Here is a 125,069-nt window from a genome sequence, read left to right as displayed (position 1 = left end):
TACCATTTGTGATGCAGCCCATCCCTCATCTCACCCTGTCCCTCCATTTCCATCCCAAAGTTGGGACTTATCCTTGTATCCTGAAATTATTCCACATGGACACAGACCGTAAGAGAGGCACGAGTAGTTTTCTCCACGCCATGAAGATTATTTTAGCTGTAGTTTATATATCTGTGTCCTAAATGGCACCCTACTCCTTATAAACCCTTGTAAAAATGAATGCACTACGTAGGGAATAGGGTGCCAATTGAGACACATGAAATAGCTCAAGTAGTGACATGCCTCCAGATATCAGCCAAAGGGAAGCATTTGAAAAAGGGACACATGAGAGAGTTCTCAAGATCGCATTATGAGTTAAGGTTCCGTGTGTGGTTTGCAGACGTTTCCATTTGTTTTGTTTCCGTTTGAATCACAAGAGTTTATGACAACAAACCAACCTCATGTTTATGCCAACAGGACTGCAGGAGACAGACACACATGAGTGGCCACAGATATGTTGTATACATACTTAGAAACTTAGAAAATTAGTGGCTAATATGTGTACCTTAAAATAAAGTGTTACCCAGATTTTGTATTAGACAACCTATGGAATTACACCTAGTTGTAACTGCCAGGATGCTCCCAAATTGCACGCTATTCCCTATATTTCCTAGGTAGGAAATAGGGTACCATTTGGGACATAGCTAGTGATGTGACCTCTCTTCCCCTCAGTTCAGATTGAATTCATTATGAGATATCAGCATTGTTTTGGCTTCAGAGGCAAGCCTCATCGTGCCTCATAAGGAACAGAGAACACATGCTCCAACCAGTGTCTGAGACCCCAGAGGACAGGCAGGGGGAATGAGCTGCTCTCACAATGAGCCCATGGGCCGCTCAGCCAAATGGGGTACAACATCTTGCATACGCTCTCCTGAGGCCAAGCAGATTAGAGAATATAGATCTGACCCAATTCTAATGGAAGTGTCTCTTCCTCCAAGATATGAGGAAAAGTGCTTCTCTTTAAAGAGATGTTTACCCTATAATGTTTGGCTCTCTATTCTCTCTTAGTTTTTTTCAACCAGATTTGGCATCAGTGTGGAAATGTGAAGGTAAAATGCTTTCTATTTAGTTAAATGCAGCATTTGGCATGAAACCTGACTAACCTTTTTCATATGTAACCTACTACAGTTGTCAGAATTAGATTTTGACTTTGTTCCTCATATTTTGGATGGAGACGGTTGTCAAAGGGTGTTTTTTCCCATCTATGAGCCACTAGTCAACTAATCATGTCATGCTTGATGGAAAATTCCATACTAGGATCTTTCATTAAGACACGGAGTAAAGATTATGATTAGCTTGATTACATTTCCTGAATATTTAAAAGGCATATCAAATTGCTGATTAAATATTTACAGGCAGTTTAATTCTAGAGGTGTGAGGTATCATTTCATATTTCCCAAACTCCTTACTGTATCTCTGTCTCTATTACTAACTCATGATGATCAGATGTGTACAGTTACGCAGTATTTCTTATGTTCTGTTATTACATTATCAAATATTTATTTAATTTCATGTGTTTTACAAGAAATAATATACAGCTGTCTAAAAACAATATATCAAAATTATAGTTGATAGGTTTGGCCCTGAGTTTTTCCTGACCACTTGACCTGATGAGGAAAAAAGTCCTTCATGCTCTGAATAATTATACATCCTTAGAGCAGAAGTGGACCACAAACTGTCTGATTTAGGCAAAACACAAACCAGATTAATCTAAATGTGCAAATTTGGGCATTTTGTACTTGAGAAACTTGACATTTGTAAACTTTGAATGTGTGGCTTAGGTTGTATTCACTAGGAACCAAATGGCAGCAATTGAGCCAAAACTGTGAGGCACCTACTTGAATTTATCCAATAAGAAAGGCTTGTTTTCCATGCAAAATGTTTTGTAACAATGTGCACTAATGAATACGATCCTCAGCTTGGGATGATCAGAACCAAGCATTTGACATTTAAGCAGGGCAACTTTATGTTGATTATAAGATAAAGATCATCCTCTAGATGCAACATTTCCAGACAACTATCTATATAAATAGAGAATACATGTCATGGAATATCTCATGTTTAGTCTGCATGTTGGATGTTGTTTGCCTGTGACTCACCAAATGGGGTGTGTTGATGCAAGATTGCATGATTAGGAGAAGCTGGTTCTAGAAAGAGTCAGTCTGTCTCATCTTTAACCTGAAGACAATAAGATGCAGGCACAGATACAAAATCTGACAGAAAAAAATATTTATTTTGGAGTCCTGGTTAAGTTTTTTGTTTTCGTTTTTCCAGATAAATCCTACTGTCCCAGCCAGGGTTATAGAGTAACTGATTACTATTACCTTTCAGGTAAGACCCAAATGTAACAATGTTATTAACAGCAACAGGGGCAGGCAAACGTCAGGTCAAGGCAGGCAGGGGTCGATAATCCAGAGTAGTGGGACAAAGGTACGGGATGGCAGGCAGGGTCAGGGCAGACAGAAAAGGTCAAAACCCGGAAAAACAGGCACAATCAATAGACAGGAACCAAGGGGAAAACTGCTGGTAGACTTGACAAAACAAAACAGACTGGTAACAGACAAACCGAGAACACGGTTTGTGGAAAATGGGGAAAATGGGCGACACCTGGAGGGGGGTGGTGACAAGCACAAGGACAGGGGAAACAGATCAGGGCGTGACAGATTACATGTAACAAAAACATTGTAATCAGATTACAGATACTAAAAAAACCTAAATGATTACTCCTTGGATTACTTTAAAATTCAGAAAGAATGTTTTCGAGTAAAAACCCATTATGACACCTTTCTGATTTCTCAATGACATTGAATTCAGCATTGAAAAAAGGCACAAGTTTAAATTTGTTCCACCTGAGTGAGTCTGACCAGAAGTCAGAGACCACTATGATGACACACCAAATGTGTTTGATGATCCTTTTTGTCTTCTAATGCCTCAAGGAGAAAGTCATCCAAAAGTAACATAAAGTAATCAGATTACGTTACTAAATTTGGGTAATCCAAAAATGACATAACTGATTATAATTTTGGACAGGCAACTAGCAACTGTAACAGATTACATTTAGAAAGTAACCTACCCAAACCTGGTCCTAGCAACAAAAGATAAGCCACTCATAGTTTTCCGAAGTCTAATTTTAGAGTCATTTTTGGGGGGTTGAGCTCCCCTTTCTGGTTGGAAAGCAGAGTACATTCATAAAAGGCCACAACAGCCTGCAGAGATGCAATATGCCACTAGATGTCTCTCTTTACTGACAGTAAAAAAACAGATGCAAATTTTAAAAAATGCATCATCAAACAAACCTCCAATGAACTGGAATTCTATGACAAAAGTAATGAATTTGAACTTCATGTGCACATGAAGGAAAACAGTAAAATTGAGGAAAACAGTGATGCCTTTTTTTCTTACATTTTTTGACAATATGCTGATTCATGAATTAAATCTAGCAGTATCACACCAACACTGGTCAAATTATTTCAGACCCAGTGTTTAGAGGACATTCACGCCTGCTTTGCTTGCCCTTTTTGACAGGGTTAAATAACCAACACTGAACAACCAACCTGCGAGAGGCCATTAAAACAAAGGAAATGTTTACTCAATATGAGTAAATATGAGTAGCACCCAGAACCTAATCTTGGGTGAGCACTAACTCCTGGCCAGTTAAGCCTGTCAACGAGAGACTGCTCTTTGTGAAATGCAGGACCAAAACTGCTCGGTTCTGTATGTGCAATATCAGACCATTGCATTCCAAGAGCTGTGTGGGCTCTCCCCTCTCCTCTCCCTCTCCATCACCCCCAGCACCAGCCTGACCCAAGGCTACTCTATATTTAGAAGTTCTGCATCACTGCTTGTCATATCGACTCAGGGAATAACATACACACGAAAGGCTCTACTACTCCCCCACCTGGACTTTCATTAATATTTTAGGGCTTTGTAAGGAGAGACTTTCCAGGAATAATATAACATTTAGGCAGACAATAGCTTTGTGTCAGTATGGCTGCGTTCACACAGGCAGCCCAATCTGAACTTGTTCACTAATTGGTATTTTTATCAGTAAGATCAACTCTGAAAAAGAGTTGATGTGAAAAGATCTGATATGATTGGTCAAAATACCAATTAGTGGAAAAAGTATCAACATTGGGCTGCCTGTGTAAATACAACCATTAGGTAATGTGGTGTGAGGCAGAAGAATATTACATGCTACTGACATCCTTGTGTCTGTTCTTCATCATCCATGTCCTTTCTACCAGTAGGTGTGCCACTCTCTCTTTTCTGGCCAAGCAATTGATTCTTCACATACATATTCTATAGCCACCCCTCTCCAGAGTAGTATCATTTCAGTCTGGATGAAATCTGAAAATAAGGATGCCTGGATGGTAACAAGCTTGGTGGAGGCTATTAGTATGACAGCGGATCGTCTGTCTCTGAGATGCCATCTTGGTTTCTTGCTCATGATGGGGCTGTGGCCTGTTATGTAATATGATGCAGTTGGTCTAGGCTGAAGGAGTGATGCAGGACAAAATAGTCATAATCAGACAATATTAGAGACTATATTTCATTACATAGTAAATTCACTTCGAGGTTAAAACTCAACTATGTCTATGGACAAATTTATAAAAAATAAAATAAAAAATAGTAAAATGCCAGCTACTTCATTGCTCCCTGTTTAACTGTTCCTAGTCCCTACCTCATCGTTGTCCCTGCCTTATCGTTGTCGCGCTAGTAATTTCTACCGGCCCAATTGGTCAGAATAGTTGGAGGAATATACGTGATGCAGCATTCTATTGGATGACACCGCTGTCAATTAATTACAGGATGATTGCTTCACAGGCTCTCCGCTGGGTTTTGACTAGATGGGATACAGTTTATATCTTACTTTAACAGATGTTGTTTAAGCAGCAAGTTAAGATAATTAACTTATCAGGTTATGATAATTAGGTTAAGGTTATGAAAAGGTTTAGGGTTAGCTAACCCCCCCCCAAAAAAAAACAACTTTAGACGTTAATTTGACACAAACTGTATCCCATCTAGCCTAACCTCACTGTTGCCATCGGTGACTGTCAGAAGCGAGTCAGCGAAGCAGGGAAAGGAAGGGGGCGTTAACCACTGCATTAATTTACAGTCGATCTCTCAAATACCGACACCTATTTAATTTCAAAACCTACATACCAACAAAAAATAAGAATTTTCGTATATATTCTTGTGAAGGGTAGAAGAGGGAGCCATGGCGAAGCGGCAGGACACCAAGAAATTCTTTGAGAATCTTTCCGGTGCTGGAAAATCCATCGGCGTTCTGACAAGCGGAGGAGATGCTCAAGGTATCAGTTACTGTTAGGCTACAAGTGGATTAGAGTGATACTGAAATAAACGCTGGAATTGTGTAATCATTACGATACTAAAAGGGAAACAGAGTGTCGAGTTAATATCAGTATTGCAAGTGCTGTCATTGTGTTTAGCCTAAAGGAACTTAGTAATTTTGTTCTCATCTGTTTGACTTAATTATTCAAAAGATAATGTAGGCTAGTTGAGTATTGACCAAAAAAAGCTGTTCAACATTAAATAAAAATTCATAATAACATTATTTGTGGAGTATGTAGGCAATTGGTAGGCTATTTTTGGTTAGAATTGTCACACCATTGGAAAAGGGAGATGATGCATTATTGTAATCAACAAAAACACGGAGCAAAAAAGTGTATCATACTGAAGGGTGGGTGCTATCCGGTAAGGGATATTTATGTTTAAGGTTAGGGTTAGGGTAAGAGTGTGGACGTCCCAAGAATCCCGGATAGCACTATCCGACACCGAAGCCTGCATTGCGGAATTCCATTCGTTGATAACCTATGGCGCAGATATGTCATCACGTCTGCAGGCGCACGCCCTGGATTTTAAACTCAACATGCCAATTGCAGAGAGCTAAGCATATGTGCATAGTAGCAGTTGCGATTTTTGCATGTAAATCTTGGTGGGGCAAACTCAACAAAAACAAAAAAATTGGGATCCATGCCAGCAAAGCCACTACACAACACAATACATTAATTGCATTATAACCGTGACAAACAGTGCCCACAAACTGTTAGGGCCTACATAAAGCTGTCCCAAGAGCAGAGCTTTCTTTTCAGCATCATGGAGTGAATCCTTACCACTGCTACACCTGGCTATCAGAGGAGCCTTGTCTGGCAGCTAAACAGTTAATTCAGCCTCATTTACTGCCTTAAAAAAACAGCTGATATAGCTGACTTGCTTAAACAAATGTGGTTTCTACTAACAATTGAGATGTACAAACTATAGCATAAGGGGACGACAAGCGCATAAGAGGCTATTTGTCATTTTGATTAAGACATTAATGAGCGAGCTTGGACGGACGTAGTCAATATAACTATTTGTTCAGCACTTTTGAAATGTGCATTAATAGAATTAAGTTCATGGGCCATTCTTACAGTATTTTCCCTGTACACCAAGACAGAACCGTGGGATAAATGAAGGGGGCATATAAGCAGACAATGAAACCTCTTAAAATATTCAATGATTACATTTCTCTCAAACAGGCTATAGGCTACATGTGCACCACCAAGTAAGAACAGTAGGCTAGGTTATGAGGGGGAAAGGGACCAAATTTATAGGGTGCGCCACATGGGCTACTAATAGCTAATTACACAACATACACCTAGTATTGCTTTCGTAGCTACAGTATACATATCTCCCTGGCATATTACATAATTTATGCAGCAGCATACAATATATTTTTGGACTCACCTTGTTGTGCTGTGCTCAGTTGAACAGGAAGGTGGCACGGCGGTCCTTCTTGTGGGCAAATTTAGTTATCAAAGTCTGGCATTTTCTGGATTTATGGTGCTTTCAAGACAACTGAGAACTCAGAAAAAAACAAGGCCGATTCATGACGTCAGTGATCTTCAGGTCGGAGCTCTAGAAAGAAGCCCAAGTTCCCGACATCCGAGTTGGATAATCGTTCAAAATGTATTTTCCAAGTCCGAGCTAGTTTTTGTCAGCGTTCCCATTTCTCTTGAACTCACTGAAGTCTGTTGCATGTGAATTTGTATCCTTTTAAGCTTGGAAAAGAGACCCTTAAACCCAGACTTGGACAACACGCCCACTCCACTAGTGATTGCTTAGCAATGCTTGCAGTTAGCCACTGATTCATTCAAAGCCTCTCATTGTTGAATTTCCATCTTGTCGTGTAATGTTTATGTTCAATGGAAGATAAATTATAGATAAAACGTATCTTCATATGAAAAGGATTTGCCAGTAGATTGTCGACTTGATTCATGAGGATGACTGCTTGTCTGGCTTGCTACCTAAGATTTTGAAAGTTTGATGTTGACATGATCAGTCCAACCTAAGCTACACTAGATATAATGTGATTTGATGTAATTTTGTCTGTGGTCAATGACCTTGAGCCTTTGATGGGCACTTCTAATGTAACTGTATGTCAGCACCAAAGGGCCTAGAATTTTCGAGTTCTCTCCGTAGATTTTGCGGTGACGTAGTATCCCCGTGAGTGACAGAACACTTAGCCAATCACGGCACAACAAGAGAACATTACCAACCCCATACGCTCTGTATTTTCCACTAGCTGCCCCACCACCACAGAAAGCACTGAGCTAGGCTGAAACACCTTAATTTTGGAGCTGCCTTACTCAAGAAAGCAAAAAACAGACCATGTTTGTGTGCGGCTTTATTAACTCAATGATTTTTGATTTTTTACATTGTTGGCAAACTGATATTAGCACGTGTTAATGCCACAATAGCATGCAAAACAGGCACTTTTTTCAGCTCTGCCCCACTTGTCCTGAATGATGGGTTGCCACTGCATACTAGCCTATCAATATTGTAATGTATTTAATTTTATATCAGCCTATTTCAATGTGACTATCATTATAAAGTTCCCTGTGCATTAAAACATCTGAGGATTAACATTTGTGCCAGCATGGCAGGAAGTGGCGGGGGGCTGTGTCCCAAAATTACCAATACAGCGTACTACATTTGACCAGGACCCATAGGGCTCTGATAGAAATTGGTGTACTTTACAGGGAATATGGTGCCATTTGGGACACAGACACAGTGCACCTTATCATGGGACACAAGGAGAGGTGGCTGCCAATTAAAACACATCTTGACTATTGTAGCGCGCATGGCATTACTAATGGGCAGACAAGCACGTGAAGAGGAGGATGGGGATGAGAATAGAGGAGACCTACGTGAGGCGCTGCAAGTAGTGGAGTTGTCCTCTGGGTTTCTCAACTCCGAAATGTAACCTACCTCTCACAGAGTTGAGAAATTTGTCTACCTCTATGAGTCACTATAATGTGGAAACACAACTGACATCTCAGTAAAGGACTGTGGTAGTAATAAGTGTGACTCAGCCCTTCATTGTTCAATGCCTGGCCCTGGCTGTCATTCACTAATCATATTGTACTCTCTTTACATGGACTATCTTATTGGCAGACTACAGCAGGCTGAGATTTCCACTGAATTTATGATACTGTAGTACATTTGCAACAATAGTCTACTGTATCTGTCATTAAGGGGCAGCAGGGTAGCCTAGTGGTTAGAGCGTTGGACTAGTAACCTGGAAGGTTGCACTGACAAGGTACAAATCTGCCGCTCTGCCCCTGAACAGGCAGTTAACCCACTGTTCCTAGGCCGTCATTGAAAATAAGAATTTGTTCTTAACTGACTTGCCTGGTTAAATAAAGGTTAATAAAAAATAAATTAAAGTGTGACATAGTGGGGAGTAGAGTAGTAGGCTACTCCCTTTCTCATCAAAAAAAGAAACTTGGGTGGGCCAAATAAACTACCAGTTGAGGAACCCTGCTGTCAGTTGCATGCGTGGGTAAAATCACTGGGGAAGCCAAGCACCCCCCCCCGCCAGCAACCTCCTGGCGCACCTAGGGCTGTGGCGGTCACGAAAATAACTGGCGTCTCACGGTAATTGGCCGTTAATTAACATAAACACATTTACCATCTTCTGGCTTTCACAAGTCACTTATGCTGACCTTCTGAATATCTACATTTTAAAATGTCTAATAAATACATGTAATATAGCCTACACCTCCACAATAAATACATTATTTAATTTAGACAGGTCTAAAGAAGCATGACATGAAGAAAATGTTGTCTATTTGAGAAGAACAGAATAGCATACTCTGAGTTGTTCTTATGTTAGGTCCTGATCTGGCTAAGCCAAATGGCTGTGGGCTACAGAAGTGAATTTAGCAGACAAGATTTGCTTAGAATTCCATGGCATTATTGTATAGTATGAAGAATACAACTGAACAAAGCTGAATAAAATAGAAACTATCAGGAATCAAGGTAAGACCCAAGTGCAGACTGTGTGAAGTAACAATGTTTATTGTAACAACAGGGGCAGGCAAGACAGGCAGGGGGCGATAATCCAGAGTAGGAGCAAAGGTACAATACGGCAGGCAGCCTCAGGGACAGGCAGAGTGATCAGGGGGGTGAGTACTTGGTCAGGACAGACAAGGGTCAAAAACCAGGAGGACGAGAAAAAGAGAGACTAGGGAAAAACAGGAGCTGAGACAAAACGTTGGTAGGCTTGAACAAACAAGACGAATTGGCAACAGACAAACAGAGAACACAGGTATAAATACACAGGGGATAAGTGGGAAGATGGACGACACCTGGAGGGGGGTGGAGACAATCACAAAGACAGGTGAAACAAATCAGGTTGTGACAGAAATAATATTTTCTCCAAACGATTTGAGGGAGTGCGCACATGCAGCTATTCTGTGTTGAGCGGTTAACAAAGAAATAGGTATTATTATATGCTTAATTTAGAGTTATGTAACTTTAGTTGTTCTACAAATGTACGTTCATCTCTAGGAGACAGAATGCGTATCCTTCCTGAGCGGTATGACGGATGTTTTGATTTTTTAAGTTTTAAGGCTGCATGATGCGACTCTAATGATGATTTGAAAAAAGTTGCTTGAAAGGCATGATCTCTGCTTTGTTTTTTGCCGAGGCTGTACACACTTCATCAATCACTCATTCACAATTTGACAAGCACTTGAACATGTCTAAAATTTTATGGCGGCATCCCCTTTGTATGGTCGTAATGCACCCTAAAAGAATCCATGCCCTTTGTGGCCAGTGAGTGCTGCACACTCAATCACATGATCGGGTCTTTCTCAAAGGCTACAAGTGACGACAGACACATCAGGGACACAACTGCGCACGTCCTTATCCAATTCCGAGGTGAACTTTGAAGATATTGGAAGAACTGTCCACATTTACTTTTGTCAGCCAACAAGATGAGTAGGTTGAAGTCGGAAGTTTAAATACTGTAACGGTTTTCTTGACTTGAAGGAGAGGCGGACCAAAATGCAGCGTGGTTTCTATTCATGGTTCTTTAATAAAGACTCTACACATGAACAGACTAACAAAACAAGAAACGTGAAAACCTAAAACAGCCCTATCTGGTGCAAACACAGAGACAGGAACAATCACCCACAAACACACAGTGAAACCCAGGCTCCCTAAGTATGATTCTCAATCAGAGACTAATGACACCTGCTTCTGATTGAGAACCATACTAGGCCGAAACATAGAAATACCCAAATCATAGAAAAACAAACAGACTGCCCACCCCAACTCACACCCTGACCATACTAAATAATGACAAAACAAAGGAAATAAAGGTCAGAACGTGACACATACACCTTAGAAAAATGCATTTAAACTCAGTTTTTCACAATTCCTGACATTTAATCCTAGTAAAAATTCCCTGTCTTAGGTCAGTTAGGATCACCACTTTATTTTAAGAATGTGAAATGTCAGAATAATAGTAGAGGGAATGATTGATTTCAGCTTTTATTTCTTTCATCACATTCTCAGTGGGTCAAAAGTTTACATACAATTAGTATTTGGTAGCATTGCCTTTTAAATTGTTTAACTTGGGTCAAACATTTCAGGTAGCCTTCCACAAGCTTCCCACAATAAGTTGGGTGAATTTTGGCCCATTCCTCCTGACAGAGCTGGTGCAACTGAGTCAGGTTTGTAGGCCTCCTTGCTCGCACACGCTTTTTCAGTTCTGTCCACAAATCTTCTATAAGATTGAGGTCGGGGCTTTGTGATGACCACTCCAATACCTTGACTTTGTTGTCCTTAAGCCATTTTGCCATAACTTAGGAAGTATGCTTGGGGTCATTGTCCATTTGGAAGACCCATTTGCGACCAAGCTTTAACTTCCTGACTGATGTCTTGAGATGTTGCTTCGATATATCCACATCATTTTGCTCACTCATGATGCCATCTATTTTGTGAAGTGCACCAGTCCCTCCTGCAGCAAAGCACCCCCACAATATGATGCTGCCACCCCCGTTCTTCACGGTTGGGATGGTGTTCTTCGGCTTGCAAGCTTCCCCCTTTTTCCTCCAAACAGAACAATGGTCATTATGGTCAAACAGTTCTATTTTTGTTTCATCAGACCAGAGGACTTTTCTCCAAAAAGTACGATCTTTGTCCCCATGTGCAGTCGCAAACCATAGTCTGGCTTTTTCATGGTAGTTTTGGAGCAGTGGCTTCTTCCTTGCTGAGCGGCCTTTCAGGTTATGTCGATATAGGACTCATTTTTACTTTTGTACCTGTTTCCTCCAGCATCTTCACAAGGCCCTTTGCTGTTGTTCTGGGATAGATTTGCACTTTCGCACCAAAGTATGTTCATCTTTAGGAGACAGAACATGTATCCTTCCTGAGCGGTATGATGGATGCATAGTCCCATGGTGTTTATACTTGCGTACTATTGTTTGTACAGATGAACGTGGTACCTTTAGGCGTTTGGAAATTGCTCCCAAGGATGAACCAGACATGTGGAGGTCTACAATTCGTTTTTTTTAATGTCTTCGCTGATTTCTTTTGATTTTCCCATGATGTCAAGCAAAGAGGCACTGAGTTTGAAGGTAGGCTTTGAAATACATCCACAGATACACCTCCAATTGACTCAAATGATGTCTGAAGCTTCTATCAGAAGCTTCTAAAGCCATGACATAATTTTCTGGAATTTTCCAAGCTGTTTAAAGGCACAGTTATCTTAGTGTATGTAAACTTCTGACCCACTGGATTGTGATACAGTGAATGAAATAACTGTCTGTAAACAATTGTTGGAAAAAATACTTGTATCATGCACAAAGTAGATACTAACTGACTTGCCAAAACTACATTTTGTTAACAAGAAATTTGTTGAGTGGTTGAAAAATTTGTTTTCTTGACTCCAACCTAAGTGTATGTAAACTTCCGACTTCAACTGTAGATGGTTGTCACGTAGAGAGACAGAGGAACACTGTTTTCATTGCTCGGATGCTTTCTCCTGTGACAAAATTATGAAACACAGAGAGATGAAAGATACATTATTTTATGTGTTTTTATTTTTTTCTTGGTACGTTTTTGGGGGAAGCCTGGTTTCCCTTGGTATTCATGAATACACACCACTGCCTGCTGTAGAGAAATCAAACATACCTAATCCATAATCTCTACGAACACTACTTGGCCGTCGTAAAGATACATTTGTCCCTCGCTATCAAATAAACACCTGAATCAAACTTTTGTCACAATCACACTACATTCCTGCTGTGTCTACAGTGGGCTACCATTAGACCAAGCACTTTGTATGAGACTACCTACCATGAAATCTACCATTGTCTACACAGCAGGAATATAGTGCAAAAGTCCCGTCAGAATCCAGCTGTAGACCTGAAGACTAGAACATTCACATGATGTAAGTAAAATCCACTAAGACTTCTGGCAGTCTTATCTGCCAGAAAAGATCAGTTGGTTCTGTACATAGGGTGATACCTAAAATTACTTACAGAACCATTGGCCATGCTTCAGGAGATCTTCCAGTGGGATTCAGTGTTTATCATTGTTAACCTATATTGGCTAATATATGCACCATTTTCTGTGTACACACAGGTCTCCTTCATCTTATATTGTTACTGGTCTCCTAGCAACAGTGACTGGCACCAGCCAACCCACAGTACCAGAATTTGTGCTCGTTAGCAACAGACCCTTAATATCTGTGCCAGACCAACCATGCACTCTGGTCTCTCTACAGTCTGTTTACTGTGAAGGCATGCTGATTCTGAAATGAAACCCTGTATCCTATATAGTGTACCCTATGTGGGCCCTGGTCAAAGTAAGTGCACTATATAAGGAATAGGGGTAAAAGCTAGCGCACTATAGGGAATAGGGTCCCATTTCAGACACACGTGAGTTCATTTTTGTGGGCCTAAGAAGCTCTTGGAGGCTGACACTAACAATAATGACATCCAAGGCAGCGCCTGCTCCCGCCCACCCTCAGAGTGCTCTGGGAAGCCAGTGAATAGCAGCCTTGTTGTGTGGTGTGGGAGAAGTGGAAGGACATCAGCATAGAGCAGTCTTGGCACCACAGGGCTGCCCTACTGTTCTTGGCTGCGTGTACAGACTAATGAGAATGTCGCTGTAAGCAGTAAGTGCTACACTCTTAGAAAAAAGGGTTCTAAAAGGGTTCTTTGGCTGTCCCCATAGGAGAACCCTTTTTGGTTCCAGGTAAAACCCCTTTGGGTTCCATGTAGAGCCCTCTGTGGAAGGGGAAGCAAAAAGGAACCAAAAAGGGTTCTTACCTGGAACCAAAAATGGTTCCTTAAAGGGTTCTCCTATGGGGACAGCCAGATAACCCTTTTACTGTAGGTACTAGATTAGAGTGTATTGTCTTGTCCGTAATAAGGTGACCAAAGATACTGCATTCAAAATTATTCCCACACTTGTATAACAATATTAACATAGTTTTTGTGCAACTAAGATGCAAGTCTTTGTAATCATTATGACCAATTTCCACACTGTCAATGGAAAATGTACTAGATACTGAATCAAGGTCAATGCCTATGCAAGTATCTTTCTCTGCTGGACGGAGCACACCATGTTAACTTGGTTTACATGATTCATCCCATCTCCCTGATTTGTATTTTCAGCCTGTAGCCTACCAAATATAACATGCATTGTCATATAATGAATGTATTTTTCATTCTCTCTGACTCTCTCTGCCTCTGTGTTGTTGTTGTTGTGCAGGTATGAATGCTGCTGTACGGGCTGTGGTCCGCATGGGTATTTATGTGGGAGCTAAAGTCTACTTCGTCCATGAGGTGAGATCATGATAGACACTCCCGCGGGCTTGTACTGTTCTACCACTTACACTGAGACAAATCAACACCGACAAGCTCTGTGCTCATAGGGCAAAAGCCTTTTCTTTGAGCAGTAGTGGTTTGGATAAACAAAATGTTACAGAATGAAATAGAACACTAAGTTAAATTGTTGATTAAAAGGATCTCTTTGCAGAATGTGTAATGTTTAAATAAAACAGAGGAGGAGCGATTCTTCGGCATAAATGTTCAACGAGATGACTTTTATTTTATTTAAGGGTCATGGAAATGAGAAGTATTTGAATAGGAAAGTCATGGTGTTGGTAGTGGGAGCAGTTTCCCATACACAAGCAGCTAATTAATTTGCTGAGGAAATCATACTCTGGAGGTTATCTAATAATGTTCCTGTCCACTGGGGTCAAATCTAATTGTATTTGTCACATGCTTCATAAACAGGTGTAGACTAGAGTGAAATGCTTGCTTACAGGCCCTTCCCAACAATGGGGTCAAATAAAATAATTTCAGGGCTTAAGAATTAACTTAGGTGTGATTCTGTCTCTACAGATTCTGTCTCTACTTTCACTTAATGCTTTTATAAGGATGACGTAACGCCTGGTCATAAGAGGTCATGATGGAATACTGTATGAGAATATCAAATCAAACTGTATTTGTCACATGCTTTGTAAACAACAGGTGTGGACTAACAGTGAAATGCTTACTTACGGGTCCTTCCCTACAATGCAGAGAAATAATAGAAAAATAATAACACAAGGAATAAATACACGAGTAATGATAACTTTGTTACTGTATATACACGAGGTACCGGCATACATAGACAACTAGAGGTAAGATCAATTTGTCCCAAACATGAAAATTAGATGAACCATCCCTTTAACACTAGCACAAATGATGCCCACTTATTAAAGGTACACTGATGTATCTCACAGCATGCTGTTGTTTATTCAGACTCATGGCGATGGCACTACAGGGACGTCTGAAGCTTCCTGTAATCCAATTATTTGGACATTGACACCAGAGCTCTTATCCTCCTGCCTCCATTGAGTCAGACAGAGTAGATAACGACATGTTACAGTTAGCCTCTTGCAGAGCGTATGTATATCAACCTATTCCGTATAGTGCACTACTTTTGGTGTGCATAGGGCTCTGGTAAAAAGCTGTGCACTATATAGGGACTAGTGTGCCATTTGAGACACAGACAGTGAGTGTGCTGTGAGCCTGCTCAATGGAATACCTTTTATCGGTCATCAAACACTGGAGTCTCTAACAATAGACGACACTTAAGCAAAGACTCCAGCCACCCAAGTCAAAGGGTTCTCTCTACTAGCACACAGCAAGCACTACCGATGCAAGTATGGAACCAACAGGACCCCGAATAGCTTCGACCCCCCCAAGCCATAAGACTGCTAAATAAATAGTTAAAATAGTTAACTAATTAGCTACCTGCATTGACCCTTTTTGCACTAACTATTTGTCTCATCACATGCTGTTACTGTTTATCATCTATCCTGTAGCCTAGTGACTTCATCCCTACCTATATGTACATATCTACCTCAATTACCCCTGCACATCGACTTGGTACTGAGAGACAGCATCCATGATAATCTGTTGTTTACTTTCGCTACAGGTAGCAGTTAGCATGATTTAGCATTGTCCTCTCAAAATGAATGTAAGTCAATATCCCTGATGTTACCAAAGATGCGTTGCAGAGTCAACGACTGTTACCATGTAATAACATTGTAATTCATGAATATGTTCATGTTACTATGAGGAAATATAGGCCTATGCTGTGAGATAATGTTAATATGTATTTTCTCTATGCAGGGTTACCAGGGTATGGTAGATGGTGGGGATAATATTGAAGAGGCATCATGGGAAAGTGTCTCCAGCATGCTGCAAGTGGTAAGTAGTGCAATGAATGCCTTTAGGCAAAATACTATGGATTTGTTTAACATTATCATCACAGTCACAGGCTATATATATAGTATACATAGTGGTTAATTAATATTTTGGCCAGAGGCTACAGTATACTATACAGTATATGATGGTTAATGGTTTGAATACATCAGTGGTCCCGGAATTTACAAATTGCACGTGACAGATGAGCGCAGCTGCATTTCTGGCCAATGCTAAACCGAGTGGAAGGTGGATTCTGCATGAACCTGATAGTTAATGACAACAAAACACAACACTAAAACAATATGTGAGATGTTGAATTAATGACACCTATCAATGCAGCAGTGCTCAATTGTGTCAGATAATGTCATCCATTGGTTTGCTCTAGAGCTGTTTTGTTCCATTCATCCTACCTTCATCCATCCATCCATCCATCCATACATCCATCCACATTTATCCGTCTATCCTTCTAACATTAATTAATTCAGTCATCCATCCATCCCTCCATCTATCCTTCACCCATCCATCCAATCTTCATTCATCTATCCACCAATCTCAACCCATCCATCCATCAATTCAGTTGTCATCCATCCATAAATTCAGTTGTCATCCATCAATTCAGTTGTCATCCATCCATCAATTCAGTTGTCATCCATCCATCAATCCATCTTTCCAACTGTCATTCATCCATTCATCTGAATTCTTGACTGTTGTGTTTTCCTGTCAGGGTGGCACAGTCATTGGCAGTGCCCGCTGCAAGGAGTTCCGCAGCCACGAGGGGCGTCTGAAGGCTGCTCACCACCTGGTGCAGCGTGACATCACCAACCTGTGTGTGATCGGAGGGGACGGCAGTCTCACTGGGGCCAACCTCTTCAGAGAGGAGTGGAGCGGACTACTGGAGGAACTGGTCCAGCAGGGTATCTCAATGTTATAGTCAATGGAGTGGACCAAATGTTCACAGTAATCTACTCCATCATTCATTTCTACACAAATGTTTTTGCTTATATGCCTGACATGTTGTAGTAAAACATGTATTACTATGTATTACCAGAGCCTGTATACAGTCATTCCATCTATGAGTGGACACTACTCAGTAGTGAAGCCAGTGGGTTCATGTTGCGTTGCATTGTGAATAAAGGTCTGATTGATGAGAAGGCTGCCCAGAACAATTCAGAGCTACACATTGTGGGAATGGTGGGCTCCATCGACAACGACTTCTGTGGCACTGACATGACAATCGGGACAGACTCTGCCCTGCACAGAATCATAGAGGTGGTGGACGCAATCATGACTACAGCCCAGAGGTACTGACATAGATGATTGTTGTTGAATGGTACATTTCTTAACTTTTAGATGAGCCAACATTTACACAGACAGAGGTACAGACAGATACAGTGGCATATTTAGCTCAGTGGTGTTGTTTGTACACATACAACATTTACAGACTTATCTCCTTTCTCTCAGCCACCAGAGGACGTTTGTGCTGGAGGTCATGGGAAGACATTGTGGGTATGGAATGGCATTTCATTTATGCTTTCATTTCCTGCTTTATTCTTGTACTTGCTACAATTTAGCAATGGACTCTCAGCAGTCCTGCTTTGAAAATGTTTGTACATAATACATACAAATGTGTGTGTACGTGTGTGCGTGTGTGTGTAGGTACCTGGCCCTAGTAAGTGCTCTGGCCTGCGGGGCTGACTGGGTGCTGATCCCTGAGATGCCCCCTGAGGACGGGTGGGAGGAACAGATGTGTCAGAAACTGTCTGAGGTAACACACACACACACACACACACACACACACACACACACACACACACACACAAAGGTAACATCCGACATCTGCAGATCTAACAAATACATTTCAATCTATACCTCACGTTGAATAGGATTTACTGCTTAGTGATAACACGTTGTAGTGTATTGTATTTCCTTCAGCCATAGCAAAAGCAGCAGTGTTCATTGTGTTTCTTAATGTCCAGAGCCGATCCAGGGGTTCAAGGCTGAATATAATCATAGTTGCTGAAGGAGCCATTGACAGACAAGGAAAGGCTATTACTGTTGATAATGTCAAGGATGTGAGTACCTGAATATGCAACGTAGGGGGAACCAAAAGCAGGTCCGACAGATGTGTGAATAGCTCCATGCTTTACAGATGAAAGGACTCTGTTAAGTGAGAGATGGACAGAGGTAGTAGGCAGATCTGTTCTTTCTCTCTCTCTGATAGGCATGCAGCTGTTTCAGCATTAACCGGGTCCAGCTTTTGAAAAGCCAAATGCAAAAATGTTCTGTCATGTACTGTATATCTGTGCTTTGTTTGTATTCTTATAGAATCGTGCAGATAAGAAACGGCTCAATATCATTATTGTAGCAGAGGGGGCGATAGATTCTCACAACAAGCCTATCACTACAGACCATATTAAGGAAGTAAGTACTCAGCTGTCCTGTACTGGTGGAGTACTCCTCTGCAGACCTGGGTTCAAATCCTATTTCAAATCTTTTTGCGACTTTCTATTGGTTTAATTGCGCCAGACAAGCTCAATCAAGCCCACATTAAGTATTTGAAATGATTTCATATTGTATTTGAACCCAGGTCTGGTACAGTACTTCTGTGTGCCGTGGTTACTTCTGGCTGCACATCGTCATCTCTCCATCTCTCTGTCCCATTAGCAACATACTGTCCATGTTTTAACTCTTCTTCATCTAAGTATTTTATTGGATCTTTCTTAGTGATGTGAACTTCTGTGAATTATTCTTCGTCCTGTTTGTGCCTTTGCAACCTTGTTCTTCATCAGCATACCTAACCTGGTAAGCAAAGAAATCCATAGAGAACTTATAAGATCTCTGTTCTGGTAAGAGTCTTATACAGTACAGTTAACCTGGCAGAACAAAAGAACAAGGTCTGAGTCCAAAATGGCACCCTATTCTCTATAATATACTGTACTAGTTTTGACCAGCTCTGGTTTAAAGTAGTGCACTATATAGGAAATAGGGTGCCATTTGGAACACACAGGTGTAAGTGTTGGAGACTCACTTACAGTGTACATGACAGGAACTGTTTTGCATGGGTGTACAGTGCTTGTGCTTTCCCCTACTGTCTTTCTTCCTAAGGTATAGCATGCCATTGTCATTCTCTTTCTACCATACAATACAAATAGACAATTGTTGCATTCCAAATGGCACCCTATTCTCTATATCATAGTCCTGGGGACCCAAAAGGGTGCACATTTTGGTTTTTGCCTTAGCACTACACAGCTGATTCAGCTCATCATCAAATCTTTGATTAGTGGAATCAGATGTGCACTCCTCTGGGTCCCCAGGACCAGGATTAAGAAACACTGATCTATATAATGCATTACTTTTGTAGTAGTGAATAGGGTGCCATTTGGGACGTAAGTGTTATTTGATTACTCTGCTAATTTGAGGAAAAGTACATTGCTCAATACCTGGCCTTCCTCTCCTACTATAGCTGGTTGTTAGCTGTCTGGGCTTTGACACCCGAGTCACCATCCTGGGTCACGTCCAGAGAGGAGGAACCCCCTCTGCCTTTGACCGGATCCTGGTGAGTGTTACCCACATACTCACATACAATGAAAAGGCACTTATAGACTGGGTTGCTTCCTAAATGGCACCCTATTCCCTATATAATGCACTACTTTTCAGTTAGAGGCACAGCCATTTGTGCTGCCGTCTGTCTGATAGCTGAATAATATCCCTGGTTTGTTTGTTTTGGTTAGTAACCATGAGGAAGTTTCAGTATGGTAATCATCATTTAAAGAGCATGTCATTTCATACTGTTATGCAATTTCTAACTTGAACTTGAAGTTATTTTCCCAGTGTCCCAAATCACCATTAATTCTAAATTGACCCCAGTATAAATATTATTTGACCTTTGCCCTCCACCCTGTCTGTCCAGGCCAGTCGTATGGGAGTGGAGGCGGTCCTGGCCCTGTTGGAGGCGTCAGCCAGCACACCGGCCTGCGTAGTGTCTCTGTGTGGGAACCAGGCTGTCCGTCTGCCCCTCATGGAGTGTGTTCAGATGGTACACTTACACTGTGTGTTCACATGCTATACAGGCCCTGCTAGGACCCTGGATTAGTATTCTGTATAGGGTACAGATGGGGATGGCCACCAGCCAAGATAGTGGGTGTGAGATTGCTTTACTCAACAGTAATGAACACGTATGAAGTAATAGCCTACCCCTTTGTGATGTTTTCAGGTTCTACACCATTCACAGAATGCATCAAGTACTTATACCTACTGTATACATTATATATCTATTATGAATAAAGACGATTGATAGGCTGTTGATTCCAGACACATTAACCACTCGTATTTATGTTCTCAATAGACACAAGACGTCCAGAAAGCCATGGACGAGAAGAATTTTGAGGAAGCTGTGAGACTGCGTGGCAGGTACATTATCTGACTCTTGTACCAATTCTACATTCTTTGATAAAATAAGGGGATATCTCTGTATTTCTAAGATGCATATCTTTATTTGGCCAGCAGTCTGTTCTAGCAGGACCATTACCGCGTTGCAGGATTCAGATTCATTTTCCTCTTGCCTTTAAACGTTTATGCAACTTAGTAATGGAGGTTTCTGGACAAAAGGTAGATGGATGAATAACAGTATGTTTCATTCATATTTTGCAGGAGTTTCGAAAACAACCTGAACACCTACAAACTCCTGTCTTACCGGAAAGCAGACTCTGAACTCCCAAATGTAAGTATCCTCAGATAACCCAAGGCAAACATTTCCAGTGGGGCAAAAAAGTATTTAGTCAGCCACCAACTTATTGTGCAAGTTCTCCCACTTAAAAAGATGAGAGAGGCCTGTAATTTTCATCATAGGTACACTTCAACTATGACAGACAAAATTAGGGAAAAAATCCAGAAAATCACATTGTAGGATTTTTAATGAATTTATTTGCAAATTATGGTAGACCAAAGAGCTGTCAAAGGACACCAGAAACAAAATTGTAGACCTGCACCAGGCTGGGAAGACTGAATCTGCAATAGGTAAGCAGCTTGGTTTGAAGAAATCAACTGTGGGAGCAATTATTAGGAAATGGAAGACATACAAGACCACCCTCGATCTGGGGCTCCACACAAGATCTCACCCCGTGAGGTCAAAATGATCACAAGAACGGTGAGCAAAAATCCCAGAACCACACGTGGGGACCTAGTGAATGACCTGCAGAGAGCTGGGACCAAAGTAACAAAGCCTACCATCAGTAACACACCACGCTGCCAGGGACTCAAATCCTGCAGTGCCAGACGTGTCCCCCTGCTTAAGCCAGTACATGTCCAGGCCCGTCTGAAGTTTGCTAGAGAGCATTTGGATGATCCAGAAGAAGATTGGGAGAATGTCATATGGTCAAATGAAACCAAAATGGAACTTTTTTGGTAAAAACTCAACTCGTCGTGTTTGGAGAACAAATAATTCTGAGTTGCATCCAAAGAACACCATACCTACTGTGAAGCATGGGGGTGGAAACATCATGCTTTGGGGCTGTTTTTCTGCAAAGGGACCAGGACGACTGATCCGTGTAAAGGAAAGAATGAATGGGGCCATGTATCGTGAGATTTTGAGTGAAAACCTCCTTCCATCAGCAAGGGCATTGAAGATGAAACATGGCTGGGTCTTTCAGCATGACAATGATCCCAAGCACACCGCCTGGGCAACGAAGGAGTGGCTTCGTAAGAAGGATTTCAAGGTCCTGGAGTGGCCTAGCCAGTCTCCAGATCTCAACCCCATAGAAAATATTTGGAGGGAGTTGAAAGTCCGTGTTGCCCAGCAACAGCCCCAAAACATCACTGCTCTAGAGGAGATCTGCATGGAGGAATGGGCCAAAATACCAGCAACAGTGTGTGAAAACCTTGTGAAGACTTACAGAAAACGTTTGACCTCTGTCATTGCCGACAAAGGGTATATAACAAAGTATTGAGATAAACTTTTGTTATTGACCAAATACTTATTTTCCACCATAATTTGCAAATAAATTCATTAAAAATCCTACAACGTGATTTTCTGGATTATTTTTCTCATTTTGTCTGTCATAGTTGAAGTGTACCTATGATGAAAATTACAGGCCTCTCTCATCTTTTTAAGTGGAAGAACTTGCACAATTGGTGGCTGACTAAATACTTTTTTGCCCCACTGTATATTGTACATTGACAAAGTTACTGTGACATTCACATGTGTTTTCCCTAACGTTTGTGTCTTTCCAGCGTTTCTCAGATTTGTGCGTTAGGATCAGGTACTTCCTGTTGAGGTGCATTGTGGCTCATACTGAGGTCTTTTTGTGACACTAACAGAGTGTGTTTGTTAAATTGTTTTCTGTCTTGAGGGGATAGGAAGAGGATGTGCTCCCATATAATGTACGTACTGTACTGTAACCTACTATAATATACCAGCTTTAGATCAGTGCTAAGTTCTCCTATATGTATACCGTTTGTGCTAACATGCCAACTCTCCGTGTTTGGCTTGACAATGAGAGCAATGGAGTTGGCAAGAGCACAAACAGATCTGGGACCAGGCTTTGTTTGAAATACTAATTTGCTGCATCAATGGCCCTGTAGAATAGAACAACAAATAGCTTTTAGGTTACATTTTCTCTAACAACATATTTATTTGAATATAATAATACCTCCATATAGCCATGATTGAACTAGACAGCTTCTGACGCAGTACATGTTGGATTAGACCATTTTGAACATAAATAGTGCCACAAAACGACAGATGTCTGTTGCTGTAGCCTCATTGCTTATTTCTTCATGACTCTGCTTAGTAGAAGCACAGTAGATCTGTGTTCTAAGAAGTGCCCTGTTCCTGCACTTTCAGTATGCTTGCTGTTGTCATAGTAGCCTACTAACTAGTTCTGCTGCATAGAAGTATCAATCAGACACATGCTTGTGATCTGCTCAAAGTAAGAGATTACTTTGAGATTACCACGCCTATGAGGGCACTCATATACGTGGGGTCTATCTGTCCATGAGCACGCTGTGATCATGTGATTGAGCTCAGAGCCAGTGGTCTATGTGAAGTACAACAACAGCCTATACAGATGCAGCATTTTGGGGCCGTAGCATGAGGCCTTGCTAGGCTTGTCTCTGCATGCTGCTCCATTCTCCACGGAGACAACAGCTTTGCCAGGCTTGTAGAGCATCTCTACCCAGTATCAACCACTATGAGCAGGTGTATGTATACAGAGGGGTTTGGTGATATGGGTATCAATGAGCATTTTGAATTTACTGAATAGAAATTGAAATGACCCCAACTCTGCTGGTTTAAAATGTGTATGTATTTTTGTGTGTGCGTGTATTTCTAAATGTGTGTGTGACGACTGTGCTGTTGATCCTCAGAGCTCCTTCAACGTGGCGGTGCTGAACGTGGGTGCCCCAGCTGCGGGCATGAACGCAGCTGTCCGCTCGGCCGTCAGGGTGGGCATCACCGAGGGGCACAAGATGTTCGCCGTTAACGACGGCTTCGAGGGATTCTACAAGGGACAGGTACTGGAGTTAAGACACATGATTATAGTCATTGTATTCTTGCCCAATGAGAATGATGGTCTCACTGCCACATGATCAACAGGTTGTTTTCTCACTGTTAAACACATTTGATCATATTTGTCCCCTAGTATTGTTTACACCATTAACCTTGAAATGCAGTCTACACCATATTTTGAAAGCCATTAGAATAACAAGAACATATTTAAAATGATTAATATAAACATGACAGCGAAGCCAGGTAAGCTAAAGGTTATAGTGACCTTGTTGACTGGCTTTGCAGAGTAGAAAAGGAGCTGCCCTCTGTAAGTCACCTTTACTCTTGTGTCCCCTGCCACAGACACTGATGGTGTTTTTCAGATAAGACTTGTGTGGGAGGATAAACAGGAGTGCTTACAATTGTATTGTCAATTTTGTTGTGTATTTTGTATTTAAACGCATACATGACACTGCAACAAAATGATCCCCATGGGGACAATAAAGTCAGTAAGTAAGTCAGTAACTAAGCCAATTACTCTCACCTCTACTCTACTTTATCCAAGCCAGGCCTCTCAATCTACCCCTGTCCTTTATCCAGGCCTCTCACTCACCCCCTGTCCTTTATCCAGCCCTCTCACTCACCCCCTGTCCTTTATCCAGGCCTCTCACTCACCCCCTGTCCTTTATCCAGGCCTCTCACTCACCCCCTGTTCTTTATCCAGGCCAGGCCTCTCACTCACCCACTGCCCTTTATCCAGGCCTCTCACTCACCCCCTGTCCTTTATCCAGGCCTCTCACTCACCCCCTGTTCTTTATCCAGGCCTCTCACTCACCCCCTGTTCTTTATCCAGGCCTCTCACTCACCCCCTGTCCTTTATCCAGGCCTCTCACTCACCCCCTGTTCTTTATCCAGGCCAGGCCTCTCACTCACCCACTGCCCTTTATCCAGGCCTCTCACTCACCCCCTGTCCTTTATCCAGGCCTCTCACTCACCCCCTATCCTTTATCCAGGCCTCTCACTCACCCCCTGTCCTTTATCCAGGCCTCTCACTCACCCCCTGTTCTTTATCCAGGCCAGGCCTCTCACTCACCCCCTGTTCTTTATCCAGGCCAGGCCTCTCACTCACCCACTGTCCTTTATCCAGGCCTCTCAATCACCCCTGCCCTTTATCCAGGCCTCTCACTCACCCCCTGTCCTTTATCCAGGCCTCTCACTCACCCCCTGTTCTTTATCCAGGCCAGGCCTCTCACTCACCCCCTGTTCTTTATCCAGGCCAGGCCTCTCACTCACCCACTGTCCTTTATCCAGGCCTCTCAATCACCCCTGCCCTTTATCCAGGCCTCTCACTCACCCCCTGTCCTTTATCCAGGCCTCTCACTCACCCCCTGTTCTTTATCCAGGCCAGGCCTCTCACTCACCCCCTGTCCTTTATCCAGGCCTCTCACTCACCCCTGTCCTTTATCCAGGCCTCTCACTCACCCCTGTCCTTTATCCAGGCCTCTCACTCACCTCCTGTCCTTTATCCAGCCCTCTCACTCACCCCCTGTCCTTTATCCAGGCCAGGCCTCTCACTCCCCCCCTGTCCTTTATCCAGGCCTCTCACTCACCCCCTGTCCTTTATCCAGGCCTCTCACTCACCCCCTGTCCTTTATCCAGCCCTCTCACTCACCCCCTGTCCTTTATCCAGGCCAGGCCTCTCACTCACCCCCTGTCCTTTATCCAGGCCTCTCACTCACCCCCTGTCCTTTATCCAGCCCTCTCACTCACCCCCTGTCATTTATCCAGGCCAGGCCTCTCACTCACCTCCTGTCCTTTATCCAGGCCAGGCCTCTCACTCACCCCCTGCCCTTTCTGCAGGCCTCTCACTCACTCACTGTCCTTTATACAGGCCTCTCACTCACCCCCTGTCATTTATACAGGCCTCTCACTCACCCCCTGTCCTTTATACAGGCCTCTCACTCACTCCCTGTCCGTTATACAGGCCTCTCACTCCCTGTCATTTATACAGGCCTCTCACTCACCCAATGTCCTTTATACAGGCCAGGCCTCTCACTCGCCCTCTCTCCTTTATGCAGGCCTCTCTCTCACCACCACTCTCACCCCCGTCCTTTATGCAGAAGAGGCCTCTCACTCACCCCCTCTCCTTTATGCAGAAGAGGCCTCTCACTCACCCCCTCTCCTTTATGCAGAAGAGGCCTCTCACTCACCCCCTCTCCTTTATGCAGAAGAGGCCTCTCACTCACCCCCTCTCCTTTATGCAGAAGAGGCCTCTCACTCACCCCCTCTCCTTTATGCAGAAGAGGCCTCTCACTCACCCCCTCTCCTTTATGCAGAAGAGGCCTCTCACTCACCCCCTCTCCTTTATGCAGAAGAGGCCTCTCACTCACCCCCTCTCCTTTATGCAGAAGAGGCCTCTCACTCACCCCCTCTCCTTTATGCAGAAGAGGCCTCTCACTCACCCCCTCTATTCAGAAGAGGCCTCTCACTCACCTCCTCTCCTTTATGCAGAAGAGGCCTCTCACTCACCCCTCTCCTTTATGCAGAAGAGGCCTCTCACTCACCCCCTCTCCTTTATGCAGAAGAGGCCTCTCACTCACCCCCTCTCCTTTATGCAGAAGAGGCCTCTCACTCACCCCCTCTCCTTTATGCAGAAGAGGCCTCTCACTCACCCCTCTCCTTTATGCAGAAGAGGCCTCTCACTCACCCCCTCTCCTTTATGCAGAAGAGGCCTCTCACTCACCCCCTCTCCTTTATGCAGAAGAGGCCTCTCACTCACCCCCTCTCCTTTATGCAGAAGAGGCCTCTCACTCACCCCCTCTCCTTTATGCAGAAGAGGCCTCTCACTCACCCCCTCTCCTTTATGCAGAAGAGGCCTCTCACTCACCCCCTCTCCTTTATGCAGAAGAGGCCTCTCACTCACCCCCTCTCCTTTATGCAGAAGAGGCCTCTCACTCACCCCCTCTCCTTTATGCAGAAGAGGCCTCTCACTCACCCCCTCTCCTTTATGCAGAAGAGGCCTCTCACTCACCCCCTCTCCTTTATGCAGAAGAGGCCTCTCTCTCACCACCACTCTCACCCCCTCTCCTTTATGCAGGCCTCTCTCTCACCCCATGTCCTTTATGCAGAAGAGGTCTCTCTCTCTCACCACCACTCTCACCCCCTCTCCTTTATGCAGGCCTCTCTCTCACCCCATGTCCTTTATGCAGAAGAGGCCTCTCACTCACACCCTCTCCTTTATGCAGAAGAGGTCACTCTCTCACCACCACTCTCACCCCCTCTCCTTTATGCAGGCCTCTCTCTCACCCCCTCTCCTTTATGCAGAAGAGGCCTCTCACTCACCCCCTCTCCTTTATGCAGAAGAGGTCTCTCTCTCACCACCACTCTCACCCCCTCTCCTTTATGCAGGCCTCTCTCTCACCCCATGTCCTTTATGCAGAAGAGGCCTTTCACTCACCCCCTCTCCTTTATGCAGAAGAGGCCTCTCACTCACCCCCTCTCCTTTATGCAGAAGAGGCCTCTCACTCACCCCCTCTCCTTTATGCAGAAGAGGTCTCTCTCTCACCCCCTCTCCTTTATGCAGGCTTCTCTCTCACCCCTCTCCTTTATGCAGGCCTCTCTCTCACCCCATGTCCTTTATGCAGGCCAGGCCTCTCACTCACCCCCTCTCCTTTATGCAGAAGAGGCCTCTCACTCATCCCCTCTCCTTTATGCAGAAGAGGCCTCTCACTCACCCCCTCTCCTTGATGCAGGCCTCTCACTCACCCCCTCTCCTTGATGCAGGCTTCTCACTCACCCCTCTCATTTATGCAGGCCTCTCACTCACCCCCTCTCCTTTATGCAGGCCTCGCTCTCACCACCACTCTCACCCCCTCTCCTTTATGCAGGCCTCTCTCTCACCCCCTCTCCTTTATGCAGGCCTCTCTCTCACCCCCTCTCCTTTATGCAGGCCTCTCTCTCACCCCCTCTCCTTTATGCAGGCCTCTCTCTCACCCCCTCTCCTTTATGCAGGCCTCTCTCTCACCCCCTCTCCTTTATGCAGGCCTCTCTCTCACCCCCTCTCCTTTATGCAGGCCTCTCCCTCACCACCACTCCTTTATGCAGGCCTCGCTCTCACCCCCTCTCCTTTATGCAGGCCTCTCTCTCACCCCCTCTCCTTTATGCAGGCCTCTCTCTCACCCCCTCTCCTTTATGCAGGCCTCTCCCTCACCACCACTCCTTTATGCAGGCCTCTCTCTCACCCCCTCTCCTTTATGCAGAAGAGGCCTCTCACTCATCCCCTCTCCTTTATGCAGGCTTCTCTCTCACCCCATGTCCTTTATGCAGGCCAGGCCTCTCTCTCACCCCCTCTCCTTTATGCAGAAGAGGCCTCTCACTCACCCCCTCTCCTTTATGCAGAAGAGGCCTCTCACTCATCCCCTCTCCTTTACACAGGCCTCTCTCTCACCCCTTCTCCTTTACACAGGCCTCTCTCTCACCCCTTCTCCTTTATGCAGGCCTCTCTCTCACCCCTTCTCCTTTATGCAGGCCTCTCCCTCACCCCTTCTCCTTTATGCAGGCCTCTCTCTCACCCTTCTCCTTTACACAGGCCTCTCTCTCACCCTTCTCCTACGCAGGCCTCTCTCTCACCCTTCTCCTTTACGCAGGCCTCTCTCACCCCTTCTCCTTTACACAGGCCTCTCTCTCACCCTTCTCCTTTACGCAGGCCTCTCTCACCCCTTCTCCTTTACACAGGCCTCTCTCTCACCCCTTCTCCTTTACACAGGCCTCTCTCTCACCCCTTCTCCTTTACGCAGGCCTCTCCCTCACCCCTTCTCCTTTACGCAGGCCTCTCTCTCACCCCTTCTCCTTTATGCAGGCCTCTCTCTCACCCCTTCTCCTTTAAGCAGGCCTCTCTCTCACTTCCACTCTCACCCCCATTTCCTAGGCCTCTAACCCCTACGTTCTCACGTTCTCACCCTCACACCCACTCTCTCTGTCACCCACTCTCTCTGTCACCAGACCTCAAACAACACTGCCTTGGTCAGTCTTTGTTTCAAGGGCCCTGGGCACTCAGCTGGAGGAAAGCATGAAGGCAGGGATAAGTGATTGAAAATAATGGTCAAATGCTACTTTAACTTGCCCAACACTGAGGGATGAGTGAGACCTTGGTAGAGTACTGTTGGTAGATTAGAGCCTGCGTGCTTCAATGAGCAATAATACAGTACAATCAAGCTATCATACAAAGCAGGATAGATATTATGTCTATATCACTGACTGCAAATCTGATTTGCGTGATTGTTTTTTTTAGAATGTCATTCCTTCCTTCAGCATGTTTTGTGTCCCATTGAAATGAACGTAATGAATGAGGATGTTAGCAATTAGGAGAGCTTTATGGAGACTACTCAGAACACATTTGAAACCTCGATCTCAAACGCAGTTTTGTTGTGTTTGTGTCCACACAGATAAAGGAGATTAAATGGGGAGATGTAGGTGGTTGGACTGGACAAGGGGGGTCCATACTGGGAACAAAGAGGTAGGCCAATGAACAGAGCCCATAGAGTGCCATTTGGGACACAACAAGTGTTTCAAAACGTGCAGCATGGAAAGTCAACACTGACATATCGGGTACTGTAGATTAACACAGATTTTCATTCCTTATTTCAGAACCCTTCCAGCGAAGCATCTTGATAAGATCGCTGAACAAATCAGGATACATAACATCAATGCTTTGCTTGTTATCGGTGGATTTGAGGTATGTACAGCTCATCACAGCATCAAATGCATTGGACATTGAAATAGCAGTTTAATATTATTACAGTATTATACCACTACTATGCATTACAAAATTGTATATTGTACTTTTTATAAATGTGAAAAGTTTTTGGCATAGTCTAGTAATCCTCAAATACTTTAAGTACTTGATGGTTAAATGCATTGTCCGGCACACTGAAAAGATCTTACATTAGAATCCTATATTTTGAGTAAAATTAGTAATAGTAATACACTCTAATAGTAATACTATTAATAATCTTTGAGAAATATACTGGAATATACTCCTGTCTCATATCTTTTTCTACGTTTGTCAAACTGTTGTATTCATTCATTTCACAATCTAAAGTGACAAAATATTCTCCATTATTCCCTCCTATGATTATAAAGAACATATTTCTCCACAATTCCTAACACCCTTCAGGCTCTCCCCTCTGTGTCCCCCATATCTGTGTCAGTTACACTGTGTGGTGCTTCCTATGTCACACTGTCCGTTTTGATAGGCCCGGCTCCCTCACACTGGCTCCGCCCACCTTGTCCTGTCTTTATGGCTGTGTCCTAAATGGCACCCTATACCCTATACACTGCACTACTTTTGACCAGCCCTGGTCAAAAGTAGTGTACTATATAGGGAATAGGGTGCCATTTTGGGATGGTACCCAATTAACTCTCCGCTCTAAAGCCCTGGCTCTGCCCTGTACTGTAGGCCTTCCTGGGAGTCATGGAACTGTCCGCTGCCCGGGAGAAATATAATGAGTTCTGTGTCCCCATGGTTATGGTCCCTGCCACGGTCTCCAACAATATACCGGGCTCTGACCTCAGCATTGGCGCAGACACAGCTTTGAATGCTATTACTGATGTAAGTCTGGCTGGGGGTCAGAGGTCGCAAGTTTACGTGTTTTAAGAACACCCTCCAGCCAATCAGAATTGGGGGCTTCACTGATCGCAGCTCGGGCGTGACATTTACCAGCATCACAACTGGCTGAATGTAACTGAGCATTACCTAAAGGCACCAAACTGATTTGTGTTGACCGAGGTATGCATGTGCTACTTTATCATCTGAAAGGAAATAGTTAGGTAGAGTTTAAAAAGCCACAGTAAACACTAAATGAAAGAGTTAGATATAGTATGACAACTTATCCTCTGATCAGTTGCAATAGACTCTATTGTACAAACAGTGATTTCATTAAAATTCAACCCATGTAAAGAGGTGGAGTAGTATATGATTGGTAGTGGTAGGAGTAGGATTAGGGATACTAGGGGTAGGGGTGTAATTTGGGTTAGGTATACTAGGGGTAGGGGTGTAATCTGGGTTAGGTATACTAGGGGTAGGGGTGTAATCTGGGTTAGGTATACTAGGGGTAGGGTTGTAATCTGGGTTAGGTATACTAGGGGTAGGGTTGTAATTTGGGTTAGGTATATTAGGGGTAGGGGTATAATTTGGGTTAGGTATATTAGGGGTAGGGGTGTAATTTGGGTTAGGTATATTAGGGGTAGGGGTGTAATTTGGGTTAGGTATATTAGGGGTAGGGGTGTAATTTGGGTTAGGTATATTAGGGGTAGGGGTGTAATCTGGGTTAGGTATACTAGGGGTAGGGGTGTAATTTGGGTTAGGTATATTAGGGGTAGGGGTGTAATTTGGGCTAGGTATATTAGGGGTAGGGGTGTAATCTGGGTTAGGTATACTAGGGGTAGGGGTGTAATTTGGGTTAGGTATATTAGGGGTAGGGGTGTAATTTGGGCTAGGTATATTAGGGGTAGGGGTGTAATCTGGGTTAGGTATACTAGGGGTAGGGGTGAAATTTGGGTTAGGTATATTAGGGGTAGGGGTGTAATTTGGGTTAGGTATATTAGGGGTAGGGGTGTAATCTGGGTTAGGTATACTAGGGGTAGGGGTGTAATTTGGGTTAGGTATATTAGGGGTAGGGGTGTAATTTGGGCTAGGTATATTAGGGGTAGGGGTGTAATCTGGGTTAGGTATACTAGGGGTAGGGGTGTAATTTGGGTTAGGTATATTAGGGGTAGGGGTGTAATTTGGGCTAGGTATATTAGGGGTAGGGGTGTAATCTGGGTTAGGTATACTAGGGGTAGGGGTGAAATTTGGGTTAGGTATATTAGGGGTAGGGGTGTAATCTGGGTTAGGTATATTAGGGGTAGGGGTGCAATTTGGGTTAGGTATATTAGGGGTAGGGGTGTAATTTGGGCTAGGTATATTAGGGGTAGGGGTGTAATCTGGGTTAGGTATATTAGGGGTAGGGGTGTAATTTGGGCTAGGTATATTAGGGGTAGGGGTGTAATCTGGGTTAGGTATATTAGGGGTAGGGGTGTAATTTGGGTTAGGTATATTAGGAGTAGGGGTGTAATCTGGGTTAGGTATACTAGGGGTAGGGGTGTAATCTGGGTTAGGTATACTAGGGGTAGGGGTGTAATTTGGGTTATGTATACTAGGGGTAGGGGTGTAATTTGGGTTAGGTATATTAGGGGTAGGGGTAGGGGTGGTATTAGGAGTAGGTACAGTGCCTTCAGAAAGTATTCATACCTCTTGACTTATTCCACTTTTGTTGTGTTGCAGCCTAAGTTCAACATTGGTTACATTTTGCGGGTGGGGGGGGGGGGGGGGGTCTCTCACCAATCTACACACAATACCCCATAATGACAAAGTGAAAACCTGTTTTTTAGACACTTTTGCAGTTTTATTGGAAATGAAATACAGAAATATCTCAGTTACATAAGTAGTCACACCCCTGAGTCAATAATTTGTAGAAGCATCTTTGGCAGCCATGACAGCTGTGAGTCTTTCTGGGTGAGTCTCTAAGAGACTTTCCACACCTTGATTTTGCAACATTTGCCTATTATTCTTTTCAAAATTCTTCAAGCTCTGTCAAATTGGTTGTAGATCACTGCTAAACATGTAGATTTAAGTCAAAACTACCTCAGCCACTCAGGAACATTCACTGTCGTCTTGGTAAGCAACTCCAATGTAGAGTTGGCCTTGTGTTTTAGGTTATTGTCCCGCTGAAACAATCTCCTGGTGTCTGGTGGAAAGCTGACAAGGTTTTTCTCTAAGATTTTGCCTGTACTTAGCTCCATTGCATGTAGTTTTTTTATCCTGAAAAACTCCCCAGTCCTTAACGATTACAAGCATACCCATAACATGATGCAGCCACCACTATGCTTGAAAGTATTGAAAGTGGTACTCAGTAATGTGACGTGGTGAGGTTGGACCCAGGTGCAGAGAAGAGACCAGACCAGGAATCAGTGGTTCAGGATAAACATAATACTTCACTGAGAAACAGTAGCCGCAGGACCACAGTACACTGGAAAAAAATAAAATAAACAATAAGTCTCAAAAACTCACTCAGGAAACGACCACACACAGTAAACAATTCAAGCTTCTGCAAAGGACCACAGAAAAAAAAGAATAAGACATACCGGAGTCCAATAAAAGTCTCTAGGGCGGTCTCTGCCACCCTCTGTCAGGAGGAACCATGACAAGTAATGTGTTATATTGATTTGCCCCAAACATAACATTTTGTATTCAGGACAAAAAGTGAATTGCTTGGCCAGGTTTTTTGCAGTATTTCTTTAGTGCCTTGTTGCAAATATGATGCTTCCTTTTATTACTCTGTCAATTACGTTAGCATTGTGGAGTAATTCCAAATGTTGTTAATCAATCCTCAGTTTTCTCTTATCACAACCATTAAACTATATAACTGTGTTAGACACCATTGGCCTCGTAGTGAAATCTCTGAGCTGTTTCCTTCCTATCTGAGTTAGGAAGGACGCCTGTATCTTTGTAGTGACTGAGTGTATTGATACATCATCCAAAGTGTCATTAATAACTTCACCATGCTCAAAGGGATATTCAATGTCATATTTTTTTTTACCCATCTACCAATAGATGCTCTTCTTTGCGAGGCATTGGAAAACCTTGCTGGTCTTTGTGGCCAAATCTGTTGAAAATCACTGCTTGACATGGGACCTTAGGTACATAGACGAGGTAGTCATTCAAAAATCATGTTAAACACTGTTATTGCACACAAAGTGAGACCATGCAATTATTATGTGACTTGTTAAGCATTTTACTTATTTAGGTTTACCATAACAAAGGGTTTGAATTCTTATTGACTCAAGACATTTCAGATTTTCATTTTTGTATTAATTTGTAAACATTTCTAAAACATAATTCCACTTTGACATGATGGGGTATTGGGTGTAGGCCAGTGACAAACACATCTACATTTAATCCATTTTAAATTCAGGCTGGAACACAACAACATGTGAATACTTTCTGAAGGCACTGTATATTAGGGGTTGGAGTAGTATTAGGGGTTGGCAATTAAGGGTCGCGGTAGGATTAGTTTTAGGGGTAGGTAATTAGGGGTAGGGGAGACTTAGTTTTAGGGTTAGGTATGTTGGGGGTTGGAGTAGTATTAGGGGAGGTATATTTGGGGTATGAGTAGTATTAGGGGTAGTGTTAGGGGGAGGTATATTAAGGGTAGATATTAGTGACAGGGGTAGAATTAGGGGAGTAGTACTATATGGGGGTAAGGTTGTATTAGGGATAGGTATATTAGGGGTAGTATTAGGGGTAGGGGTAGTATTATGGGTAGGTGTATTAGGGGTAGGTATATTAGGGGTAAGGTTGTATTAGGGATAGGTATATTAGGGGTAGGGGTAGTATTAGGGATAGGTATATTAGGGGTAGGGGTAGTATTAGGGATAGGTATATTAGGGGTAGGGGTAGTATTAGGGGTAGGTATATTAGGGGTAAGGTTGTATTAGGGATAGGTATATTAGGGGTAGGGGTAGTATTAGGGGTAGGTATATTAGGGGTAAGGTTGTATTAGGGATAGGTATATTAGGGGTAGGGGTAGTATTAGGGATAGGTATATTAGGGATAGGTATATTAGGGGTAGTGTAGTATTAGGGATAGGTATATTGGAGGTAGGGGTAGTATTAGGGGTAGGTATATTAGGGGTAGGGGTAGTATTAGGGATAGGTATATTAGGGGTAGGGGTAGTATTAGGGATAGGTATATTGGAGGTAGGGGTTGTATTAGGGATAGGTATATTAGGGGTAGGGGTTGTATTAGGGATAGGTATATTAGGGGTAGGGGTAGTATTAGGGATAGGTATATTAGGGGTAGGGGTAGTATTAGGGATAGGTATATTAGGGGTAGGGGTTGTATTAGGGATAGGTATATTAGGGGTAGGGGTTGTATTAGGGATAGGTATATTAGGGGTAGGGGTTGTATTAGGGATAGGTATATTAGGGGTAGGGGTAGTATTAGGGATAGGTATATTAGGGGTAGGGGTAGTATTAGGGATAGGTATATTAGGGGTAGGGGTAGTAATAGGGGTAGGTATATTAGGGGTAGGGCTTGTATTAGGGATAGGTATATTAGGGGTAGGGGTAGTATTAGGGATAGGTATATTAGGGGTAGTATTAGGGGTAGGTATATTAGGGGTAGGGGTAGTATTAGGGGTAGGTATATTAGGGGTAGGGTAGTATTGGGGGTAGGTATATTAGGGGTAGGGTAGTATTAGGGATAGGTATATTGGAGGTAGGGGTAGTATTAGGGATAGGTATATTAGGGGTAGTATTACGTGTAGGTGTATTAGGGGTAGGTAATTTATGGGTTGGGAGGGTATTAGGGGTAGGTGTGTTAGGGGTAGTATTAGGGGTAGGGGTAGGTTGTTAGGGGTAGGATTCGTTTTAGGGGTATATTATGGATAGGTATATTAGGGGTAGGGTAGTATTAGGGATAGGTATATTGGAGGTAGGGGTAGTATTAGGGGTAGGTATATTATGGATAGGTATATTAGGGGTAGGGTAGTATTAGGGATAGGTATATTGGAGGTAGGGGTAGTATTAGGGGTAGGTATAATAGGGGTAGGGGTAGTATTAGGAATATGTATATTAGGGGTAGGGGTAGGGGTAGTATTAGGGATAGGTATATTAGGGGTAGGGGTAGTATTAGGGATAGGTATATTAGGGATAGGTATATTAGGGGTAGTGTAGTATTAGGGATAGGTATATTGGAGGTAGGGGTAGTATTAGGGGTAGGTATATTATGGATAGGTATATTAGGGGTAGGGTAGTATTAGGGATAGGTATATTGGAGGTAGGGGTAGTATTAGGGGTAGGTATATTAGGGGTAGGGGTAGGGGTAGTATTAGGGATAGGTATATTAGGGGTAGGGGTAGTATTAGGGATAGGTATATTAGGGGTAGGGGTAGTATTAGGGGTAGGTATATTAGGGGTAGGGGTAGTATTAGGGGTAGGTATATTAGGGGTAGGGGTAGTATTAGGAATATGTATATTAGGGGTAGGGGTAGTATTAGGGATAGGTATATTAGGGGTAGGGGTAGTATTAGGGATAGGTATATTAGGGGTTGTATTACGTGTAGGCGTATTAGGGGTAGGTAATTTATGGGTAGGGAGGGTATTAGGGGTAGGTGTGTTAGGGGTAGTATTAGGGGTAGGGGTAGGTTGTTAGGGGTAGGATTCGTTTTAGGGGTAGGTATATTATGGATAGGTATATTAGGGGGAGGGGTATTATTAGGGGTAGGAGTAGTAATAGGGGTAGGAGCAGTATTAGGGGTAGGTATATTAGGGGGAGGTAGATTAGGGGTATGGGTAGTATTAGGGGGAGGTATATTAGGGGTAGGTGTCGTATTAGGGGAGTACAACTATATTATGGGTAGGGAGGTATTAGGGGTAGGTATATTGGAGGTAGGGGTAGTGTTAGTGGTAGGTATATCAGAGGTAGGGGTAGTATTAGTGGTAGGTATATCAAATCAAATGTATTTATATAGCCCTTCTTACATCAGCTGATATATCAAAGTGCTGTACAGAAACCCAGCCTAAAACCCCAAACAGCAAGCAATGCAGGTGTAGAAGCATGTGGCAAGGTTAGGTATATTAAGTTAGGTATAATAGGGGTAGGGCATTTTTCCTATTTTGTTGCCATACAACCTGGAATTAAAATAGATTTTTCAGGGGGTTGTATAATTTGATTTACACAACAAGCCTACCACTTTGAAGATGAAAAACATATTTTTTCTTCTGAAACAAACACTCTTCTGTAAAGCCCAGCTCTGTGTAGTGTACGGCTTAGTGGTCCTATGGACAGATACTCCAATCTCCACTGTGGAGCTTTGCAGCTCCTTCAGGGTTATCTTTGGTCTCTTTGTTGCCTCTCTGATTAATGTCCTCCTTGCCTGGTCTGTGAGTTTTGGTGGGCAGCCCTCTCTTGGCAGGTTTGTTGTGGTGCCATATTCTTTCCATTTTTTAATAATGGATTTAATGGTGTTCCGTGGGATGTTCAAAGTTTCTGATATTTTTTATAACCCAACACTGATCTGTACTTCTCCACAACATTGTCCCTGACCTGTTTGGAGAGCTCCTTGGTCTTCATAGTGCCGCTTGCTTGGTAGTCCCCCTTGCCTAGTGGTGTTGCAGACTCTGGGGCCTTTCAGAACAGGTGTGTATATATATACTGAGATCATGTGACAGATCATGTGACACTTTGATTGCACACAGGTAGACTTCTGAAGGACATTGGTTGCACCAAATCTTATTTAGGGGCTTCATAGCAAAGGGGTGAATACATCTGCACCACTTTTCTGTTTTTATTGTTTAGCATTTTTTGAAACAAGTTATTTTTTTCATTTCACTTCACCAATTTGGACTATTTTGTGTATGTCCATTACATGAAATCCAAATAAAATATTTTTAAATGACAGGTTGTAATGCAAGAAAATAGGAAAAACGGCAAGGGGGTGAATCATTTTGCAAGACACTGTATATTAAGGGTAGGGGTAGTATTAGGGGTAGGGGTAATATTAGGAGTGTTGTACTATATTAGGGCTAGTTCTTTCAGTCTGAGGCCTCTGGTGTCTGTTGTTCTTGCTGGTAAATGTCATAGTGGAGCTCTCAGTTAGGTCCCAGGTAAGTGGTAGATAGGGGCATGCACTAGTGACGTGGCATGTTTTGCACCCTGCCACTTCCATTGTTCTCCCTGCACCCTGTTTACTAAACATGATGAGATGTCTGGTCCCTGGTCTGGTTTAACACAACCCGTAGCTCTACAACACTCCTATCCTGCTATCCAAATGGCTACAAGCCAGGTGAATGAGGTGGATGAGGTGGAGGTTTGGAAGAGAAGGTTATGAATGAAGTAGAAGTAGTAGGCGTACTAACATTTAGATGTTTTCTCTAACCAATCATTTTACTTTACCCATCTAGTTGATTTTATTTCTATTATCAACAAAAGCTAGATTCTCACGAAGCATCTGAAACAAATATACACTATACTCTATTGGAGAAAGAAGTTAATTCACTTTAATAACTTTAATAAAGGGAGATTAAATGATTCATAGAATAGTAATCTAATTGTTGTCTTCAACCAGGACAGACCACCATTTTATTTTGAACACGATTGTCTGCATGGGTAGAGGACCTGATGGATAACGACCAGCATTTTGCCACTTGCGTACAAAAGTTCCCTCACGTCGTGAGGTCAAGTGCAGTATCGCCAGGCTGCATTGTGACTGACCGAGTCTACTGTAGTTTCCACGACAACACTTATGTCTGTCTGCCAGCTAAGGTGACCAACCAACCCCGCCCCTCTTCGGTCTCGTCTTTGCCAATGGGATACCAAGCCAACTCCTCTCTTGCACGGAAAGAGCGGAAAGAGATACTACATGGTGTAGGGTGTACATCAGGCCTTAATAGGGTAACATTTAGTATGATCTGCCTCCCAAATGAGAGCCTATTCCCTTTATACTGCACTACTTTTGACCAGAGCCCTATGGGCTATATATTGCACTACATAGGGATTAGGGTGCCATTTGGGACAAGACCCATACTAGGGTACCGTGTAGTAGGGTCTCTCTGAGTATGAGATGCTCCACCTAGTGGTGTAACGCGTTTGTGCCGCACCACTTCACCAGGCGTTTGAGTGTCTGCTGCAGCTCTATGAGGCCCGGACCAGCCATGAGGACTTTTGCATCCCGATGTGTGTGCTGCCTGCCACCATTAGTAACAATGTGCCTGGTACTGATCTGAGTATCGGGGCAGACACTTCCCTCAATGCCATCGTGGAGGTAAGGTAGAACTCACATAGCCTGGTCCCAGATCTGTTTATGCTTTTGCCAACTCCATTGGTGTCATTGTCAAGCCAAGCATGACAAGGAGTGGCAATGAGTTGGCATGATAGCACAAACAGACTGGCACTCAGGCTAGAACACAGCTTTTAACAGGGTTGAAATGATACTGTACCATTTGAAGTTATCAGTGATCACTAGATTTGTATTATTATGCGGTCTGCTTTCCTAGAGATCTACAAGTCATAATTATTTGCTCAAAAACTAGTTCACTTATTGGACCGATGTGCGACCCTAGTTGACATTGTGAAACTATTGTGGGAATATAGACTGACAACAGACAGATATTTCCCATGATTTCTCTTCCACATTCACACGCACACAATGGTAACAACCCCATTTGTGTACACTTAGAACATACATGCTTTACTAGTTAGAATTAGACATCCTGTTCCTTTACTAACTGGTTCCTGGTTTGATGTTATGGAAGAATTCTTTGAGACTAGAGCTGCATCCTGGTAAATCTTGAAATGCTGTTTGTATTTTATGATCGTATTATATTGTGACATGGAGCATGTTTTGGGTAATTGTGTGAGCATGTTTGATACCAATACAGAGCATTTTGTATGTACAGTAGCTATTACCTAACAAAACGACATTGTCTGCATGTTATTGATAATCGTAACATTGGTTTGTGTCACAAATGCCACCCTATTCCCTTATAGTGAACAACTTTTGACCAGAGCCTTATTCGCCCTGGTCAAAAGTAATGCACTAAAAAGGGAATAGGGTGCCATTATGGACACAACCTGTGTGCCTATTTGATCTGACTATGAGCATCTGTGTGTGTGTCAGACATGTGACCGCATCAAGCAGTCTGCCAGTGGGACCAAGCGGCGTGTGTTCATCATTGAGACCATGGGGGGGTACTGTGGGTACCTGGCCAGTGTCGGGGGGCTGGCTGCGGGGGCTGACGCTGTCTACATCTATGAGGAACCTTTCGACATCAGAGACCTCCAGGTGAGGGACATTGTTTTACATAAGGTAGAAAAATTCTAGTAACTTTCCAGAAATTCCTAGGTTTTACAGAAATTCTGGTTGGAAGATTCCTGGCATCAGGAGGGAATATGCAGGATAAGACTGCTAAATAGCTACCCGGACTATCTGCATTGACCCTTTTTTCACTAGCTCTTTTGACTCATCACATACGCTGCTGTTACTGATTATTATCGATCTGTTGCCTAGTGACTTCATTTTTTAAATTTTTATTTATTTATTTTATTTCACCTTTATTTAACCAGGTAGGCTAGTTGAGAACAAGTTTTCATTTGCAACTGCGACCTGGCCAAGATAAAGCATAGCAGTGTGAAATGACTTAAATGTAAACAGACAACACAGCGTTACACATGGAGTAAACAATTAACAAGTCAATAACACAGTAAAAAAAAGGGGAGTCTATATACATTGTGTGCAAAAGGCATGAGGAGGTAGGCGAATAATTACAATTTTGCAGATTAACACTGGAGTGATAAATGATCAGATGGTCATGTACAGGTAGAGATATTGGTGTGCAAAAGAGCAGAAAAGTAAATAAATAAAAACAGTATGGGGATGAGGTAGGTGAAAATGGGTGGGATATTTACCAATAGACTATGTACAGCTGCAGCGATCGGTTAGCTGCTCAGATAGCAGATGTTTGAAGTTGGTGAGGGAGATAAAAGTCTCCAACTTCAGGGATTTTTGCAATTCGTTCCAGTCACAGGCAGCAGAGTATTGGAACGAAAGGCGCCCAAATGAGGTGTCGGCTTTAGGGATGATCAGTGAGATACACCTGCTGGAGCGCGTGCTACGGATGGGTGTTGCCATCGTGACCAGTGAACTGAGATAAGGCGGAGCTTTACCTAGCATGGACTTGTAGATGACCTGGAGCCAGTGGGTCTGGCGACGAATATGTAGCGAGGGCCAGCCGACTAGAGCATACAAGTCGCAGTGGTGGGTGGTATAAGGTGCTTTAGTGACAAAACGGATGGCACTGTGATAAACTGCATCCAGTTTGCTGAGTAGAGTGTTGGAAGCTATTTTAAGTCGAGGATCGGTAGGATAGTCAGTTTTACTAGGGTAAGTTTGGCGGCGTGAGTGAAGGAGGCTTTGTTGCGGAATAGAAAGCCGATTCTTGATTTGATTTTCGATTGGAGATGTTTGATATGAGTCTGAAAGGAGAGTTTACAGTCTAGCCAGACACCTAGGTACTTATAGATGTCCACATATTCAAGGTCGGAACCATCCAGGGTGGTGATGCTAGTCGGGCGTGGCAGCGATCGGTTGAAAAGCATGCATTTGGTTTTACTAACGTTTAAGAGCAGTTGGAGGCCACGGAAGGAGTGTTGTATGCTCGTTTGGAGGTTAAATAGCACAGTGTCCAAGGACAGGCCGGAAGTATATAGAATGGTGTCATCTGCGTAGAGGTGGATCAGGGAATCGCCCGCAGCAAGAGCAACATCATTGATATATACAGAGAAAAGAGTCGGCCCGAGAATTGAACCCTGTGGCACCCCCATAGAGACTGCCAGAGGACCGGACAGTATGCCCTCCGATTTGACACACTGAACTCTGTCTGCAAAGTAATTGGTGAACCAGGTAAGGCAGTCATCCGAAAAACCGAGGCTACTGAGTCTGCCGATAAGAATATGGTGATTGACAGAGTCAAAAGCTTTGGCAAGGTCGATGAAGACGGCTGCACAGTACTGTCTTTTATCGATGGCGGTTATGATATCATTTAGTACCTTGAGCGTGGCTGAGGTGCACCCGTGACCGGCTCGGAAACCAGATTGCACAGCGGAGAAGGTACGGTGGGATTCGAGATGGTCAGTGACCTGTTTGTTGACTTGGCTTTCGAAGACCTTAGATAGGCAGGGCAGGATGGATATAGGTCTGTAACAGTTTGGGTCCAGGGTGTCTCCCCCTTTGAAGAGGGGATGACTGCGGCAGCTTTCCAATCCTTGGGGATCTCAGACGATATGAAAGAGAGGTTGAACAGGCTGGTAATAGGGGTTGCGACAATGGCGGCAGATAGTTTCAGAAATAGAGGGTCCAGATTGTCAAGCCCAGCTGATTTGTACGGGTCCAGGTTTTGCAGCTCTTTCAGAACATCTGCTATCTGGATTTGGGTAAAGGAGAACCTGGAGAGGCTTGGGCGAGGAGCTGCGGGGGGGGCGGGGCTGTTGGCCGAGGTTGGAGTAGCCAGGCGGAAGGCATGGCCAGCCGTTGAGAAATGCTTGTTGAAATTTTCGATAATCATGGATTTATCATCCCTACCTATATGTACATACAGTATCTACCTCAATTACCTTGGACCCCTGCACAGACTTGATACTGGTACCCCGCGTATATAGCCAAGTTAATCGTTACTCATTGTGTATTTATTCCTTGTGTTATTATTTATCTTTTTGTTCTCTCTGCGTTGTAGGGAAGGACCCGTAAGTAAGCATTTCACTGTCCACACCTGTTGTTTACGAAGCATGTGACACATACAATTTGATTTGGAATCCTCCAACCAGGAATTATAGAAAACCTGGCAATTGTGGAATCTCAGTTTTATACAGTATACACTGTTATAAACCTAAATATTTCCATCAAAGTTAATTCCTCATTGGAATCCATAGTAACTGATGTACTCTCTCCTCCCTCGGTGCAACAGGGCCTCTATTTTAGGAGTGCTCAAGTGACCCAGATTACAGTACATTACAGTACCTAGCTATGGTGGTTATTAATAGGTAGAACGCATCATCATTCCAGGAGTGTTAAGCTCTGATCAAGACAGATCTCATTGTTATGGTTTGAGGAGGCCTACTCAACAGCACTAGAGTGTTGTTGTCGTGCTAGTTGTTATTGTCTGAGAGACATTCTGCTGTTGTCAGGTACACAAATGTTGTAGAGCCCTTCAGATCATGGAAGTCTCCTTCTAAGACCTGTAACAAATGACAGATAAAATCATTTGTATTATTTAATGCAATGAATATGATACATTATTATTTAATGTAATAAATGTTATATATACGCTCCATTGTGGAACAAGGTGATGTCGATATTTACCCATGTGTTGCAAAGTGCACACACTCATTATAAACAAAAGATAAGGTTGAGTGTAATTCATTGGTCTAGCATATGTTCCATCGGCATGCTGTATACTGTAGCCTACTTTAATTGGAGTGAATGGCGACAACTCATCCAAGTAGGGGACAGAACAGCAGTAAGAAGTGTGCCACCTCCTGGTCACCAGAGCACTCTGCAGAACTCTGTCCCTGAGACACAGCAGAGAGATGAGCTTCGTTCTGCAGCTCGGAAAGCTCACGTAGGTTACAGATGGGAGGTGGAAAACTCTAGAATACTTCACTTATCACAGATAATGTGAGGCTTTTCTCTCTGCTTCAGTCCAACGTCGAGCATTTGACAGAGAAGATGAAGACGGGCATCCAGAGGGGCTTGGTGCTGAGGTAAGGAAGAGCTCATGTCTGGCATGATCACCTCTTTACAAATGTACAGTATGTTAACAATAAAGGCACACATGTACGTAGCCAGCTATGTATGATAGTCTTACTAGATTTATGCCACACTGTGTAGGCTACTAATACAAATTATTTGTATCTTAAAATACTCTACCTTTTGTGATGATCTATCGAGGCTCTATAGAGACCACTCAATATTTCTCAGTATTACTCAACACAATAGGAAGAATCACCCTGTAACGCAGCAGCAGGACAAATGGAACCTTGACATTGTGTCTGTGTGATGTTTCAGGAATGAGAACTCCAATGAGAACTTCACCACAGATTTCATCTACCAGCTGTACTCTGAGGAGGGGAAAGGAGTGTTCGACTGCAGGAAGAATGTCCTTGGACATATGCAGCAGGTGTGGTTACAGACACACACACACTGTAGCCCAATTGCAACTGATACCACTCAGATGTGAATTGAATGACAGCATACTGTATATTGATCATGTTACTGTGTAATCCACATATTACCATAGTTTATGACATGAACCTGACCTGAGTAAAACAGATTATTTATTCTATTTCCAAAGGGAGGTGCTCCTTCCCCATTCGACAGGAACTTTGGAACGAAGATTGCAGCCAAAGCAATTCAATGGATTTCAAGAAAGCTCAAGGAGTCATATAAAGAAGGTAGAGTACATGTTCTGAATTTAATACAAAAAAAAAATACTACCAAAAAACCCCCCGAAAATGCTTTTTTTAGTTTGCATATTGGTTAATATACGTCCTAAATGGCACCGTATCAACTATATAGTGCACTACTTTTGACCATGGTCCATAGGGGGAATAGGGTGTAATTTGGACTCTTAATAAGTGTGCCTGACTGTATTTGTTCTCCTTGTGCAGGGAAGGTGTTTGCTAACACAGAGGACACTGCCTGTTTGCTGGGGATGCGTCGCAGAGCCATGGTCTTCCAACCAGTGGTGCAGCTCAAAGACCAAACAGACTTTGTGTAAGGCAACTTTTCCATGTTGTGTAGACCAAGGTAGCACAAGGTTAACATTCTTCCTTCAGTTTAACTGGCAATGTCCACCCGTATAAAACAAAGTGCCAAATTGAGTGCATTAACTAAAGCTTCAAACTGTTTATTTTATGTCATCATGGTCTCGTGTGTGTGTGTGTGTGTGTGTGTGTATGTTTTGTCCTATTCTACCCTATCAGCCACAGGATCCCTAAGGAACAGTGGTGGTTGAAGCTCCGCCCCCTGATGAAGATCCTGGCTAAATACAAGACCAGCTACGACGTGTCTGACTCTGGCCAGCTGGAGCATGTGACCCGGGTCAGGCCCAAGAAGGTGGACTGAACTGACCAGCACAGTCTGGATAGGCTAAGTCTTTAGATTGGATCAGCTCAGAGCAGACCAGCCCTTTCACTCAGTCCCATACTCATAGCTACTTAGGGCTCAATTGCCCACCCTTCTTCTGAAGTATGCACTTGTACACTTTCTCATATGGATTTTACACTGGTAGAAACTGCTTACACCAATCCTATGCTTTTAAATTCATGATGGGCAGTGTGCAAGTGCACACTTTTGGAAAAGGGTGGAGAACCAGGATGTAGACCTAGTCTACTCCCATAGGTGCTTCTTCCCTCTCCGTCTTCTTCTAAAGGGAGAGCTGTTTATCCCGCCACCTACTGTAGGTCTACTCCATTGTTACGTTGTGTTGTCACTCCGTACTTGCACTTTGTATCAATCCTGGGTTGGCATCTAAGAGTAGGTCATGTTAGTTCCGCTGCTGTATTTTGTGGCTTAGTTGAGGATCTGTTTGTGAAACCCATTTGAATGTTAACTCACTGTGTGATCAGAGTGTTTTCTCCAAGTATTAAAGAATGTTTATTGTGATGACAATTGTGAAACCTCAATGTGAAGTTCACGTCACCTCTCCTCACCACACTATTCAACATTTGAGGTCAGAGGATGGGCATGGAAATCTCACAGGATAAAGCTGCATGTAGCATTGTGTCTGGTACGGAAGGTATGAGTTCAGGATTAGATAATAACACATTGATTACAACATCATGATAATTTAATGGTCATATTTTGTATACACATGTACTCTATAGAAATACAATATTTCAGTAAACAGGAGCCATCGCTGTACATACTTGTACACATTCTGAAGCCAGAGGTAGGGTTCTATGACAAAGAAAATCTGATGTTTTGAATGAAATGTACGTTGTCATATTTTATACATTACGAATATGGTATTCAGGTGAGATTAGACGTGGTATTATCTGTTTACTGTTGTGCGCATTCAGTTTGCCTACAAAATAGCTTTACACACATACCTCAATGGAATATTAAACTTTAACACAGAGCCGTAACAACATCAAAAACCAAAGCAACTGTCTGGTTAATTCAATAATAAATGTATATTATAACACTGTAGCAACAGTCCAGTTTTTTAGGACAATCAAGTACCACTGATCTCTTACCATCAAACACAGTGCATCTGAAGTCTCTTAATTGGAGAAGATACATGTGGATCATTTTCCCTGATGTTATTTTACCACCCATGACGGATCTTTCTTGATGGTGTCATTCTCAGGACCAAGAATAGCAACTCCACATGTCCTCTGTCCAATGCCAAGGTACCTGTGTAAAACATGGATATAAAATATGAAAATGGCCATTCTCTTCATATTCACTTTCATTCAAAGTCCAAAAATAGGGCAAAGGCTCAATAAACTTCCCAAAGGACTGATTCATGGTAAATAGGAGTTGGAGCACAAAAAACAGATTCAACAACACCTGAAATAATATTAAACCAAAAACCACATTACCTGCCAGCCACATCGACCAGGCTCTTGTCTGTGACAGCGAAGAGTCTCTCTCTGTGGGCCTGTTTCAACTCATCTGTGATTCCACTCAGGAAACGGCCCATACCTGCAACATGATAATGTGACATCACATGTCAAGACAGTTTGACACTTGGTCTTTTTCATCTCTTATCATGGTCCATTTATAACATGTCATTTAGAAGACAGTCATGTTTCTTTCCAAAGTGAGACCCTGGTAAGGGACAACCTCTCTAAGTCAATGCCTCTCTGTAGAACTGTCCTCATGTTATAATAACAAGTTACTACAATAAAACTTAACAGGACATAAAATAACAGAATGTTAAATGTCAGGTGAAGAGGTTTAGAGCTGGCATTTGGGCTCTGGTAGCATCCCAAATGGCACCCCATTCCTTATATAGTGCACTACCTTTAACCAGGGCCTGCAAGACTCCGCTCAAAAGTAGCACTATATAGGGAATAGGGTGCCATTTGGGACACATCATCTGTTCACCTTTATTGGAGGGGGCGACGGGGGAGTCCACGGCTGAGAACACGGACAGCTTGGCCTCGTCGATGTCCTGCTGGGTAAACTGTCCTGATCTGACCCAGTCCACACTCTTACGGAAGGTTGACAGAGTCTGCACCGAGTTGGGGTCTCTGAAATTAACACAGGGACATGGAACAATGGGTTAAAGCTAATGAAATATGCCAAGAAGTGATCTAATACATGTATTCAAACAGTACATTAATTAAAATGTGTAACTCCCCTCAATGTACTCTGAACATTTCATGACTCTAGGATCAAGAAAATATATTCAAAATAGCTTGTGATGTTTTGTGATTGTGTGTTCAATGGTAAAATATGGCAGTTTCTTCAATTACCTGAAAAGTTCTAGTTTTGGAGATTTTCCGCAACATGTTTTTCTGCACTTTGTCATGTCTTAATCTGTATGACTACTGTTAAAACCTGTTTAATTACAGTACATTAATACACTACACACCTGTATGAATAGAAGGTGAATAGTCCTCCTCCCACCCTGGCCCCTCCACCATAGGCCCCACCCTTCTCTCTGATCTCTCTGTGCAGGTACTTAGCAGTCATCATCCGGGACAGGATATTCAGGCTGAGGGAGAGAGAGGGGAACGAGCATGGGTAAATACAGGGTTACAACATTTGTAACTTTCAGAAATATCCTACATTTTCCAGAAGTCTTGGTTTGAGGATTCTGGATTTTGTTCTTATTCCCACCTGATTCCAGGAATATCCAAACCAGATTTCTGGAACATCAGGGAATGTACGTTTTTTGCAACCCTAGTAAATATGAACATGGATCTACAGAAACAGCTAGCATTTGTGCTAATGCTAGTTAGCAACTTCCTTCAAACATAAAAATGGTATCCATGAGTTCATCTGACTCTAGGGAAGTAGATAAAGGGTTTCATTGCCAAAATCCCAAACTATCCCTTTAAGAGTCACCTCGCATAGTCCTCATGGGTGAAGGGCACGGTGCGGATACACTCGCTGACAAAGTTGATTGGGAAGGGCATTGGGAAAAATGTCTTCATCTGGCAGGGCTTGAAGTTGGGCTCCTGTGGGGTGATGATCAAACACACATAAGCTCAATGGTAGATTAAGGTCAGAAACCAATTATAAAAGCATTACTCAACAATAATGAAAGGAAGACCAAACTAATGTTCAGAGGCCGTATGGATCAAGTGTCTCAGAGTAGGAGTGCTGATCTAGGATCAGGTCCCCCCTGTCCAACATGTAATCTTATTTATGATCCTCAATCAGTATTCCTACTGAGATGCTTGACACATAGGTCTAGTTTAAAAGTGGAGGCTGTACGCACAGTGATTAGTTTTCTACTTGGGCCAGATCCAGGAGCTGCCAGTGGGTCAAGAAGTCTCTGTTAGGATTAAAAGAACACCTGTCAACTCACAGCAAGATTCAGGTTTTGTCCCAAATGGGACCCTATTCCCTACATAGTGCACTTCATATGAGCCATGGTCAAAAGTAGTGCACTATATAGAGAATAGGCTGCCATTGGGGACATATCCCAAGTATTTATTTCACTTTGTTACAGTGCAGTCTCAGTACTGTACTATGATAGTTTGACAAATTCATACCTCAGTGATATCGGACCGGACGGGTTTGCGATCCTTCTTATTGGAAGCAACGTTAGACATGAAGTTATCCAACTGTCCAGCGGCATCAGACATCTTCTGAGGAGTTGAGTTGACCGCACATCTGGCCGAACAACGAGAAGTTGTAATATACTTTACCCTCAAGTCAAAAATAGGGAAATTATAGTAAAATCTTGAAGTCGCTGTCACGTGTAAAGACTATACCCACCTCATGTTCAGTGGGTTGAGAATGTGTCTCTTTATTCTAGGAAGTGTCCGTAGAACTTGGGTGAGGTCTGGCATCTCCGCAATCCTTTTCATGAACTTGACCTGATATTCAAGATCCACAAGAAAACAGACGCATTTCATTTGAGGGTACAGAAGTGCATTATATTCTCATTCAGATGTTACAATAACCCTTTTCCTTCATCATACAGCTTTTTCTTTGCTTCCAAACCCCCGTTGCCCCCCCCCCTTCGCACCTGCTCCATCCCTCCGAAGGTTTCCTGTAATTCTCCCGTTGGGGTCAGGCTGCGAGCCGCCCTCGTCATGGCGTACATGTGACCAGAGTAAGAGATCCCATTGGCAAGTTCCTGAGCCGACATCATGACCAGCACACGCAGACGCTCCTCATCATCAAAGTGCGGGCTGTAGGTCAAGTTAAAGGTTCAAAGGTCAGAGCACAGAGAGAGAAGGGCTTAAATAATATCAATCAAATGAGTCATTAAAAAAAAAAAAAACTATGGACATGTGTTTTATTAGTGACCATGCGACCATAGATGGATTACGTGCCATGGCATCGTTCTGATGGACATGCGACCCTACCTGTTGAATATGTCACTCCACAGGTGAAACATATCAGGAAGATTCCTCTCCAGACAGGAAGATGAGAGGAGGACTCCCTGTGGATCAGACTGTGAATGAACAATGCTCTTTCTTATAGCGAATTGTGTTATACTTGTGTAAAGGTATACATTAGACTACATTATAACTGACTGACTGGCTGGGGACTGAGCGATATGGCCTAAATATCATCTCAATTTTTTTCAAACTTATGGGCGAGTCACAATATACAGTATATCGGATAAAAAAAAAAAACATTCTCTCTAAATAAGCATTGTTGTAAACTTAAAGGTCAAATACACTGCATTTCAAACAGTCAGAAATAAACTAATGAATTCAGGGCTTGTGAATTTATACCTAGGCTAAATATAAGCCTTCCACAACAAGACCCACTAATAATTTCATTATTCTATCAAAATACACTGAACGTAATAAACGCAACATGTAAATGGTTGTTCCCATGTTTCATGAGCTTAAAAACAAAATACCAGAAATGTTCCATACCTACAAAAAGATTCTCTCAAAGTTTGTGCACAAATTTGTTTACACCACTTTTAGTGAGCATTTCTCCTTTGCCAAGATAATCCATCCATTCTAAGTGTGGAATATCAAGAAGCGGATTAAACAGCATGATCATTACACAGAAACCTTGTGCTGGGGACAATATAAGGCCACTTTAAAAAGTGCAGTTCTGTCACACAACATAATGCCACAGATGTCTCAAGTTGAGGGAGCGTGAGACTGGCAAACTGACTGCAAGAATTTCCACCAGAGCTGTTGCCAGAGAATTTAATGTTAATTTCTCTAACAATAGGCTGCCCCCAATTTCGTTTTAGAGAATTTGGCAGTACGTCCAACCGGCCTCACAACCGCAGCTCACGTGTAACCACGCCAACCCAGGACCTCTAAATCTGGCTTTTTCACCTGCGGGGAAAACTCATTCAGATTGGCTGGGCCTAGCTCCCGAGTGGGTGGGCCTGGCTTCCAAGTGGGTGGGCCTGTACCCTCCAAGGCTCACCCATGGCTGCACTCCTGCCCAGTCATGGGAAATCCATAGATTAGGGCCTAATAAATGTATTTCAATTGACTGATTTCCTTATATGAACTGTAACTCAGTAAAATCATTGAAATTGTTGCATGTTGCGTTTAGATTTTTGTTCAGTATAGTTTAACCTGCTTTTTTTTTGCAATATTCACTGATCTGTCTTTCAAGTCAGTCTATGAAAATGCCCTTTTTGTTACAAATGTAACTATAACCATGCATAATGCACATTCACTAATAATGACTAAACTCTTGTAGCAGGCATCAGGCTACAGAAAATGAACACAGGTCTCATCAACAATCTCTCAAGCCCACGAGCTAGTAAATAACCAGCTAATGTTTATATTTCAAGTTTAGCCAACTTGGATCGATTTGCTAGCTAACAGGGTTGAACAGTTGAATTGCTATGAACACACCCTTCTGTCTGCTTCCAACTGTTTGAACAGCATGTTAGCCTGTCCACTTTGTTCAGATGTTGAAATCAAGCGGCCTACCTTATTTCTCAGAATTAGAACGAGTTTGCCAATTATTCATATAATTTATTTTAATACTTATTGCACATTTATAAAACAGACTAGAAAGCTAGTATAACAGTCTTAGGCTAAAATGCTGCTAGCAGTACGTGGACTCCAATGCCGCGCTCGCCAAACTGGGCATTCATTTGACAGAATCAATGTTCATTGATCTTCTCGTTGTAGTAGTGTCTGCGATGCGCAATTTGAGTAGTTGAGACATAAAAAGGGTATCGTTAAAAAAGTTTAAATAATGTGTTAATGTAAAATAATGTGTCAATGTGTTTGTGTCCATATGACCGATTATGTTGGAAAACCTCAAATGGAAAAGCAAGTTGAAACCGCATGTCAGAGAGGAGAATGTGATCTCTCAACTTTGTTGACATGAGCGGCGAGGGGAGGGGCTTGGTGTGTAAACCAAAGAAGAGGCGAAGCAATAGGTTTTGCTCTCAATAAAATCTGTCCAAAGTAAGGCCAATGCGTTTGTATGTGCATATTTTGGACCTAAACTTATAGCTTGCCTTCCCGCCTTTGGGACAACGTCTCCCATTGTTAGGGCGGAGACGTACATCTCGTCATCATGTACAGATCTCTGGTGTAAATGGGAAGTTGCACACAGCACCGAAGGAGACGCTCATAAAAATGAAAAATATCAAAACCTTGATTCTTGTGATACAGGCATTTGGAATATCACGCAAAAACATACATTTGAATGAATACAACGTACCACCCAGCCCTAGGACTGACCTGTTCATACATGTCCATGTTAGAGTAGTCAGGGTTGACTGATGTGGAGATGGACATGCCTCCGGTCTTCAGCTCCACCTGCTGGGCCTGCTGCCTGTAGTCCAGCCCTCCACAGCCCATCCTGGTAACAACACACTCCCATTAGCATGTCTCATCTCACAGCCTGGACCAACACATACTCCTTATCAAATCACACCCCATCCTAAAATAACACACATCCATTGCCTGATCACAATTCACACGGATCATTAACTGATCACAACTACTACCTACCGGTAGCTCAACCTGGACCGACGCAGCACACCTTCTCACAATCACCTCAGTAACCCAGTTGGACACACATTCTCAAGACAAAAACTCAATACTCATCACAATTGCAACTAACTCCATTACCTTCAACACATGATTATGAAACCAAACGAGCTATGCCTTCTAGACAATACACAAATGATTGGTCATATTATATGGGGTCTGGACTCACTTGGTGATGACACTGCAGAAAAGGGGCACATATAGTTTGAGGTCTTCAGGGAGGGTGTTGAGACTACACATAGCCCTGAAGTAGACCATCCCATTGGTTGGCTGCTCACAGTACTGCACTGGGACGCCTCCTAGTGGGGTGAAGAGAGTAGAACAGGACAAATGTCAGAGGGAGACAAAACCATGACTCCAAGAATTTCTGTCTTGACATGTGGACCAGTTTATTTGCCAGTCTACCAATACTTGGAAATTGTACATAAAAACACATCTACATTTTGTCAAGTTGCAGCCTTATTCTAAAATGTATTAAATTACATGTTCTCCTCACAATAATCATAATGATAAAGTGAACTGGTTTTTAGACATTTTTTCAAATTCATTAAAAATAAACAAATACCTTATTTACATAAGTATTTAGACCGTCTGCTATGAGACTCGAAATTGCGCTCAGGTGCCTCCTGTTTCCATTGATCATCCTTGAGATGTTTCTACAACTTGATTGGAGTCCACCTGTGGTCAATTTAATTGATTGGACATGATTTGGAAAGGCACACACCTATCTATATAAGGTCCCACAGTTGATAGTGTACGTCAGAGCAAAAATCAAGCTATGAGGTATAAATAATTGTCCGTTCGGAGACAGGATTGTGTCGAGGCACAGATCTGGGGAAGGGTACCAAAACATTTCTGCAGCATTGAAGGTCCCCAAGAACACAGTGGTGGCTTCCATCATTCTTAAATGGAAGAAGTTTGGAACCACCAAGACTCTTTCTAGAGCTGTCCGCCCGGCCAAACTGAGCAATTGGGGAAGAAGGGGCTTGGTCAGGGAAGTGACCAAGAACCCGATGGTCAACCTGACATAGCTCCAGAGTTCCTCTGTGGAGATGGGAGAACCTTCGATAAGGACAACCATCTCTGAAGCACTCCACCAATCAGGCCTTTATGGTAGAGTGGCCAGACGGAAGTCACTCTTCTGTAAAAGGCACATGAAAGCCTGTTTGAAGTTTGCCAAAAGGTATCTAAAGGACTCTCAGAACATGAGAAACAAGATTCTCTGGTCTGATGAAACCAAGATTGGCCTGAATTAGTTTAACCTTTTATTTAACGGCAAGTCAGTTAAGAACAAATTCTTATTTTCAATGACAGCCTAGGAACAGTTGGTTAACTGCCTTGTTCAGGGGCAGAACGACGTAGATGTGGTGTCGGGGGTACTGGAGGACATGTGGTGTCGGGGGTACTGGAGGACATGTGGTGTCGGGAGGACTGGAAATGGGAAACACTATTAGAGTGTAGCGTCTGCGTGTACTACAGGTAGTACTGTACCTGCAGTGCCCATCTCTACAGGTGTGACTGCTATCGTTGGCTCAATGTCAGACACTTTCAGGGCAGGGAGACATGAGGCATCCTGGATCTTGCTCTGAACCGATAGCAGCTCAAGACCTGAATAAAAAGTCATAAATTAGTACAAAAATACTGAAAAATGTTATCATGAATGGTTTATAGTTTTGATAATGAAGTGAATGAGTATTCTCCATTTTCCTCAAAAGACAGGTGGGTTGTTAAGCAACAAAACCAATGAGTGCCCAACTTTGGGGCAAAACAAGGATTATTGAAAAAGTAAATTATATTATCTCCAAATGTGCATTGAAAACATAAATACATTTGCACAATGAGCACTTGGTGTCTCTCAAATACATCGTTACTGATATTGGTTAGCTAGCTAGCATATTTATTAGCATAGATATGACATCAGTCAAAACACCTCAAAAGAAGACCTACACTATATATACAAAAGTATGTGAACACCCCTTCAAATTAGTGCATTCAGCCATTTCAGCCACACCCGTTGCCGACAGGTGTATAAAATTGAGCACACAGCCATGCAATCTCCATAGACAAACATTGACAGTAAAACGCCATTAATGAAGAGGTCTGTGACTTACAATGTGGCAACGTCATAGGATGCCACCTTTCAAATTTCTGCTCTGCTAGAGCTGTCCCGGTCAACTGTAAGTGCTGTTATTGTGAAATTGAAGCAACAACGGCTCAGCCGCGAAGTGGTAGGCCACATGCTCACAGAACGGGACCGCAGAGTGCTAAAGCGTGTAAAAATCATCTGTCCTCAGTTGCAACACTCACTACTGAATTCCAAACTGCCTCTGGAAGCAACGTCAGCACAATAACTGTTCGTCGGGAGCTTCATGAAATGGGTTTCCATGGCAGAGCAGCCGCACACAAGCCTAAGATCATCATGCGCAATGCCAAGCATCGGCTGGAGTGGTGTAAAGCTCGCCGCCATTGGACTCTGGGGCAGGGGAAACGCGTTCTCTGTAGTGTAGTGATGAATCATGCTTCACCATCAGACAGTCCGACAGATTAATCTGGGTTTGGTGGATGCCAGAAAAACACTACCTGCCCGAATAAAGTGGCAACTGTAAAGTTTCGTGGTGGAGGAATAATGGCCTGGGGCTGTTTTTCATGGTTCGGGCTCGGACCCTTAATTCCAGTGAAGGGAAATCTTAATGCTTCAGCATACAATGACATTCTAAACAATTCTGTGCTTCCAACTTTGTAGCAACAGTTTGGAGAAGGCACTTTCCTGTTTCAACATGACAATGCCCCTGTGCACAAAGTGAGGTTCATACAGAAATGGTTTGTTGAGATCGGTGTGGAAGAACTTGACTGGCACCTGACCACATGACTGAACCGTAGTCAACAAAGGAGATGATTGTGGACTTCAGAAAACAGCAGATGGAGCATCCCCCCATCCACGGGACAGAACGTTTTAAGTTCCTCGGCGTACACATCACAGACAAACTGAAATGGTCCACCCACACAGACAGCGTGGTGAAGAAGGCGCATTGAAGATTGAAGGGCATTCATTGAAGATGAAACGAAGGAGTAGCTTCGTAAGAAGCATTTCAAGGTCCTGGAGTGGCCTAGCCAGTCTCCAGATCTCAACCACATAGAAAATCTTTGGAGGGAGTTAAAAGTCCGTGTTGCCCAGCAACAGCCCCAAAACATCACTGCTCTAGAGGAGATCTGCATGGAGGAATGGGCCAAAATACCAGCAACAGTGTGTAAAAACCTTGTGAAGACTTACAGAAAACGTTTGACCTCTGTCATTGCCAACAAAGGGTATATAACAAAGTATTGAGATAAACTTTTGTTATTGACCAAATACTTATTTTCCACCATAATTTGCAAATAAATTCATTAAAAATCCTACAATGTGATTTTCTGGATTTTCTTTTCTCATTTTGTCTGTCATAGTTGAAGTGTACCTATGATGAAAATTACAGGCCTCTCATCTTTTTAAGTGGGAGAACTTGCACAATTGGTGGCCGACTAAATACTTTTTTGCCCCACTGTATTTTATACCATCTATTACATCTTGCCTATGCCACTCTGCCATTGCTCATCCATATATTTATATTCTTATTCCATTCCTTTACTTAGATTTGTGTGTATTAGGGAGTTGTGTGGAATAGTTAGACATTACTGCACTGTCGGAACTAGAAGCACAAGCACTTCGCTGCATTCACAGTAACATCTGCTAAGCATGTGCATGTGACCAATAAAATTTGATTTGATCCCCATCGAACACTTTCGGGATGAATTGGAACATTGACTGCAAAACCAGGCCTAATTGCACAACATCAGTGTCTGACCTCACTAATGCTCATGGCTGAATGGAAGCAAGTCTCTGCATCAATGTTCCAACATCTAGTGGAAAAGTGGAGTATTTTATAGCAGCAAAGGGGGACCAACTCCACATTAATGCCCATGATTTTGGAATGAGATGCTTGACCAGCAGGTGTCCACATACTTTTGGTCATGTAGTGTAGTACCAAGAACAAGATACAGGCAGCTTCTTGTCATTGTTGCTTGCCATCTGACTGTTCAGGTTCATAACACACAACCTTCTGCCCCATCAATGAGAACGCATCTTTTTTGTGATGTTGTCAGGCAACCCGTCTACAGCTGTTGGGGTATAACTTACCTTTCTCATAGATGTCTTTCTTGTCACTCTCAGACAGAGCCTGTACCTTCTTCTGGAGTTTCTCCTCCTCTGCTTTGACCTGTTTCTCCAGGTACGCCTCATCAGGACTCATAGACAGAGTCAGCCTGTGAGTGTTGTCCTGCATGGGCACAAACAAGATGCTAATGTGACATGACATTACACTAAAGTCAGTGACATCATTAAACTGATGTAATTTTCTTCTTTTAACAAACCCCTCGTTCTATGACCCCTGCATGATGACATCAACTTTCTTGATTAGACTGTTTTATCCCATTACAATTTACTGTTACATAGGCTATTCAGATGCTATGTCTACTGAAAGAAACTCAATGTATTTCTGGTCTGGTCTCTCACCTTGAAGTAGTGTAGGACTTTCTCCTGGAGGAAGCGAGGGTTGTCCTTCAGGGCTTGTCTGAACTGGGCCACACTGTCACTGATCTTTAGCAGCTGGACCGGGTCTCCATCATGGTTCCAACAGGAAGCTATGTACTGTTAGCAGAGAGACAACACACAGGGTAAAAGGTCATACTCATTTAATGAGCAGCACCTAGGTGTGTCCGTGTCCATTGTAGTTCCAGCAGGAAGCTACTGTATGTTCTGCAGAGACAAGTATAAAGCATGAGTCGACAACACGCACCCAAAATATACTGAACAAAAATACAACAATTTTACTTAGTTACATTTCATATAAGGAAATCAGTCAATTGAAATAAATTCATTAGATCCTAATATATGGATTTCACATGACTGGGCAGGGCTACAGCCCACCCACTGGGGAGCCCAGCCAATCAGAATGAGTTTTTCCCCGCAAAAGGGCTTTATCACAGACTGAAATACTCCTCAGTTTCATCAGCTGTCCAGGTAGCTGGTCTCAGACAATCCGCAGGTGAAGAAGCCAGATGTGGAGGTCCTGGGGTGGAGTGGTTACATGTGGTCTGTGGTTGTGAGGCCGGTTGGATATACTACCATACTGAGAAACGGACATTCAATTCTCTGGCAACAGCTTTGGTGGACACTCCTGCAGTCAGCATGCCAAATGCACACTCCCGCAAAACTTGAGACATTTGTGGCATTGTGTTTTGTGATAAAACTGCACATTTTAGAGTGGCCTTTTATTGTCCCCAGCACAAGTTGTGTAATGATCATTCTGTTTAATCAGCTTCTTGAAATGCATACCAGTCAGGTGGATGGATTATCTTGGCAAAGGGGGAATGCTCTCTAACAGGGATGTAAACTAATTTGGACACAACATTTTAGGAAAATAAGCTTTGTGTGTGTTTGGAATATTTCTATGATCTTTTATTTCAACTCATGAAACATCGGACCAACACTTTACATGTTGAGTTTATATTTTTGTTCAGTGTAGTTAGAGAGGTGCTGACTAATGGAAGAGTAAACTTACCAGAGGGTTAATATGGTCATACTGTATACAGGAAATGCAGCTCCCAGGACAATCACTATGATATGTTTATATTCGTGAGTCTGTCTTTATATACATTTCAATTCCCTTCACATTTCACCACTGTTTAGAGTGTTTGTGTATAGAAAACAATAACATTTTCTTGGTTAAAACATCACAGTGGAGACACCAGACAAACTGTGGTCTTGTACTCACTGAGGCCAGTGACAACCCGAAGCTGGTAGACTGATGTTTCATCTGGATTTCAATCTTATGAAGCAGGGCCTCTATCCTCTCCTCCTCAAATCCATTGCTGCATCGTTAGGAGAGAAGTACAGTTAGATGACATTATTGTGATGATACTGTTACGGTACAGAACACATCAGCAGTATACTTACGCAATGATCTCATCAATGGTTTGGACAATGATTTGCTTGACTTTCTCAGTGTCTTCTTCAGCCATTCCTTGCAAGCCTATGCTGAATGATGCCTCTTTGGTGCTCCCATCGTATCTGGAAAATAACAGATTCTGGTAAATAAAGAATTTTACTGTTCAGTATATATCAACATTTCAAAGAGCTATGCTAATATGTACCTCACAAGTTCTTTAACTTCGTTGAGATAAAGTGCCTGTATTCTGGGACTGTATGTCTTTTTAAAGTGCTTTATCAATGTTCAATGTTCCCACCCTACGACAGAGGAGAAGTTTGTTCCTATCTTGGGTTCTATGAGGGTCTTGTAGAAGGGAGAGTTGGGTCCAGAGATCATCAGAGAGGACAGCAGGCTCAGGGTGAAACCCTCAAATGTATCTGTGATGCTGCAGAGAGAAGGACACCTGAATGAGACCACTACTGCGTCGCTTACGGGTTTTAAATGACCAAAATGCATACGTAAATCTCGACATGCAACAATTGAGGTTAAAGTCACTTTAAAACAAATCAATGTATACTATCCCAGAAACAAGTTTAGAGAAACAACTGATAGTGTTGCAGTAGCTCAGTATTACGTACTCTCCTAGCAGGTAGCTCATACACAGCGTGTTCTGTTTGGCTGCATCAGGAGCCATAGCATCGGGACTGCAGGTCACATGGTCCTCTCTCTGTGGAAAAGTCCATTACAATTAGAAACACTTCTGTCCACACAAATGTGGAAATATCTTTGGTGTCAGACAAAAAAAAACTGACATTAAAACATCAAACAGGATCTTATCAAGATCATTCAAATAAGCATTACGGTGAAATTAATTCAAACTTCCAAACCATAGACCTTGCCAAAGTTGCACAAGTGGAGTGCATAGATTTGTAATATGTGGGAGCTGATGATTAATAAAGTCATATCTGACAGCAGGTACTGAAAGAGCTACAGTGATACTGGATGGGCAGACGCACAGGCCTGTCCCAGTGGGGTTGGTTCGGGACAGCAGTGTCAGGCTCAGTGCGCTCAAACTTGGACAGAGCCTCCTCCTGGATCTGTTTCAAGTGCTGCTCTAAGGGCAGATCCCCGTAGGTGAAGAACCTGAGGAGCAGAAAAGGGGAAACACTGTTACTGCCAAGGCCCAACAGAGTTGTGTGAGACACATTGCTACTGTGCCGAGTATATAATATTGGGGTGTGTGACAGTGTGTTGTGCCGTGCATTGCTAAGTGGTAATTTGTGACAGTGTACTGTACAGGTCATGGCGTATCACAATGAGCAGTAGCTCGTGTTGAAGCATGGTGGTGGTGGTATATTGTGCATGTCATAGTGTACTGTACCTTGCATTGCTGGGGTGGTAGTGTGTAGCGTGGAAGTGCTTCAGTTGTTCCCAGGAGAGGTCAGGGATGGCCAGGGGTTCCCCTCCAGACACCACACCGTATGTGTGGTCAGGATACAGCTTGTTCTGCAGGTGCTGGGCATATACCCTCTCGTTGTCTGACTGAAATCACATACAGAGAGGAAATGTAAGATTCCAATGTGACTTCTATTTGTCCATCTCCTGACCAAATTATTCTGTAATTCTCACAAATTAATCACAATAAATCTAAATAACAAATCTCTAAATAAATAACTTGGAACGAAGTAACTCACAAAAGCGCCCTTCATTTCATTGAAGACAACTCCTTTGAAGACCAAAGGGGAAGTAGGATCTGTAGGGTTTTCATTCTCCAGTCTCCATCCCTCCTGCCTTTAACAAAACACAAGGATATGAATGCAGACTTATGATGTCAATGATTTTGATTAAAGAGGCAGCTATTTAAACACCACACTTACCAAAAATCAAGTTCTCGTAGACAAGGGAAAAACACTGCATCCAGATACACGGAGAGGAGATTCTGGAAGTCTTTCCCGTTTTGTGTGGAGAATGGATACATCGTGAAATCACTAGCTGTGGGAGGAAAAACAACAATGTTTCAGACACCATGCGTGTACACACACACACACACACACACACACACACACACACACACACACACACACACACACCTGTGAATGCGTTCATGAAGGTGGAGAGGGATCTGTTGAGCATCTTGAAAAAGGGGTCTCTGCAGGGGTACTTCTCTGAGCCACACAACACTGTGTGTTCCAGGATGTGTGGGACCCCTGTGTTGTCCATTGGGGTCGTCCTGAGCTGAACACTGCAGAGGTGTTATGACAAGAGATGGAAACGGTGTCGTTAGAAAAAGCACTGGCTTAGAATAAGTATTTTATTACTAAACTAGAACATTTCATTTGATCTAATCTCTTCAACCAGCCGGCTCTCCATCAGGGAAGCAATTGAGTCTGGGGACGAGGTTCCATTTTAACATACAAACTTAGCCAAATAAAGTATACTTCCGCAAATGTGGGATTATTACCTAAAGAGATTGTTCTGGTCATCTCTAGCTGCGTGTAGATACTGGGCGCCTGTGTTGTCATGGGTCAGTTTGACAGCTGTAAGGAACAGGTCAGGAACAGTAACCACCTGCAGAAACACAGGAGGATAAGATCACATTAATCCCGACTTTATGCTAAACCTTGACTAGAAGTGTATGTGAATTTATCAGAATCAGGATTTTACTCTTGTTGTGGGTCAGTGTTTTCCAATCCTATTGACCCAAAGGGATTCACATTTTAGTTTTTGGCCTGGCATTTTACCTCCTTAACTGTGAAGCCATGGATCTTCTGTCCTGCCTGGTACTGCAATGCCCTCTCTGTTGCTGAGGTGCTCCTGAACCTCCATGAAGGATTCTGCCACTGGAAACTGGATTTTCCAAGAGAGAGATTATTGCTGGCTTGTATCAGATGATACCATTTGAAAGGAAACACTTTGAAGTTTGTGGAAATGTTAAATTCATGTAGGAGAATAAAACACATTAGATCTGGTAAAATATATTTTTTAAAGATTATTTTTGTACCATCATCTTTGAAATGCAAGAAAAAGGCTATCATGTATTATGCCAGCCCAAGCGTCATTTAGATTTTGGCCACTAGATGGCAGCAGTGTTTGTGCAAAGTTTTAGACTGATCCAATGAACCATTGTATTTCTGTTCAACATTTTGTATCAAGACTGCCCAAATGTGCCTAACTGGTTTATTAATACTTTTTCAAGTTCATAACTGTGCACTCTCCTCAAACAATAGCATGGCATTATTTCACTGTAATAGCTACTGTAAATTGGACAGTGCAGTTGGATTAACAAGAATTTAAGCTTCTGCCAATATCAGATATGTCTATGTCCTGGGAAATGTTCTTGTTACTTATAACCTCATGCTAATCACATTAGCCTACTTTAGCTCAACCGTCCCGCGGGGGACCCACCAATTCTGTAGAGGTTCGATAACTACATGATTCCATAGCTGTTATTTTGTAGTTTGATGTCTTCACTATTATTCTACAATGTTGAACATAGTAAAAATAAAGAAAAACCCTTGAATGAGTGGGCGTGTCTAAACTTTTGACAAGTACTGTAGTTTACAATAAATACATAAAATACACTTTTTTTCTAAATTATACCACAAATTAAAGAAATCATAGACTGCTTTGAAATTACTGACAAAACAAAAATATTCTCTACACAAGCAATATTTACCTAGATATTTCTTCAACTTTTGGACAACTGCCCACTGCAGCCATTTTCCATGGTAGCTAAATTAACATGCTCTTCACAAAACTATATTAATGAGGAACTTGCCCTCAGTGGTGTAAATTACACCATTACCAAAGGACAGGTATATTTTGTGTAAATAACAAGTTAAAGGGCATACTCACAATAAATATTGATATAGATTTTATTTAATTGACTCTTTCTCTAGTAGATAACATTATATGAGTAATTATTATGTTTTCTCAAAGAAAAACATAGTAGAAGCTCAAAAGTCTGGGTCAGGGACAAGGGCAAACCAATGAAATGTAGGTAGAAAAAAATGCAACTGAAAAGTAGATAAAATACTTGATGTGTTAAAACATACGGGGTGATTGTAATATGAATTTAACATAGATTTTTTTAAATTGACCCGAGGACATAGAAGTGCCCGTAGTTGTAGAATCACTCATATACACAGTTGAAGTCGGAAGTTTACATACACTTAGGTTGGAGTCATTAAAACTCGTTTTTCAACCACGCCACAAAATTCTTGTCAACAAACTATAGTTTTGTCAAGTCAGTTAGGACATCTACTTTGTGCATGAAACAAGTAATTTCTCCAACAATTGTTTACAGACAGATTGTTTCACTTATAATTCACTGTATCACAATTCCAGTGGGTCAGAAGTTTACATACACTAAGTTGACTGTGCCTTTAAACAGCTTGGAAAATTCCAGAAAATTGTCATGGCTTTAGAAGCTTCTGATAGGCTAGACATCATTTGAGTCAATTGGAGGTGTACCTGTGGATGTATTTCAAGGACTACCTTCAAACTCAGTGCCTCTTTGCGTGACATCATGGGGAAATCAAAAGAAATCAGCCTAGACCTCAGAAAAGGAATTTGTAAACACCTGAAGGTACCATGTTCATCTGTACAAACAATAGTACACAAGTATAAACACAATGGAACCACACAGCCGTCATACCGCTCAAGAAGGAGACGTGTTCTGTCTCCTAGAGATAAACATACTTTGGTGTGAAAAGTGCAAACCAATCCCAAAACAACAGCAAAGGACTTTGTGAAGATGCTGGAGGAAACGGGTACAAAAGTATCTATATCCACAGTAAAACGAGTCCTATATCGACATAACCTGAAAGGCCGCTCAGCAAGGAGAAGCCACTGCTCCAAAACTGCAATTAAGCCTGACTATGGTTTGCAACTGCACATGGGGACAAAGATTGTATTTTTTGGAGAAATGTCCTCTGGTCTGATGAAACAAAAATAGAACTGTTTGGCCATAATGACCATCGTTATGTTTGGAGGAAAAAGGGCGAGGCTTGCAAGCCGAACAACTGTGAAGAACGGGGGTGGCAGCATCATGTTGTGGGGGTGCTTTGCTGCAGGATGGACTGGTGCACTTCACAAAATAGATGGCTTCATGACAAAAGAAAATCATGTGGATATATTGAAGCAACTTCTCAAGACATCAGTCAGGAAGTTAAAGCTTGGTTGCAAATGGGTCTTCCAAATTGCCAATGACCTCAAGCACACTTCCAAAGTTGTAGAAAAATGGCTTAAGGACAACAAAGTTAAGGTATTGGAGTGGCCATCACAAAACCCTGACCTCAATCCTACAGAATATTTGTGGGCAGAACTGAAAAAGTGTTTGCGAGCAAGGAGGCCTACAAACCTGACTCAGTTCCACCAGCTCTGTCAGGAGGAATGGGCCAAAATTCACCCAACTTATTATGGGAAGCTTGTGGAAGGCTACCCAAAACGTTTGACCCAAGTTAAACAATTTAAAAGGCAATGCTACCAATTCATAATTGTAAACTTCTGACCCATTGGGAATGTGACAAATAAACTGAAATAAATAAATCATTCTCTCTCCTATTATTCTGACATTTCACTTAAAATAAAGTGGTGATCCTAACTGACCTAAGACAGGACATTTTTACTATGATTAAATGTCAGGAATTATGAAAAAGTGAGTTTAAATGTATTTGGCTAAGGTGTATGTAAACTTCCGACTTCAACTGTACATTTTTCCCCACCAGGTTATAGCCTATATCCACATAAAATGTCCCGTAAAATAAACATCCCCATATGGAAATCAAATGCCCGATCAACGGATTTGTTCTGGTGCCGGACGTGAGATTTACTCATAAAGATCCTACGGTGATGTAACTGAGTCATGATCCAGGGCTAGCTGGCTAGCTAATGTATACTCACCGTAGATTTCGAAGTTTCTGGAGAACTGTTTTACTCTGCCTAAACATTATTTCCTTAATTTAGTGACAATATATCTAATTGGTATTTATCAATGAACGTGCATATCCGAATACTATACGCTGAACAGCTTTACTATCATAATGTCAGCACGATATGGTTTGCTGCACATCCATATCCTCTCATGCTGTCAGTAGTTGACACATTGAAATTGAAGTGGGCATGTTAACGTGGCATCTGCGCATATTACAGACAATCCAATACATGCAATGGGGCAAGTCACACACTCTTATAGGTTATGAGTGGGTTCATTCTGTTTATAGATCTACACAAGCTGCGGTTTGCTTTTTAGAGCAAGCTGGTTATTGCTTTTAGTGTTGTACAATCTAATCTTTTATTGGCTAAACTGGTAATAACACCAAATATGATTGGGTAAACGGGGTATGACGATTATGACACATCCAATACGTCGGGAGGTTTTCGAAGGGCAAAACATGGACCAAGATGGCGTCGTTGTGAAGCGGGATTGTTTAATTGTGGAGTTTGTGATTAATTCTCGCAAATTTGATGACTGTTCTTATTATTTCACCCGTTTTAATTTGTTGCAACAAAATGTGATTAAGACGAGTCGTTGGTCGCAGTTTTTATGGGCAAATAATATGCGCGCAATACAGGAACACCTTCCTAAAATTAATTAGATGGTTAGACAAAGATTGTGGATGTACTCTCCACCCAAACTATAGGTAGTCGTTGTCCACAAATCCACTCCGCATAGTTTATAGATCCCGTCTATTTTTTCTCTGGATTGGTGGATATATATCTCAATATTTGTATATATTTGAATATTCGATGAGAGTTGTTGACGTCAGCAACCTTTTTTCAATGTAGACAGAGGGACTTTGATTACTAGCCTCATTCATAGCCGTCTCAAGACAACTCCGATATAAAGTGTTTTTTTCTCAAAGTTGTGGAGAAGTCACGCTCGTAACAAACTTCGATTCAATCAAATAAACCTCACTTAGCAAATAAGACACTATGTTGTTGTTGACCAAATTCCACATTCCAAACAAAAAGTCCTTGCTTGATGGGTCTGAGGGAGTCACATGCAAAGGGTCGTCACTAGTTACCACAAAGTAATAAACCTCGCCTATTTATACAATTCCTCTTCTTATATCTGATTTTAGACTTATGGTTAACCATACTGCTAACCTTACAGTTTTGCCATGATACTCCTATACTGCCCGCGTCTGAGTGATGAAATCAGGAAGAGCAGGCCATGGCTTGGGTGGCTGGGGTCATTGATGATTGTTCTTGGCCTTCCTACGACACCTGGTGTTCTCTGTGTCCTGGAGGGCAGACAGTGTGTGCACCCAATGGTGCGTTTGGCTGAGCGTACCACCTTCTGTAGAGCCTTGCGGTCAGCGACAGTAAAGTTGCCGTATCAGGCTTTTAAAAATCTCTGCGAGCACAGATGAATACAAATGTAAAATCACTGTATTCAATCGATCAATACTCAGCCTATCTTTCTATTTTTTCAGTGTTAATTTTGTGCACACTTTCCAGTCATGTTCCCAGCAGAGAAAGTAGCTAGATAAACAGTCTTCTTTTCCCATTTCTCAGTCTGGCTGTAAGTTGCTCTTTCTACCAGCAGATGAAGGCAGAGGGTCATGTCTGTCAATTCGTGTGACTCTGCAATGTAGCAATTTCAGTCAATTTCTGTATTATGAAGTATGCAGAACATGTTACTTTGTAGCCCATGCTCAGTTGTTGCTTTACTGTTTACAATATCTCTGCAGTATATAATGTTGAAGTGTGTGTCTTTATGCAAATGCAGGTCACAAACTAGGCTATTTGCTCATACACTACAAATATGTCAGTTTATTTCTTGGAGAAAATAAAGTACTCTTCATCACAGCCCCTAATGATATAATACCCTACTGTATTCACTAGGTCTGAATGTAATGCATGGACATGATGGATGCACTCAGGGTTATTCGGTGCGTTTCCATTGACAGCAAACTGAAGTTATTCCACCATCAGCATGAGGAGACCTTGAGCTGGTGGCATGGAGCCACTGCCAGGAGCCGAGTGGACACCTGTGAGTAGTATACCTTATCATAAAAGGACCTCTGACACACAAGACATCTACTACACACGAGCTATCCCATTGAAATACCACAGTATCAGTACAACAGAGGTTGTATGTAGAGGAATCAGATGGGATATTTTGAATCTTGACAAATTAAGCTCAACTTGTTCAGAAAAGTGGGCCTTTAAAGATTATGTAGAAGCAGGGGCGCCCCCCACATTCTGAAATAGCATTTTCCCCCTCCGAGTTTTATAATTTGAATGTCATGGAATGTGAATGAGGTAACGGTGTGCTTTAGGACCATGTGGACACCTCAGAGTGGTCGGGGAGGCTGTTTGGAGTGTTTTGGATTGAAAAACAAAAAATGAATAGTTATGTACCCCCCCATTTCTAAAACCAAAGTTGCCCCCCTATGTAGAAGCGTACATAGTAGTGCATCACATTCAGTGTCTGTAGTGCAGCATTTTCGAACACAACCCTAGAGCCCAATAATTATTGGTGTGCTTAACAGTGTGCTCTCTAGGCTAGCACAGTCTGCTTTTATGGCCAGTGCTATGCAGGACAGGCCTGTCTAGACTCCCAAGATCTTAATTCAGGCATCTGCGCAGTATAGTGCATTGATCAGAATTCTGATATGGTCTTCCTGTGAGCTATAGCTGTTTGTGCCACATCTAGCCCGCCCGCAACTATATAAGAGAATCAACCATTTTAGGTTATCAAGTATGCACTTACTTGCACTGTGCACATACAAGCCGAACGCATCTCTCTCGTGCGCTCTCTCTCTATATGATGTGTTTGGTTTGAAATATTATAGTTGATCTCAGTGTGACATTTATCAGGACAGATATCCTCCCGCAGCCACTCAACACATATGGACCTCAGATGGCTTCTCTCTCTGACGAATGGCCCTGGGTCCTGTTCTCTTTCATTTGGACACAGTAAAAACCATACTGTGGCACTATATAGAAATCTGACAGATTGTAAGAGCACAATGAACAGTGCTTGTGAGATTGAGATTAAATGGAGAGAGCAGAGAGGTCAATAGCATGTGAAGTAACTCAGTTCGACTCCAACACCATCATTAAATTTGCCGATGACACAACAAGACAGCCTATAGGGAGGAGGTCAGAGACCTGCCTGTGTGGTGCCAGGACAACAACCTCTCCCTCAACGTGATCAAGACAAAGGAGATGATTGTGGACTACAGGAAAAAGAGGACCGAGCACGCCCCCATTCTCATCAACGGGGCTGCAGTGGAGCAGGTTGAAAGCTTCAAATTCCTTGGTGTCCACATCACCAACAAACTAACATGGTCCGAGCACACCATGACAGTCTTGAAACAGGCACTACAAAACCTATTCCCTCTCAGTAGACTGAAAAGATTTGCAATGGGTCCTCAGATCCTCAAAAGGTTCCACAGCTGCACCATCGAGAGTATCCTGACTGGTTGCATCACTGCCTAGTATGGCAACTACTCGGCCTCCGACCGAAAGGCACTACAGAGGGTAGTGCGAATGGCCCAGTACATCACTCCGGCCAAGCTTCCTGCCATCCAGGACCTCTATACTAGGCGGTGTCAGAGGAAGGCCCTGAAAATTGTCAAAGACTCCAGCGACCCTAGTCATAGACTGTTCTCTCTATTACCACACGGCAAGCGGTACTGGAGCGCCAAGTCTAGGTCCAAGAGGCTTCTAAACAGCTTCTACCCCCAAGACATAAGACTCCTGAACATCTAGTCAAATGGCTACCCAGACTATTCACATTGCCCCCCCTCCCCTCTCCACACCACTCCCACTCTCTGTTGTCATCTATGCATAGTCACTTCAATTAACTCTACATACATGTACGTACTACCTCAACTTAACCGGTGCCTCCGCACATTGACTCTGTACCGGCACCCCCCTGTATATATTGTTATGTTTTACTGCTCCTCTTTAATTACTTGTTACGTTTATCTCTTATTCTTATCCATATTTTTTGAAACTGCACTGTCGGTTAGGGGCGCGTAAGTAAGCATTACACTGTAAGGTGAAATACCTGTTGTATTCGGTGCATGTGACTAATACAATTGGATTTGATTTGATTTGAGTTCAAACCTATTAGGGTTTTGAACTGCGTAACCCAAAAATATTTTTGGCATCTCAGGTTGTTCAGTTTGTTGAGGCAATTCTCACATGTAAACTTCATTGGGAGGAAGGATGTTTGACATGCTTTTTACATTTGTATCACAAACCATTTTTGAGAAAATCATAATGAAAGTGGCAATTTTAGGCCCTTTTTAGACTGATACCTGCCTCCTGTAAAATCCTATGATCTGTGAACTGTACATGATACAAACAACATATTTGTGTCGTTATACTCTTTATATTGTGCTCTAAAATATGGAGTATGTCTAGATTATGAAATAAAAATGTTCACATTAATTTATCCAAAATAAAAAATATGAATAGTACCCTTTTTGATTTAGCTTGTTTTTATACATTATTGTTTGTAACAATATACTCTAGTGGGCTCTCTGGTGCTTTTAATTATGACCAATTTTAGGTAGGTACATAGAAATGTACATTATAGGTTATTAACCAATCACAACTCTCGTTTAGGATTGTACATGTAGCAAATCACCAGGAGAACAATCTGACATACCGAAAATATTTTTTTGCCCAGTAATCAGTAATCAAGTCGTTTTTTTGGGCGTATCTGTACTTTACTATTTATACCTTTAACAACTTTTACTTCACTACATTCCTAAAGAAAATAAGGTACTTTTTACTCCATACATTTTCCCTGGCACCCAAAAGTACTCGTTACATTTTGATTGCTTAGCAGGACAGGGAAATGGTCTAATTCACACACCTATAAAAAGAACATCCCTGATAATCCATACTGTTTCTGATCTGGCGGACTCACTAAACAGATATGCTTCCTTTGTAAATCATGTCTGAGTGTGCCCCTAGCTATCCGTAAGTTAAAAAAACAGGAAAATTGTGCTGTCTGGTTTGCTTAAAGGAATTTGAAATTATTTATACTTTTACTTTTGATACTTAAGTATATTTAAAACCAAATACTTTAGTGATAATGGCGCCGGAGGTGATGGCTGCCGTTTTACAGTCTCCTAACCAATTGTTCTATTGTGTGTGTTATTTTTGTACAAAATGTTTCTGGCACCGTCTCTTATGACCGAAATGAGCTTCTAGATATCAGCACAGTGATTACTCACCTCGTACTGGACGAAGATTTACTTCAGACACCCGACAAGTACCAAATCCCTGTGATTCACATGAGAAAGAGACAGAGATATCGGAGACATAGGTCGGGGTGCCTTGTAAGGATCTGACGGCGAGTGGGTAATCTGCCTCTACCATCAATCCTATTAGCCAACGTACAATCATTGGATAACAAAATAGATGAGCTACGATCACGAATATCCTACAGACGGGACAATAAAAACTGTAATATCTTGTGTTTCACAGAGTCGTGGCTGAACGACGACATTAATAAAATACAGCTGGCGGGGTTTAGGCTGCATCAGCAAGATAGAACATCCTTCTCTGGTAAGACAAGGGGTGGTGGTCTGTCTATTTTTGTAAACAACAGCTGGTGCATGAAATCTAATATTAAGGAGGTCTCAAGGTTTTGCTCGCCTGAGGTAGAGTATCATGATAAGCTGTAGACCACACAATTTACCAAGAGAGTTTTCATCCATATTTTTCGTAGCTGTATACTTACCACCACAAACCGATGCTGGCACTAAAACCTCACTCAATGAGCTGTATAAGGCCATAAGCAAACAGGAAATCGCTCATCCAGAGTCGATGCTCCTAGTGGCTGGGGACTTTAATGCAGGGAAACTTAAATCCATTTTACCTCATTTCTACCAGCATGTTAAATGTGCAACCAGAGGAAAAAAACTCTCGAGCACCTTTACTCCACACACAGAGACTTGTACGAAGCTCTCGTTCACCCTCCATTTGGAAAATCTGACCATATTTCTTTCTGATTCCAGCTTACAAGCAAAAACTAAAGGAAGAAGAAGTGGTCAGATGACGCAGATGCTAAGTTTCAGGACTGTTTTGCTAGCACAGACTGGAATATGTTCCTGGATTCTTCCGTTGGCATTGAGGAGATCACCACATCAGTCACTGACTTCATCAATAAATGCATCGATGACGTCGTCCCCACAGTGACTGTACGTACATACCCCAACCAGAAGCCATGGATTGCAGGCAACATCCACACTGATCTTTTATTTATTTATTTATTTTATTTGACTACCTTTATTTTACAAGGCAAGTCAGTTAAGAACAAATTCTTATTTTCAATGACGGCCTAGGAACAGTGGGTTAACTGCCTGTTCAAGGGCAGAACGACAGATTTTGTACCTTGTCAGCTCGGGGATTTAAACTTGCAACCTTTCGGTTACTAGTCCAATGCTCTAACCACTAGGCTACCCTGCCGCCCTGCCGCTTTCATGGAGCAGGACTCTAACCCGGACGTTTATAAGAAATCCCTCCGACGAAACATCAAACAGGCAAAGTGTCAATATAGGACTAAGATTCAATCGTACTACACCAGCTCTGACGCTCATCGGATGTGGCAGGGCTTGAAACCTATTACAGTCTACAAAGGGAAGCACAGCCGCGAGCTGCCCAGTGACACAAGCCTACCAGACAAGCTAAATTACTTGTATGTTCGCTTTGAAGCATGCATGAGAGCATCAGCTGTTCCGGACGACTGTGTTATCACGCTCTGCATAGCCGATGTGTGCAAGACCTTTAAACAGGTCAACATTCACAAGGCCGCAGGGCCAGAAGGATTACCAGGAAGTGTTCTCCGAGCATGCGATGACCAACTGGCATTTTCAACCTGTCCCTGACTGAGTCTGTAATACCAACATGTTTCAAGCAGACCACCATAGTCCCTGTGCCCAAGAACACTCAGGTAACTTGCCTAAATGACTACTGACCCGTAGCACTCATGTCTGTATCCATGAGGTGCTTTGAAAGGCTGTTCATGGCATGTCATATTCCCAGAAACCCTAGACCCACCCTATTTTGCATATCACTCTAAGAGATCTACAGATGATGCAATCTCTATTGCACTCCACACTGCCCTTTCCCACTTGGACAAAAGGAACACCTATGTGGGAATGCTACTCATTGATCACAGCTCAGCGTTCATCACCATAGTGCCCTCAAAGCTCCTCACTAAGCTAAGGACCCTGGGACTAAACACCTCCCTCTGCAACTGGATCCTGGACTTCCTGACGGGCCACCCCCAGGTGGTAAGGGTAGGTAACAAGACATTTGCCACGCTGATCCTCAACACGAGGAACCCTCAGGGGTGCGTGCTCAGTTCCCTCCTGTACTCCCTGTTCACCCAGGACTGCATGGCCAGGTAGGACTCCAGCACCATCATTGTATTATTATTATTATTTTATGTTTTGTGAATATTTAAAACATACAATATAATGAATGAAGCCTCTCAACAACTAAACAGCCTCTCATCCAGAGCGACACACAGAAGCAACCAGGGTGTGTATGTGCACGTGTGCATTTGAATGATAGTGCGTGTATATTGCATGTGTGAAAACACCTGCATGGCATCAGCCTCAGGCAAACCGGCATTAACTGTAACAACACTACCCCTCAGTGTCATTCAAACATACTTTTTGTTATGTTTTATTTTGACTTTATTGTTTACTAGGGTAGTGCGTACTGCCCAGTTCATCACTGGGGCCAAGCTTTCTGACACCCGGGACCTCTATACCAGGTGGTGTCAGAGGAAAGCCCGAAAAATTGTCGAAGACTCTGGCCACTCTAGTCATAGACTGTTTTCTTTGCTTCCGCACGGCAAGCGGTACCGGAGTGCCAAGTAAAGGTCCAAAAGTCTTTGTAACAGCTTCTACCCCCAAACAGCTAATCAATTGGCTACCCAGACTATTTGCATTGTCCCCTCCCCCCTCTGTTACACTGCTGTTTATTTTACTAGTCAGTTAAGAACAAATTCTTACTTACAATGACAGCCTAGGAACAGTGTGTTAACTGCCTTGTTCAGGGGCAGAATGACAGATTTTTACCTTGTCGGCTCAGGGATTCGATCTAGCAACCTTTCGGTTTCTGGCCCAATGCTCTAACCACTAAGCTACCTGCTCTATGCATAGTCACCTTAACTCTACCTGCATGTACATATTACCTCAACTAACCGGTACCCCCGCACATTGATTCAATACCGGGACCCCCTGTATATAGCCTCCCTACTGTTATTTTACTGCTGCTCTTGAATTATTTGTTATTAACATTTTTTACAATCTTTTTTTTTATACATCTATATTCCTTTTTTTCTGAAAACGACATTGTTGGTTAGGGCTTGCAAGTAAGCATTTCACTCTAAGGTCTACACCTGTTGTATTCAGCACGTGACAAATAACATTTTATTTTATTTAAAACTTTTTTTCAAATAGTATTTTACTGGGCGACTTTCAATTTCACTTCATTTCATTCATTTTCACTTCATTTCATTCAATTCATTTTCTAATAAGATATCTTTACTTTTACTCAAGTATGACAATTGGGTACTTTTCCTACCACTGCCAATAGTCACTTTCCCTTGTTGTATTCTGAGCCAGGTAGATTGATAGAGTTCAATAGCCTCTTCAAATGCCTGTCTGTGACCAGTTTCATTCAAATGTTAAAATGTCCTGGATATCTCAAGCATTCACAGCAGCCATGGTTGTGACAAATATAAAGGTAGAGCAAATTCTCAGAGCAAAATTTTCATTGAGGCAAATTCACATGCTTCACCATTAGCTACTGTACTGTATCTCACCAGTTTCTCACATTACTTTTATTAAAGTAAGCTGTGTTTCACTACTAGTGGATCATCCTCCTCAGACTGGACCCCAATGACAGTCTCATTCTGCTGTTTGATCAAAAACAGATCCCTAAAGATTAATTCAGTCAGTCAGGAGCTCCCAATCCAGTCTGCTTTGCATGGGCTGCCTCGGAGCCATAAACGGATACTGCGTATCTCCATGCGTGTCCCCCAAATGGCACCCTACTCCCTACAGTGCCTTCAGAAAGTCTTCACACCACTTGACTTTTTCCACATTTTGTTGTCTTACAGCCTGATTTTAAAATGTATTACATTTAGATTTTGTTTCACTGATCCACACACAATACCCCATAATGTCAAAGTGGATTTAGACTACTGTTCAAAAGTTTGGGGGCACTTAGAAATTACTTTTTTTAAAGAAAGCTACTTTTTTGTCCATTAAAATATCATCAAATTGATCTGATTGTTGAGTGATTGTTAATGTTGTAAATTACTATTGTAGCTGGAAACGCCTGATTTTTAATGGAATATCTACATAGGTGTACAGAGGCCCATTATCAGCAACCATCATTCCTGTGTTCCAATGGCACGGTGTGTTAGCTAATCCAAGTTTATCATTTTAAAAGGCTAATTGATCATTAGAAAACCCCTTTTGCAATTATGTTAGCACAGCTGAAAACTGTTGTGCTGCTTAAAGACACAATACAACTGGCCTTCCTTACACTAGTTGAGTATCTGGAGCATCAGCATTTGTGGGTTCGATTACAGGCTCAAAATGGCCAGAAACCAAGACTTTCTTTTGAAACTCGTCAGTCTATTCTTCTGAGAAATTAAAGCTATTCCACGTGAGAAATTGCAAAGAAACTGAAGATCTCGTACAACGCTGTGTACTACTCCCTTCACAGAGCAGCGCAAACTGTCCCTAAACAGAATAGAAAGAGGAGTGGGAGGCTTGTGATTCACTCTGTGTGCAAGAATAGTGCTTCCCATGATATTTTAATTACTACTAAGATTGTACCCCACACATCAAATGATCTAAAAGATCCGTTAGTCGAGAAGTGAATTTCAAGCACAGATTCAACCAAAAAGACCATGCAGGTTTTCCAATGCCTCGCAAAGATGGCCACCTATTGGTAGATGGGTAAAAATAAACAAAAGGAGAAATTGAATATCCCTTTGAAAATGGTAAAGTTATAATTAGGCTTTGGATGTGTCACGGCCGTTAAAAGAAGAGGACCAAGGTGCAGCGTGGTAGGCGTACATTTTCTCTTTATTTGGACGCCGAACAAAACAATAAACACTACAAAACAAACCGTGACGCTAAAGGCTATGTGCCCTAAACAAAGTCAACTTCCCACAAAGACAGGTGGAAAAAAGGGCTACCTATGTATGGTTCTCAATCAGAGACAACGATAGACAGCTGTCCCTGATTGAGAACCCTACCCGGCCAAAACATAGAAAAACAAATAATAGAGTATAGAATACCCACCCCAACTCACACTCTGACCGAACCAAAATAGAGACATAAACAGGATCTCTAAGGTCAGGGTGTGACAGGATGGTGTATCAATACACCCAGTCACTACAAAGATACAGGCATCCTTCCTAACTCAGATGCCAGAGAGGAATGGCGATTTTAAAACGGCTTCAGAGTTTAATGGCTGTGATAGGGAAACTGAGGATGGATCAACAACATTGTAGTTACAACACAACTCACCTAAATGCCAGAGTGAAAAGAAGGAAGCCTGTACAGAATATATATTCCAAAACATGCATCCTGTTTGCAATAAGGCACTAAAGTAAACTGCAAAATATGTGGCAAAAAATGAACTTTATGTCCTGAATACAAAGTGTTATGTTTGGGGAAAATGCAACACAGCACATGATGGTGTACCACTCTTCATATTTTCAAGCATGATGGTGGCTGCATCATGTTATGGGTATGCTTGTCATTGGCAAGGACTAGAGAGTTTTCTGGATAAAAAGAAACAGAATACAGCTAAGCACATTCAAAATCCTACAGGAAAACCTGGTTGTCTGCTTTCCAACAGACACAAAATCCCCTTTCAGTAGGACAAAAATTGAAAACACAAGGGCAAATCTACACGGTTGATTACCAAAATGACATTGAATGTTCCAAAATGGCCTAGGTACAGTTTTTAAATCTGTTTGAAATTCCATGGCAAGACTTGAAAATGGCTTTCTAGTAAACAACTAACTTGACAGAGCTTAAATATTTTTTTAAGAATAAATGATCAAATATTATACAATCCAGGTGTAACATGTATGCTAATAATCGGGAAGCAAATACAGGGAGGTTTTTTTTAACCTTTATTTAACTAGGCAAGTCAGTTAAGAACAAATTCCTATTTTCAATGATGGCCTAGGAGCAGTTTTTTACATGTATTTTTTTTACATGTACTTTATTTAACCAGGTAGGCAAGTTGAGAACAAGTTCTCATTTGCAACTGCGACCTGGCCAAGATTAAAGCATAGCAATTCGACATACAACAACACAGAGTTACACATAGAATAAACAAAACATAGTCAATAATACAGTAGAACAAAAGAAAACAAAAAGTCTATATACAGTGAGTGCAAATGAGGTAAGATAAGGGAGTTAAGGCAATAAATAGGCCATGGTGGCAAAATTATTACAATATAGCAATTAAACACTGGAATGGTAGATGTGCATAAGATGAATGTGCAAGTAGAGATACTGGGGTGCAAAGGAGCAAGATAAATAAATAAATACTGTATGGGGATGAGGTAGGTAGATAGATGGGCTGTTTACAGATGGGCTATGTACAGGTGGAGTGATCTGTGAGCTGCTCTGACAGCTGGTGCTTAAAGCTAGTAAGGGAGATATGGGTCTCCAGCTTCAGAGATTTTTGCAGTTCATTCCAGTCATTGGCAGCAGAGAACTGGAAGGAAAGACGACCAAAGGAGGAATTGGCTTTGGGGGTGACCAGTAAGATATACCTGCTGGAGCGCGTGCTACGAGTGGGTGCTGCTATGGTGACCAGTAAGCTGAGATAAGGCGGGACTTTACCTAGCAGAGACTTGTAGAGGGGCGGCAGGGTAGCCTAGTGGTTAGAGCGTTGGACTAGTAACCGAAAGGTGGCAAGTTCAAACCCCTGAGCTGACAAGGTACAAATCTGTCATTCTGCCCCTGAACAGGCAGATAACCCACTGTTCCTAGGCCATCATTGAAAATAAGAATTTATTCTTAACTGACTTGCCAAGTAAAATAAAGGATTCAATTCTAGATTTAATTTTGGATTGGAGATGTAAGTCTGGAAGGAGAGTTTACAGTCTAAGGTATTTGTAGTTGTTCACGTATTCTAAGTCAGAGCCGTCCAGAGTAGTGATGCTGGACGGGCGAGCAGGTGCGGGCAGGGATCGGTTGAATAGCATGCATTTAGTTTTCCCTGCGTTTAAGAGCAGTTGGAGGCCACGGAAGGAGAGTTGTATGGCATTGAAGCTCGTCTGGAGGTAAGTTAATACAGTGTCCAACGAAGGGCCAGAATTATACAGAATGGTGTCATCTGCGTAGAGGTGTACCAGAGAATCACCAGCAGCAGGAGCAACATCATTGATGTATACAGAGAAGAGAGTCGGCCCGAGGATTGAACCCTGTAGCACCCGATTTGACACACTGAACTCTATCAGAGAAGTAGTTGGTAAACCAGGCGAGGCTATCATTTGAGAAACCAAGGCTGTCGAGTCTGCCAATAAGAATGTGGTGATTGACAGAGTCGACAGCCTTGGCCAGGTCGATAGATGGGCGACGATAGATGGGTTACAGTGGGTTAACTGAGCTTGTTCAGGGGCAGAACGACAGATTTGTATCTTGTCAGCTCAGGGATTTGGTTCTGGGCTTCCTTGCCTGCTGTTCTGGTGTGAACTTTCTCTATTGTACAATTATGAACACATGTAGTGTAGCCTTTTTAATAGTAGGCCTTGTGTACTCTACATCTCCACATGTGTTTGCCAACAGTTGTTTTTGAAATGGTAATCACAAAGAATAGAATAGTATATGTGATGTGATCTGACATTGTATCCTTGATGAATGCCAGTGTTTGTGTCACATTTGAAGTGACACAGACATTTTTAGGAATAGTTGACAGCAATATCAATTTAACATGCCATGGTCATGAAAGGCAAACCTTTTTGGCAGTTTCTAAAAAGCTTCCTTTCATGCAATGTGTTGTCATAAATGTAAATTATTCATTAGAGTTATAATAGACAGGAATATCATTATATACTTTGACAATGTTGCCGAAAATTCCCAGATAAATGTTCATCTCTCCAACATTCATGCATAATTAATGGGCAGTGCCAAGAACTTCACAGAACAATATTAATCCCAATATGCAGACACTCGTTATCACTGTAATATGCAGTAATTCCTCGTACCACTTCGGAAACCAAACAGCGTGCGTCTCGTGTTTAAAAAAAGCTAGGGTTCCAAAGTCGCACCCCAGAGTTTGAATTCCCTGGGTGTTGTTCTTTGTACTCTGCAGCCCTATTGACGGGCGATGTTAACTCAGTGACAGTCCTTGATTGGCTCCTTGTTCTCCTCAGGGGCTCCATTGCCATGTAAAGCCATCACAGACGTCACAAAACAGCTAGAGTTTTTTTAGGAAGGGGACTAGAAAGTGCGGCTATAAACAAATAATACAGGAATGAATTCCCTTGCTTTACTTGGTAAGTTTATCTCCCTCTCAAACAAAATGTATTTCATCAAAGGTGCGTCTGCCAAACAAGGCATGAAATTACTTTTTTTGTGCAGACATTTTTTATTGAAGACTGTCAGTGTGTCCCCTGTGACTTTAAGATTGCATGAGTGATCAGAAAATATGAACTCCAAAAAAGATGCTCAATAATGTAGCTAACCACCATCAGGAGAGCCGTAAAAATGCAAAATGAAAGACAACAGAAAGACTACGTGCCACATAGACAGCAGCACGCTCAATAAAACTCCCTCAAAGGGATAGAAACATAAAAGGGGCCAACACTATTTACCATGACTTCTTGATTTGCATCTTAAAGGCAAGGTTTTTATTCACATTTAATGGGAGGAGAGGGGAAAGATGTTCTTGTCTATGAAGCACAAATAGTCAACGTGCCAGAGAACATCACACAGGCAAAAGTCTCATCGCGACCCCCCCTCATAGATCATTCATTAGGCTCCTGGTCAACAGGTAATGCTGCAGCCTGAATCCCTGTCTGCATCCCAAATGGCACCCTATTCCCTATATAGTGCACTATAGGGCCCTGGTCAAAAGTAGTGCACTTTATAGGGAATACTCTAGAGTACCATTTGGGACGCACACATGGTGAGACCATACCGATGCCTTTGAGAGCCACCTGTTTTTCATGAGTCTCTGGTGAGCTATTTGTGCCTGGCGCATTTAAAAATGTCAGGTAAATTACAGACGTCGACCTCGACCTGACGGTCATATAATGTGGGACGCGCATAATTAACTGGAGATCGTTTATTACCTTGGATAGACGCAACACAGCACTATAGCTATGAATGCATCCCAATCGGCACCCTATTCCCTATAGTGCACTACTTCTGCCCTGGGCTCTTAGGCTTCTGGTCAAAATTAGTGACATATGTAGGGAATAGGGATGCAGACTGGGTGTTTATTTGTGTCTGTCTACTGTATGACGGAATTTAAATGGGTGTTTGTTGATGTTGAAATTAATTCAATGTGACCTCAGGCGGTGGCCTTGCATTGATGTTTAAGATGGGTTCGGGCTACGGAGCAACAGCTACGCCATAGAAATGTTAGTGTGACTTCAAATCACTATTTTCAATACTAATTATTTTGGACCATTCATCATTGTTTTTGCAGGGGCATCTGACAACTGCCTGAAGTTATAGGGAACGAAACAATTATGCTATCTACGTTTCAGTGACATTGACTTGTGAGTGTGTGACAGAGGTTGTAGACTATAGAGGGTAGGAGGTTGACTGGCTGCCAGGCAGGATGTTCTGAGACACAGGATGCATTTGATGTGCGCCTCACTTCCTTCCAGAGTCCTTGGCTCGTTATCAATGTGCAGCAGTAGTTTCTCTGGCTCCGTCTCAAATGGCACCCAATTCCCTACATAGTGCACTACTTTTGACCAGGGCTCTGGTAAAAAGTAGGCACAATATACAGTAGGGAATACGGTGCTCAGTCAGGTTTTCAGCTTACTGTTGAGAGCAGTAGAATAGTAGAATACACAAGGTGCAATTTCGAAAATGTTGTTGTGCATAAGCAGTCATTTAATTAGTCCATGTCAGCAATTTTATTTTAGATTGTTAAGTTAGTCTAGCGGCTGGCACTGCATGTGGGTACGCAGACCCATGAGCCACTGTGGCCCCTCATGATGAGATCCGTTTTTTTGTGGCCCCTACCCCCATTCCCATCCCTGAGTTACAGCCTGAAGTTAAAATTGATCTATTTAATCCATTTTGAATTCAGGCTGTAACACAACAAAATGTGGAATAAGTTCTGAAGGCAATATATCTCCCTCAGGGCTCACTCACCTGGAACCTCAGAGCTCAGTGGGGAAAATAAGCTTCCCTGTGTTAGATGCCAACCTTTTACAGCTCTCCTTGTATACTGATATCTACATGACTATGTATCAGACATCTGATATCTAATGAGCTAGAAATGGTTTGGATATTATAACACACTTTTATGTACGGTTAGATTAGACCAGATTTGACCTTCAAATATTCATGAATGCAAATGTTAGTGTATACACTGTATGTATGTCAACAACAACAGCAGGTTGCAGTGACCTACTAATCTGTTGTAGACATAAAGTAGATTAGTCTATTACAGACAATAAAATATAACTTTTTTCAGTTTACCGTGTATATTATTATTATTTCGTCAACTCTAGTGTGTGTTTTGTTTGAATGGCATTATCATTATCCACTATCCTGTTTTCCATGGAAACAGGCTCAACCAATGGCACATGTGTTTGAGGATGGATGGATAACACATGGTAAGAGGGAATAGCTGTTTGTGTGTGTGTGTGTGTGTGTGTGTGTGTGTGTGTGTGTGTGTGTGTGTGTGTGTGTGTGTGTGTGTGTGTGTGTGTGTGTGTGTGTGTGTGTGTACAAACACGTGTGTGTGATGTGTAAACATGTCAGAATAAAGGAAAACTATTTGGAGAGAGGAGAGGACTGTTTTAAACAGACTTTGTTATCCTCTTTTCCACCCACAAAACACAAAGCAACTTCCCCATTGAGCATCCACTGTGGAGTTGACACAATTCAGCGCACTGTATCTCCACAGGCAGGCAGAGGCAGCTAGCTGTCTGACATTTCAATGTTAAAGGAGAACTAATCTGACCGATTCGACTCTCCAAAAGGCCTTCTTTATCCCGTATTAATGGCAATTTAGTTTATCCTCTGTACATCTGAGGTCTCCGTAAGAGTTCAGCTCATCAGGGAATCTTTTCACACAAGTCCATTTATGACATCTTTAATCTCAATAGCATCATTTATTAATAGGCATGCTCCCTCCATGTCTCCCTCCCCCTCGCTTTATAGTGCCAGGACACTAGACTCCCCTAAGCTTGCTCCACTGAGTGTTACACCAGTTGATGGACTGCTTCTGAAACAGCAGAGCTGCATGTCCCTGGATCTTGCCTTTATGAAATCACCCCCCAGTGCACTGTGCACCACCACTGTGTCTGAATTAGCCTGGGTGCCTGCAGCTACTTCCATCTCAATACGTATGTTGTTTATGGGCCCATAAGCAACATTTTGCCTGCACTGCTCATTATTGCTGAGTGGGAGGAAATCCCATGAGGCCTGCCTGCCACGCAGTTAAAACAATTCATATCTCTTCTTATGGCAAATCCAAGGAAACTGATATTAAAGAGAGTTAGTGGAGCTGCAGCTTCTGCTGCTTCTCTCACCAAATGGTACCCTATTCCCTATATAATTCACTACTTTTGAGCCCATGGGATAGGGTGCCATTTGGGAAGGAGGTTCTGAGTGCTCTAAAACTCTAAACTCTAAAAAATAATAGATTCTTCGGCCCACTATGAGGACTGTGAACACTTATTAGTGTCAGCACCGTAGTTTAAATGGTTCAGTGGTTCTGCGTTATTGTTACTGTACCAATCTAAACTGTACCGAGTGAGTCGTAACACTGCGATATAAAAGAAGATGACTGTGTATCCATCCCAAAAGTAATGCACTATAAAGGGAATAGGGTGCCATTTGGGACAGAGCCTGGGTTCTAGTTTTTACATCAGTCTTCACTCATCAGGCCATGTCTATATTGCCCAATAAAGGGAAAGTAACTGAACAGAATGGCTACCGAACAGCAGCACTAACTTCTGTCATCATGATTTGCTTCAAGAGGCTAGTCAAAGAACTTCACCTGCACCCTCCCTCCCGGACACACTCAACGCTCTCCATTTCGCCTACCACCCTGATCCAAGGACGACGCAAATGCCATTGCACAGCACACTGCCCTCAACCACCTTGACAAAAGGAATGCATATGTGAGGATGCTGTTTATCAACTACACCTCGGCCTTCAATACCATAATGCCCTCTATGCTCATCACAAAGCTCGTGACTCTGGAATGAACTCCTCCCTATGCAACTGGATCCTGGACTTCCTGGACTGTCCCCAGGTGGTGAAGGTAGGCAACACTACCTCCTCCACACTGATCCTCAACACGGGGGCCCCACAAGGGGGTACGTCCTCAGTCCCCTCCTGTGCTCTCTGTATACCCATGACAGCATGGCCTCACACAGTTGCAATTCCATCATCAAGTATGCTGACGACATGAAAATACTAGGCCTGATTACCAACAACAAGGAGACGGCCTACAGGGAGGAGGTAGGAAATCTGACGACGTTGGGCCAGGTAAACAACCTCTCCCTCAACGTCAGCAAAACAAAGGAGCTGATTGTGGATTTCAGAAGGAACCAGGTTGGGCAAGCCCCCATCCTCATAAACGGGGCCGCCGTGGAGATAGTCAAAAACATCAAGTTCCTCTGTGTACTCATCTCTGATGAGCTGAAATGGTCATACCACACGGACAAGCATGATGAAGAAGGCACGGCAGTGACTCTTTAACCTCAGGAGGCGGAAGAAATTCTGCCTGTCCCCGATGGCTCTCAGTGTTCTACAGGGGCACAATCGAGAGCATACTGTTGGGCTGCATCACAGCCTAGTAAGGCAACTCCATCGCCGCTGATCGCAAGGTTGTTGAGAGGGTGGTACGCTCAGCCGAATGCGCCATCACTGCCTGCCCTCTAGGGGGGTGTAGGTGTCCTGGAGAGCAGGCGGTGATGGCGCATTCGGCTGAGCGTACCACCCTCTCTAGAACCTATGCTCTCGATTGTAGAACAGTTAAAAAGCATGTTGACTCACCCTACTTGTAGAGAAACGCCATCCTCCTCTCTTTCATGTTGACAAAACGTTCTATCACTTTGTCATACTGTATACGCTTTTATTTTTTGTTGTCCTAGGCTACCTGGCTAAAATGCTTGTTCGCTAGCCTAACTTTCATTCATGTGCAACGTTAGCTAGTTAACATTAGCCTTCTACATCTAGCTACATGATGAACTTCCATCCTCTCAGGCCAGGGGCACAACAATGTATTAATGGTTGGATCAGAATCACCGTTATAATCATTGGTCAGTATGGAGAATTAAGTAAAACCACAAGTTCAAATCCCTATCTTCATCCAAGGCTAATTTAGGAAAGGGACCATTTTAGCTCGCTGGCTTGCTAGCCCCCGGAGGACAACAACACAACGAGATGCAACAATTCAAGTTTTTCTGTCAATGACCTAATCCAAGTGGTCTTCCCTTGACACTTTTTTTTGGTGCGCCAGAACCATTCACGTTTGAGCTCGCTCAGTTTCGCTCAATGCCAATTGGCAAATTCTTATACTGTTTTTGTTAAGGGAGGCCAGATGTTCGCTGGCTACAACAATGCGGCAACAATGTCATACTCGTTTGGATCAGAGAACATCAGATAGATTGTCTACACGTAGAGAGACAGAGTGGCTCTGTTTCGCCCGTTCTAATGCTTTCTTCTGTGAGATATATTCAGCCTCTTGCCAATTGTAGGAAAATTATGAAACACAGCGATGAAAGATAAACAATTTTTCTTGGTCATTTTTTTCCCTTGGCATCCATGAATACACACCACCGGTCTCAACCTAAACTTTAAAGTAAATTAGATCATGTAGCCTAAAGTGTATTTTCTGGAAAGTGTTTGTTGGGATCGTGTCCAGGGCCTCTGAAGTTTTGTTATGGTTTAATGGAAATGCCTCGAATGAATAAAAAAAAAATACTAATAACAATTCCCACAGTGACTTTACGACACATTTTAGATGAGCTATCAACATCACCTGGCATCTCTCCACCTACAGAAGATTACATTTTGACCTGTATAATGTATATTGTGTAGTACATTAATACATGCAATACAACAGAGGTTACAGTGTGGCTGGATTAGGTATTTATGCCAAGTTGCTGTAAATCCCATGAGATGCAGAATTAAAATATACATATTATTCTCATTTAATTTAGTAAATAATTGAATCCAATTCCCAGAGGTAGCCTTTAACACCACTCTCAATTTCTTTAAGAAATACAAAGGATTGTCACAAAATTATGAAATTTAGTCCACTGTCATTTTATTATCCTCAACGACTGAACCATGAAAAGGCACTGATATGAATCTACTTAATATCAGTATAAAATATTTAGAATTGAATTACAATACCAAGACCAAAATAATGGAGCGCACACACACTGGACTGCAAAGCACGCCGTGGCACTAATATTAGCTTGTTGAGCTTTAATCAGATTTGATGTCACACTGATGGAAGTTTGCAGTTCTTGAATCTGTCTTAAATTGCACCCTATCTTCATATAGTGCACTACTTTTGGCCCAGAGCCCTATGGGTCCTGGAAAAAAGTAGTGCACTATATAGGGAATAGGGTGCCATTTGGGACACTACCCTTATCTCTAGTTGTCTAATCAAAGAACCCAATTATGGTTTTGGGCCATTCTGTGTGAACTGAACAAGTCTTCTCTTTTTGTACTTTCCTGAAATTTAACACGTTCTTTGGATGAACACATTTTCACATATATTTGACACTTGTGTCTACAATTATAATTGATAAGAAACCAATCAAATACAATTATATTAACTTTTTTCTATTGGCAAGGAATTGTTGAGTGAGTTCTCCAGTAGCTTACTTCTCCATGCAGACTTACAGTTCATCCATACAGTACATGACTGAACTGAAGGAAATACAGCATAGAAAGACCATATAGAATTCATAGCTTGGCTGTAACACTCCCATTTACCCCATTGCCCCATTAGTCCCTGGGTTGCAGTGTTACATAGAGATGTTGGATCTTAATTTGAGACAGTTTGCTACAGCAGGAAAATAATCCTGCAGCAACAGGAAACGTGAATTATTATGTGGATTATAATTAATAGATATTTCTGTAGGTTGTGCAACATTTTTCGTTAGGGCAAATCCCCGACCGCGTCCTCAGAGCATGCGCAGACCAGCTGGCTGGTGTGTTTACGGACATATTCAATCAATCCTTATCCCAGTCTGCTGTTCCCACATGCTTCAAGACGGCCACCATTGTTCCTGTTCCCAAGGAAGCTAAGGTAACTGAGCTAAATGACTACCGCCCTGTAGCACTCACACTGCCCTAACCCATCTGGGCAAGAGGAATACCTATGTAAGAATGCTGTTCATCGACTACAGCTCAGCATTTAACACCATAGTACCCTCCAAACTCGTCATCAAGCTCTCATCACCATATCACCATCTTCCTCTCATCACCATATTTGAGTCAGACCCCTTGACTTTTTCCACATTTATTTTTATGTTACAGCCTTATTCTAAAATGGATATAATTGTATTATTTCCATCATCAATCTACATACAATATCCCATAATGACAAAGCAAAAACAGTTATTTATTTTTTTGAAAATGTATGAAAATATACCATTTACATACCTGTAAGTATTCAGACCCTTTAATCAGTACTTTGTTGAAGCACCTCAAGGGTATGAAAAACATGCCCACAGCATGATGCTGCCACCACCATGCTTCACTGTAGGGATGGTGCCAGTAAAAGGCACATGACAGCCTGCTTGGAGTTTGCCAAAAGGCACCTAAAGGACTCTCAGACCATGATAAAAAAAATTCTCTGGTCTGATGAAACCAAGATTGAACTCTTCAGGCCTGAATGCCAAGCGTCACGTCTGGAGGATACCTGGCACCATCCCTACGGTGAAGCATGGTGGTGGCAGCATCATGCTGTGGGGATGTTTTTCAGCGGCAGGGACTTAGAAACTAGTCAAGATTGATGGAAAGATGAATGGAGCAAAGTACAGAGAGATCCTTGATGATAACCTACTCCAGAGCGCTCAGGATGTCAGACTGAGGTGAAGGTTCACCTTCCAACAGGACAATGACCCTAAGCACACAGCCAAGACATCGCAGGAGTGGCTTCGGGACAGGTCTATGAATGTCACTGACTGGCCCAGCCAGAGCCCGGACTTGACCCCGATCGAACATCTCTGGAGAGACCTGAAAATAGCTGTGCATTGACGCTTGAGAGGATCTGCAGAGAAGAATAGGAGAAACTCCCCAAATACAGGTGTGACACGCTTGTAGCATCATACCCAAGAAGACTTGAGGTGCTTCAACAAAGTACTGATTAAAGGGTCTGAATTCATGCTAGAACGTGCCAATATGATCTCGCTAGCTCTGGCTTGGCTCTGCCCCCTCCTCGCTTCATCTGCCCACTATGTCTCATTTATTCCCATTGAAATGACAGGCTGTGGTCTAGCTTGAGTTAGTCACACATTTTTTTTTTGATTTGAATGTCTATATAATATTTTGAATTGCTACCAGGGGGCACCTGGAAGTGGTGTTTGTAGGTTACAATAATGCAGGTCCACTGGACGTCAGTTCAAGTAGTCTATGTAAACTACGTGCAGGTTACAGCGCGTCTCCTGTGAAATCGTATATAGATTATAAGAAATGGACAACATTTGTAGAGGGTAAGATATATTTTTCGTTTAGATCAATTGTTTTATTATATGTTCAAGGCAATCAATAGGCAAAATAAATTCATGATTATCTCAGCACCTGAGTGGTTCATCGGGTACAGCCACTGAGAACAGCATACAACCCCAACCCAAGGTATGGGTTCAAATCCAACCTACTACTGTCCATTGACGTTTTGGAAGAACTAGTAACATTACTTTTCTAGTTACTCTGTGTGCTGTACTTGTACTGTTACTCAAGTAATTTCTGAAGGAAGTAACTTAGTTTTTCTCTGTTATATTTTACCAAATCACCACATAGATTCATGTTATTATATTGTCGCTGTCAGATATAAACCTCCTAACAAAATGTGGCGATTTTTATTTGTTTTTACATGAATCGATACTATTGGTTCCCCTTTATATCTCTATGAACTTTTCACAACCCCTTGACCAATGTACTGTATTCAAAATAGTTTGTCATCCAAATTCTAGAGACCAGTGCCTCTCAAAGTTGTCTGCCAAACCTTTTTATCTCACCACGGCTCTTTAAGTGAAGCCACTTCACACCTGAGGATATTTTGGTTCTTGGGTTCTTAGCTCGACACGATCAGTGGTAAGTTGCACTTTAATTACCTTCTGCCATTGTAATATTATATATATCTGGAGAAAGATAAGTATTTCTAAGATAATGCTGAGCGATTAACCATTTAGTTATTTTCCGTTTTTTAAACAACTAATTGACTGATGTTGGCTAAATTATTTGAATTCCATTTTGTTACGTTTTTTTCTGTGAGCTCAATGCGCACATGGCACCGTTTCTCTAGAGATAAATTAGATCCAGCCTGAAATGTGTGATGTAGTAGGGAGTTGTAGTTTCCAACAGGCCAATAATTTACATAGTTTTACATAGTTTAGTTAACTACAATGACCATAATGCGCACCTTCTTGTCCAGTCTGTGTTTCTTATAGAACTATGGAAGAGAGAAGAGTGCGTGTTCCTGAGGTGATTTAGAGAGCAGCTCTTGCTTTACCATGTATTTCTACCTGAAAATACATGATAAACTGTTAGTGATTGATAGTTGGTCGAAGGCAGTCATAAATGTATTGTCACGACTTCTGCCGAAGTCGTAGCCTCTCCTTGTTTGGGCGGTGCTCGGTCGACTTCACTGGTCTTCTTGCCATCATTGATCCATTTTTCATTTTCAATTGGTTTTGTCTTGTCTTCCTACACACCTGGTTTCAATCCCATTCATTACCTGTTGTGTATTTAACCCTCATGTCCCCTCATGTCTTTGTCAGAGATTGTTTTATGTCAGTGCTGTTTATATGGTTGTGCGACGAGTCCTCGTACCCATGTTTATTTATGTACATTTACTGTTTGGAGTATGTTTGAGGACATATATTAAGACTCCATTACACTCCGTTGTACTCTCCTGCGCCAGACTTCCCTGACATCTACACACACGACTGACATGTATGCCTTATTTACTTTGAAGAGCTACAAAATGTTGCTTTTGTCAGTCAGCATAGGCAGCAGCTCTATAGAAATGGAATGTAATATGTAAAGATTTAATATACACACTGAAGTATTTTATTAAAGTAAACGATTAAATGATGGTTAAGTGATAAACAGTAATGGGCAGTCACTACCATCATGAGACTTAATTGTTTTATTCTGTATTGTTACAACATTCAACCCACATAATGCATAGTGCCTTTAATGTTAAAAAAATAATAATAATAATAATTCAACCGAAAGTGATTCTTTTTGAATCATCAAACCAAAGAACAGATTTAAAAAGCACTACTCTCTCAGCACTATTCTAAGATTCTGCTGTTGAAATTGTGTTTTGAGAACAAGTGCAAATCAAATTAGTTAGCTATCAGGAGTCAAGGTAAGACCCAAGAGTCAAGGTAAGACCCAAGTGCAGACTGTGTGAAGTAACAATGTTTATTGTAACCACAAGGGCAGGCAAACAGGTCAAGGCAGGCAGGGGTCGATAGTCCAGAGCAGAGGCCAAGGTACAGGACGGCAGGCAGGCTCAGGCAGAGGTCGATAATCCTGAGGTGGCGCGAAGATACAGGACGGCAGGCAGGCTCAGGCAGAGGTCAATAATCTTGAGGTGGTGCAAAGGTACAGGACGGCAGGCAGGCTCAGGCAGAGGTCGATAATCTTGAGGTGGTGCAAAGGTACAGGACAGCAGGCAGGCTCAGGCAGAGGTCGATAATCTTGAGGTGGCGCAAAGGTACAGGACAGCAGGCAGGCTCAGAGACAAGCAGGGGTCAGGACAGGCAAAAGTCAAAAACCAGGAGGATGAGGAAAAAGAGTGATTAGGGACAACCAGGCGCTGAGACAAACCGCTGCTAGGCTTGAACAAACAAGACGAACTGGCAACAGACAGACAGTAAACACAGGTATAAATACACAGGGGATAGTGGGGAAGATGGACGACACCTGGTGGGGGGGTGGAGACAAGCACAAGGACAGGTGAAACAGATCAGGACGTGACAGTTAGCTGATTCATTCTATAAACTAGGGTACCAATTTGCAGTTTTAAGATATAAAGGGGAAACATTCAATATAATGCATGAGTTGAATCAAAACCTATGTTTATGCTTTCCCATGCTTGGAGTCTTCACAGATTTGGCAAAAATTGTGTGACATAAAACACTACCTTTCTTTCCTTACATTTATGATATTGTGGTTTGTTGTTATATCATATACTAAGCATTTATCAATTAAATTACATATTGACCTTGATACTGTGAATTTCCTGGATGTTGCTTTCAGACTCTTGTTCGTATGGAGATTTCATAAGTGTACTGTATAATGTATGTGATTGTAAAATCAATACTTCAAACAGAAAGAGTAACTTTAAGATGATTAATAAAACAAACATCGATACTGTCATTGAGGGGGTTCTTCAATAGTGATGCATAATAGTTGTTTGATGGGGACAATTATTGCACAACATCAGCTGATTCAGGAAAGGATTTTTCGGAATGACAGTCAAGAGGATAAAGAGCTTGTGTGATACTGGACTCGATTTAACAACAGCCAAAGTGGGGGAATAAATGTTGATCTCGAGAATTGACAGAACATTTTGGTGTCTATGTCACTACTGCAGTCAAGATAATTATCCTACTTCGTGGACAACATTAAATCAAGATTCCCGAGGTAAGATTATGGTCCGTGTAGCTTTTGATCATTTGCTCCGTTTTAACTCGAAAAACAATCAGGAATGTGAAAACGGCATGTCCATTCGTCTTTGAGTATAATAATAAATTGTTTTTGTATATAAAACGAAAAAACAACTTGATATTTTGATGTTCAAATGTGGGTGGGGTTAAATGTGGAGTGCCTGATCAAGTGCACGGCCAACACTTCCTGTCCTTTCAAAGTAGTAGCTCACCCTTCTAAACTCATTCTATGAATCTATTATCTATTAATGAATTGATTAATACCTGCCCATACTGTGCCACAGTGCCAAGATAAGGTAAGCTTTCTCAATTTCTGTATTAGATTTAGTGTGTATTGACACACACACTCACACACACACACACACACACACACACACACACACACACACACACACACACACACACACACACACACACACACTGCTTGAAGAATTTACTGATTAAAATGATTTTATTATTGTTTATTATTATTGCAAATGATTTTAGTTGACAGAACCCATTGTATTATATTATTGTTTTAAATTATTATTTATTTAATTTTTTATTTCAACTTTATTTAACCAGGTAGGCTAGTTGAGAACAAGTTCTCATTTGCAACTGCGACCTGGCCAAGATAAAGCATAGCAGTGTGAACAGACAACACAGAGTGACACATGGAGCAAACAATAAACAAGTCAATAACACAGTAGAAAAAAAGAGAGTCAATATACATTGTGTGCAAAAGGCATGAGGAGGTAGGCAAATAATTACAATTTTGCAGATTAACACTGGAGTGATAAATGATCAGATGGTCATGTACAGGTAGAGATATTGGTGTGCAAAAGAGCAGAAAATTAAATAAATAAAAACATTATGGGGATAAAATTGGGTGGGCTATTTACCGATAGACTATTTACAGCTGCAGCGATCGGTTAGCTGCTCAGATAGCAGATGTTTGAAGTTGGTGAGGGAGATAAAAGTCTCCAACTTCAGCGATTTTTGCAATTCGTTCCAGTCACAGGCAGCATAGAACTGGAAGGAAAGGCGGCCAAATGAGGTGTTGGCTTTAGGGATGATCAGTGAGATACACCTGCTGGAGCGTGTGCTACGGGTGGGTGTTGCCATCGTGACCAGTGAACTGAGATAAGGCGGAGCTTTACCTAGCATGGACTTGTAGATGACCTGGAACCAGTGGGTCTGGCGACGAATATGTAGCGAGAGCCAGCCGACTAGAGCATACAGGTCGCAGTGGTGGGTGGTATAAGGTGCTCTAGTGATAAAACGGATGGCACTGTGATAAACTGCATCCAGTTTGCTGAGTAGAGTGTTGGAAGCTATTTTGTAGATGACATCGCTGAAGTCGAGGATCGGTAGGATAGTCAGTTTTACTAGGGTAAGTTTGGCGGCATGAGTGAAGGAGGCTTTGTTGCGGAATAAAAAGCCGACTCTAGATTTGATTTTCGATTGGAGATGTTTGACATGAGTCTGGAAGGGGAGTTTACAGTCTAGCCAGACACCTAGGTACTTATAGATGTCCACATATTCACGGTCGGAACCATCCAGGGTGGTGATACAGGTCAGGCATGCGGGTGCAGGCAGCGAACGGTTGAAAAGCATGCATTTGGTTTTACTAGCGTTTAAGAGCAGTTGGAGGCCACGGAAGGAGTGTTGTATGGCATTGAAGCTCGTTTGGAGGTTAGATAGCGCAGTGTCCAAGGAGGGGCCAGAAGTATATAGAAAGGTGTCATCTGCGTAGAGGTGGATCAGGGAATCGCCCGCAGCAAGAGCAACATCATTGATATATACAGAGAAAAGAGTCGGCCTGAGAATTGAACCCTGTGGCACCCCCATAGAGACTGCCAGAGGACCGGACAGCATGCCCTCCAATTTGACACACTGAACTCTGTCTGCAAAGTAGTTGGTGAACCAGGCAAGGCAGTCATCAGAAAAACCGAGGCTGAGTCTGCCGATAAGAATATGGTGATTGACAGAGTCGAAAACCTTGGCAAGGTCGATGAAGACAGCTGCAGAGTACTGTCTTTTATCGATGGCCGTTATGATATCGTTCAGTACCTTGAGCGTGGCTGAGGTGCACCCGTGACCGGCTCGGAAACCAGATTGCACAGCGGATAAGGTACGGTGTGATTCGAGATGGTCAGTGACCTGTTTGTTGACTTGGCTTTCGAAGACCTTAGATAGGCAGGGCAGGATGGATATAGGTCTGTAACAGTTTGGGTCCAGGGTGTCTCCCCCTTTGAAGAGAGGGATGACTGCGGCAGCTTTCCAATCCTTGGGGATCTCAGACCATATGAAGGAGAGATTGAACAGGCTGGTAATAGGGGTTGCGACAATGGCGGCGGATAGTTTCAGAAATAGAGGGTCCAGATTGTCAAGCCCAGTTGATTTGTACGGGTCCTACTTTTGCAGCTCTTTCAGAACATCTGCTATCTGGATTTGGGTAAAGGAGAACCTGGAGAGGCTTGGGCGAGTAGCTGAGGGGGAGGGGGGGGGGAGCTGTTGGCCGAGGTTGGAGTAGCCAGGCGGAAGGCATGGCCAGCCGTTGAGAAATGCTCGTTGAAGTTTTCGATAATCATGGATTTATCGGTGGTGACCGTGTTACCTAGCCTCAGTGCAGTGGGCAGCTGGGAGGAGGTGCTCTTGTTCTCCATGGACTTCACAGTGTCCCAGAACTTTTTGGAGTTGGAGCTACAGGATGCAAATTTCTGCCTGAAGAAGCTGGCCTTAGCTTTCCTGACTGACTGCGTGTATTGGTTCCTGACTTCCCTGAACAGTTGCATATCGCGGGGACTATATTGCAGTCCGCCACAGGATGTTTTTGTGCTGGTCGAGGGCAGTCTGGTCTGGAGTGAACCAAGGGCTACATCTGTTCTTAGTTCTGCATTTTTTGAACGGAGCATGCTTATCTAAAATGGTGAGGAAGTTACTTTTAAAGAATGACCAGGCATCCTCAACTAACGGGATGAGGTCAATGTCCTTCCAGGATACCCGGGCCAGGTCGATTAGAAAGGCCTGCTCACAGAAGTGTTTTAGAGAGCGTTTGACAGTGATGAGGGGTGGTCGTTTGACTGCGGCTCCGTAGAGGATACAGGCAATGAGGCAGTGATCGCTGAGATCCTGGTTGAAGACGGCGGAGGTGTATTTGGAGGGCCAGTTTGTCAGGATGACGTCTATGAGGGTGCCCTTGTTTACAGATTTAGGGTTGTATCTGGTGGGTTCCTTGATGATTTGTGTGAGATTGAGGGCATCTAGCTTAGATTGTAGGACTGCCAGGGTGTTAAGCATATCCCAGTTTCGGTCACCTAACAGAACAAACTCTGAAGCTAGATGGGGGGCGATCAATTCACAAATGGTGTCCAGGGCACAGCTGGGAGCTGAGGGGGGTTGGTAGCAGGCGGGAACAGTGAGAGACTTATTTCTGGAGAGAGTCATTTTTATATCAACTATTACAAAATATAGAAATACTGTTGTTTATGTTTTTCATTCTTCTGGAAAATTTAGCATGGTTATAAATGATAGAGAAGTTGACTAAAGCACAAACAGACATGGCTACTAGGCATGACAAAGGAAAATGCAGTGTCCATGTTTCATGTGACAATTTGAATAACATGATGATTTGTTGTTGCTCGGAGTTATGGTCTCATTGTGCTTATCTAGACTACACATGTGAAGCTGCAAGAAAATCATATTTAAATATATTTAAATGTTGACCCTGATGTTTCTCACATTGACCCCTTTATTTATTGAAAGACCCAGCTAACTAGAATTGGGTTAAGGTTAGGAAAAGGGTTAGGGTTAGTTAAAATGCACACAAACACATGTTTTATTCCATGTTGAAAGTGTCTGGTTTACATACTAGTAACATGATTGATAGTGACATTTCTGTATTGATTATTGTTTGACTGTTAAAACTGTTAATTCTGAACAAAACATTTGACATCACATGTGGTGTAAATCTTTTTCAACATCACATGTGGTGTAAATCTTTTTCAACATCACATGTGGTGTAAATCTTTTTCAACATCACATGTGGTGTAAATCTTTTTCAACATCACATGTGGTGTAAATCTTTTTCAACATCACTTGGAGTAAATCTTTTCAACATCGCATGTACTTGAAATGTTATTGTGAAATACATTTTCATTAATACTGTTGAACTTGTAAAATGATTCCAATGTCTCGAGTACCATTGACCTTTTTATGAAATCGTGCACATATTCAGTCAACATTGAAAGACTAATTGAAACTGTACGGCCTATGGACTTTGTTTGATGTCAGTCTTCATTGGAGAGTACCTGTGCTGGGGGACATATTCAAGGTGGTGCTGGCAGGCTTTAATAATAAATGAATGTCAAATCAATTGTACTAAGTTAGTGTCCTATTTGTTTTCTGTCACAGTTTACCATAAGGTGTAAAAAATTACCAAACAAAATTTGTAACTAATACTTAAGTAGTTTTTGGACAGGATACTTTGTTACTCTTACTTGAGTAGGCTCATTTTACTTGAGTGAATTACAATCTAAGTAACAATACTTTTACTTAAATACAGATTTTCAGGACTCTACCCACCACTGAAAATTATACATAGCTTAGCTATCAAACATCGGCGAGCATCCACACTGGAGGAAAGTTTATCATTCTACAGTCGACCTACCTCTGTCAATCAACTTCTGCCCCAAATCATCTTATCAATTTACCCAGGGAAACACAAACAATATATTATCGTTTTTCATACACTTCATTATGTGATTATTGAAAGGCTAACAGGTCGCCTACCACATTTTGTAAAAAATGTAGTCTGGTGGAATATAATCAAATAACAAGGGGCCTATTACAACCATCGATGGCACTAGATTATCGCAAATTGATGTCTCGTTAAACCATCAATATGCACTAAATTCACCCGCACAGCTGATCTCTAAAAATGTGTGTCGTCCCAAAGGCAGTAAGGCAGGTGACAAGGTTTGCATATTAGGCCCATAGAAATGCATTGAGCTCATTTTGGTGAGTGAGCCCTCTCGCTTCGCTTTTTCCTCTCTGCCTTCGTCCTGCTTGGTAGTCGTTTTTGATCTGGCTAAGAGCAGTTTATCTATTTTACATGAATTCTGTACATTTGAAAAAAAGTATTTCCTTGTTTACCATGGAAAATCTACTGTGGCAATTTACTTGACACTTTGTATGAATGGAAACTAATGTTGGTGTACTGTTATTTTGAATTTGTTTACTATATACAGTGGGGCAACAAAAGTATTTAGTCAGCCACCAATTGTGCAAGTTCTCCCACTTAAAAAGATGAGAGATGTAACGGCGTTCTTCGTTTGTCGAAAGAGAGTCGGACCGAAATGCAGCGTGTTGGTTACTCATGTTTTTAATACAACAAATGACGATACATGAAATAACAAAAACAACAAACGGAACGTGAAAAACCTATACAGCCTGTCTGGTGAACACTAACACAGAGACAGGAACAATCACCCACGAAATACAAAGTGAAACCCAGGCTACCTAAATACGGTTCCCAATCAGAGACAACGAGAATCACCTGACTGATTGAGAACCGCCTCAGGCAGCCAAACCTATGCAACACACACCCCTAATCAGCCACAATCCCAATAACTAAAAAACCCCACTAAGAAATACAACAAACATAAACCCATGTCACACCCTGGCCTGACCAACTAATTAACTAAAACACAAAATACTAAGACCAAGGCGTGACAAGAGAGTCCTGTAATTTTCATCATAGGTACACTTCAACTATGACAGACAAAATTAGGAAAAAAATCCAGAAAATCACATTGTAGGATTTTTAATGAATTTATTCGCAAATTATGGTGGAAAATAAGTATTTGGTCACCTACAAACAAGCAAGATTTCTGGCTCTCACAGACCTGTAACTTCTTCTTTAAGTGGCTCCTCTGTCCTCCACTTGTTACCTGTATTATTGGCACCTGTTTGAACTTGTTATCAGTATAAAAGACACCTGTCCACAACCTCAAACAGTCCACTCCAAACTCCACTATGGCCAAGACCAAACATCACTGCTCTAGAGGAGATCTGCATGGAGGAATGGGCCAAAATACCAGCAACTGTGTGTGAAAACCTTGTGAAGACTTACAGAAAACGTTTGACTTCTGTCATTGCCAACAAAGGGTATACAACAAAGTATTGAGATAAACTTTTGTTATTGACCAAATACTTATTTTCCACCAGAATTTGCAAATAAATTCATAAAAAATCCTACAATGTGATTTTCTGGATTTCTTTCTCATTTTGTCTGTCATTTTTGTTTTCCCCACTGTCATTAACATTGCGTGGTGTATTTGATAAAAGTGTGTTAATCATTTGAAACACACTTTTTTATAGTCTACCTTTTGTATTTCACACAATGACTCAGGATCAACATAAGTCACCAGGTGCTTTTGATGTTGGCAATGGTATGTGATCAAAACCAAGTGTAGAGGCTGTTTGTCGGAAGGTGGACAGTGAGAGGCGATGAGAGGCGTTGGGGGGAGTGAATTGTGTCAAGGCAGGCTATCCCCTTGAGTCATGCAGTTACCCATGATGCCTTCCTCAGTTATGATACCCCAATGAGCTCATTTATGATGAGCTCACCATCTCTGTCTCTTCTCTTTACACTTTCAAGTCCAAGACACTTTAAAAGGGGCAATCTGTGATTGGTACAGTATATCAATTTTAGGATTTTTAAATGAATGATATATAGCAATTGCACTTGAAGAATATAACTTATTAATGCATCATGAGCCCAGTTCAACTATCATAGCCCATCAGAGCCTCAAACCTTATCTTAAAAATACAGAGCATCCGGAAAGTATTCAGACCACTTGACTTTTCCCACATTTTGTTACTACAGCCTTATACTGAAATGGATTCAATCATTTTTTCCCCTCATCAAGCTACACACAATACCCCATAAACAAAAACACCATATTTCCATAATTAATCAGACCCTTTGCTATGAGACTCGAAATGGAGCTCAGGTGCATCCTGTTTCCTTTGATCATCCTTGAGATGTTTCTACAACTTGGAGTCCACCTGTGGTAAATTCAATTAATTGGACATGATTTGAAAAGGCACACACCTGTCTATATAAGGTCCCACAGTTGACAGTGCATGTCAGATCAAAGAACAAGCCATGAGGTCGAAGGAATAGACCGTAGAGCTCTGAGACAGGATTGTGTAGAGACACAGATTTGGGGATGGGTAACAAAAGATGTCTGCAGCATTGAAGGTCCCCAAGAACACAGTTGCCCCCATCATTCTTAAATGGAAGAAGTTTGGAACCACCAAGACTCTTCCTAGAGCTGGCCAACTGGGGAAACTGAGCAATCTGGGGAGAAGGGCCTTGGTCAGGGAGGTCTCTGATAGAGCTCCAGAGTTCCTCTGTGGAGATGGGAGAATCTTCCAGAAGGACAACCATCTCTGCAGCACTCCACCAATCAGACCTTTATGGTAGTGTTCAGACGGAAGCCACTCCTCAGTAAAAGGCACATGACAGTCCACTTGGAGTTTGCCAAAAGGCACCTAAAGGATTCTGACTATGAGAAACAAGATTCTCTAGTCTGAGAAAACCAAGATTAAACTATTTGATCTGAATGCCAAGCATCACGTCCGGATGAAACCTGGCACCATCCCCAGGTTGAATTATGGTGGTGGCAGCATCATGCTGTGTGGATGTTTTTCAGCAGCATGGACTTGGAGACTAGTCAGGATTGAGGGAAAGATGAACGGTGAAAAGTACCGTGATGAAAAGGACAACAACCCTTAACACACAGCCAAGACAACGCAGGAATGGCTTCGGGACAAGTCTCTGTTCTTGATCGGCCCAGCCAGAGCCCGGACTTGAACATGATCGGAAAATCTCTGGAGAGGCTTGAAAATAGCTGTGCATTGACGCTCCCCATCCAACCTGACACAGCTTGAGACGATCTGCAGAGAAGAATGGGAGAAACTCCCCAAATACAGGTGTGCCAAGCTTGTAGCGTCATACCAAAGAAGACTCAAGGCTGTAATCGCTGCCAAAGGTGCTTCAACAAATTACTGAGTAAAGGGTCTGAATGCGTTCCAAATACACTGTAGATTTCAAAAATATTATTTTGATCTCAGGGATGGTCTATGAATTTGACAGTAGTTAAATTTTTCCAGTCCCAATCCCCCCCAAAAGTGTCAGTGTAACGGGTTTCTTCTACCTCCTTCTCTGACGAAGAGGTGGAATAAGAATCGGACCAAAATGCAGCGTGATTCGTTCGATACATCTTTAATGATGAAAAAACACGAACAATACAAAACAACAAACGTCGAAAACCGAAACAGCCCTGATTGGTGCAACAAACACAGAGACAGGAACAATCACCCACAAACACACAGTGAAACCCAGGCTACCTAAATATGGTTCCCAATCAGAGACAACGATAATCACCTGACTCCGATTGAGAACCGCCTCAGGCAGCCATAGACTAATCTATACACCCCACACAAACCCAAGACGAAACACACTACAAATAAACCCATGTCACACCCTGGCCTGACTTAATAAATGAAGATAACATAATAAATATAGACCAGGGCGTGACAGTCAGGGTTACTGCTCTGTTGTTGTTTGAATCTTCCAATTTGTAAGTCGCTCTGGATAAGAGCGTCTGCCAAATGACTTAAATGTAAATGTAAATGTAAATCTTAGATTGCCCCTTTAATCCTGCTGCATGAAGCCCTTTAGCACACATCTCTGTGGTGAGTAGCGCTACAGTTGCAGTAGCATTCCTGCGAGGCCAGACACTTCTCTGCTTAATTAAAGGCATACATTTCTCTCTCACTTTTCTACATGAACAACGAACAGTTCATTCTCCACAGTGATGCTGGCTGCTTCCATAAAAACACAGTAGTGATAAAACGAGTCACTGAACTGTCTCATTACGCACACCTGATTCCAATTTCCCTGATTAGTAAATCTACATATGTGCTCTCTGTTCACCATTGTCTTGTTGGTTATTGTTTCCATGTCCATTGGTCTTGTGAGTACCTGTGCTTTGTTGTTTTGGCTTTCATGTGCGTGTATTGTGTACTCGTTATTACGGGTCTCGTCCCGTGTATTGTTGTGAACTTGTTATTATGGGTTTTGTCCAGTGTATTTATTAGAGGTTTAACCTCACTGTCTTGTTTTTGGTTTACATCCCTGTGTTTTTGTATACGTGTTTCTTTTGGGCTTCGCCCCATGCCTTTTCATGGCATGTTGTATTTTTGGGTGGAGATTAAAACCCCCTATTACGTATTCCTGCGCCTGTCTCCAATCATTTATACAATGTGACAGTCTCTGTGCTTCGCTTTGCTGGCGTTCCTCAAGGAACCATGTCCTTGGAGTGTTAACATTTACATAATGCTTGTTATATGTAGCAATAGACTTACTGGCTTTTCACAACTCTTGGGACGCTGTCAAAAACAGTACATCAAATCCACTAGAGTGTCTTCTGTCTTGCATTGATAGATTTGTCTCATATTGGTCAACATTTAGGCTTAGTTTGGGTGATTAACTAATGACTAGTCAGTCCCTAATAGCTTGTGTGTGCCTGAGTCTAATTGGATGAACATTCAAGGCTAATTAACCACCAATTAACAGTTAATAAATTAGATACATATTCATGAAGCCATGGTCAATTAGCTTGTAATAAATATTTAGTAAGATGTTAGACGTCCCATATCCTAAAGTATTATTAACTGTTCACTGTTGGTTGTCTGTTGGGGATTCACTTCATTTATTTCCACAATAAAAAGGTGACCAAGGATGCATCCCAAATGGCACCCTATTCCCTATATAGGGCACTACTTTTGACCAGTTCCCTATTAGCCCTGGTCAAAAGGAGCACACTATATGGGGAATAGGGTGCCATTGTGGCCAATTGATAGGCCTTTCTGTGTGATCACCCTGTAAATGCCAGCAGTCTTATTTGTCCTGACAGATCTATAACCCAGCTGCTTTATGAAAGCTTGACTGTGTTAGTCGGTAGCAGCTGGAACTCAGGGAACATTTGAATGGAGCAGCTATGGCTGAGAAGACGTCGATTTGGATCACAGACAGACAGGCTGTTATTGGAAGACACTCCAGTAGTCAAATCACAGCAACATACTGTATATGAGGTGACATACTGTAGAGCAATAGGCTGTGATGCTATATCTAATAGATTAAAGTAGCTACCTGCAAAACCTACAGTAGATGACAACAATTCTAAGACAACTTTGATTGATAGTTTCTGAAATAATTATTCATTCAGCGACTCACTATTTAAATATTCCTTGTACTCTTTTTGGTGTTTTGAAAATTAATTTGTCAACCTTTTATTGTGCTCCAGTTTAAGCGGGACTTTTATTTGTGTATCTCTGTATACAGCTAGCCTGCGTTTTGAGTCCCATAGCTGTTGTTGGCTTACAGGGTTTCTATGGCAACAACGGGATGCACTCATGCTGGATTCCACCCAGCTGAGACCCTACTGTCTAGAACCTCAGGGGAATTGTGGGAGGGAAGGAGGGAGGAATGTAGGGTGGAAGAGAACACGGAAGACATGCAGAGGAATCTGTGTATTAATTATGTTAAGGCCTTGCAACGTTAAATAACTTCACTCCAAGGTATTAACAAATAACAGACTCTGTGTTTAACTGAAATGAAACAGAACAGAAAACCATGGAAGCAAACATACTGTAGGAAACACTTTTTCCAGCACAAATATATATAATAGTCATACAATAAAATAAGGAATACTATAAATAGTACATTAAAAGGTGAAAATATTTATACAATACAGGTGTAAGATTTTAATTTGATAACACTTTTGTTGCTAAGAATTTTCCTGCCCTGCAGGAAATGCAGAGGAGCTTCATGATTCACATGAATTCATTAAAAATCTGCACTAAAACACATGTTTATATTAACCATGCTGCACTTTTCATGTAGCCTAATTTTGGCCAGCGATTAGCCTAACCACCGATCAAGAAGGATTATTTTTATGCCACATTAATGGTCAAATTAAGATCCTGCATCTGTACCTACATCTTGGGCAATAATGCTCAAGATGAATCTAACAGGTATCTAAATTGAAATGCTCAGATAATGCTTTAAACTTGGGCATAGAAATAGGCCTACAGTATATCAAGCGTCGTTATAGCTAGACAGTCAGTTTACAGGCATGGCACATGAATCAGGCCAGTTGCCCTTTCTGTTTCTGTCTCATAAACGTGAAGGTCAACACAAACAGCCAATATAGACATAAATGGGTCATATATTGTAACAAGGCCGAGGGGTCCGAGTAAATATGACCACCAGGTTCAGGATGAATTCCCAAAGGATCCACTCTCACAGCCTCCTTTATTGGACACTTTTATGACAACGGCAGGCTTGGTCATTGGCAGGTGTGGATTGCCCTTAATAGTTAATGGTAAGATGCTGGTATGGAAATAAAATAGTATAGAATAGCCTTCGGCTCGCATGACATTTATAGTAGAGCAAGCCAGCCATGAATGTATGGTGCGAATGGCCTTACCCAGGACGGACATTGCACTGTGCATTCCCAGCCCCCATCCAATCCTGCCCGGCCAGCAGCCCCAGGGAGAGACAAAGATAATAATTGGCTCCAGTTTATCGTTGACTACATTGTCTATCCCACATTTGATCTATTAATTGACCCCAAACAGCACCAGCACAAAGGGGGTCATTCTCAAAAAGGCAGTGATCTCTTCCATGAAACATCCCTCTGGAGTTAGGTCCTATCAACAGCTTAATCAAGTGTGTGTGTGTGTGTCCATGTGTGGTGGGGGGGTTAGTCGCTTTTTAATGCTTTCATTCATCGCCATGGATGATATCATCTAGATCTGGAGAGGCAGTGTGAGGCGGTTTCTTTATTCTTTACATTTTAAAGTGATAGTTTGTGATTTTGGCAATGAGGCCATTTATCTACTTCCCTAAAGTCCATTTAACTCGCAGATACCATTGTTTTGTTAGGCCTAGCTGCATTCCGTTTGAAGGAAGTTGCTAACTGGCGTTAGCGCATTGACTAGAATTCTATGGGAACAACGAGCGTTTCCAGTCATTGCACTAACGCTAGTAAGCATTGGCACATGCAAAATTACCTCTAACTTCCTTCATACTGGACACAGATACATATACATTTTATCCACAAGTTCATCTGACTCTAGATAAAGGGCCTCATTGCCAAAATCCCAAACTATCCCTTTAAATCTAGTATTGATTGGAGGGACAGGTGCTTAGGAGAGAGAGAGACATGGAGAGATCGAATGAAAGAGAGAACGGGTTCCTTTCTTGCCTGGGGACCCCCACCCCAGGCAAACGGGCAACCCACGTGTCTTGTCATCAAGTGAAGACCTTCACTACACTGTTGGAGCTCGGAACACAAGACCTTCACTACACTGTTGGAGCTCGGAACACAAGACCTCCACTACACTGTTGGAGCTCGGAACACAAGACCTCCACTACACTGTTGGAGCTCAGAACACAAGAACTTCACTCCACTGTTGGAGCTTGGAACACAAGAACTTCACTCCACTGTCGGAGCTCGGAACACAAGACCTCCACTACACTGTTGGAGCTCGGAACACAAGAACTTCACTCCACTGTTGGAGCTCGGAACACAAGAACTTCACTACACTGTTGGAGCTCGGAACACAAGAACTTTACTACACCCGCAATAACATCTGTTAAATATGTGTATGTGACCAATAAAATTTGATTTGATTTAGTTGGAATTCGGACTTCTGCAGGTGCGTGGGGGCTTTGCAGGTGTGGTTCCCTTATGCGCACTGCATAAATGTAAGTCAACCACTGAAAACCCTCCCACTTGCTGACCAACAGATTTTCTCAAGTTTTCATTCAATACAGTTTTCAGTACATCCATTTCATTTGGTGTAGCTTTGATTAGAATGTTCATGACAGACTAGAATATATGAAGAGAACGGTTCAGATTATTAGGGATCAATTAAAGAACTCTATGTAGGCCTAAATACAGGCATATTCATCTCATTTTCAGCACCAATAGGTAGATAAAAAAAATAATTGAATATTATTTAGGTTTAGGAAAGTATTTGTGAATCAAAAATATAGTGGTTTGATTCATCCAGAAAGTTGCTATGTTCAATTGTTCAATCCGTGAAATATTGGACGGTGAGAAAAGTGTACAATAGGGGTTGAACAGAAGTCCTGCTACATATGTTCTGTGCTCCATAACGATTCAAATAGGCTAAATGTCCCAAATTATTGTGCAACGAAGGGAATAGTGTACTGTTTGGGATGTAGACCTCTTGTTTGTTTTCACTTGGTCTGCCATTTTCTTTATTCTGACATAAAGTGTATTTTGGGGTTACTTTTTCTAGCTCTGCTGTCCTTAATATAGCAAAAAACAACACTATATTCAACCAGTTTTTATCATAATACATTTGGAAAGTGTATAGCTTCTGAACGCAAACGCACCTTGGTTCTGACTGTTGGACGTGAACGTCCTGCGATGATGACATATTAGGCTACATGACAGAACCACAGTACTCAGTCTTTAGGAGAGAGTAGGGTAAGTTGAACCAAAGGGGTAAGTTGAGACACGCATGTTTCTAGGAAACCATACACAAAATGTACCATTTGTCCAAATAATTAGGAAAAGGATACAATTTCATGGAATCTGTGAAGGAAGAAACCACATAGAAAAAGGTAGTGGTAGTAGTAAAAACAACACTTTTCACCAAGTCAAATTAATTTATTGTGTTAGAGGTTTCATGATGCTTGTATCTCAACCAAATGAAATAGTTTTAAGATTGTTCTATACATCAGTTGGAGTCTCCATAAATTTCAATATGAGGTCCTAAACCAAGCATGAAATGCATCTTTGTAGCTGTGTGGGCTAATATAGTCAAAATGTTTGCCTTGGGGTAAGTTGAGACAATGGTTTAGCCAATGTGACAAGTTAAGCAAATCTAAGTGTTTTCTTTCCAGGCGTAATGCAAGGCATTATCGCTGTGATATGAGGGCCTGGCCTTTGTTAAAAAGTGTTTAAAAAAGCACAAAGCGTTTGTTATGCGTTAAGCCTGTGTTCATAGTTGCTTAAAATTATGAAAAGACAAAAAATAAATTAAGATACACATTGTTTAAAAAAAAGTAATGGTGGCCTCCCGAATGGCGTAGCGGTCTAAGGCACTGCATCACAGTGTCGAGGAGCCACTACAGCCTCTGGTTTGATCCCAGGCTGTTACAGCCAGCCGTGAACGGGAGTCCCATGGGATGTCACACGATTGGCCCGAGTTTGGCCAGGGGGATTTCCTTGTCTCATCGTGCTCTAATGACTCCTTGTGGTGGACCGGGTGCCTGCAGGCTGACTCTGGTTGTCAGTTAGACGGTGTTTCCTCCGACACATTGGTGAGGCTGGCTTCCAGGTTAAGCGAGCAGTGTGTCAAGAAGCAGTACGACTTAGCAGGTCATGTTTCGGAGTAGACTCTCGACCTTGGGTAAAATATATATATTTTGTAAACGTAGTGGTAATATATAATTCAGTACAGAAATTTGTAAGTGGCTTAACTTACCCTGTCCCGCAAAGCAACTTACCCCATACCATACCCGGGGTAAGTTGTGCCAAGTGACAAGCTATGTTTTGAAGTTCTGATTATATGTAGATATCTTTGTTAGAAAGAATACTATATCTCCCATGACAGAGTGATGCTGAATGTAAAAAAACATGTCTCAATTTACCAGAATCTACCCTAAAGAACATTTCACAGGCAGTTGGGAAATCATAATTTAGAGATTACCCTAGCTCTGTGTCCTCTGTTGGTGATTTTGATGGTGATCTCTTTGGTACTTACAGTACCATGTGCATTGTTGATGACCATGCCCTCTTCTTTTTCCTGTTGATATTAGTTTTGTTGTGTTCAATTATCCTCTTACGCTATAGTTTAGACAGAAAGCAGAAGACACAAACATTTATGTCATATTCAGAAATCTGTAGGCTCAGACACCAGCTGGTTGAACTCTTCTCCAAAGTATACACCGGAAGAGTGGAGAACATTATTTGGTGTTATTAGCTAGAGAAAGCTAAAGTCCTTTTTCATTGTCTCAAATCTAGACTGGCTCCAAATCAAATATTTCATTACTAAGCAGACCACAATAAGCACACCTTGCAAGGGTCTGGAGGAAAGTCCCACAGGAGAGTCTTGATATGAAAACACAAACATTGACAAAATGCTCTCTGTTCGTATGTTATTACTCTCATAAACGGCTCATGTTGCAGCTAAATGTCAGATTTTACCAGTCTGGGGATAAGCATGATTTGAATAATGTTTTGTGTCAGCTGCTGGCCCAATAATTTACCAGCACACGTCCATTCCCCTCAGGGGAGGATAGTGCTGTACTTCACTAACAACCCCCCTCTTACCGTACCTTGTGCTGTATTCAACTGAGAGGGAAGGAGACCCATTTACTGTATTTCACAAGCTGTCATTTGAATATCAAAACCCAGGCACTAACTTCTGTTTTTATGCTTGACAGTCATGTCTTTGTTCACAAATGAGTATTTTTGATAAATCATGTGGGATTTAGTCACCTTTATTGGATCAAAATAAGCAAATACAGTGATTTGAGGAGTACAATCACAAAAATATATAGGAAGTAAAACAGTTCTAAGAAATATATATATATATATTATATATATTTCAGAAATGTTCATAACCATAAAACCTTCTAAATCTGTAATACACCATGGAAAATGTACAGATAACCCACTATAGTATTCACATGCATGTGTAAAATGTAAATTGATCTGAAAACACACCATGTGATGTGGGTGAAAAGTGTTACTGTAAACTATGACATAGAAAATAAATGGAGCTGCAAGACCTGCTCTGGCATTGCTGTTATATAATTAGTGTGTCAAGCTCAGGGCCTAGGGGACTAAAATAGTGCTGTCACCTCGCTTAGAGTGGTAGAAGCTTACTATAACATGGGGTTAACAGTGTCAGTCAGGCCTGGGAGAAAGTTCTCCAATCAGACGCAGCTTATAGACCCAAAATCTGTTAGTAAGGAGACGTCGTTCACAGATCAAGGTTATTTTACAGCTACAGTGTGTTCCCTCCCTTGTAATCACATTTTGAATGAACAGGCCACCATGGCCTACTGCGTTTGGACCAGATCCTTACCTCAAAAAATGTAATTGAGATACATTTTCTCCTGCTACTGTTCAAAAACACCGTCGATCAAACGCTAAAGGGAATCACTGTCAGAGGGAAGCACCGTCACCATGGAATCATCAGGCAAAACAAATTCTACCTCTCAGGTATTCATTCAAAGAAATACAAAATTGAATCTTGTCTTTATCCATTTGATGAATACATTCATAAAATATTTGAATAATTCTGGTCTTAATGGATATCTTTATTTATCTCTATTTGTGATGTAAATTGCATGTTATAGAAGGTTCCAGACACCTTTTTGTGTGATTTCACGTTTTCACTTCCTTATCCTGGTTCTGTAGTATGGGGGATCTGAAAAAACATGAACAAGGCCTCCAAAAACACCCAAATACATAATTTTAGAAACTGCAAATCTCTCAGTATAGTGATGCAGATGTTCTATAGATGTTTTACACATTAAATTGTGTCATTCCACAACGTTATATTCCATTTTGTTTTGCGACTTGAATGATACCTCTCCGTCCAGTTTGCAGGTTACTGCCAAGATAAAGAAAACACTTGAGGGATAGCAAAGCAGAAGAGAGAGCCCAACTAAACAAAAAATCTGTCTCCCTCAAGCAGGTGAAGTGTTTTCGTTGTTTTGCCCACCAAACAAGGAGCTTTTGTATAGAGGTCATTGAGAGACTCGATTTTGGTCAACAACAAAAAGTAAAGGCTTATTTGCTATGTGTGGTTTATTGATCAAATGTATTTTTAATGCTTAAGTTGTTACAAATGTACTGATATAAGTAGGACACATGACATGCCGTCAACTTCGGAAAAAAACACTTTATATCGGAGTTGTCTTGAGATGACTATGGTTATACATGGCATGAGGATAGTAGCATAGCATCTCTTTCCATTGAATACAGGTGATTGATGTCAACAACCCTCATCGAATAGTAGAACAAGGATTACAATCATGACATGTATCCACCAAACCAGAGAAAGGATAGGCGGGAGCTAGACAGCCCACCCTGTTGCTTTGTGGACAATGACTCCCATTATTAGGGTGGAGAGACATGTGTCTTGTTAGTATATCTATAATCTTTGGGGATACAAAATATATTGAAAGCAAACAGTGCTTCCACAGAGGAAATTCCAAACACTTGACAGAATCTTCAATGCCAAAGCCCAATGCCCTATTAAGACCCTATATGTTGGGCCTCCCGAGGGGCGCATCGGTCTAATGCACTGCATCGCAGTGCTAGAGGCGTTACTACAGACCCGGATTCATTCCCGGGCTGTGCCACAACCGGCCGTGGCCGGGAGTCCCATCGGACGGTGCACAATTGGCCCAGCGTCGTCCGGGTTAGGTGGGGTTAGGTTTAGGTGTGGGTTTGACCGGGAGGGCTTTACTTGGCTCATCAAGCTCTAGCGGCTCCTTGTGGTGTCTGCAGGCTAACTTAGGTCGCCAGTCGAACAGTGTTTCCTCCGAAACATTGGTGCGGCTGGCTTCCGGGTTAAGCTGGCGGGTGTTAAGGAGCGTGGTTAGGCTGGTCATGTTTAAGGAGGACGCATAACTCCACCTTCGCCTCTCCCGAGCCCTTTGGGGAGTTGCAGCAATGAGACATGATCGAAATTGGGGAGAAAAAGGGGGATAAAATGCACACACACAAAAATCTACATGTTGGTGTTTCCTTTGTTTTGGCAGTAACCTGTAGCAGCAGACTGGACGAGCCATGCAGATTTGGTTGTAAAACAGAAAAGTCAATCAAATGTCATAGTTTAGTACTGTGCACCTCCCTCCTTACAGTCTGCATTTTACCCTACTATGTACCATGGTTACTAACGTTAAAATTAGGATATTGCACTGTATATACCCTGTGACGTAATAGGGGTTTGCCCTTTCAGTCCTCAATGAGATATGCACATACTGTTAGGCTGATTCCATGTACATACACGTTAAGTACCGACAAGAGGTGTAAATCTCATAAACTGCCAAGCACTGAGAACTCCATCATAGTGCACTTGTCAGATAGTTAACATTGCTGCTCATTTGATTTAGTTCGCAACAGTAGACTTGTAGAGCTTACCTGTATATAGGCTATACATTTGCTTCACACACCCCATGCATGGTAGCCTTTTGAATAACCTGTTCAAATAACAGTATGTTTAAATAGCAGGCCAATGTTTTGTGCTCTGGGGCCTCTGCATTCTTTCCTCTTCCTCCTTCATTGTGAGTGTCAAAAGGCCACGCCAGATGATGAATGAGTATGTGAAAAAAAGAATAACATGGGTGTGTCTCACACAACTTTTTCTCTCAATTACTTATGTTGGCTGGTAGCCAAAGTGCACATTTAGCCAGTTACGTAAAATACAGATAAGTTGGTATAATGTTAGATAGAGCCAGGGAGCTGCATATTATTGACACTTAGAAGTGACAGCATTGTCATTATATACCTACTTAACATGTCTTACTGTCCAGACAATGTGCCTTGTAAGAATCTGACAGCGAGTGGGTAATCAACCTCTACCATCCGTTCTATTGGCCAATGTGTAATCACTGGATAATAAACTGGATGAGCTCCTTTGCAGACTATCCTACCAACAAGACATTAAAAACTGTAATATCTTATGTTTCACCAAGTCGTGGCTGAATGACAATATGGATAACATACAGCTGTCTGGGTTTTTAGTGAATTGGTAAGATAAAACAGCTGTCTCCGGTATAACACAAGGAGTGGCAGTCTGTATCTATTTGTGAATAACAGTTGGTGCACGAAATCTAATAATAAGGAAGTCTCTGGGTTTTGCTCACCTGAGGTAGAGTAGCGTAGCACCCCTTGTTATCGGCATATTCAACAACGTTTAAGAAATAAAATTACCTTCAACAGTGATATCTTGTGATCAAGCCATCAATGTTTTGTGATATTGGCATCGTAAAAATGTTAGCTAATGGGTTAGCAATTAGCATGTTTGACATTTCAGAGGAAAAACTACTACTATCAGCTTTTTGATAAGTAAAAAAAGAGACACCAACCTCGTATCAAAGTGTTTACTAGATAGTTGACTAGTTGGCAAGCCTTCCAGTAAAAAAAAATTACTTGCCTGAAGTCTGTAAAAAGTTAGATATTAAATTATGTGTGGTCTGTCACGCAGTCGAATTTTACAATATAAAGCGTGTCCCACAAAATGTGTATGTGTTACTTTTTTGAAAACTCTCAAAACCTAACTTAACTTACATAAATTGCAATGAAAATTGGTGGTCAGCTAGCAAACGGGTGTCTTTAGTCGCAAAACGTACCGGTATTTTCCAGTCCATTTAAATGTTGAGTTTGAGGTGATTTAATCCTCATCGAGAGGAGGGGATTTCCGATGTCAGGGGAAAATTTGTTATCTCATGATAAGCTGTAGACCATACTATTTACCAAGAGAGTTTTCATCTATATTTTTTGTAGCTGTCTATTTACCACCCTAAACCAATGCCGGCACTAAGACCACACTCAACTAGCTGTATAAGGCCATTAACAAACAAGAATATGCTTATCCAGAGGCGGCGCTCCTAGTGGCTGGGGACTTTAATGCAGGGAAACTTAAATCTGTTTAGCCTAATTTCAACCAGCATGTTACATGTGCAACCAGAGGAAAAAAACTACTCTAGACCACCTGTACTGCACACACAGAGACACGTACAAAGCTCTCACTCACCCTCTATTTAGCAAATCTGACCATAACTCTATCATCCTGATTCCTGCTTCCAAGCAAAAACTAAAGCAGGAAGAACCAGTGACTCGCTCAATACGGAAGTGGTCAGACGTCGCGGATGCTAAGCTACAGGACTGTTTTGCTAGCATAGACTGGAATATGTTCCCGGATTCTTCCGTCGGCATTGAGGAGTACGCCACATCAGTCACAGGCTTCATCGATAAGTGCATCAATGACGTAGTCCCAACAGCGACCGTATGTACATACCCCAACCAGAAGCCATGGATTACAGGCAACATCCGCACTGAGATAAAGGATAGAGCCTCCGCTTTCAAGGAGCAGGACTCTAACCCGGATGAAATCCCACTCCACCCTCCGACGAACCATCAAACAGGCAAAGCGTCAACACAGGACTAAGATTGAATCCGACTACAACGACTCTGACACTCGTCGGATGTGGCAGGGCTTGCAAACTATTATGGACTACAAAGGGAAGCACAACCGCGAGCTGCCAAGTGACGCGAGCCTACCAGATGAGCTAAATGACTTCTATGCTCGCTTCGAGGCAAGCAACACTGAAGCATGCATGAGAGCACCAGCTGTTCCGGACAACTGTGGGATCACGCTCTCCGTAGCCAATGTGAGTAAGACCTTCAAACAGGTCAACATTCACAAAGCTGCAGGGCCAGACGGATTACCAGGATGTGTACTCTGAGCATGCGCTGACCAACTAGCAAGTGTCTTCACTGACATTTTCAACCTCTCCCTGACCGAATCTGTAATACCAACATGTTTCAAGCAGACCACCATAGTCCCTGTGCACAAGAACACAAGGCAACCTGCCCAAATGACTACCGATCTGTAGCACTCACGTCTGTAACCATGAAGTGCTTTGAAAGGCTGGTAATGACTCACATAAACACCATTTTCCCAGAAACCCTAGAACCACTTCAATTTACATACCGCCCCAACAGATCCACAGATGACGCAATCTCAATTGCACTCCACACTGCCCTTTCCCACCTAGACAAAAGGACCACCTACGTGAGAATGCTGTTCATTGACTACAGCTCAGCATTCCACACCATAGTGCCCTCAAAGCTCATCACTAAGCTAAGGACCCTGGGATGAAACACCTCCCTCTGCAACTGGATCCTGGACTTCCTAGCACGGGGGCCCCTCAGGGGTGCGTTATCAGTCCCCTCCTGTACTCCCTGTCCACCCAGGACTGCATGGCCAAGCACGACTCTAACACCATCATTAAGTTTGCTGACAACACAACAGTAGTAGGCCTGATCACCCGCAACGATGAGACAGCCTTTAGGGAGGAGATCAGAGAACTGGCAGTGTGGTGGCAGAATAACAACAGGCCCACATTAACATCGACAGGACGGAAGTGGAGCAGGTCAAGAGTTTCAAGTTACTTGGTGTCCACATCACCAACAAACTATCATGGTCCAAACACACCAAGACAGTTGTGAAGCGGGCACAACATCACCTTTTCCCTCTCAGTAGACTGAAAAGATTTGGCATGCACCCTCAGATCCTCAAAAAGTTATGCAGCTGCACCAGCAAGAGCATTCTGACTGGTTGCATCACTGCCAGGTATGGCAAATGCCCAGCCTCCGACCGCAAGGCACTACAGAGGTTTTGCGTGCGGCCCAGTACATCACTGGGGCCAAGCTTCCTGCCATCCAGGACATCTATACAAGGCTGTGTCAGAGGAAGGTCCTATTTTTGCACAGCTGCTGCTCTCTGTTTGTTACCTATGCATAATCACTTTACTTCTACCTACATGTACATATTACCTTAATTACCTCGATTAACTTGTGCCCCCACACATTGACTCTGTACCGGTACCTCCTGTATATAACGTCATTATTGTTATTTTATTGTTGCTTTTTAATTTTCTTCCTTTTTCTTTTTCTTTTTTCTTTAATTTTTTCTTCAGTTATTTTAGTAAATACTTTCTTATTTTTCTTAAAACTGCGTTGTTGGTTAAGGGCTTGTAAGTAGACATTTATATATCCCATTTAGCAGACGCTTTTGTCCAAAGCGACTTACAAGTCGGCTGGGGCCACTACTTTTTACATATGGGTGGCCCCAGCGGGAATCGAACCCACGACGCTTGGCGTTGCAAGCGCCATGCTCTACCGACTGAGCCACACAGGACCCATTTCACACTAAGGTCTACCTGTCTACCTGTTGCATACATGTGACAAGTTCAACTATTTGATGTGATAGAGTAGGTTGTTATTTCAGGGTGGAGTCTGGATCTTCGTCCCAAACGGCGCCCTATTCCCTATGGACTATCAAGGGAATAGGGTGACGTTGGGGGTGCACCCTGGGGCATATACCAAAATAAATAAATAACAATCTTGATCTCCTTGCATGAATAGACTGGTTTGACACAGGTCATTAGCCTAAAAATGTTGAAAACAACCTTTAATAACTTTGCAGTTGAGCCTAGTGAGCCAAATTAAATATATTTATTTTACAAGCGTTCACTTCTCGGCATGGTTTTGCTTTCAACAGTTACATGTATAGCTGAGCTTAGTATAGCTGAGCTTATTAGAGATGAGTTTAGTATAGCTGAGCTTATTAGAGCTGAGTTTAGTATAGCTGAGCTTAGTATGTTGATACTGTCTGAATGAACCCTCCCAGAATAGCCATATATCGTAACTTATGGAGCCTTATTGGAATTCCTTACAAGAGAGTAATGTAGATGAAAAGGGATGTATTTCTCAATAGGAGTTCCTTCTCTGAGTCTGAGAAGTTCTCTGTGAGAGAGAGATCTAGAAGCCAATGACTATGAATCATTGTTATACTCAGGAGCACGGTGAAAGAAATGTAGCCCTCGTCAGTATTATGCAATACTAAGAGGGTAAACACGGCCACATAGAAAGGATCGTTTGTCTAGCTGGCCTGTATTCATGAAATAGAGATCGTACAGAACTAAAATAATAGGCATTGGTAGAAATACCAAACCTTTATGCTATTTTAAGTTTATTTGCCAGTGGTAGTCATCATACACACTATGAAACCATAAAACATGTCATGGTAAAGGCTCGGATATTTTCCAGGTCATATCACATGGTCAGGGAAAGCTCATTGCCCTAGTTAGGATCTAGGATATTCCAGCTCTCTGTGAGGACTAAACTTGACTCTGAGAATGGACATGGTGGTCAAAGTGAATTGGAATGACAACAGATGCGTGGATGCTCTCAAAAATGTTGGGTCAATAGTAACCCAGCACTGGATCACTATAGTACATGCCTAACCCTGGGTTATTTTGACCCAGCACTGTTGGGTTACATGAATGACCTAACACTTTGGGTTACATGAATGACCTAACACTTTGGGTTACATGAATGACTTTGGGTTACATGAAACACTTTGGGTTACTTGATTTACACAAAAATGTGGTTATTTTGACCCAGCAGTGGGTTGCATTTCACTCTTTTGCTGGGTTATTGTTATTCATGTATTTCTGACCCAGCAGTGGGTTATTTCTTACTTTATTGCTTGGTCATTTTTTTCTACCTTTTCTCTATTACAGAATCTGTTAATTTTCTAAAGGTACCAATATTTGAACAATAACAATCAATGCTACAACGTTACTTCACAGTCTATGAAATTATTAAAATGACATGGCCAATCATGACAAATTGTAGATAAAATACAAAATTATTTTCAGATATTAATTTCAGCTCAAAATGAAGTTATGCAAAAGATAAACAACAAATAAGGAACACACAAATGAACCAACACTTTAGAAGCAGAATCCATTATTGTACAATCACAGCAGACCTACCAATTAGAGCTGGGGAACAGGGCAGAAGAAAAGTACAAACTCTACCATCTACTCCCCCAACCCCTGCCAGGTATCAATTTTCAAGATGAATTCATGTAAAACAACAACAACGAAACATAATGTTTTCTGCTCCAGAGCCTGCCCACTCATAATGTTGACTGTCAGGGAGTAGAGGTGATTGTCCCCGAGAGTCAGAACAAAGGGATGGTGTCTCTTGTTCTTTTGGTCACCTGGCAGAGATATTCAGTCATATTAGTTCCAGCCTGGCGATTAGAGAATATGATTATAAAATGTTGTACAATAATCAAGACACTCATTACACTATTGCGCAAGCCTGCACACACACACACACACACACACACACACACACACACACACACACACACACACACACGTTAATCTGCATTGAGCTGAGTCAAGCCACTTTGTGAGTGGTTTACAGCACGCTTTGGGAAGAGTACTGAAATAGCCTACTCAAGTAGAAGTACTGTAACTGACTTTGAAAAAATAAATAAAAGGTACAACTAACTTGGAAAAGCTACTCAATTACAGTAGCGATACATTATGACTTTTGGGCCTCATCAATTCTTGGGCGGGCATTCTTCTTTCCAACTCGTTACACTGGTGGTGGGATCACGCCGTCTTTAAGGGGCAAAGACATAAGGTTTTAGGGGACAGACAAAATAAACGTGAATTAACATTTGAGTAACTACTTTCATTTCAATTTGTAGCTGCCTGCATTTGGTACGGGTGGTGGGATAAGTACTCTCAGGGCCATGCAGCCTCTAGTATCTGGGCAGTGGGTGACAAAGACATAACATTAACGGATTAAGTGGAGAGTCAAAATGGATAGCCTAAACTTGGATGAACAATTGAGACACGCCTTCGTTTCTGTATAACGTTAAAGTAACTGTCTGCATCCAGACTGAGACTAGCTAGCCAGCTAGGTATCTAACTCAGAAACAATTAGCTAGGATATAAAAACATACAGTAACTGAACCACCATTAAAGCATGAGTTATACGCTTGCCCACTAACGTAAACTCACCCCATTCCGTACAAATGTGCGCAACCGCAACATTCAAACGAGGCTACAAAGAAAACTAATGGGACTGTAGAGACTGTGTTGACGTCAAAATCGGGGGTGTGAACTGGGTTTCTATTCAAGCGTTGATCAACATGTTAATGGCTCTATAATATTGGAGAAAAGTTGAAAAAACTGACCCTCCGTTACATCTTGACGTGTCATGTCGTACCATACAGCACGCATAAAGCAACTATTTCTGTCTTACAATCTCTCTCCACCAGGTGTAGCACTTCTCTCATCCTTTAAAAACAAGAAATGGACAGTGACGGGGTAAGGGGGGGATACCTAGTCATTTTTTCATCATCATTGCATGCGATCATCATTTTCAAAGCCGCTGTTTACTTCTAAGATCACTTTAGCACCGCCCTAAAATCCTGATTAAAATTCAACACAAACCTTCAAATAGGTATGTAATGACATATTATATAAACTCTTTATAGTGTTTTATTTACATCTTACATAAGGTGATAAGTTGGACAGATCGAGTGAAAAAAAGCAATTTTCTCACACAACATCTCTCCTTCTCAGTATCACGCATTAGTTTCGCTTCCCCACCCGTCATTTCTAAAAAGACCCGACGGGGCTCATTGCCTGCATGAATTATGCAGAAATGGGCAGCGTTTAGGTCATGTAATTGATTATGTTGGAAAGGGGAGAAATTGTGCTTTACAATAGTATTGACATTACAGTTGATCTGTATTAGTATTACGTTTTTGGGGCACTGAAATAAGGGCAATTGTACGGACCAAGGCGATGTACGAGTTTACGTTAGCAATAACCATGTTAAATTAACTCAGAGACAGGGAATAGGCCTGGCTAGCTTAGTAAAATCTATAGCTAGCTTGCTGGTCTTAGCTAGACAAACCATAGTTTGAGCTAGCTAGCTACCTAGTTAAGCTAAGTTATCTAGATAGCAACCTGATGTGAAACAATGCACCACACAGTAACACCCTGACGTTGCTAGCTAACTAGCCAAACTTCAACAACAATCTAAAATGTTTGCTACCACAGAGCACAGGAAAATAGCTTGCTAACCAGCTATGTGAAGTTATCATATGTTACCTAAGTAATGTTTGAGCTAGTATGCCTGGGGTTGTTTGCTAGCTAAACTTAACCAAAATCAATGACTGAGATAATATAGAATTATGATAGCTATCTAGGTCATTTATTCCTGAATAAATAATTAGTCATGTTATAGCTAGCTAGCTTTTTACTCATTGCTTTTGATCAGCCACAAGCCTTGCCCATTTGTCCAGCTAAAAGTAGCTAATTCCACTCAGACTTGATACACAGCTGCAACAATCCTCATTCACGAGTTTGCCTGATCACTTTGATCTTCTGGATTTGGCGGGAGAAGTTACCCACCCATTGGGTCATATCTCAATAACCCAACATCAATAACCCAATATTAATAACCCAACCCTTGCTATTTTTAAAGTAATAAAAATAACCCATCTAAGTGACCCAATGCCTGCAATCCAGGGTCATCCAAACAACCCAGCATTTTCTTTAGTTTAGTAATTCTGCTCGTTCCACTATTGGACATTTCCCTTATCCAATTAAGCTGGCAGTTCATTTGTTTTTGTCTTTTCTGTCTGTCTGGTTATTGCTTTTCAACATTTGTAATGAAGGATATTGTTCACCTACTGCATTGGTTCCCAACCAGCGGTTCTAGGAGTCCTGGGGGTACTTGAGAAGCCTCATGAGACCATAGGCCTACTGGTAAAATGCACATGGTGGATCATTCAGTTGTACTTTGGGCTGAGCAAAATTCAGTTGGTGGTACAGTAACTGAAAAAGGTTGGGAACCACTGACCTACCGTCAGTGTTTAGGCAACCATGCTGCTCCCAGTTAGTGGAATTTCCACCAACCACTTAAGGACCCTTGGCTAGCATTTACTGAAAAAGCCATGTACACAGAGGTTATGTCCCAAATGGCTCCCAACCTTTGACCAGGGCTCATATGTCGGCTCAATCAGAACTTATTTCAAGTGTGCTATAGCGGTGAACTTCAACACGATAGCGCAGCTTGCACCTCTTTTTCACCCAAAAGAGTTCTGAATAGAAGGGGGAAAAACAGATTTGAAAGACAATCTGGTGTTATACAAGGTATAAGACTCAAACCAGATTCAAGAAAAAATGTGCACCTGCCAAAACTCTTTTCACGGTCTGTGTATGCTACATTTGTTGTGCACGATAATGATGCCCTTCTTTCTGATGTTTTTGCTCTTACACTCTGAGATTTAGTAACTACAGTGCCTTCAGAAGGTATTCATAACCCTTGACGTATTCCTCATTTTTTTTGTGTTACGGCCTGAATTTTAAATTCATTAAATAAATTTTGTCACCCATCGACACACAATAACCCACAATGAAAGAGTGAAAACATGTTTTTAGATTTGATTGAAAATGTATTGAAAATTAAAATCAGAAATATCTAATTCAAGTAAGTATTCACATCCCTGAGTCAATACCTTGTAGAAGCACATTTGGCAGTGATTACAACTGTGAGTCTTTCTAGGTAAGTCTCTAAGAGCTTTCCACATCTAGATTATGCAACATTTGCCCATTATTCTTTAAAAAATTATTAAAATTGGTTGTTGATCATTGCTAGACAACCATTTTCAGATCTTGCCATAGATTTTCAAGTAGATTTAAGTCAAAATTGTAACTTGGCCACTCAGGACCATTCACTGTCTTCTTGGTAAACAACTCCAGTGTAGATTTGGCCTCGTGTTTTAGGTTATTGTCCTGATGAAAGATGAATTCATCTCCCAGTGTCTGGTGGAAAGCAGACTGAACCAGGTTTTCCTCTAGGATTTTGCATGTGCTTAGCTTTATTCTGTTTCTTTTTTATCCTGAAAAACTTCCCAGTCCTTAACAGTTACAAGCATACCCATAACATGATGCAGCCACCACTGTGCTTGAAAAGAGTGGTACTCGGTAATGTGTTGTATTGGATTTGACCCAAACATAACACTTTGTATTTGGGACAAAAAGTGAATTGCTTTTCAATTTTTTTGCAGTATTACTTTAGTGCCTTGTTGCAAACAAGATGCACGTTTTGGAATATTTTTATTCTGTACAGGCTTCCTTTTTTTTACTCTGTCAATTATGTTAGTATTATGGAGTAACAAAAATGTTGTTGATCCATCCTCAGTTTTTCCTATCACAGCCATTAAACTCTGTAACCGTTTTAAAGTCACCAATGACCTCATGGTGAAATCCCTGAGCAGTGTCCTTCCTCTCTGGGATCTGAGTTAGGATGGATGCCTACACCATCCATAGTGTCATGAATATCTTCACCAATCTCCAGGATTTTCAATGTCTGCTTTAAAAAAAAAGCAGTGTGGTTGAATATGTGTTTTGGAAATTCACTGCTCGACTGAGGGACCTTACAGTTAATTCTATGTGTGGGGTACAGAGATGATGTAGTCATTCAAAAATAATTGTAAACACTATTATTGAGCACAGAGTTAGTGCATGCAACTTATTATGTGAATTGTTTTACTTCTGAACTTATTTAGGCTTTCCATAACAAAGGGGTTGAATACTTATTGACTCAACACATTTCAGCTTTTCATTTGGTATTCATTTGTAAAAATAAAAATAAAATAAAAACATAATTGCACTTTCACATTATGGGGTATTGTGCGTAGACCAATGATAAGAAATTACATTTTAATCAATTTTAAATTCAGGCTGTAACACAACAAAATGTGGGGTGTGAATACTTTCTGAAGGCAATGTATCTATAATCTCTATTCAGGTTTCCCATGGCAATAAACACTAGATACTCATCTTCATCTTCAAGTTCAAAAACCCTAGACAGTGAGTAACAAGACAATCACACTGAATCAGAAGTCTTGTGTGTAGGACTAATGCATTGTTTGTTGTGTGCTGCTCAGAATTCACTTACACTCTCATACGGTAGAGAGAGAAGCTCACCTTCCATCTACATTTTTGCCAGCATTCCTTCCGCCAAAGACTTACATTGACATTTTGCCCAACTATTCGTAATGGAAAAGGAAACAATGCTAACAATAACAGCCAATCCTTGAAATGGAGGCTTAAGGGCGAGCTGACTTTATATGTTCCTTTTTAAATGACTGTTTGGATGTTGATCCTGCATGGATTCACCAATTTGTAAGTCGCTCTGGATAAGAGCGTCTGCTAAATGACTTAAATGTAATGTAATGAGTGCTCCAAATCCTTAGCCTGGCATAATTCCTGGCCCAATTAGCACCTTATTCCCTCTATAGTGCACTACTACCCACAGGGCTTTGGTCAAAAGTAATGCGCTATGTAGGGAATATGGTGCCATTTGGGATACAGACCTTGCTTAGTCTATTTGTTTATCACTTGTCCTCAAGATAAATGTGGACGGCCTCCTTTGTTGTGGGGGCATTTCATCTTGGAATTCCTCAAAATGTTAAGCTGTTTATTAAGTGACAATGATCAATAATGACTGATGTTGTTAAATTATGGGCTAATGCTAGCTCTGGATGACATTGTCTGCATCCGAGATGGAACTCTATTCCCTATGTAGTGCACTACTTTGACCAGAGCACTATGGGTCCTGGTCAAAAGTAGTGCACTATATAGGGAGTAGGGTGCCATTTGGGTCAGAAACATTGAATGTTAATTACCCTGGGAGGCCTTCACAAATAATGCATAAAACCTCTTCAACTATATGCACAAAGAGAGATCTCTCTAGTGTGCCATTAATCTTCATTCCAAGGAACACTCCTTATCACAAAATGTGCATTTAGCTTTTCTCTACGTGTTTTGTATAGCTGCACTGTAGACAACAAGGACAATACGATATGTAAATGCTGTATATAGTATATGAATATGACCAAGCTTATTATAGCAAGGGTAATTTATCAACGTGTTTGCGTTTATCATGCTATCATTGAATTTTGATGTGTGTAAAAATAGATTGTAGTAACATATTGTATCAACACTACATCTCCTGGAATCTTCAGAAAGGTAGGTTTATATTTTAATATCTAACTCTCATTTGAGGTGTACAAACCTGACAATGCGAAAATGGACTCTTCAGTCCTCTTCCACGCCCACACATTCATTCAGCTTGTGAATAGTTAATCAAGGATCCATTGTTCTCGTACACTTCTTTTTGACACACCTGCAATCCCTTTTCCTTCTTGCTGCGTGGTTCCCACCACAACGAACCAAGGGATTTGGGAAAGGGGGATGGCAAAAATGCTTTTAGTACATTTCAGGATCCAAGGACAAACTGGGGGAAGCTGAACACGCTGCTAAAAAGCATTTGGCCTGTTTTCTTGTTTAGGAGCTGATTGTTGTGGTCTAGGCCTAAGTGCTGTGTTTCCATCTCTCTGTAATGACTCTCTCTATATCCCTCTCCAGGGGTACACCAACTAGCTAAATATTGTAAGTTATCCTCTTAACCCAGATGAGATGCACCAGAGGCCGGTTGCACCAGTTGGATGTACGCCTGGTCAAACGCTATGTCCAATTTACCGTTTAAGACAAACTTTTTCACACCCAGCTGGTGCAACCTCTGGTCTTTCATGACAAGTGCCATAATGTCTGAGACAGAAACTGCAAAATAAGAGATACATTATGTCTCAACTTCTTCCACTAGCAACTTTCTTTCAGATCAGCTGACCAAAGTTTCCCCGTTTTGTAATGCATTTGCCCGCTCATTATAAAAATATTGTCACAAATAATTTCTCTAAACTTAAATCTCTCCAATTATCTCTGATTCTGTGCATGTACAGTCCTTACAGGACACATTCCAAATGGCAGCCTATTCGCTATGGCTCTGGTCAAAACAAGTGCACTATAAATGGTATAGGGTTCCATTTGGTTCTCAACCACACTTGTCCTCCACTCTGCACTGCTGTGGGAGGGAATCCACAAGTGGCCCTGCAGACGTGCTCATTATAAATAAAAACATTAATTAAAAGGAAATGCATATAAATTAGGACACCATCATTTACCAACAGCATTTAGACCTTTGGTTCTCTCATTAATCAGCAAAGTGCTCATTGGAATTGCAGATCAGCCACAAGTTTAGAGGACATTCCTCTCCGCTCCCTCACAATGAAAACAAGCTGCATGCAGACCTCAGGCTCAATCAGATCTAATGTCTCCTCTCACCTCACCCACTGGTGAAATTTACTGTCTGCCTGGGAGCAATGTCTGGGTCCTCCACTGGTTGTCAATGCAAGGACTGTCTAATATAGGGATGTAATAAGGAAAACTCAGCTCCCCAGGACAGAGCAACAGCAGGTACAATAAACCAGTTTTAATATGATATGAGTTGCAACCAGGGAACAACAATTCACATCAGAGCAGAAAGATTGTCCAACCTACCATGGACCATATGCATGCCAAAGAATTAGAATACTAGAATGGACATGAACCTTCTTATGATGGTCCAAAGTTCAGCCATGTTGGTCAGGGAGTTGGTCAACCATGATTTGACGATGTTGTGAGAAGATGTTGTGTAAAATAATTTATCTGCACTGATGTGTGTTAGCTTGCCAGAGAGTTTGAGGAATTATTCATTACAATTTTAAAATTAACTCACGTTCGTCGTATAAATAATGAGCGGACCAAGGCGCAGCGTGAGTAGAGTTCCACATATTTATTAAAGTGAACCTTCAAAGAATAAACAAACGTGCAGTTCGTAGCGCACATAGCATTAAACCAAAACAAAACAATATCCCACAAACACAGGTGGGAAAAGGACTACACTAAGTATGATCCCCAATTGGAGGCAACGATCATCAGCTGCCTCCAATTGGGAACCATACTCACACCAACAGAGAAATGCAAGACTAGAACACCCCCTAGTCACACTCGCAGTAAAAGTCCAGGGAAAATCATGATGGATATGTGTCACTCATTGCAAGATTGTCCATTTTGATGACAAAACTAACTGATTGATTAGCATTTGGGGGCCAATCTCAGGTGAAGAAGCATAGTAAGATGATCAGAACCTGATAAGCTTCTATGTTGTTCACCACAGTCATATTATGGACATCTACAGTGGGGAGAACAAGTATTTGATACTTTGCCGATTTTGCAGGTTTTCCTACCTTACAAAGCATGTAGAGGTCTGTAATTTTTATTATAGGTACACTTCAACTGTGAGAGACGGAATCTAAAACAATAATCCAGAAAATCACATTGTATGATTTTTAAGTAATTCATTTGCATTTTATTGCATGACATAAGTATTTGATCACCTACCAACCAGTAAGAATTCCGGCTCTCACAGACCTGTTGTCACGTTCTGACCATCATTCGGGTGTGTTTTCCTTGTTTTAGGGTTGGTCAGGACGTGAGCTGGGTGGGCATTCTATGTTGTGTGTCTGGTTTGTCTATTTCTATGTTTGGCCTGATATGGTTCTCAATCAGAGGCAGGTGTTAGTCATTGTCTCTGATTGGGAACCATATTTAGGTAGCCTGTTTTGTGTTGGGTTTTGTGGGTGATTGTTCCTGTCTTTGTGTTTGTGGCACAAGATAGGACTGGTTTGGTTTTTTTCATGTTTCTTGTTTTGTATATTGTTGTACTTTCATCTTTATTAAAGATGTACAAAACTAACCATGCTGCATTTTGGTCCGCCTCTCTTTCCCCAGAAGAAAACCGTTACACCTGTTAGTTTTTCTTTAAGAAGCCCCCCTGTTCTCCACTCATTACCTGTATTAACTGCACCTGTTTGAACTCGTTACCTGTATAAAAGACACCTGTCCACACACTCAATCAAACAGACTCCAACCTCTCCACAATGGCCAAGACTAGAGGGCTGTGTAAGGACATCAGGGATGAAATTGTAGACCTACACAAGGCTGGGATGGGCTACAGGTCAATAGGCAAGCAGCTTGGTGAGAAGGCAACAACTGTTGGTGCAATTATTAGAAAATGGAAGAAGTTCAAGATGACGGTCAATCACCCTCGGTCTGGGGCTCCATGCAAGATCTCACCTCGTTGGGCATCAATGATCATGAGGAAGGTGAGGGATCAGCCCAGAACTACACGGCAGGATCTGGTCAATGACCTGAAGAGAGCTGGGACCACAGTCTCAAAGAAAACCATTAATAACACTACGCCGTCATGGATTAAAATCCTGCAGCGCACTCAAGGTCCCCTTGCTCAAGCCAGCGCATATCCAGGCCCATCTGAAGTTTTCCAATGACCATCTGGATGATCCAGATGAGGAATGGGAGAAGGTCATGTGGTCTGATGAAGCAAAAATAGAGCTTTTTGGTGTAAACTCCACTCGCCGTGTTTGGAGGAAGAAGAAGGATGAGTACAACCCCAAGAACACCATCCCAACCGTGAAGCATGGAGGTGGAAACATCATTCTTTGGGGATGCTTTTCCGAAAAGGGGACAGGACGACTGCACTGTATTGAGGGAAGGACGGATGGGGCCAGGTATCGCGAGATCTTTGCCAACAACCTCATTCCCTCAGTAAGAGCATTGAAGATAGGTCGTGGCTGGGTCTTCCAGCATGACAACAACCCAAAAAACACAGCCAGGGCAACTAAGGAGTGGCTCCGTAAGAAGCAATACCCAATAGACCCAATAGAAAATTGAAAAACCAATAGAAAATCTTTGGAGGGAGCTGAAAGTCCGTATTGCCCAGTGACAGCCCTGAAACCTGAAGGATCTGGAGAAGGTCTGTATGGAGGAGTGGGCCAAAATCTCTGCTGCAGTGTGTGCAAACCTGGTGGTCAAGAACTACAGGAAACACATTATCTCTGTAATTGCAAACAATTAGCAAATATTAAGTTCGGCTTTTCTGATGTATCAAATACTTATGTCATGCAATAAAATGAAAAATAATTACTTAAAAATCATACAATGTGATTTTCTGGATTTTTGTTTTAGTCTGTTTCTCACAGTTGAAGTGTACCTATGATAAAAAAATTATCGTGAGGGACATCATCATTACACCTGTTAATAATTATTTTTGATAAAATTGTGTGAAATCTATTTCTCATTGTAACAGTACAATATGCCCTTTGTGTTTTAATGACATGCAAGGTGTGTCATGTTTTTTATACTGCCTATTTTTTCATGTTTAAAAAAATATATTTTCTAAAAATACATTTAAGTATATATTTTTTTTAAATAAGAATATTTCGAAGATAAATACACAACGCAGAGACAGAGGACGAAAGTCAATAGAGTGATTAACGATCAAGGGAAATTGTGATTTTTCTGTAATAGGGAATTATCAATGGAAGTGGTTGGTTTTCAATTCAACATCTGTTAGGAATGTCAGTCCTGAACTTATAGCTATGTGTGGCATGTTCTCATTGGTCCAACCTGAAACTGGATACTTGTTATTTGGCCATTGGCTCAGTTTTATTGCAAGGAATTCTAATTGGTCAACCACAGGCTCGGTGTGGGTTATAAGCTACATCCTGTCCCTTTGTTCTGTGGAGAGAATTACAGGAGAGAGGGGAGAATGACCATCTACTTCCAAGCATGATTTGTCCTATTTGAATAAACCAATTTTCCTCCCCCTGATTTGCGATGGGGTTTGTGTTATTAAATAATAACATCAACTGCTAACATCAATACTATTTTCTAATCAACTGCCAATGTGCCAACATTCCATTAAAATAATGCAGTCAATCCACAGCCATACACTGGCTGAAATCAGTTGATGATAAATAAATACAAGTACTGACATGGTATCATATAATAGCACTCACAGCTTTCCAAGAAAACAAAATCTGAGAAATGTATGGGCTGCTTACATGTATTTTAGAGGCTATTTATTATGAAAATGTGTATAAAACCTGTATAAACTGTATTTATAATTATACGACAATATTTTAGGTTGACTATAATCCCATCACACAATTTCAGAACCATCACATGCCTTACTTTATATTTTCCTGCATTAACTATGCCTCTACTGTCATTCATTCTAATTAGACTGGTATTGGATTTCTCCCTGACCAAGATGGCTGCGACTTTGGCCCCATTATGGAGCTTTTTTAGGGTTCATGACATAGACCCTCTAATAATTTAATAGGATCTTTATGATGCACACACTGAGTGCTCAGCACCATATAATTAGAATCACGGAAATCCCATTCTAGTCATTCTGATCCTATACTCGGCACTCTCATGCTGTCATGGTGACATGATCGGCCTCTTTGTCTTCCCACTTGAGAAATGAGAACATATTCTCCACTGTGACCCTTCTTCCTCCACTGTTTGTTTGTCTGTTTACTTCTGGTTGACATCAATCTTACAGATGTAGGATCTTAATTTGAACCAGTTTGCTACAGAAGGAAAATAATCCTGCAGAAATAGGAAATGTGAATTATTATGTGGATTATAATGAATGGACATTTGTGTAGGGGTTGATACTTTTTCAATAAGGGAAAAGCAAGTCTGAAATATCAAAGTGGAAATTACAAACTTCAGAAGCCTTTTTCAACCAAATTCATTACAAGTTTTACATTTCCTGCATTCCAGAAAGTTCTCCTGCAACAGGCTGATCAAATTAAGATCCTACATCTGTACATGAACCGTACTTGTCAAAACAAAGACAAATGTTCCTGTCAAGTATTTAGTCCAAATATGATGATTATGCATGATCTTGGTGTAAACTAAATTAAAATAATTATGCACCAAGCTTACAGTTTAACATAATTTGCTATTATGGTTTGAGACTGTATACTAAACTGTATAATTTGTCTCGTAATTATAGCTACTTGATACCATCCTATTCAGACCCAACACACAGACTCATCCATTGGAATAATTGAGGAATATTTATTTATTTTAGCAGTAAAGGTAAGTCAATTCTACATGTGGATTTGTATGAGTGTGTGTGTGTGCTTGCTTTGTTTTTAGTCAATGGTGATGGGAAATTCAGAGGAGTGCAGTGCACTTTGATTCAGAGAGAAAAATAAGCTTCTCTCTCTGTCATTCACAAGATCACTGGAGCATTGCAAGCACCCACCTATCTCATACCTTTCAGTAGGCCGAAGTTGTGGATTTGGCACAACATGCCAAATAGCTTTGCATGGCTCTCTGACATCTGCAGTGGAAGAAAGCCGAGCACACAACAAGCAGAGCAGTGTATTTAGTGGTTATTCTGGTGATAGTATATTATTAGTATTATGATGGGGGAAGATAGTGTCTTCAGAAAGTATTCACACCCCTTGACTTTTTCCACAATTTATTATGTTACAGCCTGAATTTAAAATACCCCATAATGTCACCACCATCTGAGTTAATTGACAAAGAACAATCGCTCCTCTGGCATCATCACGACTTTCTATTTTGTAGTGTGAAAATACATATATTTTACAACGAAAGTATAAAAATACTAGCTACTCCTGGGAATATACTGTAGCAGAAGATGCTCTGAAACTTCCTCTCCTCACTCTCTCTCTGCTGTGTCTGCAGTGCTACTGCTAATAACGTGGTTTTCGACATCTCCCATGTGGAATCACTTTGTAGTTTTCCAGTGCTTGCTACTTTTGCCAATTAGTTGACAGTTGTTTTATTATTCTTTAAAAAAAATATGATCCCCGAAACCCAAATCAAAAAGCTATGCTTTTCAGCCTTGAGTGCATCACCTCAGTCACAAACCACAGGAGCTCCATGAGAATAGGCTCAGTGATCACTTTACAATGACACATTGTTTACATGGCGGCTTTGACTTGGAATGTTTGGGTGGTCAGATATTTGAATTATGGGGGTGGGAATATGTCAAATTCAAGCATAATTTCATGAACAATACATTGTTGTCATGATTTTTTGAAAATCAATCGTATTCTATGTTAACATCAAGTAATTGTTAATTTGCAGGAGATCTACGGTTTATTTCAATAGGGACAT

The 125,069-nt window shown here is 41.9% G+C and overlaps 2 protein-coding genes across 12 annotated transcripts; one reads left to right on the top strand and one right to left on the bottom strand.

The window, feature by feature from the left end:
- Positions 1-5,073: 5,073 nt before the first annotated feature.
- Positions 5,074-44,849, top strand: LOC135558654 (ATP-dependent 6-phosphofructokinase, platelet type-like). Of its 11 annotated transcripts, none has more exons than XM_064992635.1 (24): positions 5,074-5,351; positions 14,113-14,186; positions 16,026-16,103; positions 16,825-17,014; positions 17,236-17,401; positions 17,562-17,606; positions 17,757-17,865; positions 18,077-18,172; positions 18,426-18,521; positions 19,564-19,656; positions 20,011-20,136; positions 20,446-20,510; positions 20,751-20,820; positions 22,455-22,478; positions 23,463-23,609; positions 29,028-29,098; positions 29,230-29,317; positions 38,295-38,447; positions 39,303-39,467; positions 42,879-42,940; positions 43,245-43,356; positions 43,531-43,630; positions 43,847-43,952; positions 44,162-44,849. In XM_064992635.1, exons 1-24 carry the CDS (start codon positions 5,258-5,260, stop codon positions 44,301-44,303), a joined length of 2,472 nt encoding a protein of 823 aa, XP_064848707.1. In that variant the 5' UTR covers positions 5,074-5,257; the 3' UTR covers positions 44,304-44,849. The 11 variants fall into 11 exon arrangements, with proteins under 11 accessions (XP_064848707.1, XP_064848708.1, XP_064848718.1 ...); XM_064992636.1 differs by lacking the exon at positions 38,295-38,447 and adding an exon at positions 30,041-30,193; XM_064992646.1 differs by lacking the exons at positions 18,077-18,172; positions 22,455-22,478 and adding an exon at positions 30,041-30,193.
- Positions 44,850-44,938: 89 nt separating this feature from the next.
- On the bottom strand, positions 44,939-63,446 carry LOC135558653 (presequence protease, mitochondrial-like). Its single transcript, XM_064992633.1, has 27 exons — positions 63,232-63,446; positions 60,069-60,174; positions 59,789-59,895; positions 59,418-59,569; positions 59,205-59,319; positions 59,022-59,118; positions 58,709-58,869; positions 58,344-58,470; positions 57,966-58,054; positions 57,644-57,772; positions 57,354-57,467; positions 57,172-57,268; positions 55,911-56,045; positions 55,536-55,674; positions 52,856-52,972; positions 51,534-51,663; positions 51,053-51,173; positions 48,734-48,810; positions 48,391-48,556; positions 48,138-48,238; positions 47,912-48,032; positions 47,635-47,691; positions 47,259-47,371; positions 46,783-46,905; positions 46,293-46,438; positions 45,785-45,887; positions 44,939-45,596 (listed from the first exon to the last, which is right to left on the bottom strand). Exons 1-27 carry the CDS (start codon positions 63,276-63,278, stop codon positions 45,503-45,505), a joined length of 3,084 nt encoding a protein of 1,027 aa, XP_064848705.1. The 5' UTR covers positions 63,279-63,446; the 3' UTR covers positions 44,939-45,502.
- Between the last annotated feature and the right edge of the window lie 61,623 nt (positions 63,447-125,069).

The sequence above is a fragment of the Oncorhynchus masou genome, chromosome 17 (genome assembly GCF_036934945.1).
Source record: "Oncorhynchus masou masou isolate Uvic2021 chromosome 17, UVic_Omas_1.1, whole genome shotgun sequence".
Lineage (NCBI taxonomy): Eukaryota > Metazoa > Chordata > Actinopteri > Salmoniformes > Salmonidae > Oncorhynchus > Oncorhynchus masou.
Note: the sequence above shows the minus strand (reverse complement) of the source record. Positions and strands in the feature narration are given on the sequence as shown.

Excerpts from the sequence above, each read along its gene's own strand:
- LOC135558654 (XM_064992646.1), top strand. The coding sequence starts at position 5,258 with ATGGCGAAGCGGCAGGACACCAAGAAATTCTTTGAGAATCTTTCCGGT. Across the intron at positions 18,522-19,563 it reads CTACAGACCATATTAAGGAA|CTGGTTGTTAGCTGTCTGGG; the intron begins GTAAGTACTCAG and ends CTCCTACTATAG. Across the intron at positions 20,821-23,462 it reads CAGACTCTGAACTCCCAAAT|AGCTCCTTCAACGTGGCGGT; the intron begins GTAAGTATCCTC and ends GTTGATCCTCAG.
- LOC135558653 (XM_064992633.1), bottom strand. The coding sequence starts at position 63,278 with ATGTTTAGGCAGAGTAAAACAGTTCTCCAGAAACTTCGAAATCTACG. Across the intron at positions 59,119-59,204 it reads CTACGAGAACTTGATTTTTG|GCAGGAGGGATGGAGACTGG; the intron begins GTAAGTGTGGTG and ends GTTTTGTTAAAG. Across the intron at positions 48,033-48,137 it reads CTCAACCCACTGAACATGAG|ATGTGCGGTCAACTCAACTC; the intron begins GTGGGTATAGTC and ends TTGTTCGGCCAG.